The sequence below is a fragment of the Ceratotherium simum genome, chromosome 33, assembly GCF_057802395.1.
Source record: "Ceratotherium simum simum isolate JZ-2026a chromosome 33, ASM5780239v1, whole genome shotgun sequence".
NCBI lineage: Eukaryota > Metazoa > Chordata > Mammalia > Perissodactyla > Rhinocerotidae > Ceratotherium > Ceratotherium simum.
In genome coordinates, this window is record NC_141932.1 from 377,886 (window position 1) to 517,759 (window position 139,874).

The window sequence follows — 139,874 nt, forward strand, 5'->3', positions numbered from 1 at the left end:
ATAAGGTCCTCCCCATTTAATGGGAGATTTCGTCTGGGGAGAGACTCGTGGAGGGGAGGGTTCTGTATTATGTACAGAGACCTGTTTATGTAATAACGAAATTCCTTTAGGCCCAGGTTTTGCCCTATCTTGTATATACCATTTTCATTTTATGATATTGGCTTCCTGAGCATGGCCGATTTTATGGGTGATGGGGTTACTTTGTATCCATGACATAATCGGAATTTGGAGTCTTAGCAGTACTTCAAGATTCAAAGTTAGGCCTTCAGAATCTGTGAGGGCCCAATAGCATGCTAATAATTGCTTTTCAAGAGGGGTATAATGCTCACTAGCTTCTGGAAGTTTTGGGCTCCAAAATCCTAAAGGAAAACGTTTAGATCCTTGTTTTTGCCAAAGGCTCCAATTAGCATAAGAGTTGGTAACATCTACTTGTATTTCTATTGGCCCTTCTTGTATAGGCCATAAATCTAATGTTGTTTGTGTGGCCTGTTTGGCAGCTTCAAAGGCCTCTTGTTGCATTAAACCCCATATAAAATCATATTTTTTCCTGGTTATTTTATATAGGGGTGCCAGCAAATGGCCCAGATGGGGTATGTGTGCTCTCCAAAATCCAAACAATCTAATAAATTTTTGTGCCTCTTTTTTATTACAGGGGGCTGCCAAATCCAATATTTTTTGGCGGACTTGAGGTAAAATTTCCTGTCATCCTGCATTCTATAATATACCTAAAAACTTCACTGTAGTTGCTGGTCCTTGTATTTTAGAAGGGTTAGTTTCCCATCCATTAAGGTTTAATGTCTCTATTGCTTTGACTAATTGTTTCTGTATATTTTCCTCTGTTAATCCTTGTAATAAGATATCATCTATATAATGGGTCAATTGAACTCTGGACCTTATTTCTGTCCTCCATGGCCCACTGGTAGGCAGTCAACAGACATCATCTCCGTCGTGCCAGGAAAGAAACGTCATCTTTCCCTTTTCTTTCTACTGACTGTAGTGCCTTAGCCACATCCAAAGGTTGGTGCTAGCAAAGCCGGACGTCCCGAGACTCACATAGACCCGATCTATGAGCCCATTCAGCAGCCAAAACACAAAAAGTGGGCTCTTCCCATCCGGGTATCTCAACAGGTGTTGTGGTTACATTGGCACGTTTGAACAGGAAAGCCATTTCTTCACCGAATCCTGCTCACAGTGTCAATTATGTTTTAACCGGGGAATAGGAGTCCGATTCGTTGAAGAATAGCATCTTTCCTGCCCAAAGGACCACTCAGAGCAAATATCTAATAAGCAATGATTGTTTATTAATAGAGATATACAAAATTAGGCTGAAACACCTACAGCGAAAGAAAAGTAAAATGCAAGAATACAAGAATGGGAAAATGAAAGTGACATCAAACTGGGTACTCACAACATCCTCGCCTTTAGCCAGGGGAGTCCCAACAGCACGGCCAGGCAGGGAGTGCCGGTTGAGAGAAAGGATCCTGGGCAAGGCGTCCCCTCCACGGGTGAGACTCCCGCCCAGGCAATGCTAAGCAAGGGTTTTTATTTAGGATTTCATTGAGGGCCCACATGGGAACATCTGGTGTTTCTTTTCTTTAGACGTTAGGTGTTGTCTAGTGTGTCCGTGCACTTGACTCCCGGTATTCGTCTGGAGGACACAGATGGCCAGTGTGTGCCTGCTCCCGACGCTCCTAGAGTCTTGAGACATAAACAATTGCAGTTTGTATTGTGGGAGAAGGGCCAGTTCCCATCACAAGCAACTGCTTTGTATTTCTTCAGTGCAGATGGTTTCTGAGGGTCGTGGAGTGGCCATTGTGGCTTTACTTCTGTCAGTTTACCCTGAGGTACAGTTTGTTCAGGAAAGTCAAGATAAATGCTTTATTCTTTCGCTTTGCTTTGCGAAAACTAAGAGGTGCTAGCATCCTCCAGAGGTAGCCAGGGAGTGTGTTTTATGTATGGATTTTTAACTTATTCTGTGTTTTAATCTACTGCAGTGAATACTTGGATGCTCCAGTTGTCCAGATGTCGGCCAGGAGCAGCTCCTTCAGGCTGGCTCCTAAGTCCTTTTGACAGGCCCTCAGTAGCCTTCGATAGCTTCTTTGCTTTCCCGTCTGAGAAGATGTTGCAAGGCTCATCCTGTAAATTTCCTATCCTGGCTCTTGAATTGGCCATTTGTCTGAGGAGCCCTGGTTCTTTTTAGTGGGAAATGTGATTCAGAGACCACACTCTGGGCACTAGGAGTACTCATTACTACCAGGGTAGTTATTATTATAAACCTCTTCAGTGGACAAAGTTGGGATTTTTTTTTTTAAGAGAAAACACATTTTGGATTTGCCCTGATATTTCTTTTTTTTTTTTATTTCTTTTATTTTTTTTAAAGATTTTATTTATTTATTTTTTCCCCCCAAAGACCCAGTAGATAGTTGTGTGTCATAGCTGCATATCCTTCTAGTTGCTGTATGTGGGACGCGGCCTCAGCATGGCCAGAGAAGCAGCGCGTCGGTGTGAGCCCGGGATCCGAACCCGGGTCGCCAGCAGTGGAGCGCGCTCACTTAACCACTAAGCCACGGGGCCGGCCCTGCCCTGATATTTCTAATTCAAATTTAGGATGACAGGGCCTTAATTTTTTTTTTTTTTTTTTGGTGAAGAAGATTGGCCCTGAGCTAACATCCGTTGCCAATCTTCCTCTTTTTGCTGAGGAAGATTAGCCCTAAGCTAACGTCTGTGCCCATCTCCCTCTATTTTGTATGTGGGATGCTGCCACAGCATGGCTTGATAAGTGGTGTGTATGTCCACGCCTGGGATCCGAACCCAAGAACCCCAGGCCACTGAAGCGGAGCACACGAACTTAACCAGTACACCACCGGGCTGGCCTCTTTAATTTTTTATTTTATGCTTTGATTTTTTTTCTAATGCTGAAAATTTTAGTTCCCAATTATATCAGCGGAGTTACATAGTTGCTTTGTGTTTCAAATTCATCTCCAATATTATTACTGACAGAGTTCTTTGCAGTTCAAGATTTCTTTGCAGTTCTTTTTGTCTTTAGGATATATCTCCACAGTGAAATTACTGTGTTTTAAAGTTGCTGGAAATAATTATCTGTGTGGTAAGCTTTTCAGAGTACTTTCAATTTTTAGAGGTCACTAAAAAATAACCTAATTGGGGCCGGCCCAGTGGCGTAGTGGTTAAGTGCGCGTGCTCTGCTTTGGTGGCCCGGGGTTCGCAGGTTCAGATCCCGGGCACTCACGGATGCACTGCTTGTCAGGCCATGCTGTGCGTCCCATATAAAGTGGAGGAAGATGGGCACAGATGTTAGCTCAGGGCCAGTCTTCCTCAGCAAACAGAGAAGGATTGGGATCAGATGTTAGCTCAGGGCTAATCTTCCTCACACACAAAAAAAATAATAAAAATAACCTAATTTATAATTATGCAAAAACATTTTCATGGTTCCAAAGTGAAAACTACAAAAACAAACGTACATTCGGAGAAGCCTAGCCTCTATGCATGCTCCTCCCTCTATTGCTGCCCTCTCCCACTGGTAACCTTTATATAAATTTTGGATTATCCTTCCATTTGAAATATATAAGCAAATACCTTCTGCACATGTATCCCACCCTATTCCTTGGGTAAGAGATCCCATACCACACACAGTGCTGTGATGTACATTGCAGTTTCCACCTAACCGTTTGGCTGGAGATCACCCCCTGGCAGCTGCCTGGGGCACCATTATGTGGCAGGACCGCAGTTCCTTCCACTCGCCCCCTATTGATGACATGTAAGCTATGTCCAGCTTTTCGCTCCTACAAATAGTGCTGCAACGGATGTTCCTGTGCCTACGTCATTTTGTACTTTTGCCAGTGTGTATTTGGAATAGATCCCTAGAAGGTGGGTCAAAGGTAAACGTGTGCGTACTTTTGCCTGATTCCTCTCCTTTGGAGTTGTACCTTTTTGTATCTCAGCAACAATGTGTGGGAGGGCCTGTTCCCCACAGTCTCATCGGCTGGGTTGGCATCAAACTTTAGAATCTTTGCCAATCTGATAAGAAATGGTATTTCAATGTAGTTCTAATTTGCATTTCTCTAATTATGAGTGAGAATATCTCTAATTATGAGCATCTTTTAATATGTTTGAGAGCCATTTCATTTCTTGTTCTGTGAACTGATCATATTTTGCCCATTTTTCTATGGGGTTGTTAGTCTTCTACTCTGGCTTTAGAAGTTCTTTATTTATTTGCAATATTAACCTGTAATTTAAATTGCAAATTGCAAGTTTTCACAGTTTGTAGTCTTTTTATGTCGCGGATAGTGCTGTGGGGTTTTTTTCCATGCAAAAGTTTATTTTTACATCATGAAATTTATCAATGTTTTCCTTTATTGCTTCTGGATTTTGATTCATGTGTAGGAAATATTCTCAAGTTATGGGGGAATTCACCCATGTTTCTTCTAGTACTTGTACAGCTTCATATTTTACATTTAAATCTTTGATCCACTCAGAATGCATCCTAGTGTAGGGTGTGAGGAGCGACTTCCATTTTATCTTTTGCCATACGGCTCTGCAGTTACACTAGGTAGTCTAGGTAAATAGGCTACCTTTTCCTCACTGTTTTGAGGTGCCTCTGTTATCATACACTAAATTTCCTCATGCAGTTGAATCTATTTCTAGATTCTCTTTTCTGTTGAATTGGTCTGTCTATTCATGTGCCAATACTACTATTTTTCAGTGGTAGATGCTTTGTAATACGTTTTACTGTCTAGTAGAGCTAGCCCTCCCTCATTGCCCTTCTTTTAAAGGGTGTTTCTGGCTCTTCTTGCTTCTTTAATACTTAGCCCTTATAAATTGTGGAGGGTTGGAAGAAGAGCTAGTAATAATAATAATATCAATAGGAGTAGTTAAGGGCTGACTGACTGCCAGCCCAGTAAAGCATGAGTGTGTATTAAGTCAGCACTCCTCTCAGCAGCCCTATCAGATGGACACTATATTAATTTCCCCATGGAACAGATAGGAAAACTGAGGCACAGAGAGGTTAAGTAGCTAGCTCGAGTTGGCACCGCTGGTAAGTGGAGAAGCCCAGATTTGAACCAAGGCCCTCTTGCTCCAGAGCTTGGGTTTTTCCCACTACCTGCCAGTCTTAGACCAGACTGGCTTGGAAATCCCAGATTCCCTCAACTCCTGGTTTGGTCTCAGCCATGTCTCCTCTTCTCCTGGAACCTCAGTTTCCTCAGTGCTGCCAGGAGGAGCCCTCGCAGTCGGGGTGTACAGGCTGGGCATTGGTGCCACGGGCGGGAACCATTCGTCTCACACAGATGAGGGGAGACTGCAGGCAGAAGAAGCCCAGAGCACCCCCCACCCGGGACGGAATGCAACACTGCTGGCCGGCACTCCTCCGACCCAGCCGGGCCTCCCAGGTTTGGGTGCGTTTCCAGCTCCCGACACAAAACATCGCCCCGCCTGACATTCCCCCTCTGGACAGTCCCTCACGCAACTCCAGAGGGCGCCACTCCCAGGCAGGGTGCTGCTCACGCCTCCTTTTCCTTCCCATTTTGTGAGTTTTTAGCTTCTCAAATCTGCTTTTCTTTCTCTTGGTGTTACGAACGGGATTCCCGCCTTTGGCTCTTCCCGATACAGGCAGAAAAACCCCAGGGAGACAGGGCAGGAATATGCCCTCTGCCACTAGGACTGCAGAAAGACTCCGTGCTGCATCAGGGCGTCACCTTGCAGAGGGGAGGATTCTTGCCAGCCACCTGGACTTGAGACGTTGCCGTGCCCTGTGTGAGTAAGGTTACCCTCTGAGGACAGCCTCTAATTCTGATTGGTTGTCTCGTCACCAGCGTGGCCCTGATGATAGACTTCTGTTAACATCTTTGCTTCCTGTGAACTTTATCCCAGCCCTGTATTCCTGGAAAACAGCAGCAGTGGAAGAAATCTCTCCCCGCTTGTGTTCCTGGAAACGTCTTACTGCGAAGAACGACCACCGTTCCCGGCTTAGACTTAGATAAGACTCAGGACAACCCCCTCGTTCATCTAGAATCAGGCCAGGCACTTTCCCTTTCTTTGTCTCACACATGATGAGCTGAACTGTTTGTCCCCATTGATCAGTTGGAACAAAATGCTTGTTACCATGACGTGACCAAATGTAGTTAACCTTCCCTTCTCCCCACAGGACCCTGACTTTGACATACCATCAGGCTGGGCCAGCATCAGAATGCAGAACAGCCCCTCCTAAACACCCCTCCCGCGCAAATCAGCTAAAAAAAAAAAGAAAGACATTCCTTGAGCAACTGTCCAATGCCTGTTCTTTCCAGCATCTCAGGAAAAGCAAAACCTTTTTCTGCCCAACATTTGAGACCCAGATCTTGGGGTCAGAGCCTCCTCTCTATTACAGGACTCTTTCCCAATAAAGTCTCTTCTTCAGTCTGGATTTCTTTTCATTTGATGCCTGCAAGGTCCTGGGAGAGTTTCTTTGTTAAGCTCCAGAAAAGGGTTGTTGCCACATCTCGTCTCTCCCCCTGTGCCTGGGGTGGAATTACAGGCTTCTGCTAGATTTTACGTTTAAACAAAGAGTTTGAGAGTCGGTGTCTCATTTGAATTAACACCTAAGATGCACCTCGGAGTGTGCAGAGCGGACCTGGCTCTGAGGTTGATTATTTGTTGCTGAGGGTATGGTTTCAGCAAATAACAGGATCCTATCGGCTTAGTGTAGGGAAGGATCTTCTGGTCCTTTCTGGACCTACTAACTGAAGCCACGCAGGACAGTAAACGCCTCCTCACATCTTCTGAATGGGTCAACTTGGTCGTTCTTGGTAGCAAATGACAGAAAATGACAGTGGCCAATTTGAGCAGAACAGGGCCCTGCTGAAAGGGTTTCAGGCCAGGACGAGCTGGAGAAGTAGGCATGGAACAGGGCTGGAATCCAGGGAAGTGGCAGCAGAGAACTTCTAGCCAGATGCCCTCCTTGGCCCTGCTGCCCCAGACACACCTCCAGACTCCGGATCTGGTATTTCTGGAACTTTCTGTGGTAGACAGAATGATGCCCTCCTCAAAGATATCCATGTCCTAACCCCTGGAACTTGTGAATGTGTTACCTTATATGGCAGAAGGGACTTGGCAGATGTGATCAAACTGAGGATCTTGAGATGGGGACATTATCCTGGTGAGCCCAGTACAATCACAGGGGTCCCTATAAGTGAGAAAAGGTCCCTATAAGTGACTCTCAGGAGACTGATAGTCAGGGAGGCCGACACGACAATGTGACACCCCCTGGCCCTTTAGGGTAGAGGAAAGCTGATCAAGTCTTGAGGGGTTGCTGTACACCATCCCACAACAGACCACCTGCTATGGACTGAATACTTGTGTCCCCCTCACATTCATATGTGAAAACCATACCCCCGGTATGATGATGGTATTAGGAGGCAAGGGCTCTGGAAGGTAATTAGAATTAGATGAGGTCGTGAGGGTGGAGCCCTCATGAATGGGATTAGTTCCCTTATAAGAGTCACGAGAGAGCTTGCTTTTTCTCTCTTTCCACCAGGCGGGGAGACAATGAGAAATCTGCAACCTGGTCTCACCAGAACCTGACCACGCTGTCACTCTAATCTCAGACTTCCAGCTTCCAGAACTGTGAGAAATAAATTTCTGTTGTTTATAAGCCACTCAGTCTGTGGTACTTTGTTATAGGATCCCGAACAGACTAAGACGTCACCCATCCTTTTGCTCCAAGTGTTTCCTAGGATCTGAAGCCCTCTGATCCTTGCCTTGGGCTTAGATGCTCCTGTTTCATCAAATGCCTGCCCCCTGGAGAGAATCCTACACCGGTTCTCTCCCCAGCCTCACCTTCACGCAATCTCTGACAAGTCGCAGCCACTTGGTTAAGCAGAAGGTGTCACTTGGAGTTGAGTATGGAGAGAAAGGGAGCTGGGTCCCACAGGTGTTCATGGTGGCTGCAGAGCACCTGAAATGTGGCGATTCTTCCTTCCCAGCTGATGGTATATCATGACTGGGCTACGAATAGTCTCCATAGAAAACACAGCACCATATGTGGGAGGTGGGGTTAGATTTAATAAAGGCAGCAAAAGGGGAGAAACTTCTGGCCAGTTATGGAGAATATAGAGTCATTTGTTTTTGATAGAACATGGATCTGCACAACCCAAAACATCCAAAAAGTGCCTGACTCACACTCAGCCGCACTAAAGATTTTTCCATACAAATATTTATATGCCAAGATTAAAAAATAATTTATAAATATATGGTCTGTTTTGAGAAGTCTGTTAATCAGGCATTTGCTGATGCCATATACCCTAGAATTTCTAAGTGTGTAAAGAAAAACACCTGATGAACCAGCACCTCCAGGGAGGAGGCATTGACATACAACACCCAACATTCCACAGAAACCCTTGCCTGAAGCATGAGGGGTCAGTGAAACCCTGATTAAGATCTCCTGATTTAGGGAAAGTGGAAAGTACTGACCACCAGGAAAGCTACAGCCCAGCTCATGGAAGGGATCCCACTCTGGCTTCCTGTCAGACACTCTGGTGAGACAGACTCACCAGATAGGCAATGGCCTGAAGTGATTCCCTCCCACTTTGAGGCTCCCTGCCTCACTGGATAAATGGCACTATTGTGTACACTGTTTTGAGCATACATACCTCCTGCGCTGCCCAGACACTTTTACTCCTGTGATGGGATTCTCCAATGGATAGAAATGATAGAAAGTGTGGCTGTCTCACACTTTTCTAGAAATACTTCCCAGAAGCCAGGTTGTACTTAGCTTCTTAATTCCTTGTCCCTCATCTTCCTGAAATCCTCAGACAAGGGAGGTAGTCTACAGGCTTCTATTTTCCTTTTCAACTGTTTTTATTTGTTGTCAAGTAATTATCACAGGAACATTTAGTTAAATATTTTTATTTTTATTTATTTATTTATTTTACAATTTTATTTATTTATTTATTCCCCCAAAGCCCCAGTAGACAGTTGTATGTCATAGCTGCACATCCTTCTAGTTGCTGTATGTGGGACGTGGCCTCAGCATGGCCAGAGAAGCAGTGCGTTGGTGCGCACCCAGGATCCGAACCCGGGCCACCAGCAGCGGAGCGCACGTACTTAACCACTAAGCCACGGGGCCGGCCCTAGTTAAATATTTTTAAATGGGAAAATCAAATCAACTATTTATCTATTGCACTTTTATTCTTGTGCATGTGCAAGCATTTTAATATGACAGCACAATCATGTACATCATGCATTTATCACTTCACATCATAATTTTATCTTACAGAATCTGCCTAAAACAGGTTAGAAGCTACACGAATGGCCCCAAATGGGAAAATGTCTAAGTAAACAAGAACATTAATATTACATTTCCATCTATGGTTTCAATGTCTGTATGAATCATGCGGTCATCTGAAGAACAACTTTCCCCACATCAGTGTTTATATTATTCATTTTCTTGTCCTTGTAATGGCTCTTTCTCAGATTTAGGTCTCAGTGCTATTAAGAACACTGCCTAGTTGATCAACTTTTGTAGGACTGTTTCATAAGAGCAAAGGTTGACCACGTCATTACATTAAAAAATATTATTTAACAATTTTCTTCAAGAATGAGTTCTCTGATGGGTAAAGCACTGCCTGAAAGCCTTTCCACACTGATTATGTGCATAGGATTTCCCTCCACTATGAATTTTCTGGTGTTCCATAAAGTCTGAAGGCTTTTTCACATTCATTACATTTATGTGGTTTTTTGTCCATATGAATTTTTTGATTCACAATAAGATAAGAGCCCCATCTAAAAGATTTCCCACATTGTCTACATTTATAAGGATTCTCTCCAGTGTGAGTTCTCTGATGCCTAACAAGTAAAGGAGTCCAGCTGAAAGACTTTCCACATCCAGGATACTCATGCAGTTTCTTTGCAGTATGAATTCTCTGATGAGTAACAAAGTGAGAACTCCAGCTGAAGCATTTCCCACACTGATTACACTCTGAAAGCTTCTCTTCAGTGTGAGTTCTTTGGTGTGAAAAACAGTCAGAACTCAGAAAGATTTCCTACATTGACTAAATTCTTAAGACTTCCCTTCATTATGCTCTTTCATACACATTAAAATCAAGGATGTGGCTGAAAGATTTTCCACATTGATTACAACAGAATAGTTTTTCTTCAGTGTGAGTTTTCAGATGCCTAATTAGTTGAGACCTCCTGCTGAAAGCTCTCTCATATTCATGACATAGGTGGAGTCTCTCTCCAGTATGAGTTATATAATGTCTAACATGTTGGGTGTCCCAGCTAAAAGACTTCCCATGTTGATTACATGGAGTTTTTCTTGGGTATGAGTTCTTTAGACTGTTGATTAAATTTTTTTGATAAATTTTCTGAAACTGAAGCATTCTCGCATTCCTGAAATAAACTGTTTGGTCATAGTGTCATTCTCTTGATACGTTGCTGAATTTGATTAAATATTTTATTCTCAACTTATGTATTCATATTTGTAGATGAGGCTGGGTGAGAGATTTCTTTTTTATACCATTTTATCAGATGCGGGTATTATGTTATCTTCATTTAATAATTTGTGAAGCTGTCCATTTTCTTTTGATGTGGAATTGTTTAACAATTTGGCATCATTTATTCCTTAAAGGTCAGATTCAAAGTCAGCCATGAAGCCTCCTGGGATTTGTGCCCATGTCTCTTCCATGATAATTGTTCTATTTGAGTTTTCTGCTTCTTCTTGGGTCAATTTTGTTCATTTATATTAGGAAAATTTCCATAGAGTTTTGTGTAATAGTCTTATAATTCTTTTAATCTCTTCTGAACCTGTGGTTATCCTCTTTCTCATTCATATCGTAACACTTTTGTTCTCTCCTTAATCAGGCTTGTGAGGGGTTTATCTATTATCTTCACCTTTTCAAAGAACCAACTTTCAGACTCATTCTTTCCTTTCCGTTTCTTCTCCATTTCATTAACTTTGGCTTTAATCTTAATTAGCTTTAATAAATTTCTATTTTATTTTTGGTTTATTGTGCTGTTTTTCCAATTCCTTAAGACAAAAAACTAATTCCTTCGTTTTTGATCTTTTCACTTTAATAATACAATTCAGGCTATAATTTTTTACCCTGTTACACAGCTTAGCTGTGCCCCATTTATTTTGATGTGTTGTATTCTCTCTCTCTTTTTCAAAGGGAGTTAGTAATCTGATTTTTTTCTCTTCAGTTCAAGGATTAGTTTGGAGGTTATTTCTTAATGCCCAGGTAATTAAAATATTTTTGGTGATCTTTTTATTATTTATGTATACTCTTATTAATTTATCATCAGATAATGTTGCCTATAAAAATCTATACTTCAATATTTGTTAAAGTTTTTTTGTGTGGTTAAGCACACATATGTCCTTGAAACCATAGGGTACAAAATCCTATATACATCTATTAAATTGAATTTGTTAATTGTATTACTCAATTTTTTATTTTGTTTATTTCGTATATTAGATATATCAGATTCTGAAGGCAGTATATTAAATTTTTTCTCCTTAATTGTTTTTTATTTTCTTTGCTATAATCAAGTTCTCCTTGTATTTCAAAATTGATTTTTGTTTTAAGTGCCTATAGGTTTTGAATTGTCATATCTTCTTTTATAGCACCTTGATCACACCAACATGTGTTTCTCCCATTTAAGCCTCTAACCTTAAATTCCACTTTTGTTGGATTCCATGTTAGTATTGACACGTTTTGTTTTGTTTCTCTTGTCAGATGCCACTTTGTGTGGTGCTTAATTTCCAATTGTTCTTTAACATTTTGGTTTAGAGTATCACAAATTAGAAGGATGTGACTAGACTTTTTTTCACCTAATATAATGGACTCTGCTTTCTTTCTTTGTTTTTTTTTTTTTTTTTTTGGTGAGGAAGATTAGCCCTGAGCTAACATCTGTTGCCAATCCTCCTCTTTTTGCCGAGGAAGATTGGCCCTGGGCAGCACCCAGGCCCATCTTCCTCTACTTTATATGGGATGCCTGCCACAGCATGGCTTGATGAGCAGTGTGTAGGTCTGTGCCCAGGATCCGAACCTAACAACCCTGGGCCTCCAAAGCAGAGCACGTGATCTTAACCACTACCCCACTGGGTCAGCCCCTGGTCTCTGTTTTTTAATAAAGGAATTTGTCTTTTCAAATTTAGGGTCACCCTATATAATTGATATTATTCCTATAGCTCTATGCTTATTATTTACTTCACTTCTTCCTTTTTTACCCCTTATTTTTGCTCATACATTCCATTTTCTTTTCTCCTTTCGTTATTTTAAAAGTGTTATTTTGATTTTCCATTTCATCACTGATGACTTCCCACTCTGACACTTCTAACAAATATCATAACATGTTACCTCATGAATATTAGATATTAAGCAGGACAGCCATGACACCATCACTGCTTCTCCATGTCCATCTCCACCATGGGGAAATATAATATATTAGAATGTTTTCACCACCTCTTCTGTAGTTGGACATTTTGTTGTCTTGATGTGAGTACAGCCATGTTTGGCTGTTCCATGGACCTACAGCCACCAGCACACAAAGAAATATAAAGCTGCTTTCTATGTGGTGGGAACTGGCCATTCTCCCACAGAGATAGTTGCAAATTGTAACATTACAAGGCTCTTTGGGCATCGTAGCTCGGAACGGACTGGCCATCTGTGCTGGGCTAGGATGACAACCAGGGAGAACAAGGCACGTACACAACTGCCAGGCTGGGACGATAGCCAGGGGGCTTAGTGCACCTACACAACTGATAACCATTTGTGCATGGAAACACTAAATGCTTGCTCTGCAAACTCTGTAACTGCTTACTCTGAAGATTACTGATGCTATATAAACTACTGGAAACTGAGGCCTGGTGAGAGTCTTGCCTGTAGGGGGGACGCCTTGCCCAGGACCTCTGACAATTGGACTCCCACCTAGCCGTGTCAATTGAAGGGACTCTCCCCAGCACAGGGGCATGGATCAGATTGGTTGATCTGATGTGTTTTCTTTTCAGTCAACCCGGTGTTTCTCTTTCCGGTTGATTTGTGTCATTTCCTTTCAGTCAATCTGGTGTTTCCCTTTCTGATTGATCTAATGTTTTTCCCTCTTATTATATGACCTATTCGAATCTGCTTCTATCTCAGTCAATCTGGTGTTTCCCTTTCCGATCAATTTGTGTCATTTCCCTCTTGTTATTTGACCTATTCAGATCTGTTTGTGGACTGTTGCTTTTACTCTCCTCTATATAATAAAATATACATTCAGTCCATTTGTTTGGAGTGGAAAGTTTCTTTTACATCTCTGATCGAATCCACCAAACCTCTCAAAACATTTGGCTACATACAAATAACATGATGACCCAGCTAAAATGGCTTTAACAATAAGAGACTCATTTCATATAACAAGAAGCAAGATGGTAGCAGGGTTGGGTCAGTGGCAAGTGAAGACACTGTGGACCCAAACACTTGCCATTTTTCTATCACCTTCCACAGGTTCACAAGATGGCTGCAGCATTTGTCTTCACATGGAGAAGAACCATGGAAAAGAAGACTCTTGCCCAGCATTAGGTCGCATGCCCACACCTACACCATCTCTGGCAAAGAGGATGGAATTGCTGATTGGTTTACACGAATCCACATCCAGCCCCAGGGATTGAGATGCATGAGAGAATGAGCCCCTGAAAGAACTGGAACTCCAAGAACAAAGAAGCAGTGGGGGACTAGCAGTTGAGTACACAGTGTGCGTTGTAAACTGACTTTTAAAAGCAGAAAACATCAGCCCACATACCAACAAGTGCTGAGGCAGGGGGGCTCCGGGGCTTGGTGAGGCATCATGGACCCAGGGTCCTTTCCTCTTCTGCTGTTGTCCTTGGCTGCACCTCACATTTGGCCCCATTGTGTTTTCACGATGGCTGCTACAGATCCAGGGGTTACACCTAGACACAACAACTTACAGAGGAAGAAGAGACCATTGTGACTCTTCAATGGTGTGCAAACCTTTTGTGAAATCTCTGAGTGCAGCTCCTCTCATGCTTAATTGCCTGAACTTGACAATGGCCCACAACCATGCAGAAGTTGGAAAGGGAAGCGTCAGGGCCAGAGTCCTTTCTGCCATGTTCCTAGAATCTATTTTGATTTCTTGGTTCAGAAAATGTGGGCTTCCAAACACTGATGGAGCTAGAAGCCCCAGTATTCTGGTTAGGGGTCTGGGACAAAGTTTTCTCCTGGATTCTCCATAATCAGTTGTACACAATCATTTCTGTCTTGCTATCACATTTCCACTGGAACAAAATGTGTTCAGCTACTACATGTATGACTACAGTCGTGAACCTGTGAAATGAATGAGAAACCTCAACTAAATTGGAGCGGGAAAGGCCTGTAGGGGGAGTTCTCACGCCCTATCACACATTGTCAATTATTTCAAATAGGAAGAGAGGTATCCTTGCATCTCTGACAGGAAGTACAACCACTTTACAACTGAAGGAAGATTTCTCGCAGTGCCCAACAACAGCTCAGCCAATGAGAAATGCCACAGCTCAGCCAATGACAAGCAGTCACCACCCTAAACTGTTTCTTTACTCTAATGGACTGCCATTTATTTATTTATTTCGTGTGTCTGTGTGTGTGAGGAAGATTAGCCCTGAGCTAACATCAGATGCCAATCCTCCTCTTTTTTTTTTTTTTTTTTTTGCTGGGGAAGATTGGCCCTGGGCTAACATCCATGCCCATCTTCCTCTATTTTATACGGGACTCCACCACAGCATGGCTTGACAAGTGGTGTGTCGGTCTGCACCTGAGATCCGAACCTGCAAACCCCAGGCCGCTGAAGTGGACTGCGCACACTTAACCACTACACCACCAGACCAGCCCCTGAACTTTCATTTAGAACAGCCACTCCCTACTCCCTCTTTTTCTCTATAAAGGCCAGCTTCCTTCCTTTGTTCTCTGGATTTGCCTACGGTTCCCCATAGCATACACATCCCAAATCGCAATTCTTTTGGCTATTCCTGAATAAACTCATTTTGAGAGTAAAATAATAGGCAAATTTGCTTTTTAAGTTGTCACACTGCATAATGACATTTTGGTCAACAAAGGACCGCATATATGATGGAGGTCCCATAAGATTAGTACCATACAGCCTAGGTGTATAGTAGGTGATACCATCTAGGTTTGTGTAGGTACACTCTACGATGTTTGAACAACAAAATCCCCTGATGATGCATTTCTCTGAATGTATCCCCGTCATTAAGCGACACAATGTTTTTCCAACTATAATCCAAGCCCTTGGGGCTGGCGATGGTTCTCAATGTGGCCGTTGAGTTCTCTCCTGCAGGCCTTCAAGGACTGCTTGCTGAGCAAATGACTCAATGCACGTAGATCTCCTGGCTCTGTCACTCACCAGTTCTGTCCTTTTGGACAAGTTACTCTGAGTTTCCTCCTGCTCATCCACAAATCAGGAGGAATACTGCTGACCTGGGAAGGTTATTGTGAGCACCAAGAAGATACTGAAATCAAGTGGGGGATCTCATGGTTGTCCAGATGGTGGGCTTTCATTAAATTCCGGCTCCAAGAAGAAGAGGAATGGCGGTTGTTTCTGTGTTCTGTGATCTGGGGATCTGAGGTAGCCGAAAGCCAGATCTTAGTTCATGATCGGGACCCTTGTCCATTTTCCCCAGCCTTCAGCTGACTCAACATAATTCTAACCAGTTACTATCCTCGTCCATTTCTGCAAGTGCAGCTGCCTCTCCCCTAGACGTTACATTTACTACCAGACAAAAGTCCTTGTCCCAAGCTCACCAAAGAGTCCGAGCATCCTACTCAGCCAGACTGTTAGACTTTTCCTACTCAACCAATCCCCACATTTCTGTAAGAACTGAGAACCATTCCACAAAACACAAACCCCTAGTTCCCTTCGAGTTGCCAACCCTAGGCAGAATGCCTACACTTTCCCTTCCCTGGATCCAGTGCTTCCCAGGGGGATACACCATCCCTTCGGGCACAGTATCAGCATCCATTCGTGGAAACTTCCAAATCACATATAACCCCTACATTAGTTTGCTATTACTGCAGATACAAATGACCACAAACTTAGTGGCTTGAACAATACAAATTTATTATTTAATCATTCTGGAGGTCAGAAGTCTATCACAGGGCTACAATCAAGGTGTCAACAGGACTGCATTTCTTCTGAAGGCACTAGGGAATGAATCCGTTTCCTTGCCTTTTCTAGGGTTCCAGAGGGCACGCACATTCCTTGGCTTATGGCCCTGTGTCACTCCAGTCTCTGCTTTTGTCATCATATCTCCTTCTCTTACTTGGACCCTCCTGTCTCTCTCTTATAACGACCCTTGTGATAACACTGGATCCACCGGGGTAATCCAGGATAGTCTCGTTGTTTCAAAATCCTAATGTAATCACATCAAGTCCCTTTGGCCATGTGGGGCACCATATTCACAGGTTCTAGGGATCAGCAGTGGACATCTCTGCCTCTCACAATCCCCCAGAAGATTCAGAAACACTCTGAGCCCTGAGGACAAATTCATGGGTGTAACGGTGGGTGCTAGTGGTATGAATTATGTGGAGGTAGAAAAAGATTGGGAACCACTAGCTTTGTATGTTCAAGTCTTGCATCATCTCATCCAACTTTAAGGAAAGTGGAGGCTCTTGCATTCACTTCGGAGATGGGTTTCTCTGGTCTTCTGAAGCAGTCAACTGGATTTCATATTCTGATATTAAATTATCCATAGCCTTCAATCTTTCCTAGCTAAGCATTTATTAGCTTCACAGTTCCTTTAGTAAGAGTGGCAAGTGAGGAGAGGCTCAAGCCTTGAGACTGTGGCCCTGCTGGCCCCCCTGGTGGTGTTATCCATCATTCCCTTGACCATCCTCCACTCCATCATCCAGGCTCCTCCCATAATCCTGATAGATGTCTATTCACATGCAGAGGTTCATGCAACACCCCACCTCCCACCTGTGATCATGCTCCGAGCGCACTTCCTTCACCTGCCTCCACACCTGCACCCCTTAGCCCTGCAGGACTACTTCCCAGGTCCACCCAGTGCCCGTCCCACCACCTCCTTCCTGGTTCCCTTTCCCTGGGACCCTCACTCCAAACACTTGTCAACCCCACTAGCATCTCCAGGATGCTCATCCAGCTGCCTTTTCACGGTTGTCCCTCACCTTTTTAGATTCATGACCCATCACAATTTTCCCTTGCCCTTCTCTCCTTCCATCATAATTTTAGGGCAAAATCCCAACCCAAATATCCATCAACTGATGAATGGATAAACAAAATGTGCTCTAGCCATACAACGGACTATAAAAAAGAATGAAGTTCTGATGTGTACCACAAAATAGATGAATCTTGAAGACATTATGCTCAGTGAAAGCAGCAGACACAGAAGGCCATATGTTGTATGATTCCATTTATACGAAATGTCCAGAATAGGCAAATCCACAAAGACAGAAAGTAGATTAGTGGTTCCAGGGGCAGATGAAACAAATAGAGTAACTGTTCATGGGTATAGGGTTTTCTTTTGGGGGCGACAAAAATGTTCTGGAATTAGATAGTGGTGATGGTTGCACAACCTTCTCAATATACTAAAAACCACGGAATTACATTCTTTAAAATTAAGTTAACAGCAACTAGAAGGATGTGCAACTATGATATACAACTATCTACTGGGGCTTTGGGGGAAAAAAAAGAGGAGGATTGGCAATAGATGTTAGCTCAGAGCCGGTCTTCCTCAGCAAAAAAAAAAAAAAAAAAGAGGAGGATTAGCATGGACGTTAGCTCAGGGCTGATCTTCCTCACACATACACACAAAAATTAAGTGAATTAAGTTTAAAAGAAATCTCACTCCCAGTTAAGGCCAAATTTCCACTCATCTGCTCACGGACACCAGAACAAAGCTGGTAAGACACACAACCAGGCCAACAAGCTCGCCTTTCAGCAAGTGACCCTCAAACCTCAGGGGCCCTGGGGGAGCTGCTGGGCAAGACCATCCCCATCCATTCACCTCGCTCTGAGGGGACAACGTCACTCTTCTCTCCTTACTGCCAACATCCTGCAGCCCAGTCAGTTTCAGCTGACGATCCTGCTTCTCATATCACTGAGGAAACAAGCCCTCAGCATCCTTTATGACCTCATCTCATGGAAGTCACATGGTGTGACTTCTGCCAGCACTATTGGTGGAAGCAGTCACAAGCCTGGCCAGATTCCAGGAAGGAGGAATGGCTGGGCACGTGTAGCACTGTTTGAAACTGTCACAGATGGAAAAGCAGTCAGTTCACCTTCTCCAGGAACCGTCTTCTGGCAACAAGTCAGTGTGACTTTTCAGGAAGTGACCTCGCCTGAGGACATGGCTGTGGGCCTCCCCAGCAGGCACTGGGCACCATGATGAGGCCACTCCCCATGTGAATGGATATCTCTACATTGTCAGGCCTTGGAGAAAGAGCTGCTGTTCTCCATGGAAAACTGTTCCCTCCCCGGAAAGACCTCCACCTTATGCAGTGGGAAGGCAGGCAGACCCTGGGCAAGTTCAACCCCAGGTGTTCTCATCTTTCAAAGAAGTTAACGTGCCACCATTGGGCTGTGGAAAAGATGACTAAATGTGAGACAGCAGCCATGAGCCCTACGCCCAGTGCGTGAGGAGCAACAGGGCTGCGGGTGTTGTCTTCATCTTCCCCACGCACCTGGCCTCGGGCGTCTCTAGTCCTGCCTCCCAGGGCCGCTCACTCTGCAGGGAAAGGAGTGAGGCGCACTCACCGGAGGCAGGACTGCACCTCGCTCTCATCAGCACCACCCTGAAGGCGTGAAAGAGGCTGGAGTTTTAGAAAATGTTCTGAAATATTATGCAGAACTCAAGAGAGCAAACGTGGAGTCAAGGAGCAAGGGATGGAATGGGTTCCAGGCTATATAGACTGTGACCTGGAGAAAGAATTTTAATCTGTCATTTCATGTGTAACATGGGCATCAAATACACGGCCTAGTACTGCCAGTGTCTTGTTGCTTAACTTGGTGATGGGCACCTGGCGAGGGTAGCTCCCTCCCTTGAAGGAGCCCCTGAGGAAAAGTGGAAATGTGAAGCAAACGCACATCCCCAGGAAGGCCCCATGCCGGCCTAGGGTTTCCAGCCCTCTAGGCCTCCAACGGCTCCTCAAGGTTCCCATTCCCTGCTCCCAAACATATCTCATGACGCCCTACGGAACGGAATGATCTGCGCATCTGACTCACTTGGAATCTTGGGCTGGAGAAGCTGCAGTCTTGCATGAAATCTGCCAGAACTGGTCTGACCATCCCTTTCCTTTTGTTTTAACGTTGCTTATTTTAAATACCAAATTAATGAGAAGATATTTAATTAAACAGGTGGGAAAACACACACACAGATTCTACCACAGAAATATATAGTTTATTTATCCATGTTCTCTTTTAGTCCTTGCCCAAACACATAAATACTTTATCACAAATATAATATCAGTGCACAGATTTTTTGGTACCAGAATCTTTAAACTTACATTATAATAAGCATTTGCAGGTTTCATTAATATCACTTTTAATGACCAAATGAACAAATTATAACAAATCAACTGAGTGAAAAATTAATGTTTTTCCAACTGTTACATTCATCAGCAACAACTTCTCCTGAGTTTCTTACATACTCATGTGCAGGGCGGTCTCCCTGGCTGTCCTTTTGTCTTGAGAACATCACTCAATGCTTCTTTCCACATTCAGTTCCGACCCCAACCAGGCCCATTCATGTTACAATTGCAGGATCGGGTTGAAAAGGCAGCATACCTTCCGCCGGTGGCGGGCTATGAGGTCGGCCGTTTCTTTTTACATCTCACCCCGCTGTGCGTTTTCTGATGCCCAATGAGGTGTGAGCTCTGGGTGAAGGCCCTTCCGCACTTGCTACACGTGTAGGGGCGCTCCCCAGTGTGAGTCCTCTGATGCCTGATGAGGTGGGAGCTCTGGCGGAAGGCTTTTCCGCAGTCCTGACACTGGTAGGGCTTGGCTCCGGTGTGAGTCCGCAGGTGCTGGGAGATGGCCGAGCGGTCATTGAAGGTCCTCCCACACTCACGACACTCAAATGGTCTCTCTCCAGTGTGAACTCGCTGGTGCTGTGTGAGGGAGGAGCTCTGAACAAACGCTTTCCCACAGTCCTGACACACGTAGGGCTTCTCTCCCGTGTGGATTTTCTTATGCACAGAAAAGTATCTCGGGTTCCGGAACGTTTTGCCACATTCACTGCACCGGCACACCTGACTCCCCTTGTGGATCCTCGTGAACGTGATCTGCAGGGCGCTCCGGCCAATGGTCCTCCCACAGCCACTGCTCTCCCCAGCCTTTTCTCCTTTCTTCTTCTGACGAATTTTCACATGTGGATTAGGCATCATCTTTTTAACCCGCGAGCCACGCTTGCGCAAGCGTTTTCTAGGAAGAGTTTTCTGGGGTGAAACGTGGTTCGCGTCAAGACCCGTGGTTACCTGGGATCTGGGGCGTTCACAGTGCCGCCTCTGAGGAACGATTTTTTCCTGAGCAGACCCCACGTGTTTCAACGTTGCGTCTGAGACTTCTGGGACCCCACCCTGCAGGACGGCCCCTGAGGTAGAGGACCAGGCGTCAGCCTTTGAAAATTCTTCCACTTTCAGGTCATGGCCTGGTTCTTCCTCAGGAGTGTCTGAGTTTGGAGTTAACTGTTTGTTTTCCAGTGTAGTCTCCCACCCTGAAAGAAACCAAAAGGTGTGGATACTGTAGAGAGAAAGTGTTAAATTGGGTTGATAGTATGACATAACTAAGTATTCAAATTGGGGATTTTTTTTTCCCCAAGTACAGTCATGCAAGCTGGGGAGAGAGACCATGAAAATCAGTGAAGCAGCAAAGAGGAGAACATGAAGCTTGGTGATGGAGGGATGAGGTAAGAGGGAACACGGAGCTTGGTGATGGAGGGAGGGGCGAGGGGGAACATGGAGCTTGGTGATGGAGGGATGAGGTAAGAGGGAACACGGAGCTTGGTGATGGAGGGAGGGGTGAGGGGGAACATGGAGCTTGGTGATGGAGGGATGGGGTAAGGGGGAACACGGAGCTTGGTGATGGAGGGAGGGGCGAGGGGAACATGGAGCTTGGTGATGGAGGGAGGGGCAAGGGGGAACATGGAGCTTGGTGATGGAGGGATGGGGTAAGGGGGAACACAGAGCTTGGTGATGGAGGGAGGGGCGAGGGGGAACATGGAGCTTGGTGATCGAGGGATGGGCGAAGGGGTAACATGGAGCTGGGTGACAGAAGGATGGGGTGAGGGGGGAACATGGAGCTTGATGATGGAGAAATGGGCGAGGGCTGGGGAGCATTCTCCTGGCTCTCTGTGTTCCTGTTCTCTCATTTACCCTCAGAGTGGACAGCAAATAAGTCCTTCCCTAAACCTGAGGCTGCCTCCTCCCATACAACGCCCACCCCTCCAGGTCCACAGTGCCAGTTAAAGGCCCTGGATGGTGCAAGGACTCTTGAGGGCATGCTCAGTCCTTCCACTGGCCCAGAGAAGGGATAAGCCCTGACTCAGGGTCCCTGGGGCATCTCAGTTTGGGAAGGGTAGAGTGGCCAGCATGGGCGTAGCCTCACCCACGGAGACCAGGTGTCCGAAGGTCTCCAGCATCACGTCATGGTACTCGGTCCTCTGCGTCGGGTCCAGCAGCCCCCATTCTTCCCTGCTGAAGTCTACAGCCACGTCCAGGAAGGTCACTGGCTCCTGCAATGTCATACAATGTCACTTTCTGTCTGCTCAGCAGGAGGGCCAGGGAGTCTTCAATGGGGACGGAAGAAAGGCTGGCTGGGACATTCTGACAGAGCTTGCTGTGTTGAAGATGCCCCTGCTTTGGGGTATGCCTGGCTTTGGGGTTTCCCTGGAAACACTGACTTGGGGCCCCTAAGAGGTCGAATGGGTCCTTCCTTACAAACCCAGAGTCTGGGGCCCAGGCTAGAGGCAGAGCCCCTGCTTCCCTAGGATCTACAAGTGCCACAAGCAATCTGCCTCCACCCTCCCACCCTGTCTCCAGCCCACCTTTCTCCGCCACTTCCCACAGGAGACTGCCCCTCCCGGGGCACACTCACTTCTTCTGGTACAGGCCCTCCTCATGTGAGGGAACCAGCCTCTACCTTTGTGGGGCAGTCACCCAGGCTGCTCTGTGGTCAGTCCTTTCTGAGGAGGTGACCCGGACTCCGGGAGCAAGAGGCCTCCCCCAGCCCTCTGCCTGGATCTGGGAGGCATTTTGCCCATAAGGGGCAGCGCCTACTTGAAAAGGAATGGGAGAAAGCAGAGCCACAAGACTGGGGTTGGAGAGATCCCTCCATCATCCGGGAGCCCCTGAAGACAGCCTTGCCTGCAGGCGACCCCAGACCACTTGTTACGAGAGCCAATAAATTGAGCCAGCCGTCAGCCACTCACAGCAGAACCACCGCCTCCCTCCCTCCACCCCCCACGCCATCACTTGGTCACAGCTGAGCCTCAAGCGTCAGGACAGTCCAGTTTCACCCACACTCCAGCTCTGGGTTATTTTCAAGCAAATCCCAGACTTTGTGTTAGTCAAACACCTAAATCTGCATTTCTGAAGGACAAGGGCTCTCTTTTTCTAATTGGGATCCAGATGTGGTGGTCTGTGGCTGCCCTGCCTGAGGCTGCCCTGCCTCCCATGCGTCTGTAAACACTTGGCCCCTCCCTCCTGCCTCCAGATTTCTTGACTCCCGGTCACTATGCGCCCCCTTGGTCTCCAATGATGCCAGGGTGGCTGGAGTGCAGGCCTGCCCTTCACGCTCAGAAATTAAAAGGCCTGGCCTACAGGAGGCCTTGGGGAGGGGTGGGCCCACCTCACGGTGGATGTTGTGACCAGAGAAGAAGAGGGTGACCCTCCCCACTCACCTCAGGCAGTGCCTTCTCTGGCCAGGAGGCCACAGCCTCCTGCTCCTTCTCCTCCTGCTGAGCCGCGGTCTCTAGAGGGCAGGTGGGCTCCTGGCCAGGCAGCGCTGGGAGAAAACAGTAGCACAGGGGATCAGCCGGGTGTGGTGCCAGCTCCCCCTCAGGCAGGCAAGTTCCACCCATGTCTCTCTCTCTGGGATCACAGAGCCAATGCACCCCGTATCTCATCCTGTGGTTGCTCCTGTGAGGTGTCCTGCATGTCCTTTCTTCTCACCAGCTCAGCTCCCCACTCAGCTCCTCCGTACAGCCCGGGCCCTAATCCCCACACCTGAAGGCCCAGGATGTGTCACCCCACACAGCCACAGTGCACCGGTGTCCCCACTGCTGAGACCCTGGTCCCACTCCCCTCTCTCCAAGGACTGTTCTGGACCCAGTCCCTCCTCTGAGGAACCTGCCTCATCTCCACACTCGCCTCAGCAGCTGGCCTCACACCTTCTCCTCAGAAACCAAGACCCCATTTCTGGCCTCCGAGTGCTCCCCAGCTTTCCTGCCTCCCTCCTGCTACCCCACGGAGGGTGGGACTTCCCCTGACCCCCAGGACTAGATCCACTCTCCCAACACACACCCATCTTGATGCAAATTTACCAAGTTTCCTCCACCTTAGAAAATAGCTCCGTCTGGCCTTACAGCCCCTCTCAACCACGGCTCCTTCATGTCCAACTTTCCTGTGTCCCCACCTGGTCCATGGGCTTCCATAATGACGACTCCACCTCCACCATCAAGCAGGACACACCACTTGACCCACGCTGGCCCATCAGGCCATCGCTCCCTCCTTGCCACAATGATTGGATCAGGGTTGAACACGGGGCCCACAGCCAGCCAATCAGAGCCAAAGAGGCTTTTGCTGGAACATTTAGGAAAGAGAAATTCCACGTGGGGAGACCCCACATACAAACAGTCTACCTGTAAGTGAAGCCCAAAGAGACCAGCAGAAGTATGATATAGGAGAAAGGACGAGTCCTGTGGACACTATTGGAGCCCCTGGGTCCAGCCATGCCTGCAGCTAAATCACCCTGGGACTTTTTAAATAAATTCTCCTTCTCTGTTGGGCCATTCTGTGCAAGGCTGTGTGGCAGTCACATCCAAGAGTCCCAATTAACACGCTGACCACAAATGTAGGGTTCTCTAGAAGGCCTTTCCCCAGCGTGCTCTGTAATCCTAATTGATTTCATTCACTCCCAAGGCGTAAACATAAGACAGACTCACTGACTTTCATTTCATGAGCTCACAACTGTCTCCTTGGCACCTGTATTAGTTTCCTATCACTGCTTTAGCAAATTGCCACAAGAGGGGCTCAAATAACACAAATTTGCTATTTTATGATTATGGAGATGAGAAGTCTGACCCAAGCCTCACTGGGCTAAAATCAAGGTGTGGGCAGGGCTGCGTTCCTTTTGGAGGCTCCAGGGGAGAATACATTCCTTGCTTTTTCCAGTTTCTAGAGACTGCCTAAAATACTTGGTTCATAGCTCTTTCCTTGCGTCCCCCTGCTTCTGTCCTCACATCTCCTCTGACTCTGACCCTTCCGCCTGCCTCTTATAAGGACACCTGTAATGACATTGGGCCCTCCTGAATAATCCAGGATAATCTCCCCATCTCAAGATCCTTAACTCAAGCCCATCTGCAAAGTACCTTTTGCCACGTGAGGTAACATATTCACAGGTTCAAAGGATTAGGACACAGACACCTTTGGGGGCCATTATCCCGCTAACAACAGTGCCCCAGACTCAGCGCGCATGTGAGACAATCACACTGCTGCCTGCCCGCTCCCTCCCCACACCTGCTCCTCCAGGAAGTCCCCATCCACCCTCCATCACACAAGTCAATCAGTCAATCATCCGTTTGCTCAAGAAACATCTTCTGGGGACACACCAGATGCTGGATGCCGTCGCAAACATGGGAAGAGGAGAAAAGAAAAGCAATGTCGTGCTCTATGGAACTCAGCCCGACAGAAATCAGGTCTCATGGAGTCTCACTCCCAAATACGTCCCATACGTGCTCTCTCCGCAGTGCCCCGCCACTGCCACTGCTGCCCAAGCCACCACACCTCTCAGCGGGCATGGTAACAGCTCTGGCGGCCCATCTGCTTCCAGGCTTACCCCACTCTCCGTCCACCATCCACCGCGCTGCACTGGGGAATCTTTACAGCTCACTCAGATCGTGCCACCTGCCCTGAGAACTCAGGGATCAGTTCCCACTGCTTTCAGACAACATGAAAATCCCTCCCAGGGGCCTGCCAGCCCTGCCCCTGCTCCCTCCCACAAACCTAACCAATTTCTCTTGGTTTTTGAATATGCTGTGACTGCTCTCACCTTGGGCCTCCTAGGTGATGCTCCTCCTGCTGAGCACATCCTTCCCGCACCCCCCCCTTTTTTTTTAATTTTATTTATTTATTTATTTTTCCCCAAAGCCCCAGTAGATAGTTGTATGTCATACTTGCACATCCTTCTAGTTGCTGTATGTGGGACACGGCCTCAGCATGGCCAGAGAAGCGGTGTGTCGGTGCGCACCCGGGATCCGAACCCGGGCCGCCAGCAGCGGAGCACGCGCACCTAACCGCCAAGCCACGGGGCCAGCCCCTTCCCGCCCCCTTCTGACTTCTACTCCAAACCAGGACTCAGCTCCAGCACCTCAGCTGCACCCTGAGTGCCTCTTGACCCCACCACTGTCACATGCAAATTCACTTGTCAAATTCCGGCCTTTCCTGCTAGACTGGCGGCTGGCTGAGCTCGTGAGTCCTTCTGAGTCCTGTCTGTCTTGGTCACCACATTATCCTCAGCCCCCACTGAGCACATGACAATAGAAGACACTTTGGAAATATGCCTGTGTGACTGAAATGAGCTTTTCTATGGGCTCGTGGTGCAGCATCCCCCAAAGGGATAGGAATGTAGCACTTTATCCATCAGCTTCCATCAAAAGCCTGTGGAAGGCTCATTAAAGGATGCAGTGCCAGGTCCCACCGGAGGGTTTCAGTAGCTCTGCGGTGGGGCCTGAGACCTTCCATTTGCACAAACGGTCCCAGGCTGAGGCCATCCTCAGAGCCCTTGATCTAGGGGCAATAGCAGGTACATCAGCAAGGAAGCGCCTAAAGCTCTGATTTGGGAACACGTGGGCGAGGCAGATGCCCTCTGCCTAGATGGAATGGACACGACTCTTTCCCCACCGCCCCAAGAAGCCTGGAGTTCTTCCTCCCCCATCCTCCAAGATGTCCCCACAGGAGTGACCCTCTCCCCACCTTTCCACTGCACTCACCTTCCTCCCCGGACATCCAGGTGACATCCTCCACCAGAGCCACGGCCTCCTGGCAGTTCTCTGGGTGCTGTGACTCCACCCACATCTGGAGCTTCCCGGGCAGGGCACCCAGGAACTGCTCCAGCACCAGCAGCTCCAGCATCTGCTCCTTGGAGCGCACCTCGGGCCGCAGCCACTGGTGGCACAGCTCACGCAGCTGAGCCAGGGCCTCTCGGGGCCCTGGGACCTCCTCAAAGCGGAATGCCCGGAACCTCTGGCGAGCGGCCTCGGGGTCAGCTGGATGCTCGCCCAGCTGTGGAGTGGGCTCCCAGAGAACGTCTGGGCTCAGGCCCTCATCTTCAGCATAGAGAGCTTGGATCTGGGCATTCCGGGGACAAGCTACCTCCCGGTTCAGTGTGAGGACTTCAACAACCTCGATCTTCATCAGGGGATTCCCAGCAGGAAGAGGATCCAACTGGGGGTCCAGCTGAGCCTCAGGGCACTCTGGAGGTCAAAAGCAGAGCAAGACGAATGGCCAACAAGCACATGAAAACACGCTCAACATCATTAGCCACCAACGAAATGCAAATCCAAGCCACTGCAAGGTACCACTTCATACTCACTAGGATGGCTATTACCAAAGACAGCCCGTAACCATTGTTGGTAAGGATGTGCAAAAGCTGGAATACTCGTACACTGCTGGTGGGAATAGAGAATGCTGCACCACTTTGCAAAACAGTCTGGCAGCCCCCCAAATAGCTAAACATAGAGTTATACTATGACCTAGGAGTTGTACTCCCAGGTATATATCTAAGAGAACTGAAAACATATGTTAATACAAAAACTTGTACCAGAATGTTCATAGCAGCATTATTCATCATAACCAATAAGGGAAAACGACTAAAATATCCATCAAATGATGAATGGATAAACAAAATGTGGTCTATCTATACAGTGGAATATTATTTGGCAATAAAAAGAAATGAAATACCAACACATGCTACAGCATGGATGAACCTTGACAACATTATGCTAAGTGAAAGAAGCTAGACACAAAAGGCCACATATTGTATGATTCCATTTATATGAAATGTCCAAAACAGACAAATATATAGAGGTAGAAAGTAGATTAGTAGTTCTCAGGAAATGGGGGACTTGAAGGGATCGGGGCGGGGGGTGATGGCTAACGGATACAGGGTTTCTCTTTTGTGGTGATGAAAATGTTCTGAAATTAGGTTGTAGTGATGGTTGCACAACCTTGTGAATATAGTAAGAACCACTGAACTGTACGCTTTCAAAGGGTAAAGTTTATGGTATGTAAATTATATCACAATACAGCAAAAAAAAAAAAAAAAAAAAAAATTCGAGCAAGAGGCAAAAAGGGATGAGAAGAGACCTGTGACGCTGTAGATGCCTGCAGCCGTGAGGGGAACAGAACCCGAGAAAGAAGACGTCTGGGAAAGGCAGGGGCTCTGGGTCCTGGCATCGAGTCCACAAGAGCATCTGCTGAACAGAACTCCAGGATGGCCCTGAAATGCTACAGAGAGCACACAAAGCAACAGGAAACAAGAAAGCTCTCTACAACTCTAAAAAGAAACACGAGTTCTAAATGACTTAGAGGCTTTAAAATATAAATAGAAAAAGCATGAATAACCATGGATTATGATTTACTTCCAATTAGATTTATGACGTTTTATAAGAACAGAAATGGCACAGCTGACATCAAGAGTACACCTGCACTTTCACCCTTGCTGTTGTGGTATGAGGGGTCAGCACAACTCTACCAGAGAAGGAACTTACAGCATGAACGCAAAGCCTTGGCAAAGATTGCCCAGGGACTTTCACCAGGTTAACCTACTATGGTCAGGGAGCTATCTGGAGATGAAGACAGACCTAGAGCTATGGAGAGAGCGAATACTCAGAGACAAAGGCCAGACCACACACGTCAACAGAACTCTGACCCACAACCTCTGTGGCAACACGCCCAGACAGTAAGGACTTGGTTAACGACTGCCAGTTTCTCTTTTTTGCCCCCAAGCCAATAACTTCCAACCTTGTTTTTTCGCTATAAATCTTCCCGTTCCCTGCCTGCCTTACAGCTTCTACCAGACACAAGCGATGGGGGCTGACCCCCTTGCTAAGCGGACGCTGAGTAAACAGCCTCTGCGTGTCCTCGACACACGTTTCCTGAGCAATGTGGCATATGACGGAGCAAAACTGGAAAACACAGGAAGTGTTAGGACATGGCTCAAGAAAATTGTGCAGAATTCCCACGTAAGCATTAAAAATTACATTGGTTTTAGTGTGACTATGACAACACGGGAAAGTTCCTGTCACGTTAAGTAAAAAGCAGCAGCGCAGGAAATTACTAGTGCGGAGCAACTGCAGCAGCGTCTTAAAGAAAGGAAAAAATAAAAGGAAAAAACTCGAGCAGCCCTGAAGAGCAGAGACTGCCTGCACGCGCCGCGTGTTTCTCTCGCTGCTCGCATCTTCAGCAAGTAAATCACGCTGAACCTGCCATCACGCAGTTCATTAAACCGCGCTCGGAGGTTGCGCTTTTGGCACTGCGCCGTTCCCGGACCCGCCCTTGGCCGAGGCCGCAGCCTTGACCGCATGCTCCGTCCGGGCCTCAGCCCCTCCTCCCGCGGTGAGACCCGGCAACGCCTCCAATCTCCCCACAGCCACGCCCTGTCCCCTCCGGGCTCGGAAGGGCGCACGGTCGCGACTTCCGGCCGCGCCCAGAAGTTCGTCAGGCGCCCCGCGCCAGCGCACTACAACTCCCAGGAGCCTCCACGGCGCGGACTTCCGGCGCCACCATGTTAAGACCTTGGCTCCCGCCCAGGCCCTAGCCTGACGGCGGCCGCTCGGCTGTGGAGTCCTTGGCTCTCATCTCCTCCCCGACCCCCCGCGACGGCGGACGCATGGCGGGGCGGCGCAGTGGAGCTTCCACACACGCCTGCCGGAGCCGCAAGTCTTCCCCTTTGGGCACCGCGGTGTTGGGAAGAGCGCGGCCACTTCCCCGGAAACCTCAGCATCCGGTTCCTAACCCACTTTCGTCTCCCGCCTCTCAATTCTCGCCTGGTCCCCTCAGGGCTTTCTCTTTTCCTGGTCACAAACCTTGCCGCGTCTGTGGTTTCCCGTCTCACCCGTTTCTCAGACCTAACGGGTGCTGCAGGTCGCTGGCGCGCCGCCCGCGTGAGTCAGCCCGGGGTCAGGAGCCCCTGCGGGGAGGCCGCGCTCACCCCACGCTGGCCTTGGGGCACCGTGGTTGCAAAAGAGGTCCTGGGCCGCACTTTCAGTTCTCGGCGCTCGCCAGTCACTCCCTTCCTACGTTTAAAGTGTTGTGGGCTTTGATAAGAATAATCAGAGGCATCTAGTTGGCAACCTCTCCCCCAAATGAGCTTTTGGATTAGGATTTTTTGTGTGTGTGAGGAAGATCAGCCCTGAGCTAACATCCATGCTAATCCTCTTTTTTGCTGAGGAAGACGGGCTCTGAACTAACATCTATTGCCAGTCCTCCTCTTTTTTTCCCCCCAAAGCCCCACTAGCTAGTTGTATGTCATAGTTGCACATCCTTCTAGTTGCTGTATGTGGGGACACGGTCTCAGCATGGCCAGAGAAGCGATGCGTGGGTGCGCGCGCGGGATCAGAACCCTGGCCGCCAGTAGCCCAGCGTAAGCACTTAACCGCTAAGCCACACACTGGCCCTGAATTAGTTTCATTTGGGGGCTTGCTCGTCCAGTGCCTCACCTGCAACTCCCTCTAGATCAAGTGAGTTTACCTTTAGTATTTCATTTCCTTCCTGTTGCTCAGGACTTGGTGGGGGGGTTATTTCCCCCTCTCCAAACTCTTGATTTGAAAGCACAGGTCATTTATTTTTCTTTCAATTAAAGCTCTTAAGTCTTGAAATTTCCCTCTGAGGACAACCTGAGAAGCCAGGGACAGGAATTCACCAGAGTCCCAGCAGCACTGGCCTGCGGAATGCCCCAATGCGGGAGATGTGGGGGGACTCCCTCGCGGCCGGGTGCTAGGCCACAGGCACCATGCTGAGCAATAATTATGCCTGACACTTAAAAGCAATTTTAATTCTCCATATTGCTTCATACCTTTCTCATTTCTAAAATCTTCATTCTGTACTCAGTGGTTCAGAGGGATTTTTATTTAGTGCTTTCTCCCTTAAAATAACTGTTGGGTTCTTTTTATTCTACTCCACCCCCTCTATCACCACTCCATTTCCAATGTATTTATTTCCCCTTTAATCTTGATCATGTATTTAGTTCCTCCTCTTATCCTTGTGGCATCAGGATGCTTTCTCAAAATCTTGCATTGAATGCTCACTCAAAAATGTTAACTCTTACTGTTTTAAGCTGTAGAGCCTGTCTAGGTTTGGATGTCAGGAACTCGGCCAGTTCTGACGGTGCTGAGAGCCCAGTGGATCCGCAGCACAGCTCTCCCTGCTGTAGCAGCCCTTCAGGCCGACACAGGTTCTGCAGTTACCACAAAGCACCTACTGGGTGCTATGCAGTGAATGCGATGGGCCACAAGCCTGGAAGCCAGTGGTAAGTCATTCTAAGCATCTCAGTCCTCAATCTCTCCTCCCTTGGACCATTCCCCAAGCCCTCTAAGGTAATCCTTACCGCTGTCTGTTTCAGGAAATTTATTTGCCCCACTTCATAGAGAAAATGAAAGTTCTTAAATTTACTAGCTGGCAGGGGTGGAACTGGCTCCTCACCTCACTGGGGCACGGCTGTAACTGACTGACCCACCCATCTATGTGGGGCTGCATAAAATAATCCTTATCAGTTGCAGCTCCAAGTACTGGCTTTCAACCCACCAGCTAAATGAACCCTGGGGGAAATTTGGACAATTTGGTTCCCTCAATCTGCAACCCCCTATCTAGCTAGTTATACAAATTCACTGAGCCTGTGGCCAAAGGGCTTAATCCTTCTGGGCCTCAGTTTCCTCACCCTGAGTGGTCAGGTACCCAGTGCCAGGTATGGCATGTAGTAAAGGCTGATGGGAGCTGCTGTTTTCTTCCTCTTGTTACTGTTTTCTTTTCTTATGTTCTTTGTGTTTCTCTGCTGCTTCCCTTCCAGGGTAAGCTGTCTCCCTCACGGTGCTCAGAGTTTCCTAGTGAACCCTGACTGACTGACCAGGTATATACTAGGGCTACCAGTCCACAAGTATAATAGTAACTAATAACAATGACCAGGGTCAGGAGGAGTGCTTACCTCAGCTCCCCTCACCCCTGTCCCTTTTCCTCCTTGTCCAGAATACCCCTAGCTCTCCAGCCTTTGTCCTCTCCCCATCATTCACTCCTCAGCTCTGCTAGGCATCCTGTTGCATCGCCTTCTAAGTATGCCTCCCCCACTGGACTGCTGAGGCTGCCAACTGGGTCTTGTGCATTGGAAACCCCAAAGCCAGGTCCAGAGGAGGATCTGCCAAAGGCACTGATGATCATCTTTACATTAGTCAAAGTCTTCGAATCAGTAACAGTAACTGCGGTTTCATGAAGGCCCCCTAGGACCTGGGCTTTACACCACAGTCCAGTAAGCGACAGCATCCAACCTTTACACAAAGGAAATCACTGGGAGAGGCTAGGAGCCCGGCCCAAGGCCACACACTGTGAAACACAGCAGCTGGGATCCAAACCCTGTTCTTTTATGCCCTTTACACCAAAGGGGGCTTCTCACAGCCACCATTGTACTTTTCCTCAAATGTGCCCAAAGATGTCTTGTCCAAAAGTCTTCACACACTTGCCACAGCCCTGCCTGGTAGTCTTTCTTTCCCAGCATCTTCACCTGGTTCCCCTGCCCCATCCAGCTCTTAGCTCAGATGTCTCCTCCTCAGAGCTGTCTTCCCGTTCTAAACTAGTATTGCCCACTGACGCCTCTCCACTCCACCTTAGCATATCCCTTTGTTTCGTTTTTATTCATAGCACTGATTGCCACCTCAAAGTATCTGGTTAATTTACTAATTATCACCTCTCCACCTTCTCTAGAGCAGCACTGCCCAGTGGAACTTTCTCTGTCGGAGGAAATGTTCTAGATCTGCACTGTCCAACATAGTAGCCATTAGCTGCAGGTGACCAGTGAACATTTGAAAGATGGCCAGTGTGACTGGGGAGTTGAACTGGTAAGTACACTTTAGTCGGTTTAAATTTACTCAGCCACACGAGGTAGTGGCTGCTCTGGAATGAATGTAGGCCTAGAGATGGGCCTTACCACCCTGTTCCTTGCTGGGACCCGGCCCTATAACATACCTGGCGTTTTGGCAGATGCAGTATTTGTTGACTCAACACAGCTTCTAAGTGACTTGGTGAAGGAATTTCCTTCACCAAGACTTTTGGGCCTTCTGTTTGGATTTTATCATATTTCTGTCAAATCACAGGAAATCTCACTGGGCTTATAATTGTGTCCCATCTGTAAATTATCATGGGAGGACTGCTGTGCTACAGAGTTCCCATCTTCTCCTTGGGAGCCTGAGCAGTGGCTGGGGTAAGCAGCCATGGGGTAAGAGGACCCCTGGTTTACAGCCCACCTGCTTCTTCCCAGACCAGCCAGGTCAGGGTCTTGCACTCCTGCTCCCGCAGGTAAAATGGCTCCAGCAGCTCTTCTCTAGAGGCTGCTGGCTGGGTCGACTGTAGCACTGAGTCAAGAAAGGGACCTCATACACTTCTAGCCTTCGTAAGCCCTCAAAAGAAGTTAAGGCTTCTACTATTCAAGTCTTACACGTCCCACTAACTTATAACTTTCTTCAGATAGAGCCTGCTCATTCCTTAATTTATTCTTAGGTACTATTTTAAAAAAAAAGTATTATTAACAAAATCTTTCCTTCATCTGGTGTTTAATTGCTTATTCTGGGTATAAGCTATCAGTTTCTATTAGTAGAAAGCTATTTGTTTCTGTATTATTTTGTAACTTGTTACACTGCTAAACTCATAACTATTTCAGAGGATTAGCTTTTTTTTTTAAAGGTGGTTAATTGTTATGGGCTACAAATATTTCCTCCTCCTCAGTAATTTTCTCATTTTGTGCTTTGGTGAGAACAATGCTATGTATACTTTGCAGAAAGAATCTGTTAACATGCCAGCCTGTGTTCTGTCAGTGAACTGCTCATGTTCCACGGAAACTATCTTTTAACAGGAAGTTGGAAAATATTCACTGCCTAGGTCAGTACTGAAGTGCAACTGGCCACTAAAAAAGTTAATTTTAACATTTCTCCTGGGACCAATTTTGAGAATTTTACACTTTTCCAGAAATCTTTCCATCTTGTTTGCTCATTCATTCCTACACTCAGCAAATAATTACTGAGCACTTGTGCTGTGTCAGGAACTGGTGACACAGCAGGAAGATGATAGCTGTTTCCATTTTTTGAGCGTAGTTGTGGGCAGCACCTTTAAAAATGGAAACTCACCCTCCCACCCAGTTTCCTTCTTGGGAGACAGTCACAGGCTGTCAGTGTCTACGTTCTCCCAGTGATAACCACTCAACACACACTCATATTTGTGTGTATATTTTTAAGGAAAAAAAGACATCAATATTATGTGCAGCTATATATATGTCTTTATGTATGCTGAGATACTTATGTTAAAAGATAATAGGGGTCAGCCCCGTGGCTTAGTGGTTAAGTGCGCGTGCTCCGCTGCTGGCGGCCCGGGTTCGGATCCCGGCGCGCACTGACGCACCGCTTCTCCGGCCATGCTGAGGCCGCGTCCCACATGCAGCAACTAGAAGGATGGGCAGCTATGACATACGGCTATCTACTGGGGCTATGGGGGAAAAAAATAAATAAAATTAAAAAAAAAAAAGAATTTCATCTTTAAAAAAAAAAAAGATAATGTATTTTAAGAAACCCACACATATGTATCCTGGAGATTGTTTCATATCAGTATGTAGAGCTGGCTCATCCTTTGTAAGTTATGCAGAGTACTATAATGAAAACAACTACATGTGTTGGTGAGTATCTGTATAGAGTTTTTTTTCCCTGTATAGGTTTTTAGCTTGCCTTTTATTTATTCCTATTTAATCAAAGTTGGTTTTGCATTTTGTCTATCCAGAAACGAGCTCTTGGATTCTTTTTTCCTCCTACATTTCTGATTCATTTATTCCTGATTTTATCTTATTTCTTCTCTTTCCTTAGAACTTTTGGAGGTGTTTTTTTCCCCCCAAAATGTTTGAGTCAAATGCTTAGTTCATTTGTTTTCCTTCTTATTCAATTAATAGTTAAGGCATTTCAGGCCTTGAAATTATGCTGGGTACTACATCTGGTCACCAGAGCGCGGTCCCCAGATAAGAGGATCAAGATTACATGAGTCCTAGAGAGCATATGTATGGAAGGTGACAGAGAATGTAAAGTATCCTTGAATAAAAGTTGCAGAGTATGTGACCACACTCTGCTAGGTTGGATTCCTGCCAAAACATGTTTGATAGTCACTCAAGATTCTAGACTCTTGACCTAGGCCTCAAGGATGTGAGCCTCTCACAGTTCTTCGTAGCACTATCTATCTCATCTCAAGAGTTCTCTTTATTATCCCTTACCCACCCTCTTGTCTCAAAGCCTGGCCAAAGTCTCCTCTTTGAAGATGCCCTCTTGTCTCTTGCAATTTCTTCAACCATTTATTCACTCAACAGTTTCCTGAGCTAGACAGAGATTTAGTCACTGTCTTAGCAGCTGGGGATATATATGGGAAACTGAAATAAGGATGCCTGCTCTCACCCATGTTATTTAATATTTGTTCTAGATGTTCAGGTCAGATAACAGAACAAGTTAGTAAAACTGGTTCTGTCTTTACTATATTTGTATACTTATGTGATCCAAGTTTTATGTAGAGTTTGCCTTCTGTATGACTTATCTGGTGTAAAAATAGGGTGAGACATTTGATTTTTGTTATTCAGTGTGGTTCTCTCCAGTGTAATTTTTTTTGTTGTTGTTCTGTCAAATAAGGTGAGAGCTAAGGCTAATGATTTGCCTGCACAGATTACATGGAGGGTCTGCTCTCATATGAGTCCTCTGATGCTGAAAACAATGAGGACTCCTACTGAAGGGCTTCTTGTTAGTGGGTTCTGTGACTCCTAAAGCCTTCCTAACACTGATTACATTCTTGGGCGCTCTCCAGTATGACTTCTATGATGCTGAATAAGAGGGCTATGCATGAAACCTTTACCACAACAATCACGTTCCTATGGTTTTGGAGTTCACAGATGTAATTACTGGGTGTAAGAACTTTTCCAAATTCAGTCAGACTGGAATTTTTTTTTGTCCAGTATGAATTCTCTCAAGTGAAACTGAATCAGGCCAGAAGCCTTTCCTGCTATGATCATATTCCTGGGATTTCTTCCCTATTTGAGTTCTCATGTCAAAAAACTCATAGAAAGGACTTGCTCCATTCAGGGTCTCTGCACATTAGTCTCCCATGTGCAACTTCTTTTAGTTAAAGAAGGCCGAGGTGAGCTGAAAACGGGCTTTCTCACACTAAACACATTTATTCAGTCTTGTTCTTGAAGGAATTATCCTTCGTATAAAACAACTGATTTCCTGTGTGATTCCCCCATGTTTGCTTTAATGCCCATGTAAATCCTCTCAGGCTACACAAAGGATGAAATCCAGAGGACTGCCTTCTCTTCTCCCCAACAAAACGATCTCCTTCTTGTATAAGTTATTTTTTCTACTAATGTTGGTACTAATTTGAGAGTTGCACTTCTTATTTGTAGGGCTCATCTCCTGCTTAATTTCTTGACAAGCTGAAAAAGTTAAATGTCCTGCAGGTTTTCCTACAATCATGACCTTCAAAACAGTGTGCACTCCGTTGTTTTCCTAATGATTAAATCTAGATTATGTCTCAAGTTTTCCACCCAAACCACACATGTGGCAAAACTTTCTTGAAAGAACACTGAGTGATGGCTGAGTGCCATCAAATATTTCTCCACATTCCTTATCCTCACAGCATCTTTCCAAATCAGTGCCTTTTTGAAGATGAATGCCATCTGTCTTAAGTGTTTACCCAGTTTCCCTTCTACTTCAACCAATGCCTATGCTGCCATTTTTGCTATATGGAAAGCTGGAGAGACATGCAAACTGAGTTGCATTAGAAGGGCGTAGCCAGGGGCCAGGCCCTAGGCCTAGTGGTTCAGTTTGGCACGCTCTGCTTCAGTGGCCTGGGTTCGGTTCCCAGGTGTGGGCCTACACAACTCATCAGTGGCCATATTGTGGCAGTGACCCACATATAAAATAGAGGAAGACTGGCACAGATGTTAGCTCAGGGCAAATCTTTCTCAAGCAAAAAGAGGAAGATGGGCAACAGATGTTAGCTCAGGGCAAATCTTCCTCAGCAAAAAAAAAGAGAAAAAATAATAATAATAATAAAAGATAGATAAGATAGATAGAGGCCTAGCTTTCCATTCGATCTTAGTTCTCTGCATTAAGGAGAGGCACAGCTACACCAGTTTGGGAGAAAGAGACCACTGCAGATGGCTCATCTGACAGTAAAGCATGCCATTCCAAACATCTATGAGTCCCATATTTTTATGCACTGCCCGGACCTCCTGCTGAGCTCCTGACAAGTGCATTCAACTGGCTTCACAAATCTCTACTTGGGTGTCTCTAAGTCCCCTCTCATTCATAGGTCATTGACAGAACCAGTCAAGACACAAGACAGTTCCAAACACTCCTGAATCTACATGAAAGCTATCTATTAGGGAGTTCTTCGTGCTATTCATGTAACTCTTTGTTTAAATTATTTCTACATAAAAGTAAACACAAAACTTCTATTTCCACCCTTCAAAAATCTATGCCTTTTCCAGGTTTCCCCATGTCGTTGACTAATGCCAGAAATTCAGGAGTAACAGTTTTTCTCCTTTATTGTATTTTTAAAAGGAGATATTGACACACACATTACAAAGAATAGTTGCAGGAAATCCCCTGCAGCTTTCACCTAAGAGGGATTCTGGGCAGCTTGCTCTCTTTCACCCCCTTAGTCAGGTACTCACCCAGCCTCAGTGAATCCACCTATGAATGGGGAGAAGCCCATGCCAGCTACTCCCTCAGGCCAGGTATCACCACCTCTTCCTTAGATGCTACCACAGCCCCCACCTGCTTCCATCTGCCCTACCATAGCTTTCTTCACAAGCACCCAGAGTGAGCTGTGAAAAGCCACACTACACATCTGCTCAATGAAAATCAAACTCCCCTCACAGTTAGAGGCCCTGTGTGCTCTCTCTGCCAAACTTAACTTGCATGTCAGTACACCTCTGTTTCCTCCTCCCAGCCCACTGGGCAACTTTCCCTGAATATGCCAAGCTTGTTCCATTCTCACCGTCACCCCAAACAGTGTCTCTGTCCATGCCTGGAAGCTTTCTTCACCACCACTCTTACCTGGCTGCAAACTTATTTTTCTTCAGAGATCAGCTTAACTCTCACCCTGCAGTGTCCCCTGACCACCTCCTCTAGAGTAATTCCCCACTGCTCCCTGCTTTACACCATGCTCCTTTTCTTTTCAGTGCTCACCACTATTTATCTGTGCTTACACAAGTACACCTGTGTAACTTGTTTGCAGAAGGCTGTCATCTATTAGACTACGATGTCTACAATGGCAGGGATTATGTTAGGTCTTTGGTTTACTACCAAAGTATTTAGTATACTGCATGGGACACAGGAGGGCTTCCGCAAGTATTTGTGAGGTGAAACAAGGGAGGCAGTGGAGGGAAGACATCACATAAAGGACTCTTTGTGACAGAGCACAGATGAGTTAGGCACTTACCACCTCAGGCCTAGCCTGCAAGAGTGTGCTGATAAGCCTCCCTGCACATGGTCTCTTGCTCTGGGGCAACCCCCCGCCCCCGAATCTCCTGTCACCTGTCAAGCCAGCTCTCTTGAGATGTGCAGAACCACAGGTGCCCAATGCCTCCCATGGCAGCTAGATTTGGGGAACTACTAGATCATCCAGGAGTGCATGGCTAGGTTTGCCCACACAAGACGTAGGACTTAAACTCCAGGGAGGATGAGACACAGACCTACCACAGCCAGAGCCACAGAGATGGGAAGGGACGTTAAGAGGCTGGATCAAGGGAGCAACCAGACGGAACAGAAACCATGGTGGATGGATACAAAGTGCTTGTGTTGCTGGGGACCTTCCAGGGGAGGTATAGTTTAGTGACCTGTGCTAATGGTCAGAAGGGAGTTTTCAATGTAGGAAGTGAAAGGAATGACTGAATATGGAAAGAAAAACAGAAAACATTAGTGCTGAGCCATGAGGCTGAAACATAGAGTTCAGAAAAAGGGGGCGAAGAATCACAGAGACTCCAGTCTTTGTTGTGGCAAACAGGTCATCACCAAAGATGGGGCCAGGCCCAGATTTCACAGCTGAATACTGCCAGGAGCAGGGAGCGCCAGCGTCACTTACACTGGAGCACAGAGAATAAAGGGAAGAGAGAGCATCCACAGTTTTCTTTACCAAGCCAGCACACTCTGATACAAAAGTTGACAAAGAAGAAAATCACCTCCCCAACCTAATTTATGAACATTGACACAAAAGTCCTAAAAAGTAAGTCAACAGGTACCAGGAGCACATTACAACCAGGGCAAGTCTATGTTTGTTATGTCACTGTGTTAACTGTTCAAAGGAGAAAATCTCTATGGTCACCTTGGAAGGCTTTGGAGGGAAATTGGGGCTCTTACTTATTTTCATTTATTAGGAAGAGCTAGATGACTATTTCTTTATCTAGGTAAAAACTGTTTCGAATGAAAGCAGAATCCAGTGTCGTGCTTGTCAAAACCTAGAAACTCCCATTCAGAGACCAGACACTCACTTTTCACACTTAGCTTCACAGTATTTCAGAAGTACCAGCTGTGATGAATGTAATTACATGATTGTGCAAAAGAAGTATTAACACAAACGCCTCCTCCTTTATACTGAGAAAATTAATGAGAATCTAACAAAAATGTTACAAATAATAAGGAAATCAACAGCATGACAGGTCATCTGGAACAACAACGCAAGAATCCAAGGGAAGATTAACCTGAGCAGATTACGGCAACATAAAGCCTGACAGTACTCAGACGGCCTGACATAGCACAGTGAGGTGAGCAGATCCCTCTTTGTACACTCGTGCTAAAACTCGACTAGACAGACCAATTCTGCATCAAAGAACTTCTAATTCCAATTAAATGTAATACACATTCTAACAGGATTTTCTCAATGAACCCTAACAAGCTGATGGTAAGTGTTCATCGGGCAAACCAGGTGGTTGAGAACAGCTAAGAATTTTTTTTTAGTGAGAGGAACTACCACTTATCCAAGTTTGTTATAAAACTATAATAAGTACAGCAATATGGTGTTTACTCAGAGACAGAGATCAAGGGAGCAGAAGGGGCAAAGAAAAATGCCTGCACACGACGACAGCTATGGGAATTTAGTCCATAGTAAAGATGGTGTTTCCAATAAGCAGAAGAACCTAGTCAGAAATGGTGTTGAAAGAACTTGTGCCCCACACCATATACACAAGAAAACTCCAGATAAATGCAACAGCTAAACAAAAAGAAAAATACTAGAATACAAGAAAGTATTTGTACAATCTGCCTACGTATGATATGAAACCTAGAACAGGAATAAAGACAGATTTGAAAGGAAAAATACCTGCAATCATAAAACTTTATGGAGACTAAAAGTAGAAAAGAAATGTTGGTCTGGCATATTTGCAATATTAGCATCCATAATACAGAGTTCCCCCACACACACACACAAAAGACCAACAGGAAAAAAATGGGAAAGTATATGAACTCACAAAAAAAAAAAAAAAAGGTCCACAAACTTATGAAAATATGTGTAACTTCATGAGGGAAATGTGAACTAAACTGAACACATTATCGTTTCCCATCAGATCTGCAAACCTTAAAAACACCATTATAAATCGCTGGCGATGAAGGGGAAAGGGAGCTCTCATGTACTTGAGCAGCTACATGTATTTTAAAGGATTTTAGACATTAATTTGTTGCTACCACACTTTCCAGCTTACACGTTGGTTGATTCTGAAGTTCCATTTCCAGAAATCCTACTTACCAAAAAACCAATTTGAATGTGCAAAAAAAGGTATGCAAGGAAGTTTTTTGCAACAACTTGAATGTCTATCAAGAGGGAAAAATCAGATGTGGATTACACTGCATCTGGTAAAATGAATGAAGCAGACCTGTCTGTACTATAAGCCCCCAAAAACATAAACACGTATTCATATACATACATGTAAACATATATAAAAAACGTCTGCCCAGAGACTCCAGTTACTGGTGATTACATGATGAGGGGCAGGAGACAGTGAGCGGAGCAGGGTGAGGGAGCCCCTCTTGCCAACCCGTCACTGGCAACAGGTTTGCGTTCAACCAAGCAGGATACCCCTGACTCAGGCCAGAGGAAACGCAGAGCTTGATTCCACATGTCTATGGCTACTCATCACAGCACCCCACCTAGGGTTTCTCCCCGTGCACCTTTTCTAAGACACCAGTCCCTGACTAACCAGTTGGCCCATTCCCTGCCAGGACTCCCGTGTGCCTCGTTCTCACCTGAAAAGGTGTCTTGAGGAATTCCTCTCTCCACCGACCAGAGCTCTTCCTCCTCCTCTAACTGAGATACCACATCTGGCTTGGAAAGCTGATGTTCTGCCCAAGGGAAAAGAGACAGGGCTTGGGGGTCTGTGTTCAGGAGAAAATGCTTTCCTGCTGTGGCACATGCTGTCCCCACATTCTCCCCTGCTAGGGTGTGACTTCTGGTCTAGGGCAGTGATGATAACCCCATCTATCTCCTTTGCCAGCTGCTTGCTTTCCTGGACTCCCTTGCCAGTAAAGGTGCCAGTGGGACCCAGTTCTGGCCAGCAAGACACAAAGGGAAGCCTGTCAGCTGCGGCTATCTTGCTACACGTGACAGCTGTGAAAAGAGAAGTAGCCAGGGCTGCCCCCTCCCCTTCCTTCTTTCTGCCTTGAACAGGGACATGATGCTTGGTGCCACAGCCACGCAGCAACTAACCAGAGAATGGAAAAGTTCACACTGACCACAGGGAAATGAAAGGGATCAGGGTCTTTGGTGATACTCCTGAGCTGCTGGACACTCACACCACGTCCTCTGGAATTCTTGTTACAAAAACAAGCATCCACTACTGCAGCTGAAAAGATCCCCGATAGACCCACCTCCCTGGTATTCAAGGCCTCTGAGGGATGGACTGGGTGAAGCTTCAAAAGCCATATGTGAAGTTGCCTTTTTCCTCTGGTACAAAGTAAAGCCCTCTCCCTCAGTCTCCAGGGCCTTGACACTTGCACTCTGATCCCTGCAGCCTGAGCCCAAGCAGACACACACTTCAGAGGCACCACATTGGTGCTGCAAAGCACAGATCTTTATTGACATGGAGGCCAGCCTTACCCACTGAGACCAGATTCCTGTAGTTCTCCAGCATCACCTCCCTGTACAAGGACTTCTTTTCGAGGTCCAGCAGTCCCCACTCCTCTGGAGTAAAACCCACGGTTACATCTTCAAAAGTCACTGGTTCCTGAAACCCACAAGTTCCTGTTAAGCCAGGGCCTGTCGTCAACCACGCTGACAGGAGGGGAGAGGCTGATGGAGCATGTGAAGGCACAGTCTACAAGATGACCTGAGAGCATTCCAGGTGTCTCATCATGTGTTCCTGCGTTTGTCTGAAACTGAGCAAACCCAAGCTAGACCCTATTCAGGCCACAGTAAGGACAATACGTGACAACAGAAAGGGTTCTTCGTTCTCTGAAAACCTCTCCATTTCTTATTAACTTGGGGATTCCCACACCCCTATCAATGTGTACTCCTCTTACTAGGGAATTCCGTGAGCTGAATCATCACACCCAAGCCTTCAGCCCCCACCCACTGCCCGTGCTGCTGCTGCTTTCACCTGTCAAGGATCCATCCTCATCTCTCTTTTCTCCTAGCGACTGAACTCATGTCACCCCTAGCTTTGATGCCAAAATAGCTGCTGAAATCTAAATGTGAGCCTGATCCCTGCTTAGACCCGTCACTGCCTCCTCCCAGTTTAAAGGATAAATGAGAATTCTCCGTAATCTGATCTCTAACTACTTCCTTGCAAAGCTAAGCAACCTGCGGTTCCTCCATCCAGCACGGTCTCTCAGGCCCACCCAGTTCCTCTCCCCTCCCCGAGACCGACCTGACGCATCTCAGGGAAGGTGGTGTCCCACAACCATCCGGCCACCCCCACCCCCGGAACCAGGGGTAGACTCAGAAACTCAAAGAAGCGTCTACTCACACAGAACCAGGCCGTTGGAAGCCCAGAAGCCATACCTTCCTTCTCCTCGACGTGTCTCGTATGAGTGGACAATCCTGAGAATGTCGAATTAGGGAGGTGGGAGGGGCCTGAGGGCTACGTCGAGGGGCCCCCTTCTGCCCACAAGCGACCCCACTGACGGGAAATGACAAGTCCTCCCCCACCTCGGAAAACGCCCTGAAGGGATCGACTCCACCTGCGGACCGGTTTCCCCACGCCGAGCGGAGTCCGCCCTCCCGCCTTCCCCAGCCAGAGGGAGTGGACCCCCGCCCCAGTCCGCAGGCCCGGAGGGCTCGGCCTGCCACGCCCGCAGGGAGTAGTCTTTCTTTGACCCTGAAGCCCCGACCACACCGCCCCTTCCGGCTCTGCGGCAGGAGGACGGCTGGCGAGGCCAGCTCCGGATCCTGAGCTTAGCGGGGAAGGGACTGAGGCTGGGCGCACCCCGCGCAGCGTCTCCAGCCCAGCCCCGCACAGCCCCCGACGGGCGGGAGTTTCGCGCCGCACTCACCCCGCGCGCGCGGCGCACAATGGCGCCCGTGGGCCCGCGGCGAAGTGCGTCAGCGCGCCGGCCCGGACTACAACTCCCAGACACCCCTGCGCCGCGCCGCGCCCGACCGCTCCAGGCGGCGGCCATGTTGGCCGTCCAGTTCGGGGTGCCAGGCGAAGCCAGGGAGGGCAGGAGAGAGTGCTCGTGCGTCCCTCAGCGGTCCAGCCGGGCAAGGGGAGCCCTCGGGTTGGGGCACGCCAGGTCTCGGGGGCTGCAGCACTGCGTGGGCGGCGACCCACGCCGGGAGGAGTCTCGTCCCGCCACGAGGGTGACCACGCGTGGGGCGGACCGGAAGTTGCAGAAAGGAAAGGCGTGGGAGGGGAGGCGGGCCGGAAGTGGTGGAGTGGATTGAAGTCTGTTGGTAGGGGTGGTGGGACTGATTATTACATCCTTGGGCGGAAGGGAGGGCAGGGCCGGAAGTGCAGGGGCGGGGCTAACTGCTCCTCATGCCCACTGTAGAGGAAGCGGGGCGGGAAGCGTGTAGGAGGCGGAGCTAACGTACCCCCGAGTTTCTGGGAGAGGAGGAGGGGCGGGCAGGAAGTGCAGAGGGGGCGGAGCCGAAGTTCCCGCAGGTTCCGGGGAGAGGGAGAGACGGGAAACACGGAAGTGTGTGTGTGTGTGTGGCGGTGCTAAATGTGCATGCATGTCTAATGGAGAGGAAGGAGGGGCCGGACTGGGAGGGCAGGGAGTGGGCTGGAGGCGGGGCTAAAGTCCGCCCGGGGTCCTGGGAGGAAAAGAGGGTCATGTCTGCCCGGAAGTGTGTGGAGGGGCCAGGCCTAAAAGTCCACTCGAGTTATGGGAGAAGGGCAGGGTTAATTGTATCCTAGGCACAGTGGTGGGGGAGGTTTGTGAAAGACAAATCAGAGCTGGACAGGAGTTAAAGCAGTGAAAATAGATTTTATTCAATAAAGCTATTACAACAAGGAAAGAGAGATTCCAGTGTAGAACTGTGCTCATTCTGAATACAGCTGGAACAACTGGGGATTTAAAGCCAAGGAGCAAGTTGGGTTGCGGGGGTGGGTGTTAGTGCAGAGAAAATTAGGAAGAGGAGACATCAAGTCTGGGGGCATTCTGGCTGAACCAACCTAACAGGATTCTTGATAAAGGCAGGCCGAGGTGTTTGGATATCACCTGGGGGAGATAGTGAGTGGGATGAGAAGTTCCATCAGATATCAGGGTAGGGAATTCTTGATAAACTGACTTAGCATGATTCTTGCTAAAACTGAATTCTCCAAGGAAGTACATGGATAGGCCTTGTTGGGGAGACGGTTTGGGAGACCCTGACTAAAGTTTGGTTAAGCAAAGGGTCTTTGTCAGGGAGGAGAGTGGTCTGGGCAGGATCCTCTGCCCAGTGTCGTCTTCTGTGAGCCGAGGTGCCTATGTCTAGGAAATGGAAACAGTCTGTCACTGCCCAGGACCTGGTATGTTCTGGTTTTCCTTGGGCCCAGTGCACCCTCATCTTCCTTGGGATCCCAGTTCTCTTGTTTTCCTCAGAGTCCAGTGTCTAGTGTTCTCTCGTCTTCCTCAAGTCCCCAGGCCCGGTATGGTCTTGTCTTCCTCAGGGCCCAGGCTCTGATATTCTCTCTCCTCCTTGGTGCTTGGGGCTCTCCTGTCCCCTTCGGGCCCAGGACCTTGTACTCGCCTTTTTCTTGGGGTTTCCTAGCAGGTCTCAGCAACCCTATGCCTCCCTTTGGGTCATCCTGTCCACTGCCTGTTAAACTTAGTCCAGGAGTTGTTATTTTTTACGGCCACTGTGGAGAGCATCCACCCGCAGGCTGCACAGTTCATCTTAATTGCTGCAAATAGTAAGTCTGTTGATTTTTGCACATTGGTATTTACTCAGAGACCATGCACATGTCTTTTATTCTAACAGTATTTCCTTGGATTTTTCTTGGCTATTGTAGATAAGACGCCATCCTCATTCCATAAGTAATTTGGCATCTTCCTTTTGCATATTTTGACTTAAAAAAAATGTTATATAGCAAGACACCATCCTCATTCCATAAGTAATTTGGCATCTTCCTTTTGCATATTTTGACTGAAAAAAAAATGTTATATAGCTCTAGGTAGTGTAACAGAACCATGTTAATTAGTCATATTATTATTGTTGTTTTGTTTTGGCTGTGGCTGGGGATGCTTCTAGTGGTTCACTATCAAGTTTGATCGAGGCCTTTAACATCTTAAGGAAACAAGCCCCCTTGGAAGTTTTTTCAATTATTTCTGTTTAATGGTATTGGATGAAAACATGACTTTAGTTTAAAAGGTGATTTTAAATAAGTATATCGTTGAAGATTGATTCACAAAAGCCACTTTAAGATAACTTTTAACCAATTGCATGTTTTTTTCCTGTTTAGCAAATTAAGCATGCTATTTAATTTACTGTAATTTGATTATGAAAAAAAAGCATTTCTGAACAGATGTTAACTATTATGCATGAAAATATGAAAAATGTTATGCATCCTGTTTGCATACAGGGCCCCAATCCCTTATTTAAAACCTTCAGGGCCAGAAGTATTTTGGAATTGACAAGCGTTTGGATTTTACCAGGAGTGTAAGGTGCACGCACCACGCAGTACTTAACATCCCCAGCAGGTCTAGGGCAGCATCTGCCATCAAACACTTGAGTGTATCTGTAGCAAAATATATGAAGAGTCACACTAGGGCCGGCTCCGTGGCTTAGCGGTTAAGTGTGCGCGCTCTGATGCTGGCGGCCCGGGGTTCGGATCCCGGGAGCGCCCCGAGGCACCGCTTCTCCGTCCAACGTGAGGCCGAGTCCCACGTACAGCAACTAGAGGGATGTGAACCTATGACATACAACTATCTACTGGGGCTTTGGGGGGAAAAAACTGAATAAATAAAATCTTTAAAAAAAAAAAAAAAAAAAAAAAAGAGTCACACTAGGTTGGAGAAAGACAAAGTGTAAATAGCCTTGTTAGTTCAGGTGAGTTTTGCAGATACATAATACAGAAAGAAGCTTTTCACTAGAAAAGGTTTTGGGGGGCCAGCCCTGGTGGCCTAGTGGTTAAGTTCAGCACGCTTCACTTTGGCAGCCTGTGTTTGGTTCCCAGGCACAGACCTACACTGCTCTGTTAGGGGCCAGGCTGTGCTGGAGGCCCACATACTAAAAAATAGAGGAAGATTGGCACGGATATTAGCTCAGGGCGAATCTTGCTCAACAACAAAAGAAGAAGAAGTGGAAAATGTTTTGAAATTTAGAGTTGCAGAAAAGGCATTGTGGACCTTATATGAAAATGGCTGGATTAGCAATAATAGTTGTTTCATTCAATTGCAAAGTTTAATTTGTACTTTTCCTCTCAATGTACTCCCCATAGTCAGACACATATGTTTACTGAGATACTGAATTGTTGAAATACATTAACAGTCTTTTTTTTTTTTTTATGAGGAAGATTGGCCCTGAGCTAACATCTGCTGCCAATCTTCGTCTTTTTGCTTGAGGAGGACTGTCGCTGAGCTAACATCTGTGCCAGTCTTCTTCCATTTTTTTTGTATGTGGGATGCCACCACAGCATGGGTTGATGAGTGGTGTGTAGGTCCGCGCCCGGGATGCGAACCTGTGAACCCCAGGCCACCAAAGTGGAGCGTGCGAACTTAACCACTACACCACCGGGCCGGCCCCAAATTTATTAACATTCTTCTATATGCTTTCTTTCATCAGTAGTCCACTATTGGTTTAATTTAAACAACATATGACTAAGAATAAGAGATATAAAACTATATATTGGCCACATCACTCTGGTACGTGGCATTCAATTGAGTCATAAACCACCCATGCAACTGAATCGTGGACCTGCGATTTGATCTCCACTCATCATTCACTATTGTTGTTTCATGATACAGAGCATCTCAAATTGTTCCATATGAAGGGGAAAACATGTTTAAAAGTCATTTAAAAAAAGAAGAAAGATTTATCTCTTTGTCTTTAAAACATGAGCCTATAGGACATTTCTCAGAACTCCTCAGAGCTTCAGAACTTTGGGTTGGATAGCAGGAATAAATTAATCAGAATTTTACCTGTAAATTATTAGTATCATAACTACTTCCCATAAAATAGGCTTTTGGGTCTATTTATTACTGCTACAAATTTATTCTTTGCCTGTTCTCCCCAACATCAAAGATAAGGTGATCATCAGGATAATCCAGACTCTTGTAGCACATGGGGAAGGGAGAAGAGTCTGAGCTCTGAGCGAGGGTGGATCACAGACAGCCTCCAGATGATTGTCTCCAAGAGGAATGCAGGAAGTCCACAAAAGGCTGGAGAAACCATTAAGGCAGGTTTGGAATAATCTAGTTCATATGTTTGCATCCTGTATTCTATAGGGTATGTTTGGTTGTAAATACCTGAAAATCCAACTAATGTAAATAACAAGCACTGTTTCCTCACAGAACTGAAGGTCTGTAAGTATGTGGTTCCTGGTACTGGTTTAAGCTGCCCACCAGTGTCACCCTCGGTGTGGGAATGTCTCACCCTTCGGCCACCAGGATGTAGACAAGGGACAAGCCAGCCCCACACTTACTGCTGGCTCAAATACAACCCATTTCAACGCTTCTCTCTGCCTTAGGAAGTCGACCTTTTCCTCTCTGATGAAAATCGTCACCCAGGGGCCGGCCCTGTGGCTTAGCAGTTAAGTGTGCGCACTCTGCTGCTGGCGGCCCGGGTTTGGATCCCGGGCGCGCACCGACGCACCGCTTCTCCAGCCATGCTGAGGCCGCGTCCCACATACAGCAACTAGAAGGATGTGCAACTATGACATACAACTATCTACTGGGGCTTTAGGGGAAAAAACAGAGGAGGATTGGCAATAGATGTTAGCTCAGAGCCGGTCTTCCTGAGCAAAAAAAGGAGGATTAGCATGGATGTTAGCTCAGGGCTGATCTTCCTCACCAAAAAAAAAAAAAGAAAAACTCGTCACTCATCTTTCTTCTTGAGTCCTTCTCTTGTTTATTCACTCCTCTGGTCAATAGCCGTGGATGGATAGACACATCCAAAACGAAAGAAGGATATCTGCTCTCAGCAGTCTTAATTTTAAAATTTCTGGATGTTCTTGTTATCACAAATAAGTTATGAAACAGACCTAAGTGCTGTAACTATTGGGAAAAAATACATAAAGATGCATTTATTAACAGATAACAGTAGCACACTGAAAAAACCCAACTGGAAAATTTTAAAAACCAATGAGATTGCAATAAACCAGACAGAATAAGAAATAAAGATACATAAATCAACACACACACATACACACAAAATCTCTATAAGCTTAACAGGTATACTGAAAAGGAGATTCTTCTCACAGTAGAATCATAAAAACATAGAATGTCTGGGATTAAGTTCGGAAATGCAAGGGATCTACATGAAGATAGTTTCTGGAAAGAATTACAAGTAAGCTTGCATAAATGAAAATGCTCATCATGTTGCAGGACGGGGAGGCCAATTGTAAATCCCAGATCATCACAAGGCTCAGTCCATGAGCAAACAGGATTACGACTGGGCCCTGTGGGCACCTGGCCCTTGGACTTTGCTCTGTGCTTTCTACCTCCTCAAAATGTGAGGGAACCAACTGACTGCTGTGCTTCACAAGAAAAATCAAGTCACATTCAAACTCATGGAGAAATGCTCCCAGAAACTGCTAGTTAAAAAATGTTCTTTGCTTTCTTTGCCAATAAATTTAGACCTCAAAGCCATCAAAAGCGTAGAGTTATAATCACAGGACTTTTTATATGTTTATATGTGGTGTGGGGGACTCATCTTATTGTTCAGCAAGTTGATTGAGGTGTGTGGTTTGTTTCAAGCACTTTTTTTCACCCAGAGAGGACTCTTATGTCACCCAGGATGAAGAAGAAAGGAAGGGGGACTGAGTGGGAGACTCTACCCCTGTCTGCATGTGTAATTTGATGAATCTACCACGTCCCCTTGGTCCCACTGTGTGTTTTCATATCATACCCTGGACCTCTGGATGTCTCTCTCCCTTCTCTGCATCCCCTTGGCTGTGCCTCTGAGACTGCCGCTGAGGTGACCTGTGACCTGGCCTTTCCTGCTGAGGGCAGTGGGTCTCTGCTCTTTGTGAGGTGTCTGCCTTCCAAGGAGTGACTCTGCGTCAGGTGAGCAAAGGTCAGCCTGAGCCTGTGGAACCTTGTGACCTGTGATGGCTGCTTCTAGTAGTCCCTAAATCGTGGCTTAGCGTGACTAAGCAAGAGACTCGAGAGCAGAAGCTGGTTGTGAGCAAGAAAGGGTTATCTCGTGTAAGGTGCTTTTTTGGCCACAGGTAACAGAATGTGCCACCATTCACTATCTTACATTGCCTGAAGTCCAGAGGCAAGGGCTTCTGGGGATGGTTCCTGGGCTCGACTGTCACCCTTGGCCAGCCAGTGCCCATCTCTTGGCTCAGTCCTCCTCAGCATATTGTCCTGGTTATTCCTAAGGCTTGTGTCCTCCTGATGTCAAGGTGGTTGTCCCAGTTCCAAGCATTGCATGTAGCCATGCAACATTTTGCTAAAGATGTTGGCATCGGGGGTATATTTTATTTGTTTCCTTTGTCACTGTAACACATTACCGCAACACAAATTTATCATCTCACAACTCTGGAGGTCAGAAGTCCAAAATGGGTCTCACTGGGCTAAAATCAAGGTGTTGGCAGGGCTGCATTCCTTCTAGAAACTCTAGGGGAGAACACATTGCCTTGCCTTTTCTGGCTTCTAGAGACCGCCTGCATTCCTTGGCTCATGGCCTGTTCCTCCGTCATCAAAGCCAGTAGTGTACCATCTTCAAGTCTCTCTCTGATTCTGACCTCTGCTTCCATTATCTCATTGCCTTCTCTGACTCTGACTCTCCTGTCCCTTCTTAAATGAGGACGATTGTGATGACATTGGGCCCACCACAAGTAATCCGGGATACTCTCCCATCTCAAGATCCTTAATTACACCTATAAAGTCCCTTTTGCCCTGTAAGATAACGTACTCACGTGTTCCAGGCGTTAGGGTGTGGGCATCTTTGGGGAGCCATTACACTACCCACCATGGGGAAGGAATAAAATCTCTTCGGAAGCCCACTTGTAGACTTTCTCAGATCCCGTTGGCCAGGACTGACGTGTGTCCATGTCCTGGCGGTGAGAAAAGCTGGAAAAGAGTGGCTGGCATTTTAGGATCTGTAGAGGAAGCTGGACTCTCTACAGTGAAGGAGGGTGGCACAGCCACAGTGGCTGGCACAGAAGTGTGTGTGGGTGAAGCTCATCTGCCCCAGAGGCCTCTCAAGTTGATTTGTGAGGCCACACGCCCAATCTGAGAGCAGCTGGTGCTGGAAGTTTCTGGACTTGCTGCCAGCAGAGATCCAGAACTGAATGAAGTCTCAACATATAGGGAGCAGCAAGGAGATGGGGGTCCCGGTAGAGGGTTTGATGGTAGTGCTGGAAAGGAAAAGCAGGCACTCTCCCTTGGGTCCAGGAGGAAAGCTAGCATTTCAGAGGATTCTCATAAAGGCAGAGGGAGAGGAAGGTCTTCAGGATTCACATGTGGGATCTTACTGCTCATCTCTTCCCCAGAACACTCCAGATGCTCTTCTGCATCTACGGGTGAGGTTGCCTCCCAACCCCAGCTTTGCAAAGGATTCTAGTTGAAGCTTCTGAGGTTTGCATCATCCTTGGAGTATGGATGCTTCGCAGGCTTTTTAATCCTGTGTGGACCCCGGCTGTGCCCCTAGAGTGTGAAGATGCACACAAGTCTTCACGCTACCTCTCAAAGGTGATGGTAGAATGCCATTTGTGAAACATTGGTGAGTTAGTATCAGGCTCTCTGATTTGTTTGAAGTGACAGCATTTGAATCATGCAGGAAAAAAATGGTGGCATGTTCTTCAGCCCTCTTCTGTGAATGCTATAAAATTACACATATATCGACCCCCATGATTCTAAAAGATGAATGATCTCTGCATGACCCTTCAAATTTGGTGTTCTCTGATTCATATATGGTGTAAAAAGATAGATATGCTGTTGTCATTAACATTTACATTTTATTATCTATGGCAATCATTTCTATGAGACATTGTTCATCAGGCCTAGACCTGAGTCCCAGTAAGTGGTGTTTCTGTGGCAAATCAAGGGCGTACGTGAAACATACCTGCTCCCACCTGCTCCTCCGTGACTGCAGGGACCCACAATGCAAAGTCTGATTACATCCAGATACCTGTTTATGGGTCAAAAATAACTTGTGGATCCTGCCTCCTTTGCAGTTTTTTTTTTTCTTTTGTGAGGAAGATCAGCCCTGAGCTAACATCCGTGCTAATCCTCCTCTTTTTGCTGAGGAAGACTGGCTCTGAGCTAACATCTATTGCCAATCCTCCTCCTTTTTTTCCCCCAAAGCCCCAGTAGATAGTTGTATGTCATAGCTGCACATCCTTCTAGTTGCTGTATGTGGGGATGCCACCTCAGCACGGCCGGGGAAGCGGTGCGTTGGTGCGTGCCCGGGATCTGAACCTGGGCTACCAGTAGTGGAGCGCATGCACCCAACCGCTAAGCCATGGGGCTGGCCCCTGCAGTTTATTTCTGATGTCAAATAAAATGGAATTCCAACCAACAGCTTTCCCATATTATGTTCAATGAGTTTTTCTAATCTATTTGAATTTCCTGGTGTCAAATAAGGTGAAAGTCATAATTGGAAGCCTGCCAACATTGACCCTCTTTGTCGTGTTCTCTAGTGTGAGTCCTCTTGCGTTGACTGGTGAGAGCGCCTCCTGAAGGCTCGTCCCGCTGCTGCATGTACTGGGTTCTTCCCAGTATGAGTTCTCTGACGGAGCCTCACAAGTGCTGAGCTGTGGTTAAAGCCTTTCCCACAATGACTGTATCCATAGGTTTCTCTCCGTTGTGCATTCTGTGATGTCAAGTAAGGAAGGAGAAAAGCGTGAAAACTTTCCCTGAATGATTACATTATAGGGTTTCTCTCCTTTATAGACTCTTAGGTGTAGAGTAAAGCCATCACTCCTTAAAAATAATTTCCTGAATTTACCGCAAATATAAAGTTTCTCCTAAGTCGAAATTCTCTCGTACTGAGTATGGGAAAATTTGTGCCTCTGCATTTATAGGGTTTTTCTCCTGTGTGAGTTCTGAAACTTACTGAGAGGCTGTCTTTCTCAGTAAATACTCTCCCACACTAACACATTGGTAAGGTTTGTCTCCTGGGTGAATTTGCTCATAGTTAAAAGAATTGAGCTCTGTTCAGACTTCTCTACACTCATTGCATTTACATAATCTCTCTCGACTATGAGTTCTCTGATGTCATTGTACATCAGAGACGGAAGGATTGAGTGGAGGAAGGATTGAGTTCTAATTAACCTCCCGCAAATTCATTATTCTTGCAGTCTCTGTCCTGGATCAGCGTTTCCTGCAGGGCCGGATCTTCCGCTTGTCTCGCCTGGTTCTCCTGCTGCTGCTTCAAGTGGGCTTCACATTCCTGGTGCCTGCCAAATGTGGAGAGATATAGTCCCTCCCTTGTGAATCTTTCTATTTTCAGGGTCACATATGGCTCTAAGAGAAATGCCTTGCTTTCTGGTTAACTCCTTGCTTTTGATTCTAGTTGCTCAACCTGGGGGAAAAAAAAACAAATAATTTTAAGTGTTTAGAGAAAAACTCCTGGAGAGAATATAGTGAGATCAAGTGAAGAAGCACATCTGAAACATGTGGATTTGTTTTCAAATCTGCCTTGCGAGGAGTGAATGAGCTGTGAGCGGAGATGAGCCCAGCCCCTTGAGGTGTGAGGGGTTGATAGGTCGTCTCTGCTCTGGATCACCCCTCACTCTCTTTTTCCAGATGCTCTTCTAGACTCCAGTTCTTTGGGGACTGGTCCTGAGCCCTCTTCTGTCTCCTGCCAGTGCAATTTCTTTCATTCCCCTGGATTCAAATGCCATCTGAACGTTGATGAATCATAGTTCTGTAACTTCATCCCAGATTCTTTTCTGAGCATTGGACACATTCATTTGCCTACTGGGCATCTCTACTTATTCTGCAACCATAACCTGTCAAAACTGAACACGATCCCACATCCGCACCAGCTCTTACCGCAGCTGCTCCCTGTCAGTGGACAGCATCACCACCAACCCACTTCCTTGTGCCAGGAGCCAAGGACCCCTCCACCTCCTTGAGTCGATCACCAGATTTTGAGTCCACTGTAAATACATTGAATTGGTCCCCTTTCTGTTTCCATCGACCCATCCTAGGCTGAGTCACTGCACTTCTCAGTGGAACTACTGCAGTAGTGGCATCACTGTCATCCCTTCTTCTGTCCAGACCCCTGTCCCAACACATCCAGAGTGATCTTACAAAAATGTAAACCAGGTCACGCCATTTTCCTGCTTAAACTCAACCAATGGTTTCCCACTGTCTTTGTAATTTTTCGTGGAATATCCCCCTCCACTCTGCTGATGACTCCATCCTGGCAAGTTTCCTGTCTGTCTGTCTATCCCTTTAGCCTTGGCACCTGGCCAGGAGAGCCATGACTATCTGTCGCCTGACTGTCTGAGGTCACCTTCACTCCTCACCACTTCACACGTAGTTGACTTCCAAGTCGAGATCATGAACCTCCAGCTTCTAAATTTCCAAGCTTGTGATGAAACGTCTGCGGGAGATCTTTCCCACACAGCAGGTGGTGACCATGTAATGATGTAAATCAGACCGCGTCACTCTCCTGGGTAACCCCTCCTCCGGGGGCTTCCCATTGCATTCAGAACGAAGCCTAAACCCCCAAGGAAAGCCCACAAGGCCTGGTGCATCTGAGCCTCATTGCACCTGCCCCTCACCCTTCTGTTCCCTCCTCTCACCCATCCGTTCTGGCCTCACCGCCTGCCATCAGTTTCTTGATTGCACCAAATTCTTTCCACCTCAGAGCCTTTGTTAGAGCTTCCTTCTGCCAAAATGCTCTTCCCCAGCTCATCATATGCTGGCACCTTCTCATGCTTGAGAGGTCAGATTCAAGTTGACCTCCTCAGAGAGGCCTTCTTGGACTGTGTAGTGGGCTTAGTAATAGTCCCCAAAGATGTCCACATACTAATCCACAGAACCTAAGATTATATTACCTAACGTGGCAAAAGGGACTTTGCAGATGTAATTAAATTAAGGAGCTTGCGATGGAGAGATTATCCTGGATTATCTGGGTGGGCCCAATGTAATCACAAGTGTCCTTAAAAGTGGAAGAGAGTGGCTGGCCTGGTGGCGGAGTGGTTAAGTTCATGTGCTCTGCTTCAGTGGCCTGGGGTTCAAATCCCAGGTGCAGACCTATGCACTGCTCATCAAACCATGCTGTGGTGGTGTCCCACATACAAAAATAGAGGAAGATGGACACAGATGTTAGCTCAGGGCCAATCTTCCTCACCAAAAACAAAACAAAACAAAAAACTAGAAGAGGAATGCAGAAGAGTCAGAATCAGAGAAGGAGTTTTGATGATGGAGTCAGAGGTTGGAGTGATTTAGGGTCACGAACAAAGCAATGCAAGTGGCCTCTAGAAGGTGGAAAAAGCAAGGAAATGGATTCTCCCGGAGAGCCTCGAGGAGGAACACTAACCCATTTTAGACTTATGACCTCCGGAATTGTAAGATAATAAATGTGTGTTGCTTTAAGCCCCTAAATTTGTGGTAATTGGTTACAGCAGCCACAGAAAACTCATGCAAACCATATGATCTCAAGTTCCTTACCCTTTGCTCCCTCATAGTTCCGTGTTCTTTTCACTTGCCATGTTTATCAGGAAATGTGACAATGACTTGTACCTGTGAAGATTTTCCAGGGAAGATGTAGCCCCTGGCACAACAGCTGCCTGCCACAGAGAGGAGCTGAGTGGTGCTGGTAAGTGAACAGAGGGGATGGCCTTAAAAGGAACTGTGAGGGACGAGTCTGGACCCTGTTACCTCATACTTGGATTATTGAAGCAGAGTCTTAATCTGCTCTCTTTAGTGTTTTGTCTGTGACTCACACTGATGCCGAAGTAATCTTCCTACACCCCAGGAACATCGTATCTTCAGGACACTCTAACCCAGTGATCTTGAACTCTAATCCCTCCAGCACGGTGACTGAAGCTCATTGGCAGCCATGGGGCTTCCACTTTTCTCCTTACTGAATTACTTGAGTGTTCAAGTGAGAGACATAAGAGATGCATGTAGCCTATAGTCCTCAAGGAAGATTCAACCAAGGGACATGCAGCCGCAGCCCTCAAGGAATCTTTCGTGGAGGAGGGACAGAGTGGAGATACCAGGGCAGGAATGACTCTGGGCAAGGAAGAAGGCTGGCCTGCAAACTTCAGGGAGCACAGATGACAGAAAAGCATCCTGAATTGCACCATGAGGGTGTGATCAGCAGAATCCAGACCCTGGGAAACTTTACAGTCCCACAGCCCAGGTTTCACAACAGCTCAAGTAAAAGGAAAGGAAACGGATGGTGGTGTGGTTGGCAGCCTCCAAGATGGCCTCTAGTGATCCCCACCAGAGTTCACACTTTCCCATGGTTCCTTCCTCCCATGCTGTTTCCTCCTCCCAACAGACCATGGGTTGGTCTGTGTGACTCACAGGATGTGGCAGAAGTGATGGTACATCACTTCCAGGAGTAGATTATAAAAGACATGGTGGCTTTAGTCTTTTTTTTTTAATGGCTCCACTATAGTCAGTTTTTTTTTTGAGGAAGGTTGGCCCTGAGCTAACATCTGTTGTCAATCTTCCTCTTTTTTTTTTCTTTTTTCTCCCCAAAGCCCCAATACATAGTTGTGTATCATAGGTGTAGGGTTTTAGCTCTTCTGTGTGGGACGCTGCCTCAGCATGACTTAGATGAGCAGTGCATAGGTCCGCCCCTAGGATCCAAACCGGCGAACCCCAGGCCACCAAAACAGAATGTTCGAACTTAACTGCTATGCCACTGGGCCGGCCCCATGGCTTTAGTCTTTTTTTTTCTTTCTTTCTTTCTTTTTTTTTTTTTTGTGAGGAAGATAGGCCCTGAGCTAACATCCATGCCAATCCTCCTCTTTTTGCTGGGGAATACTGGCCCTGAGCTAATATCTGTGCCAATCTTCCTCCACTTGACGTGGGATGCTGCCACAGCACAGGCTGATAAGTGTGCTCTCCAGATCTGAACCCTGGCCGCCAGCAGTGGAGCACACACACTTAACCGCTACGCCACGGTGCTGGCCCCCCATGGCTTTAGTCTTGATTGTTTCTCTCTCTCTTCTTGCTCTGGAGGAAGCCAGCTGCCATGCTATGAGGACACCCAAGTAGCCATGTGGAGAGGCTCAAGTAATGAGGAACTGAGGCTTCTTGCCAACAACCACATAAATAAACTTGTAGGTGTGTCCTCTATCACAGTTAGGGCTTCATATGACCGCAGCCCTGGCTAATATCTTGATTACAACCTTGTGAAAGACTCTGAGGTAGATCCATCCGGTTAAGCTGCTCCCAAGTTCTTGACCTGCAGAAACTGTGAGGATATCAAATGTTTGTTGTTTTAAACTAGGAGTCAGAAAACTGCAGCCTCCAGGCCTAATCCAGTCTGCTGCCTTTTTTTGGGTGGCCCACAAACAATAATTTTACATTTCTAAAAAAATCAAATCAAAAGAATTGTACTTTATGTTGTGTGAAAATTATATGAGATTCAAATTTCAGTGTCCATAGAGTTTTATGGGAACACAGCCATGCCCATTCCCTACTTATTGTCTGTGGCTGTTTCTGTGTTACAAAAGCAGGGTTGGTAGTTGCCACAGAGGCTTTGTGGCCCACCAAAGCTAAAATATTTACTATTTGGCCCTTTGTAGAAAAAGTTTGCTAGCATTATTTTCAGCCACTATGTTTTGGGGTACTTGCTTACACAGCAGTGGATGACTAATACACCATATCTCCCTGCCCCTCAGTTTTGGACCAAGACATGAGACTTGCTTTGGCAAACAAGATGTTAGCAGTTGTGATGTGAGGAGAGGCTGGGAATGTGCTGACATTGCCAGACTTACCCTTTCATGCTTCTGCCATTGCCGTGACAAGAACGTGACCTAGCTAACCTGCTAGTCTAAGGGGATGGAGGCAAGGGGCGCAGATCTGCTCCTCACCTGAGCCTGAAGGCCAGCTCAGCTGAGCCCAGCCTAGATCAGCAGATGCCCCGGTGACCTGCGGACATATGAGCCAGAATAAATGACTATTGTCTTAAGCAACTGAATTTTGGGGGCAGTTTGTTGCACAATCTCATTGTGGTAACAACGGACCAATATGTATTCCCAGCAGCAATATAAACAAGAGCTTTTCCCCTTGGCTTATGGCCAACAAAGGAATGGTCATTGTTTTTTTTGTTGTTGTTTATTGTGAAATTTCTGTTGTACATTATTGTTTATCAGTCACCATATAAATGTGCCTCTTCACCCCTTGTGCCCACCCACCACCCCCTTGCCCCTGGTAACCACCAAACAGTTCTCTCTGTCCATGTGTTAGTTTATCTTCCACTTATGAGTGAAATCAAGCAGTGTTTGTCTTTCTTTTTCTGGCTTATTTCACTTAACATAATACCCTCCAGGTCTATCCATGTTGTTGCAAATGGGATGATTTTGTCTTTTTTTATGGCCGAGTAGTATTCCATTGTATATATATATATACCACATCTTCTTTATCCAATCATCAGTTGAGGGACGCTTGGGTTGCTTCCATGTCTTAGCTCTAGTGAATAATGCTGCAATGAACATAGGGATGCACAAGCCTCTTTGGATTGTTGATTTCGGGTTCATTGGGTAGATACCCAGTAGTGGGATAGCTGGGTCATAAGGTATTTCTATTTTTAATTTCTTGAGGAATCTCCATACTGTTTCCCATAGAGGCTGCACCAGTTTGCATTCCCACCAGCAGTGGATTTAGGGTTCCCATTTCTCCACAGCCTCTCCAGCATTTGTTGTTTTTTGTCTTGGTGATTAAAGCCATTCTAACGGGTGTAAGATGATATCTTAGTGCAGTTTTGATTTGCATTTCCCTGATGATTAGTGATATTGAGCATCTTTTCATGTGCCTGTGGGCCAGCTGTATATCTTCTTTGGAGAAGTGTGTGTTCATTTCCTCTGCCCATTTTTTGCTCGGGTTGTTTGTTTTTTTGTTGTTCAGTTGTGTGATTTCTTTATATATTATGGAGATTAATCCTGTGTCGGATATATGGTTTGCAAATATTTCTTCCCAGCTGGTGGGTTGCTTATTCATTTTGATACTGGTTTCATTTGCCTTGTAGAAGCTCTTTAATCTGATGAAGTCCCACTTGTTTATTTTTTCTTTTATTTCCCTTGTCCGAGTAGACATGGAATTCGAAAAGATCCCTTTATGAATTGGTCTTTATTGTTAATCTTGATATAATGTTACATGATAACAAGAAAAATTCTACATGGTATGATCTTAACTAGGGCAAAAAAAAAAAAAAAAAAAGCACAAGGAGAAGAAAACGAGCGAAAGAAAATACGCTACAATGTTCACAGAGATCATGTTCCAAATAGGACTCGTGCAGTTGTCACCAGTAGTAACTCACTGTATGTCGTTGAGGAAAGAAAGGGAATTTGTTCTGGAGTCCAAGAAAGCACTGAAGAGCTTTGCGACTACAAAGCCAGCTCCTGGCCTGCAGCTGCCAGCACTTCCGCTCCCTGCGAGGAGAGCTTCTCATTAATGGGCCCAGCTTGTCTCTTTGCTGGATCCCAGGCTCCCAACTATAGCAGTGGGGTGAGGGAGGGCGGGCTGTGAATGGCCCAACTGAGGTCGGGCGCCCACATCTGCACCCACGAGCCAGAGCAGGACGTGGGTCCTGCTGCACTGACCTGGCCGCGTGCCCGACCCCTCGGGGACGTGCTGGGTGGGGGTGCTGCAGGAGAGGCAGATGCTGAGGAGGAAAATGGGAGTCCCCACAGGCTGTCCTCAGGGAGGCCCTGGGGTAATTTCCTTCCACTTTTCTCTTTTTACCAAACATTTCAAAATGAATTTTAATGAAGAATATTAATTTAAGAAGATTAAACTGTATTTCTCATTGATAAGGTCTTTTAAAAATTTAAATTCTGTAAGCCAATTATATGGTGCGAAAGTCAAAATTAGGGAACAATATATGCTCAGAGGAGTCCCCCTCCCACCCTTGTCCTTTCTACCCTGCTTCCTGTACCACCTGAGGATAAGTCATTTTGCATTCATTTTTGGTATATTCTTCCATTGTTCTTTAAATATATATTTATGAATAAATATATAAACAAATGTGGACATATATGTATATCACATGAATAGATAGATATACATACATTTCACATAAATATACCTCCTCCCCACCCCCACAGGGAGGCCTTGCAAGTCACTAGCAACATGCAGGGACATGTAATCCTCCTTCAGGGAGAGCAGTGAAAAGTTGGGACCAACAATTCATTTGATTTATTTTCAGTCAATGAATATGCATTAAGCACCTAGTATGTGCCAGGTATGAGGGTGAAGGAAAGAGCTGGGCAGATATCTGGGGGAAGAGTGTTCCAGGCAAGGGGGAACATCACGTGCAAAGGCCCTGAGGTGGGAGCATACTGTGCATATTTGAGCACCAGGGAGAGGACCAGTGTGGCTGGAGCTGAGTGAGGCAGAGGGAAGGGAGTGGACAGTGGGCTCAGAAAGGCCAGAGGGGCTGACCTGGCCAGGCCTTGCATGCTGTGGTGTAGACTTTGGCACCACTTAGGCTGTAGTGTGGACTTTTACCCTTAGGGAGCTGAGAGCCCTTGAATACTCTGAGCAGAGGAGGGAGGTGCCATAGGAACTCTCTGGCTGCTGTGGGGAAATAGACGTGGGGACAAGGATAGAAGCAGGGAGGTTGGTGACACGATCACTGTAGGAGATGCTGGCAGCCAGGCAGACAGTAGGAGTGCCTGCCTTCTGGGTAGGTAGGAGCACGACGCCGGCAGACCTGCTGCCCAGTCCGGTGTAGGATGTGAATTCGGGGAGTCCAGATACCGGTGAGGTGTCGGCCTGCACCAGGGAAGAACAGAAACGCTGGTGACGGAGACACGCACGGCTGGGAGAGGAGCAGGATCGAGGGCAGTAAGATGCTCATTAGACCTTCAGGTGGAGTGTCAAGGAGGCAGTGACTGTTTTAGGCTGGAGGTCAGGGAAGAGCCTGGGCTGGTATTATACACTGGGGGTCATCAGCAATAGAGAATCTGAAAAAAATGAGGCGCAGACCAGAGGAAGGGGTAGGAGGAGAGTGCCATGGGCTGAGGAGTCCGATTCTGGGAGGAGCTGGTGTGAGGAGGGGCCGGCGGGCAGCAGCTGACTTCCTTTCCAACCCTGAGGCACTTTGGCCTTTGTGGGCTCTTTCCACCATCAAAAAATATAAAAAATTATATTTTATAACTACATTGCTATAAAGAGGAATATAATCCAGATTGAATTATATTCATTTTTTTCTTCTAATTTTAAAAGAAAAGATACATTTTTGTGGACCCTTAAAAGTATCGTGAGACCTGGGCACTGTGCCTGCTGTTCCTGATGGAGAAGTCTAGGCACTGACTGAAGATCAGAGGCCGCACACCAAGTGGCTAGAACCTGACGGAGCTGGGGGCAGGGCTCTGAGCAGCCGTGGCTTTGTATATTGAGTGAAGAATCTTATTCTTTAAGAGCAATACATGAAATGACAGAGGAGAAGGCACCAAATAAACTGAGTGAGGGACCTTATTATTTCAGAGCAGTACGTGTACTGACGGAGAAGGAGGCGCCAAGGAGAGACATGGTCTGGTTGCTGCCGGGGTTCCCCTTCAAGGAGGGACTGCTGTTAGCTGCCGACTCCTTCGAGAGCCATAGTCACGCTCCTTTCCCAGCAGCCTCTGGCCACTAAGCAAGCAAGGCTAGGGTCCAAGGGCCTGGGTGTTTGCCCCAAACACGACAATCCTCTACGGGCGGTCTTTGCTCTGGAGCTTATCGCTGGGCAGCAGTGTGGTCTGACAGCACCTCCTGCCCAATCCTGCTTTCTCCCTTTTTTTCTTCTTTTTCTTTCTTTTACCAGTGTTATTCCCCAATAAACCTTTTTGCACTTCTAACTCCATCTCAGTGTATGCTGACCTCAAACTGCCACACACTTGAAGCCAGGCAGTTAGGAAAATCAGAGGAAAAGGAGGCAGGGGTGCTGGTACGTAAAAGTTCATACACATTTATGGGATAAACAGACTCCAGCATAGAAAGAGATAAACAATATGAAGTGACCAGTTCCAAAAGAGATGTGGTAGCTGATGAAAAGACATACAGGAAATGTGCGAACTTGCTGGTTATTAAGGACATGCAAGGTAAATCGATGATGCATTTCAGTGTCTGGATTGGATATTGTGGTAGGCAGAATTCTAAGATGGCACTCATGATTTCCACCTCCTGGTGTCACATGATGATTAGTTTATGTTGTATGGCAAAGATGACGGGATTTTGAAGATGTAATTAAGGTCCCAAATCAGTTGACTTGAAGCTAATTGAAAGGGAGATTATTCTGGGTAGGCCTTAGTCAGAAGCCTTTAAAAGAGTGCTCAGTTCGAGACTGTCCTGCTGGCCTGGAAGAATCAAGCTGCTGTGAGCTCTGCGGCTGCAAGGAAATGTGTTCAGTCACACCCTGAGTGAGCTTGGACGCAGATTCTTCCCCAGTCAAGTTTATGGATGAGAATGTGGCCCACTGACACCTTGGTTGCAGCCTTTGGAGACCCTAAGACAGAGGACCCAGTGAAGCTATGCCAGACTCCTGACTCATAGGAACTGAGGTAATAACCACACATTGTTTTAAGCTGCTAAGTTCATGGTAGCTTGTCACCCTGCAACAGAAAACAATAGAGACATGAAAGGCTGCAAGAAAGTGAGTCCCTGCTGGTGAGTGTGGGTGGCAGTGACCTTCTCCACACTGTAGGTGGCAGATGTATGAAGGGAAATTTCATAATATGCAACTAAAACTGTTTAGAATGTTCATACTACTCTCCTAGCATTTAGGAATTCCACTTGTAGCAGTTCCTCCTAAAAGAGCCTTGGTAGGTAGTAACGAGAGTGAATGTGCACAGAGGGTTTACTGTGTGCAGAGGGCAAGGGTATTAGCAAATACAGACCTCACACAGCCTCTAATTACTCCTATTTTCAAATGATAAAGGTGAGTTTTAGGAAGTTGAAGTCTTTTGACTTGAGTTATGGAGCTAGAAATCATCTATGCTAATCTGAGGAGAAGCTGTGTCTGAAACCATAGTCCCTCTTAATCCTATTTGTCATAAAAATAAACCCAGTAATGGATAGTGATAAAGCACATATTATCAAATGTTAATTGTCTAATCTAGGGGCTGGGTACATGGATGTTCACACAATTCTGTTAGGTTTTTTGAACATTTGAAAGTGTTCTTAATAGAATGTCGAGGAAAGGTAAATCCAATAAATGCAATGATTTTAAGGTTCATATATCTTTGGCTGTGGGAATTACCCCTCAGTTTCTAGACAACTATCTCTAAGCCATTGATATTTATTGTATTAAAAGAATACTCTGGCAGGAATACCTAGGGCGGCCCAAAGTAAATTTCAGTCCCAGGATAAGTACAGTAGTTATCTACCGCCCCCTACAGGCCAGCGTCGGTGCTCTGCATGAAGGCGTGAACCGCAGCGAGCACTGCGAGGGGTTTCAGGCTCTTGTCGGCCCGTTGCTCGAGCGTGAACACCGCGGGTGATTTTTCCTTTCATCTGTGGGGTCACTGTAAAGCCCGGCGACGCCGAAATCCTCCCTGAGCGCCGTGAAAACCCTGACATCCGAGATCCGCTGTCATTCCCCTTGTTGTCGATAGAGGGCGCCGCCGCCGCCGCGGCTACCGCGACCTGCCGGAGGAGGTGGTGCACCGCGCCGCGAGGCCGCCTGGGAGATGTAGGCGGCGGGGGGATACGCACGCGCAGGACAGCCCGGAGCGGGTGCGCATGCGCAGTGCCGGGGCGGGCGCCTGCTATTGCGGGAGGGAGCTGGGGTGAGCGTGGCGCTGGCCTGGCGGCTGCTGGGTGAAGCTGCGCAGGGAGCGCTCCGGCAAGGTGGCGGCGGTGCAGCCGGAAGAGCCCGGGGCGGGGCGCGGGCGGCTCGAGTGGGGCCCGGGGCCGGCAGCTGGCAGTGAGTGGAGGGCGTCCCCCAGATCCCGCCGTCTGGGTGGGGGCCTCCCTTGCTCCCGGTGCGACCCCACCTCCCCGCAAGACCTCCACCCGCCGGGTCCGAGCATCGCTGGTGGCGGACACCCTCTGGCGCCTGGATATCCGTGCAGGTCTTTCTTCCCCCACACACACAGCGCTCCCCTCCTCGAGGAAAACCCCAACTCCTGTCCAGTCACAGGAGCCTGCTCAGTTCCAGGACCCCTCTGGATCCAAGCTAAGGCACAGGTTCTGAGCCCTCCCCCACTCCCAATGTCAGTGGTGAGCAGGGACAGGAGTCTCACAAGACAAGGCAGCCTCAGTGACAGCACTCACGAAACCCTGCCCTGACCGTAGAGGAGGCTCCTTCAGATCCTTAGTCTTCCCTCTGGGAGTAGCCCCCATTCTGTCTTCTGGGGTCCCTGGCCTGGCCTCTGGGAGGCCCTTTCTCTAGTCTCCTGCAAGTGGGCATCGCAAATACACAAATCAAGAAATAAAATATTAACACCAGACACCCTAGATGCCTCCTTTGTGTTCCATTCCGGTCAATTATCACCTCTGCTCCAAAGGTTTACAAACACTGTCCTGACTTCTATTGCCATGGATTCCTTTTGCCAGTTTTTGAACTTTATATGAATGGAGTCCTGAAATATGTATTCTTTTGTCTGTCTTCTTTTGCTTAACACTGTGTTTGTGAGATTCATCCATTTTATTGTATGTGGCACTTTGTTTGGTCCAGTATTTCATTACATGAAGATGCCAAACTCAGTTCATTTTGCTGCTAGACATTTGGCTGGATACTGCTTTGGGACTTTTATGAGTAATACTATTATGAACATTCCTGAACACAGCTTTGGGTGCATCTTAGTTTGCATTTCTGGTTGGGAATATGCCTAGGAGTGGAATTGCTGGGTTAACAACAGGTTATCCTGTTGTTGAGCTTTACTAGATGCTGCCAAACAGTTTTCCAAAGTGCTTACACTACTTTGTCCTCCTACAAGTAGTCTGTGAGGGTTCCACTTGCTCTACGTTCTTGACAACACAAAGGTGCTGTGAGTCCTTTTAATTTTAGCCATTCTGGTAGGTGTGAAGTGGTATGTCATGGGTTTTAAAAAAATTAGCGTTATTGAAGTATAATTTATGAATAATAAAATGCATCCATTTTAAGCAAACAGTTCAATGTGTTTTGACAAATGTACACAATTCTATAACCTGCAACACATCCAAGATAGAGAACATTTCCATCACCCTAAAAGTTACCGGTGTCCCTTTGTAGTTGATTCCCTCCCCCCACTCAAGACCCTTGCAGTTCTGATCTGCTTTCTGTCACTATAGTTTTGTCCGTTCTAAAGTTTCATCATTTCTGGTGCTGGTCAAGCTGGTGTAAGCTAATTACAGCCTGTCTCTCCCACTGACTACAACTGAAATCTCCGGATAGAATACAAAAACAACTACTTACGGACTCTGAAAAGTAAACAATAGCAGGCAGACTGGGAACTGAAACCAAAACTTGAATAATGATCTGTATGTAACAGAGATGTCCTTTGTGTTTTTTTTCTCCGAGTTTTGACATAAGAGCAGGCCAAATCCTGGAACTGTACGCAGACAGCAAAATCCAGGAAAACCCCCCCTTTCTAGCCAAAGGACCAGAAAAAGAAGCCTTAGTTGAACAAAGAGTTTCAGGGAATCCTATTTTCTTGCTCTTTTCACCCACCACATTGCCTGGAAGGCATACCCCATTGCATGGAACAGCACAATACCACAAGGGGCTAAAACTTTGAAAGAAACCTGTCTCTCTGGCTAGAGAAAGCAGGAAAATCGGCTGCTGTTGTCCAAAGACTGGGGAAAATCTCAATTATTTTTTTCTCTCACTGCTACACCCCAAAGGTGGCTCCAGTGGCACAGAACTGAATTCTGAAAGAAACTCATTTTTTCTGGCCAGAGAAACTAGGAACAAAAGCTGCTGGGTGCCAAAAAATGTGGAGGGAAATCCTGGTGAGGAGAGGAGCTGAAGAAGAGGATCCACAAATTCCGTGTATGAACTGATGAAGTCCTATGGGACAATATCAAAAGGTCTAAAGTTGTGCCACTAAAGCATCAGGAGAGGAGAAAGAGATTGGTGCAGAAAAAAAATGCTTGAAGAACTAATGGCTACAAACTCCTCCAATTTGGTAAAAGACATTAATTTACAAAATCAGGAAGCTCAGTCATCCTCAACAGAAAACCATGCCCAGACACATCATAATCAAACTGCTAGGAACCACCGCTGTCCCCTTGGCCAGAAAAAAAAAATTATTGAAAGCAACCAGCAAAAAAACAAAAAAACAAAGAACATTTCATATAAGGGAACAATGATTCAAGTGATGGTGGATTTCACGGTAGAAACCGTGAAATGGTAGACAGAAGCTTCAGGAGAGTGGGAAAACATCTTTAAAGTGCTGAAAGAAAAAAAAACTGTCAAATGAAAGTTCCATATCTAGCAAAAATATCCTTCAGGAATGAAGCAAAAGAAAGGCATTCGCAGACAAAGAAAAAGTAAGAGAATTCATCACCAGCAGAACCTGCTCTATAAAGATGCTAGAGGAAATTCTTCAGGCTGAAGGGAAATGATAGCAGAGGGATAACTGGAATTTCAGGAATGAAGGAAGAGCAACAGAAATGGTAACTGTGGGTAAATATAATAACTCTCCTCTTAAATTCATTAAAATATACACAAATGTTGAAAGCAAAAATTATAACATTGCCTGAGGGTTTTTCAATGTGCATAGATACAATACATATGGGTAAAGGAATCTATGTGGCTGTAAGGCATCTATATTTTACTTGAAGTATAAAATATTAACTCTTAGTAGACTACGAGAAGTTAGATATGTATATCGTAATCACTAGAGAAACCATTAAAAAATAAATACAAAGATATACAGCTAAAATGCCAGTAGATAAACTAAGATGAAATGCTATGAAATATTCAAATAATTCAGAGAAGGCAGGAAGGGGGAAAGAGGAACAAAAAACAAAAGCGACAGACAGAAAACAATAAAATGGTAGGCCTAAATTCAACTTCATCAATAATTACATTAGAAGTGAATGATCTAAACACACCAATTAAAAAACAGAAATTGTCAGACTGGATTAAAAAACAAACAAAAATAAACCCAAATGTATGGTATCTACAAGAATCTCAGCTTAAATACAATGATATAGGTAGTTTAAATGTAAAAGTATGGAAAAATATACATGGCAAACACTGATCAAAAGAAAGCTGGAGTGGCTATGTTGTTATCAGACATAGCAGACTTCTGAGCAAAGAAAGTTACCAGGGATAAGGAAGGATACCACATAATGATAAAAGGTCTAATTCATCAAGAAGACATAACAATCCTAAATATTTAAGTGCCTAACAACAGAGCTCCAAAATAAATGAAGCAAAAACTGGTAGAATTAAAAGAGAACTAGACCCGTAATTATAGTTGGAGACGTTAACATTCCTCTCTCTATAATTAATAGAACAAGTTGACAGATGATCAGTAAGGATATGGAAGATTTGAACACCACTAATAACCAACTTCACTAATTTGTGATTTGCCCCATCATAAACCACATTTCTGGTCCCCAGTTCTTTTCCTATACTCTTTTTACAACAACTGAATCACAATACTGTTTAATATAATTTTTGCTTACTATATGGTGAACTTATTTTCATATGAATAAATACAGGACTAAAGTTTTCTTCCTGAATTTTTATTTTAGAAATAATTCAGTCTTACAGAAAAGTTGCATAAATAGTAGAATTCTGTATACCTTTCACCAGCTTTCCCTAATCTTAACATTTTATGTAACAATATCTTTATCAAAACCAGGAAATTACCACTGGTTCAATATTAATGACTAAACTACAGACTTTATTTCAATTTTATATTTCTCCCCTAATGTCTGTTTTTGTTCCAGGATCCCACATTGCATCTATTTGTCATGTCTCCTCAGTCTCCTCCAATCTGTGACAGTTCCTCAGTCTTTCCCTGTCTTTCATGACCTTGACTGTTGTGCAGAATACTGCTTAGTTATTTTGTAGAACGTCTCTGTTTGGGTTTGTCTCGTGTTTTTCATGATTAGATTGAGTGGTGCATTTTTGTCTAGAATTCCAGAAAAGTGATGGTTAAGGTCGTGCCTGCCAGGTTTCTCCACTGTCAAGTTACTGGTTTTCCCTTTATAATTAAAAAATATATTAAGGGAGAATCATCTCCTCACCCATGACTCAGCCTGTGCTGGGGGATCCCGGCCTAGTACCCTGGACCTCATGTCCTGCCTGGGCTACTCTGGGGGTCCCACTATCCAACCCCGACGTTAATGCTGGATGGGGGGAGTATGGGTATTTATTATTTTTGTATGTATCCAAATTATTTATTATTGGAATTATTTTATTTTATACCCACACATACATAAAATTGAGAGCATTTATTTCTTTTCAAAGCACATTTTCTAACTGCTTATTACTGATTTTTATATATTGATTTTCCCATAACACATACATTGATTTGTATTATTAATCGTCTCAAATCCTTAACTATCGTATTAATTACGAAAATGCATAGCTTGTTTTATTTCTCAGTAATTATACTCTCAATGAATAATGAGGTGCACTTATCTGAATTTTAACATATTTTTTCCCAAAATTAAAAAAATTATGAATTATGATTTAGAATTATTTTGGCACACTATGCAGTACACAAAGATAAGGCTCTACAGTAATGATGGCATCGAATTAAAACCACAGGAGAAAATAAATACCCGTCAGTCCGTAGTGATACCAATAAGTAACTGAATAAGTGAATAAATAAACGGGGGGGGGGGGGGGAAGCGGCGCTCTTCCTGACAGCACTCTCGGTAGACCAGCGCGCCGAGCGGCGGAGGCGGGAGGGTCGGGTCACAGCCGCCTGGGCTGGAGCTGAAGGGTCGGGCGGAAGTGAGTCGAGAACCCCCGGACCGACCTGGGCCCTGGATGAGGGAACTAGACTCCCGGGGCGACTCGGAGCAGAGGTGAAAGGTCGGGAACGCCCCCCTCCACGCCGTGCGCTGGGTGAGGCCGCGGGGCCTCCGGGAACGCGCGCATCCGGGTCCCGGCGCGCGCATGCGCACCCGCTCCAAACATGGCTACTGCCGCTTCTCGCCTGCCTGAGGTGAGTCCAGCCGCGCCCGTCGGCCCTTCGGTGCCTCGGTTTCCCCCAGAGGGCGATGTGTTGGGGGGTCAGTCGGGTCCTGGTGGGGCATGAGCAGCGCGTCTGCCGGCGCGTTTCGCGCGGGCAGTGGTCGCGTCCGGCTCGTAGGAGCCTTCGCGAGTGAGGACGTCCCCTGGCGTGTGTGGACGCCCCCCCCGGCGGGTGTGGACGCCTCCTCCGGCTGGTGACGATGCCCTCCCTGCCGGAGTGGACGCTCCGGGCAGGTGAGGACGCCGCAGCTCCTTCCTTCGCGTCGCTCGTGGGTTCTGCGCTCGTATCCGGCCAGTCGTTCCAGAGGGACCGTTTTGCGCGGCCTGCTAGCTGTCCCGTCCTGGCCGCTGGGGCGGCCCCTGGGTCTGCAGCCGGGTGTGGGAGGGCCGGTGTCGGCATCGGTGGGTCTCGGGCCAAGTGGCCCCGTTGCGCCCGTGGCCTGTGCCGTTTCCACTGAGTCCCGCAGGTGTCAGATCGCTTGTTTTTTTCTCGCCTAACATCTGCAAAATCGCTGCAGTTCCCAGTGAGGGCCGCGGTTTTCCTCCTACTTAGTGGCCGTTTCGCTTTCCTCTTCTTTGCTTTAGTGATTCGTTGCCTTAGCGCCTCTTCCGCCGATAGTTTATGATAAACGTTTTCATGCAGAAAAGTTGTGCGACCTTATACCGAGCCGTTAACATCTGCCGTCCTTGCTGTATCCCGTATATTTTCCTCTGTCCGTCCTTTTAGCCACCTATTAATCTCTTCTGAGATACATTCAAAGTAAGTTGCAGATATCACAGCGCTTCCCCCTCAAACACCTCACTGTGCTTAACATCAGAGTTCAGTATTGCTTTTTAAAATTTTTGAGGCAAAATTGACTTAAAGTGAAATGCGCAGAACTTCATTGCACCACTGGGTGAGTTTTGACAAATGCAACCCAAACCTTTATCAAAATTACCGTCACCTCAGAAAGATCCCTTATCCATGCCAATTTAAAAAATTTGGTTGTTAGAGACTTGGGCTTGTAGAAATGTTTTTGAGTGCCAAGCCTTTGTCTATTTTTCCCCCCACAGCGAGTAACTTTTCCTCCATTCTATTGCTCATTTCTCTCCTTTCCTCCCCCGACTTTTTATTTTGAAATGTTTCACATCTATGGAAAAGTTGCAGGAATAGTTCAACGAACACTTGTAAAACCATCCAGATTCTCAAGTTATTAACACTTTGCCACATTAGCTATACTTTTCTTTTCTCCCTGCCACACACACACACAGACACACACACTCACTCGCTCTCTCTCTCTCTCTCTATTTTTTATACACATACACCAAGAGGTTAAAAGGTTTATTACTTACATAATGAGACTGTCTTGAGAGACCAGGGCAGGCTTCCCAAGGTGATCCAAAAATAGCCTGAGAGCAGGAAAAGGAAACTGACTGGGCTTTTATTGTGGTTAGAGAGTGGAGCTGGAAGGAGGGTAGCCTTGCATTTTTGGGGGCTGCATGATTTGAATTTCCCACCAACACCAAGGAGAAAGCACTCAGGCTTCTTGTTAGCTTGTCAAGATGTGGGGCGGAAGGAGAAGGGGCACTAGGTGGTAGTGGGGGGGCTTGAAAGCTGTCAGCAGTCAATCATCAAAAATGGAGTCAGACTCTGTATCACAATTGGTAGTCAGGTGGGTGACTTTCTTGGGACAGGGCTAATGTTGGTGGCAAACAATTTATTTTTGTTAAAGAATGCATCATTTGAACAAATAAAATAAACATTACCATTTGTGGTCCACAGAGATGGCGGGAACCATGGGGATGGAGTTGAACAGGTAAGGTCTGGCAACCACTGATGTCAACATCCAGGCATCGGGGCCTAAGTAGATCCCTCAGCAAGGTCATAGAGACTGGAGATAAAGCCACTCAGAGATGAGTGCCTGTGAATAGAATTCTACACAAGCTTGGCACATCCCCATAAAACTGTTACTTCTTTCATGAAGTCTTAAGGTACCAGAAATGTGTCAGGTGGGGTCTAGACCAGTGGTTCTGATGCTCACAAACTCAAGAGCTGCTTATTTTTTTTAAAACAGCTTTATTGAGATATAATTCACATATCATACAGTTCACCCACTTAAGGTATACAATTCAGTCGTTTTTAGTATATTCACTATGTTGTGCATCAATCACCAATATCAATTTTAGAATATTTTCATCATCTCAAGAAAGAAAACCCATGACCATTAGCAGTCACTTCTCATCGTCTCCATTCCTCCCAGCCCTAGGCAATCGCTAATCTACTTTCTGTGTGTATGCATTTCTTTATTCTAGAAATGTCGTATAAATGGCCATATGGCATGAAGTCCTTTGTTTTGGCTTCTTTCACTCAGCATGATGTTTTCAAGGTTCATCCACGTTGTAGTATATAACAGTACTTAGTTCACTTTTATGGGTGATATTCCATAAATTCCATTATATGGAATATTATATGGTAATATTCCATTGTATGGATATACCATATTTTGTTTATCCATTCATCACTTGATGGACATTTGAGTTGCTTCCACTTTTTGGATCTTAAGAATAATGCTTCTGGGCCGGCCCTGTGGCTTGGTGGTTAAGTGCGCGCGCTGCGATGCTGGTGGCCCGGGTTCGGATCCCGGGTGCGCATCGAGGCACCACTTCTCCGTTCATCCTGAGGCCGAGTCCCACATACAGCAACTAGAAGGATGTGCAGCTACGACACACAACTATCCACTGGGGCTTTGGGGGGAAAAATAAAATAAATAAAATCTTAAAAAAAAAAAAAAAAAAGAATAATGCTTCTATAAACATTCACATACAAGTTTTTTGTGTGTGTGTGGACATATGTTTTCATTTCTCTTGGATAACTACCTTGAAGTGGAACTGATTGTGGCCATCCTAGGGAGTGTAATGTGGTGTCTCACTGTGGTTTTGATTTGTTTTTCCCTGATGGTTAATGATGTTGAGCAGAGCATCTTTTTGTTGTGCTTATTGGCTGTTTGTATATCTTCTTTGGAGAACTGTCTGTTTGGATCCTTTGCCCATTTTTTAAATGGGTTATTGATCTTTTTGTTATTGAGTTATAAGAGTTATTTATTTATTCTGGATACCACTTCCTTATCAGATATGTGATTTGCAAATATTTTATCCTATTCTTTGGGTTGTCTTTTCACTTTCTTAGTGATGTTCTTTGAAGCACAAAACGTTTTAATTTTGATTGGTCCAATTTATCTCCTTTTTTAATCACTTGTGTATACATTTTGATATTGTATCCAAATTTCTGAAGATTTATGCCTGTGTTTTTCTTTTAAGATTTTTGTAGTTTTAGTGCTTATGTTTAGGCTTGTGATCCATTTTGAGTTAATTTTTGTGTAATGCTCACTCCTTATGATCAGTATTTTGCAATGTGCCTTTTACCATCCTGAAAAGAATTGTCTAGATAATATTAAATATCCATATAGTTAAAAAAATTCTAAAGTCCTACGTGTATGTAAAGAATCAATATGAGGCAAGGCGTTTGTATTAAAAATATGTTTATATTTCCATATTTAAATGCTTGAGCACAGCTACCCTAGAAGACATAGGAAGCAGTCTGGTGCTGGAGACTGCAGGTTTGGATTAACAGAAATAGGACAGTCAATTCATTGTCTTCAGTGAAATTGAATGAGACGAGGTATGGATGGATGTTGCTCAACAGTGAGTGTTGGGGAAGTGGACCCAGACCAGATGTATTAAATAGGAAAGGAAGAAAGACAGTACCTTGGTGGAACCAGGTTCTAAGCGCTTACACAGTTAGGCAACCCGGGCTGTCAGATGAGCTGGGTCTTATCCACACGCTAAGGGTCATTCATCCCCTGTGTTATGACCTGAACAGCATCAGGACACAGAAAATAGTTCTCCAGACCTGAAGTCCAAGCATGTGCTGGGGCAACATTCAGTGTGTAGAAAGCCTTGGAGACCACCTTCTTTGATGACCATGGAGAAAGAAGGACAGGCTGGGAAAAATTAGTAAATCTGGGTCTTCAGAGAAGTAGAGTGAGTGGTGGACATTTGAGGACAGGGTCAGAGGAAGAGTAGGGGAAAAACAGGGAACCCTCAAAATATATGAGCAGCATCAAGATCAATTTTTTACAACATAATTTTTGTATCATTGTACTGCTAGAAATAGTAATACACAAATATGTATGAGGGCAATAATATGAGAAAGTTTTAGAACAACTGTAATTAATGAAATGCAGTGCAATTACCGCATTAAATGCCCTGATTTATTGCTGTTTCCCCAAAGCCTGTCCTAATGCCCCCCGTATCCTGGTGGTCATTCGTTCTTCTTGCAATAACCTCCCTATGGCACTCCGTCCTCATTGACTGAGGGTTTGGTTGGAATAGCCAGTTTTCGTCAAGGAGAGAGATGCAGAATAGGGAATGAGTTCCTGAATTCAGAGCAGTACCTGGATTTCCTTTCAGCCTCCTTCTCCTAAGTGAAGGCACCTTTTTTCTAATGTCCTGTAACACGTTCTTGTTCTGTTCTCAAGTTCCCTGGGTGGATACCTGCAGGACTTTGGTCCACAGGCTGGTCAGGCATCGTATGGGGCAATCCCAGGCATGGTAGCAAATCTGCATCCGCAGCCCAGGCCCTTCAGATGCTAGCGGCTCCCCTGCCTCCATCTCGGTGACGACCTAACACCCACAGATGTCCAAATGCCCCCAGGGGAAGTACTGCCAAGGTCGAGAGCTGCAGGTCAGGCTGGGGGAGACGTGTCCCGTTATAGGGGACACGTCAGTGCTTAGCTCTGCTGGCATTGTTCTTGAAGGTGTAAATTTACTTATAGCTTTATTGAGATATGTCATAGACCATATGATTCATCCATTCAAAGTGCACAATCATTGGCTTTTAGTGTATTCACAGAGTTGTGCAACCATCACTACTAGGCAATTCCAAAACGTTTTTATTCGCCCAAGAAGAAACCTGTACCCATTAGCAGTCACTCCCCATTCCCCCTCCTCCGAGCCCCTGGCAACCATGAATCGACTTTTAGTCTGTATGGAATTGCTGTTCTGGACATTTCATATAAGTGAGATCATACAATATGTAGTCTTTTGTGTCTTGAGTTCTTTCACTGAGCATGTTTTTAAGGTTCATCTATGTTGTTGAAGCATGTATCAGTTCTTCATTCCTTCTGGCTGAAGAGTATTCCGTTCTGTGGATTTCCACATTTTGTTTATGCATTCATCAGTTGATGCACATTTATTTGGGTTGTTTTTTTTTTTTTTTTTTTTTAAAGATTTTATTTATTTATTTTTTCCCCCCAAAGCCCCAGTAGATAGTTGCATGTCATAGCTGCACATCCTTCTAGTTGCTGTATGTGGGACGCGGCCTCAGCATGGCCGGAGAAGTGGTGCGTCAGTGCGCGCCCGGGATCCGAACCCCGGCCGCCAGCAGCGGAGCGCACGCACTTAACCGCTAAGCCACGGGGCCGGCCCTATTTGGGTTGTTTTTGCTTTTTGTTTATCATGAGTAGTGCTTCTGTGAACTCATAATTCATGTATCAGTTTATGTGTAGACATATGTTTGCATTTTTCTTGAGTAGATACCTAGGAGTGGAATTGCTGGGTCATATGATAACTCTATGTTTAACTTTTCGAGAAACTGTTAGACTGTTTTCCAAAGCAGCTGCACCGTTTTACATTCCCACCAACAGTATGTGAGGGTTCCAGTTTCTCCACATCCTCACACTTGTTATTGTCTTTATTTTGATATTGGCCACACTTTTGGGTGTGAATGGTATCTCATGTAGTTTTTGGCATTTCTCTAATGACTGATGATGTTGATCATCTTTTCATGTGCTTGTTGGCCATCTGTATGTCTTCTCGGGAGAAATGTCTATTCATATCCTTTGCCTATTTTTAGAATTTGGATTGTCTTGTTATTATTGAGTTGTAAGAGTTTTTTATATCTTCTGTATACAAGTCCTTTATCAGATGTATGTTTGTAAGTATTTTATCCCACTTGGTGGGTTGTCTTTTCACTTTCTTGGTGGTGTCTAAGTCTTATTTTAATAAAGGAAGTATCTGTTATTGATAAAATGGACATTCCTTTTGTTCCTCAAGGTCCGTTCCTCTCCACACCCCCAAGATAGTCATGATCACAGCTTTGGTAGGTGTCTTGCCAGGCCATTTTAATATTTTTACTTCCAGAATATTTTGTGTCTAAGAAATTTCCCTAAGTGGTATCATCCTATACATGTCTGACTTATCTCATTTCTCTTAAGTGCACACATGCACCCTCCTCCTACAGACCTCTAGGGATATGCTCTCCATCTTTTGTTTTCACAGGACAGCCACAGGCCACCCAGGCCCCAGTGTCCTCAGAAGGCCCAGTATAGGAAACATGTGGCATGGTGACAGGGCAGCCTCAGGAGGCCTGTTCAGTAGGAGCATCCAGGAGTGACAGCTGAGGGCATGGTCCTTCTGACCAGCCGGCCACTCCACATCACTGTTGAAGGCTGTGGACTTAGCAGGTGTCTGTGGTCTTGGTCTTGGCTCCAAAGTGAACAATTCTCATGTTTCCTCATTAGGTGTGATGTTTACCTTAATTCCCTGTGTTCTTAGTTGTTAAGAATTTTCATCATGAGTTGGAGCTTTCCTTAAAGTGCTTTCTGAATTTATTGACATAGAGTAAAAGGGTCTACTATTTTAATCTGAGAGCATTTTGATCATGAGTCTGGGTGAGATTTCAGATTGCTTTCTGAATTTATTCAGATAGAGTGTCGGGGGATATCTTCTACTTTTATGTGAAAATATGGGGAATTGTATCAATAGATGTTCTAATGTTTCACAGTCCTTGCATTCCTAGGATAAATCCAACAGTTCCATTTTGGTAACTTTCTGTTTCTTAGTTAAATCCTCTTTTCATGACTAATATCACTTATGTGCGCCTTCCTGCTCTTTTTTTATGATCACTCTTGCCAAAAGCATGTCTATATCTTTAGTCTTTTAAAAAACAGACTTTTGGTGTTTTTCATCTTCTTGGCTGTTTCTTTGTTTTCAGTTTCTGTAACTTCTGCTCTTACCTTTATTACCACCTTCCTTCTACCTCCTGTTGGCTTACTCCATGGTTCTTTCCCTTAACTCTTTTTTTTTTTTTTTTTTTTTTTTTTTAAAGATTTTTTTATTTATTCAGTTTTTTTCCCCCCAAAGCTCCAGTAGATAGTTGTATGTCATAGGTTCACATCCTTCTAGTTGCTGTACGTGGGACTCGGCCTCACGTTGGACGGAGAAGTGGTGCCTCGGGGCGCTCCCGGGATCCGAACCCGGGCCGCCAGCATCAGAGCGCGCGCACTTAACCGCTAAGCCACGGAGCCGGCCCTTTCCCTTAACTCTTAAGTTGAAGAGTGAGCTCACTAACCTTCACTCTTCTTTTTTTAATATAAGCATTAAAGACCAACATCTTTCGCCAGGAGCTACGTTAGCTGCATCCTCATTTGTCATGTTTTCGGATGTACCATTTCCATAGCTGTTCAGTTCTAGGTGTTTTCTAATTTCTGTCACGATTTCTGTTTGATCTGTGAATTATTGAGAAATAGGCTTTGTTTTTCCAAATAAATAGGGCTTTGTTTTACTTACAGTTTTTCTTGTATTTGGTTTTCTTTCTGTTTCTGGTTTTTAACTTGATCATATTTGTGGTCCAGAGGCTGTGGTCTGTGTTGTGCTGTGGTCTGGCCTTTGCTGAACTTGTTCTTTGGCCTGGTTTATGGCCAGTGTTAGCAAATGTTCTACTTGTGCTTGGAAAGTGTTTGGCTCTAACTGTTGGTATGTGGCTCTTCATCCAGCTGTGTGATCAGGCTGGCTAATTACATTCTCTCCTGCTGCTTATCTCTATTCAGTTTTTCTGAATTTCCGTTTCTGAAAGAGATTCATTAAAACCTCCCGGGATGGTTGGATTTGCCGATTTCGACTTGCAGTCCTGGCTGACTTTGCTCTGTGTTTTGAGGTATGCTGTTACTGTGGGCATCTTTGCCATTGTTACATTGACCTGTTATCATACTTGAAGTTTATTGTTGGTTAGCAAAGAGCCATAAAATCTTTGGTTAGCGTTTGTCTGTTCCAAACTTTTGATTTTGTCTTCTGTGTCCTTTTGCTTTAGGTGTGTCTGTCACAAACACATTTTTAATGTCATTTAATACAGTGTCTTTATCTGCCCATCAAGGCCATTTACATTTATTGTTATTGGTGATATCCTATTTCATATTTTGTATTAAGCTGTCCATTCTCTGCTTTCTCCCCTTACCACCCTCTTCTGGATTGATTTGGTTTTCTTTTCTTTATTATTCTTCCCTCCTACAACAAAGTTTTTCCACCTCAGCACTATTGACGTTTGGGGCTGGATTATTCTGTGTTGTGAGGGGCTGTCCTGTGGATTAAAGGGTGTTTAGCAGCATCCCTGGCCTCTACCCCTAGATGCCAGTAGCATCTGCCTCCCAGTCATGACAACCAAAAACGTCTCCAGACATTGTCCAGTGTCCTTTGGGGTAAAACTGTCCCTAGTTGAAAACCACTGCTCTGCAGGTTTGGAAGTTGTACACAACATTTATGCTTTGATTCCTGACTTGACCCGGTCTGACGTGAATCATGAACAATATAAGGACGTCAGGATACTGAATTTTGTTAACCCCTTCCCCACTCACAGGCCACTGCCTTCCAGTTTTTAGTCCATCCTGTTGTTAACCCCTGAGTCATTTTAGTCCATCCTGTTGTTAACCCCTGAGTCATTGTTATTGTTGTGTTTTATATGGTCATCGCTGGATTTGATTTAAATACACATTCATCATTTCTGGGTTTTGCCCTGAAGAACAGCTTTTTCTGATTCTTTTAGCTAGTGTCCTTGGAGATAAACTCTGCTTTTGCTTTTTTGAAGCTGTCTTTATCTTACTGTCACTCTTGAGCAATAGTGTATCTGACAGTTTTTTCCCTCAGCACTCTGAAAGTAACCTTCAGGTTCCTATTTTTACTATCAAGTGGCTGTCATGATACTTTTCATTCCTTCACCAGTGGTCTGTCTGCTCCCTGCTAGCCTTTAACACTGTCTCCTTAGGTATAGATTGAAGTCTGTTTGTGCTTGTGACTCATGCTTTATGCTCATCTCAGTCTGAGATGCCTACAAGTGGAATTGCTGGGTGGTGGAATGTGCCTATTTTATATTTCGATGGCTGCTGCCGAGTGGATTGACTACTTTACGTGCCCACCAACTCTTTTCCTGCATGACCTGCCCAATTTTTATATTATGACACCTCATTTTATTTTTACTCATGTGAAATGTGTATATTTTTTGTTCTTAAACTTGCAGTTTGTAATTGCCTGAACGATAGTGAGAATGAGCAGATATTCATGTTTTCAGGACATTTCTATTTTCTCTCTGTGAAGTGCCTCTTTGTATCCTTTACCCATTTTTTCTATTTTTTTCCTCCCCAAAGCCCCAGTACATGGTTGTATATCCTAGTTGTAAATCATTCTAGTTCTTCTATGTGAGCCGCCACCACAGCATGGTAACTGACAGACAGGTGGTGTGGTTCCACAACGGGAAAGTGAACCTGGGCTGCCAAAGCCGTGAGTGCCAAAGTTTAGCCCATCAGGGCTGGCTCCCCGTTTTTTTCTTTTTTGTGCCGTTCTGCAAGAATTCTTTATAGATCTTGGGAACTGTTCCTTTGTCTCTTTTATATTTTATAATATTGTCTCTCCAGTTGCCACTTGTGTTTTGACTCTTATTGTTTCTTTTGTTGTATAGAAGTTTCCTTTGTTTTGTTACTGTTTTTGTTTTTTTGCTGAGGAAGATTCACCCAGAGCTAACATCTGTTGTCAGTCTTCCTCTTTTTTTGCTTGAGGAAGATTAGCCCTGAGCTAAGATCTGTGCCAGTCTTCCTCTGTTTTGTATATGGGTTGCTGCCACAGCATGGCTGATGAATGGTGTAGGTCCGTGCCTGGGATCTGAACCCGCGAACCTGGGCTGGTGAAGCCACGTGTGCTGAACTTAACCACTACACCATGGGGTCGGCCCCTGTTGTATGGAAGTTTTTAATGTTGATATCAAAGTTGTTAGTCTTTGTCTGTATGGTTTTTGCTTGTTAAGCCTTGTTGAACAAGGACTGCCTCATTCATGGAGGTATCCTACATAATTTAAACTTTAATTTATGTTGAAGTCTTTATCCATCTGGAATTTTTTAAAAATATTTTTTCTGAGCTAAGGGTCTAATTTCATTTTACCTAAAAATAATATGGAGAGCCAGTTGTCTTGCTATCATGAAGTCAAAGGGGTGGGAGGGTGGTTAGAGGAAGACTGATAATGGTGAAGACACCGGCAGCCACTTACAGAGCGCTGTCCATTCTCCAGCTCAGAGCCAGCCTCAGACGTGATATAATTCTCATAATAACCCCATGGGGTGGTCATTGACAGATCTAGAACTTGCAAGTCACTGAGCCTGCGCTGCGTCCCATCTGTGAAGGCAGAACTCTGACACAAAGCTGGGGTGAGAACTGCTCATTCAGTGCTGTCGTAAGCACATTGTGACATCGAGGCTTTGAAAATGTGTACCAACTGTCGATACGAGCAATGGGTGAAGGGGCCAAGCACACAGTGGCTGAGATGGTGTTCCAGTATGAGCAGTGATGCCTGGCCTCTGGTCTCCCACGTCTCAGGCTAACCCCATTGGTGATGTTTACCCCCAGTACCGTTCCTCTGGCCTGTTTTCTGGGGGATGAAAATGCCATGTGGCTCTCCTTTCTTTTCTCTCTTCTCTTTTCTTTTCTGTTCTTGGCTCCACTCTTGACTCTCACTTTATCTCCCCCTTGGATAGATGTGAATTTGAAAAAGAAAACAAGTAAAAATGACACCCACACACCTGGCCTGTCATCCTTTTTCATTCCTCTTCCAGATGTAGCTTCATGTACTTAAGTCTGTCTTTTTTCATTCTTTACTTTTCAGCCTGGAACACAAGATTGAAAATGACAGCTCAGAAAATGCCTGAGGAAGAACTGTCCTGTGATGTGGAAATGGAAGGATTTATGAGAGAGGGTCCCTATTTCTCCATTCTAGGTGACCATTGGGACTGCAAAAACCAGGAGGGACATTTGAGTCAATCAGCTTTAACTCGGGAGAAACCAGGGGCTAAGGAAGCAGTTTGTGAATATCCTGGATTTGGGGAGCATTTGAATGCAAGCTCAGACCTTCCACCCTCTCAGAGAGTTCCTACAACAAATGGTTTCCATATATCTGACTCAGATGTTAAGAGTTTTGATTGTGACCCAGCTTTAAATAGTTGTCAGAAAAGTTATATAGCTAAGAGAACTGGTGACAGTGATGCCTGTGGAAAAGCCTTCAACCATTCCATGGAAGTTATTCAACTTGTAAGAAATCAAATGAGAGAGAAACCCTATAAATACCCTGAAAGTGTTAAATCTTTCAACCATTTTACCCCTCTTGGTGAACAAAAAATAATGAAAAGAGGGAAGAAACTATATGAAGGTAAGGCCTTTGGGGACATCTTTACCCTGAGTTCATCTCTGAATGAAAACAGGAGGAGTCACCCTGGAGAGAAGCTGTATAAGTGTACTGAATGTGGCAAATGCTTCAAACGGAACTCTTCTCTCGTCTTACATCACCGAACTCACACTGGAGAGAGACCTTATACCTGCAACGAGTGTGGGAAATCCTTCTCCAAGAACTACAACCTGATTGTGCATCAGAGAATCCACACAGGGGAGAAGCCCTATAAGTGCAGTAAATGTGGGAAAGCCTTCAGTGATGGGTCCGCTCTGACACAACACCAGAGAATTCACACTGGGGAGAAACCTTATGAATGTCTAGAATGTGGAAAAACCTTCAACCGAAATTCATCCCTGATTCTGCATCAAAGGACTCATACAGGGGAAAAGCCGTATAGATGTAATGAGTGTGGGAAACCTTTCACTGACATCTCCCACCTCACCGTGCATCTCAGAATCCATACCGGGGAGAAGCCCTACGAATGTAGCAAATGCGGAAAGGCTTTTCGGGATGGCTCTTACCTCACCCAGCATGAGAGGACTCACACTGGAGAGAAGCCCTTTGAATGTGTGGAGTGCGGGAAATCCTTCAACCGTAACTCTCACCTCATCGTGCATCAAAAAATCCATTCTGGGGAGAAACCCTACGAATGTAAAGAGTGTGGTAAAACTTTCATTGAGAGTGCTTACCTCATCAGGCACCAGAGAATTCACACTGGCGAGAAGCCCTATGGCTGTGACCAGTGTCAGAAACTTTTCAGGAATATCGCTGGTCTCATCCGGCACCAGAGGACTCATACTGGCGAGAAGCCCTATGAGTGTAATCAGTGTGGCAAAGCTTTCAGGGACAGCTCCTGTCTGACCAAGCACCAGAGAATCCACACTAAGGAAACCCCATACCAGTGTCCAGAATGTGGAAAGTCCTTCAAGCAGAACTCTCACCTGGTGGTACATCAGAGACTCCATAGCAGGGAGGGTCCCAGCCAGTGTCCTCAGTGTGGGAAAAGGTTCAGAAGGAGCTCGTCCCTCATCCGACATCAAAGAGCACACCCTGGAGAGCAACCCGTGGAAACATAATGAATGCGGGCCACACTCGTCTCCCAACTAGCTCTCAAAAACTATGTGAAGGAGGAATGTCTTCAGGGGAGACTCCTTCCTGTCAGTAGAAAAGAATTCTTTAAGCTCTCCAGTAAACTGATGAACATGAGACATTCCTTAGTCGAACTATTAAGTCTATACATTAGGGAACTCCTGGAGAGAATATAGGGTGGTGATAAATGTGGAAAAGGCTTCAGGGATGATTCAGCCGGTCCCAAACATGATAGTGTGTACACTGGAATAAAGCCTGTGAATGTCAGGAAAATACTTCCCTGGGGATACCCGCCCACTCCTGCGTCAGAGTGCTTCAACTGGACAGAACCTGTGAGTAATCGATATGAGGAATCCTTTAATAGCGAATGTCTGCCTTATTGTGCAGAAGCAGACTCTTAGTGGACTCAGGTGTAATCAGTGAGAGAAGCTTCCGCAGGAGCTCTTACTGTCTTTTCTGTATCAGCAAAGACATCCTGGTGGGAGACCCCACACAATGCTCCACCCCACTGCAACTGCAGAATGATAGTTAGATTTTGCTGTTTGAGTGTATTTCCGTGTTACAGTCCTGCCAGATGCTGAGGACTCGTTTCAGGAGGGGCAACTGCAAGGGGAAGTTGCTTGTGAATGAAGAGTGATGTCATCTCTCTGAAGAAAAGACTGAAGCAGGTTTGTACTAAGATGGAGAGGGCTGCTGCTGAGAAATGTGATGCGTTGCTTTAGTTGTTGAAACAAAAACATACTGAATAGTTAACGTTTATGTTATCACCCCCATTGTTGTTCATTTAGGACTCTTCTGATTTGTTCCATGTAGTCATCCTGAACCGTAATTATAAAGGTTTTGTTGCCATATTGAAAATGCTGATAATATGGCAGGCAACAAAAAAAAGGCATACAGTAGAATATTTGCTGTTATTACAGCCATGTAAAGATATGTGCACATATGGAAGTAGACTGGAAGTTGATCTTGGAGAAATAAACTTGTGCTTTTCTTAGGGGACTGCAGTTGTGTATGATTTTTTCTCCATTACAAATCATACATTGTTGCTATAGTGATTTGATAAGGAATAAAAAGGTGAGGCCAAAAGGAGGTGAATTTTGGGTTTCTTTGGACCTTTTTTACCAGAAGGGGCTAGATCAGGGTCACGGGGCAGCTGTAAGCATGGATGGGGGCATCCAGCAGGAGCTTCTCTGGAATCAGAGCATCCCACAGCCCAGGGCATAAGAAGAATTTCCTTCTTTGGGACTTGGGTTATAAGTGGGTGTCATCGTGGAGGAGAGAGTGGGTCTCAGGGAAGGGGGAGTAGGAGGCTGCAGAGAGGTCCTGGATGACCTGGGGACGTCCCTTCTGAGGCAGCGTGTTGCTGGCCGAGTGAGAGCCGAGTAAGCTAGTTGGCACAGCCTCAGAGCCCTGGGTGGCTCCCCTGGAATGTTGACTTGCTCCTGTGGAGGGAGAGTCTGATTAAGGCGACTGAGCCGTGAGATAATACATTTGTGTTGTGTTAAGCTGCTAGTTCGTGGTAATTTGTTACGGCAACAATAGAAGACTAATGCAAACATTAAAGAAGATTCTCGCCTGCCCTTTCCCTCTCTCTTCTGGTCCACCTTGTGCTCTCTTGGCCTGCTCCTGGCTGAGACTCCAGCAGGGCCACTGCTCGTCCCCACCTCGCTTTCTTACAAAGGAGCAAGAGGATCCCTTTGGGGCAGTGCAGAAGGAAGCCTCTCCACTTGCAGCAGCCCTTGCTAAAACTGGATGCTGGGCTTCATCTACACCAGGGCCGACAGCTGAAGCTGGGAGAGGCCCGTGGCCTGTGAGAGACCCCATGCATCGCCCCTTACAAGCCCTGCCTGACTCACGGCCGGCAGGGCTAGTTTTAACCATTCTTGTCCAGACCCAGGCCCTTCTCTGTCCTCCCATTTGCTGGGTTGCAGTACTTCATTAACACAACAATCAGGAACTCCCTTGATAGACGGAATGATGGCCTCCCAAATATGTCTACATCCTAATCCCTGGAACCTTCGATTGTTACTTTATATGGCAAAAGGACTTTGAAGGAGTGATTAAGTTAAAGATGAGGAGCTTATCCTGGGTTATCTGGTGGGCTCAGTGTCATCACAGGGGTCCTTATAAGGGGAGGGTCAGAGTCAGAGAAGGAGATGTGACAGTGGAACCAGAAGTTAGAGTAATGTGTTTTGAAGGTCGAGAGAGGTGCCACAAGCCAAGAAATACAGGCAGCTTCTAGAAGCTGGAAAAGGCAAGGAGACATTCTCCCCTAGAGCCTCTGGAAGGAACCAGCCCTGCCGACACCGTGGTTGTTAGCCCAGTGAAAGTGATTCTGGACTAAAGGCCTCCAGAACTGTAAGAGAATAAATGTGTGCAGTTTTAAGCCGCACAGTTTGTGGTAAGTTGTTATAGCAGCCATAGGAAACTAATACCCTCCTGTTTCTACTTCTGTTGGACCTTTAATCACCCCTGCTCCTGCTCAGTGAAGTATTTGGTGTATGTTCCCTTGCCCAGCAAGTTGTTAAACCCAGCTTGAAAAAACGAAAAACCGGGCCTACTTGGTGGCGCAAGCAGTTAGGTGTTCGTGCTCCGCTTCGGTGGGCCAGGGTTCATGGGTTCGGGTCCCAGGTGCGCACCAACACGCTGTGTGTCATGCCATGCTGTGGCGGCGTCCTGTATAAAGTAGAGGAAGATGGGCACGAATGTTAGCTCAGGGCTGATCTTCCTCACCAAAAAAAAAAAAAAAAAAAAAAAATCGAAAAACCTCTGGTGGTCTCTGTCTACTTCTTTGAGAGTAGGCACGGCCTGCTCAGCCGGGTGCCCTTTGGGCATCCACACAGCCCTGAATTCCAGAACTAGTCTAGAGAGTTAAGTCCTATTAATGAACAGCCATCAGTGAAAAGAAATCACAGAAAAGTTAAGGAAGAGATGCCCCTTACCTCTCCGTCTACCTCCCACCCCCTTGGTTAGCTGAGGGGAAGGCAGCTCTCAGCATCCTAAAAGAAGTCCAGAGCCTAAGAATGTGTTTGGAAGTTCCAGATGTGCTCTCTCATCCAATATGGAGACTTGGGATATTCATAACTGTTGCCACCACGTTCCTAGTTCCTCTTAATCCACATCCATCTTTGCAGTCTTTTTCTTTTTTTTTTGTTTTGTGAGGAAGATTAGCCCTGAGCTAACATCTGTTGCCAATCCTCCTCTTTTTGCTGAGGAAGATTGGCCCCGGGCTAACATCTGTGTCCTTCTTCCTCTACTTTGTATGGGATGCCGCCACAGAATGGCTTGACAAGCGGTACATTGGTCCGTGACCAGGATCTGCACCTGCGAACCCTGGGCCACTGAAGCAGAGCACGCAAAGTTAACTGCTATGCCACTGGACTGGCCCCAGGTTTTTTTTGCTGAGGAAGATTGGCCCTGAGCTAACATCTATGCCCATCTCTCTCTGTTTTGTATGTGGGATGCCGCCACAGCATGGCTTGATGAGCAGTGCATTGGTCTGCACCTGGGATTCGAACCTGCGAGCCCTGGGCTGCCAAAGCAGAGCACACCAACTTTACCACTATGCCACTGGGCCGGCCCCAGTCTTTATATTCATTAATGCATAACATCTCAGAAAAGAAAGTGGGCCTGGAGTGCCATAGAGGCAGGAAAAGGAGGGAGTTGTCCGCGAATCTTAGGGGAAACATGAGGAAGGATGGAGTAATTGAGGAAGGGTGGAGCCCCTCTCTACCTGGGTCTGATCACGGAATATGTGAGAGTGGGGTGGTCTTTTGCGTGGTTGGCTGTTCTGGGAACATGGAAGGGTGAGGGAATTTCTCCAGGAGCACAGATCTCAGATAAAGTTCAGTATTGTCCATTGTGTCTCAGTTCAGGGTACTGTGACAAGATACACAAGGGGGGAGCTTAAACAACAGACATTGGTATCTCAGTTCTGGAGGCTGAAAGTGCAAGATCAAGGTGCTGGCAGATTTGTATCTGGCAAGAGCCGCCTCCTGGCACGTAGATGGCTGTTCTCTTGCTGTGTCCTCACGTGGTGGATGGGCGAGAGAGCTCTCTGGGGTCTCTTATAAAAGGGCGCCAGTTGCATTCACGAGGGCTCCACCTTTAGATCTAGTCGCCTCCCAGAGGTCCCACCTGGGAGGTTAGGAGTTCAACGTGAATTTGAGGGGGGCCACAAACGGTACCTAGGTTTTCATTTCTCTTGGGTAAACACCTAGGAGTGTCGTTTCTGGGTCATACGGTAAGTCTACGTTGAACTTTGTAAGAAACGGCAAAGCTCCTTTCCAAAGTGGTTGTACCATTTTGCTTTCCCACCAGCAACAAAGGAGACTTCCTGTTGCTCTGCATCCTTGCCAGCACTTGAAATGTCATTTTTATGTTTGTCATTCTGATATGTGGATAGAGGCTATGAAAGTAGTTTTAACCTCTAAAAAGGCAGTAATTCTGGTGGTTGGTTTTATCTGTCACCTTCAGGTAAGTTACGATGCAGTAACAAATGACAGCAAGAGCCTAGGGACTCACGACACCAAAGTCGCATGTCTCTTGCACCTTGGCTGCCACCTACTCCGTGTTGCCGTCACCCCAGGCAGGGCTGTTGGAGCAGCCTCTCCGCCTAGGGCATTGCTGGCCTCGGCAGAGGGGAAGGAGAACAGGTGGATTCACGTCGAGGCTCTGAATGCTTCTCAGAAGTAGCACCCTGCACTTCCACTCACCTGTCACTGCCAGGGCCAGCCCCCCACCAAGCCTGAAGTCACAGGCAGGGATGTGTAAGCCTCCCTGGGGGGAGGCAGCAGATATTTTCAGCCATAATACAGGTTACCTCAGTTGTCTGTCTGTATAATTTTTTTGGCCTGGCAATAATGTTTTACTCAATAGCCCCTATCAGCTCCCTGGCCTCACGTTCTCCCTTCTAGCCATCTGTCACTCTCTTCCAGGCTCAGTGGCCTTCCTGCTCTTCCTCAGACATGCCAGGCGTGTTCTCATCTCAGAGCCTCTGCAGTCACTGTTCCCTCTGTGGGCATCCTCTTCCCTCAGTGCCTTCGGGCTCACTTCCTCACCTCCTGCAGTTCATGACACGTCACCCTCTCAGTGAGGCCCTCCCTGACTTCTCTTATTTAGAATTGCAACCATCCCTGCCCAGCACACGTGCTCCCCATACTCTTTCCCTGCTTTTTGTCTCCCCAAGGCATCAACCGCTGTCTGATTGACACACGATGCATTGTACTTGTTAATCTCCCCTCTGGACTGTAAACACCTTGTGTTTTCTGCTGTATCCCTGGCCCTTAGATATTGCAGCAGGTACTCAGTAAATGTTTGTTGAACTAAGAGTTACATGGAGGTGAACCAGCACGAGTGAACAGTGGGCAGCCACACCTTGGGTGCATATCTTTGTTTTTTGATTCTAAAGTATTCCCTGCTCACTGAAAGAAAAGACTTGAAACGTACAGAAAAATAGGAAATTAAGAAATCGCACCCAGCATCTCACCTGTCACCAGCAATCGTTAATGCCTTGGAAAACATCTTCCAGTTCATCCATTCAATCAACAAACATTTGATGAGCATCTCAGGTGTCTGCATATGTTATGAGAGGTTCGGGGATTCGATCGGAGATGTAAAAGACACTTTTCATTCCAAACAAATGGACTGAAGGTATATTTTATTATATAGAGGATAGTAAAGGCGATAGTCTGCAAATAGATCCGAATAGGTCAAATATTATGAGGGAAAAAATATCAGCGAGGGCAGTAGGACCGGAGGTGGAATCCCTTTGTGGGCCACAGTGGGAGAAGAGGCTTCCCTGGAGAAGAGGTGGGAGTGGGGTGCAAGGCAGCCTCTGCCGAATAAAAAAATCCACGTTTACAAGGGCAACACTTAAGACCCCAAGAGATAATCGGGTTGAGGGTATGTGTAACCAAGTCCCAGGAGAAGAAAATAGCAAATACATCAGTATATGGACGTCTAGGCTGAGACTGCCTAAAGGAATTAAACTCAATCAGTGGTTATTTCCGGTAAAATAGATTAAACAATTTTTAAGTTAAAAGATTTTTTAAGTGTATGTCCAATTCAGTTTTTAGTATTTTCACGAGGTTGTGCAGTCATCACCATTCTTTAATTCCAGTACATTTCATTACCCCCCAAAAGAAACCAAATACCAATTAGCAGTCACCCCTCATTTCCTCCTTCCCCCAGTGCCTGCCAACTGCTAACCTACTTTCTTTCTCTATGGATTTGACTACCCTGGACATTTCATATGAATGGAATCATACCATATGTGGTCCTTTGTGTCTGGCTTATTTCGCTTAGCATAATGTTGTCAAGGTTCATCCATGTTGTAGCATGTGTCAGGACTTCATTCCTTTCTATTTCATCATATGGCTGTACCATATTTTGTTTATCCATTCATCAGTTGATGGACATCTGGGTTGTTTCCACTTTTTGACTATTATAAATAATGCTGCTATGATGATTCATATACAAGGTTTTGTGTGGATATATGCTTTAAATACTTGAGTAGATACCTTGGAGTGGAATTGCTGGGTTTAACCTTTTCAGGGACTGCCAAACTTGTCCACAACAGCTGTACCGTTTTATCTTCCCACCAACAATGTACAAATATTCTGATTTCTCCACATTCTTACTAACACTTGTTATTGTCTTTTTGATTATAGCCATCCTAGTGGGTATGAAGTAATATCTCATGGTTTTGTAAACATTTTTAAATAGTTAAAATCCAGGTCACACTATACATCAGGGAGCAAAAAACTTTTCTGTAAAGTGCAAGATAATAAACATTTTAGGCCTTGCAAACCATGTAGTCTCTGCCACAACTGCTCAACTCCACTGTTGTAGTGTGACAGCGCCCGTAGACAATTTGTAAGCAAATGGGCATGGTTGTATTCCAATAAAATTTTATTTATGGACTCTGAAATTTGAATTTCATATAATTTTCACACGTCATGAAATACTATTCTTTTGATTTTTTTCCAACCATTCAAAAGTGTAAAATCCATCCTTAGCTCTCGGACCGTACAAAAAGCAAGTGCTGGATTTGACCTGGGGGCCGTAGTGTGATGACCCCTGCTGTACAAAACATCAGTTCCTGAGGATTGCAGCTCTGATGTGAAAGGCAAAAGAGTTCAGAGGGAAATACAGAACATCTTTGAGATCTTGGTATAGGCAAACAATTCTTAACCAAAGCAAGTAAGATTAATAAACCTGGCTATATTAAGAATTTGTGTTCCTTAGAAAGCAGTATTATGTAAGTGAAAAGGCAAGCGACAGAGTGCGAGAAGGTAATTGTTGCTCATACACCCAACAAAGGACTGGTATGCAGAATACATAAAGAACTCAGCATTTCAATAAAAAAGCGCAGTAGAAAAATTGGCAAATCACTTGAACAGGTCCCCTCACGAACGCCCCGCCCCCAGCGCCCGGCGTCTCAGGAGAAGCCTCAGCCAGGAATCCAGCGCGCGCATGCGCAGAGTAGGGCGGCGCGCCGACGTGGACGCTCTGGTGTGAGTTGCGCCCGCGCGGTTTCCGGGGCTTCGGTTTCGCCCCAGGTCGCGGAGCCGAGTCCTAGGCCTGGCTGTGGGAGCGTTGAGGCGGGTGCACGGCGGCTGGGACTGCGCGGCGGCCCAGCTCCGGGCGGGGCGGGGCGGGCGAGGGCGCGGCTGGGGTCCCGGGAGGCTGGGCAGAGGACACCTGTCTGCGGGGCGCCGACCCCTCCCGGCTCCGTCCCGGTGGGATGCCGACCCCTCAGCCCTCCCTGCGGGGCGCCGACCCTTCTCTTCCTCTCCTCGCGTGGGCGACCCCCTCGTCCCCTCCCCGCGTGAGGACGCTCAGAGGGCACACCCCTTCTCTCTCCCTGCCCTGGTGCGGACGCCCCTCCCTCTGCTCTTCCTCCTCACAGGATCCGGGCTTGAACACCCTATTCTGTTCTCTGTGTCGTCTCCGTGCCCCCGCCGAGGATGCTTTCCCCTCTTTTCGTCTTCTTCCCCACCCCCACCCGTTCCCCTTCTGAAGACAGATCCCCTCCCTGCGCCTTTGGGGTATCTGTGAATGTTTCTTTCTTCTCCTTACCCTCTGTGAACTCTCCCTTCCAGGCTTCCCCCACCCTCCAACCCCTGGTCACGGACTGGGCTGCCCCTCCCCACAGGCCCCTGATGCCCTGAAGCTGCCTACCGGGGACGACACCTCAGACTTTGGGGTCCTCAGCTGAGCCTCTGGTCTCCCGCAAACCCAGTCCTTCCGGTGTCTGTAAATGGCAGCTGCTGCTTCTGCCCACAGTCCTCAACGTCCACCTTGATGCTTCTTTTTCTCTAACCCCCATATCATCTCTGCCTGAAAATCCCATGCCTGTACCTCTAGATATTTCCAGAATTCAACCACTTCACCACCCCCTTCTCCCTGTAACAGACATCTCCTCCCTGCTCCCCTGCCTCTGCCCTCCGCACCATCTGTTCCCTGTTGGTAGCCAGTGGGAGCCTGACAGGACCTGTGTTAGATCCTGTCCCCTCTGCTCTGAGTCCTCCATGGCTCCCACTCAGTAACAGCCAGAATCTTCACGAGCCCTAGAACTGGGGCTGCTGGGTTGGGGTGAAGAGGAGCTTGCATCAGAGTGAAATCTGAGCCCTGCCCCTTCCTTGGGCAATGTCTTCCCTGAATCTGCTTGGTTTCTGACTTGTAGACGGTGGGTAGAGATTGGGACAGTCAGGGACCCCAGCACTAACTTGGAAAACTGGCCCAGGTCTGTGTGCTTCCTGAGTTTGCAGACTGTTTGATAGCGACAGATTTTGCATTTTGTCCTTTTTCTGTGTCTTCCCCGCTAGAGTGCCCGCTCCACCAGGCGGGGATCTTGAGCTGTCTCATCCATTGCTGAATCGTCCCTGCCTAGAACAGGGCCTGGCACACAGTAGGTGTGCCAGCAACTAAGCAGTTGCTGAGTGAATGAAAAGGGCCATCCCCTTGTGACCACAAGAGGGAGCTGGCCCTTGTCCAAGAGACTTGAGATCACAGAGGGGATATGTGATGCATCCAGCAAACACTTCTCCGTTGTCCCCATAGCCTCCTGCAATGTGAGGGGTGGTTTGTGTGTTTTTGGAATTGACATGCTTGATGTGTGAACCTCTGCAACCTGCTTCTCTCACCAACCTTTCAGTACCAGATGGAGCTTTCTGCACATACTTTTTCAGTGCTGTGTAGTATTCCACCTTGTGAATATGCCACAGTTTATTTGTCCCCCCTACCCCACCCCCTTTGATGGATATCTTGGAAGCTTGCAGTTTTTCAACATTCCCAGCAGTGCTTTAGGGGGCATCTTGAGTGTGTGTCCTTGTAGAACCGGTAAGGGTTTCTCCAGCCTCGTGGTTTTCAAACTTTTTTGACCCAGGCATTGGAAGAAACGCATTTACATCACTACTCACATACATATGTAACAAGCAAAAGTTTGATGAAACAACACTTATTAAGTTTGAGGTCTTGTTTTGTTAGTTTTGAATTTTAATTTACATCATTGTAAAAAGAATGCCAGTATTGACCCATCACATTGCTTTGCATTTTAAATTTTTATTTCAACCCAAAATTGTTCTCCAAAGAGGTGTGCCGTGTTTTAACAGGTCTAATAGAGACCTGTTAATGATGTGGAAACTACCCATAATATAATGTTAACTGGGAAAAATGAAAAGAGGACCCAAAATTGTATTTACAGTTTGACTACAACTATGTCAAAATGATTCTCTGGGAAGAAAACTGGAAGTAAATGCACCCAAGACTTAATTTTCTTTGTACTTTATGTTTTCCAAGTTTTCTCTGTGTGTATTATATTCATTTTATAGAGTCTTTTTTTTTACGAGGAGGACTAGGCGTGAGCTAACATCCGAAGCCAATCCTCCCCCCTTTTTTTTTTTTGTGGGGAAGATCAGCCCTGAGCTAACATCCATGCTAATCCTCTTTTTGCTGAGGAAGACCGGCTCTGAGCTAACATCTATTGCCAGTCCTCCTCCTTTTTTTTCCCCAAAACCCCAGTGGATAGTTGTATGTCATAGTTGCACATCCTTCTAGTTGCTGTAGCAACTAGTAGCGGAGTGCACACACTTTACCGCTAAGCCACGGGGCCGGCCCTCCCCTTTTTTCTTGGGGAAGATTGTCCCTGGGCTAGCATCCGTGCCAGTCTTCCCGTACTGTATATGGGATGCCGCCACAGCATGGCTTAACAAGCGGTGCGATGGTGCGCGCCTAGGATCCGAACCTGTGAGCTCTGGGCTGCTGCAGCGGAGCGTGCGCACTTAACCGCTGCGCCACCGGGCTGGCCCTATAGAGATTTTTTTTTTTTTTTTTTTTCTCAAAGCCCCAGTAGATAGTTGTATGTCATAGCTGCACATCCTTCTAGTTGCTGTATGTGGGACGCTGCCTCAGCATGGCTGGAGAAGCGGTGTGTCGGTGCATGCCCGGGATCCGAACCCGGGCCGCCAGCAGCAGAGCGCTCGCACTTAGCCGCTAAGCCACAGGGCCGGCCCTATAGAGATATTTTTAATAGTAAAATATTTGAATGGAATTTGACGCAAATTTTATTTAAATAGGATCCTTCCCTGTTGAATCTAAAATAGAATTCTGTTTGCCTTACTTCCATTTACTTGCAGCTTTTCAGAAGCATATTTAGCTCATAGAGCAAAGAGATTAAATAAATAGCTTTCAACTTGAATCACTTGCCAGCTGTTGGGAGCAGCTGGAGAGCTAGGTAATTCTGGAGCTGGCTTCAGGAAACTGAGTGGTTTGGACGGCTCTGCCCCAGCTTGACCCTAGTTCATCAAGTTGTTTTTTTCTGCATCAAAACCTACTGTGCAGAAGGGATTTTACAAGTCAGCATTTTCCCAGGGTGGGAATTCCTTGGTTTCCTTACAACTCTTAGCTAGGTTCATGTTTTTTCCCCCTTCTAATACCTATAACCATCTCTTGAACACCTTTTGAGGAAGTTGTTGTAAATTCATTCTTACCTAGCTGTTAATGAGTGCTGATGCTTGAAGTAGTATCTCTGCCTGGAAGCATTGATGTTTCTCCTGTCTACTTTCTATTTTGACAAGTTTCTAAAATACTAACAGAGAAGTTGAAAAAAGAATATGATGAACACCCATCACCCATCACCTAGCTTTATATGCATGCAGTATATGACAGGTATTATGTGTTTATGACATATGTGTGTATATGTGTATACATATTTGTGTATATATGTTTTTGTCTGTGGGGGTGTGTATGTATGTATATGTATTTGTGTGTACATCTGTGTGTATATAGGTGTGCATACAGCTTCATATGTGCATATATGTGTATATTTCTGTGTATGTGTGTATATGTATGTTTATGAGTATATTTATGTGTGTATGCATGTATATTTACTCGTGTGTATATATGTATATTTCTTTACGTGTGTGTAACCATTTGAAAATAAGTACAGTTGTGACACTTCACCCCTAAATATTTCAGGAGATTTATTCTAAGAGTAAAGATATTCTTCCATACAACCATAATGCTATCATCACACCTAGAAAACTAGCAATAATTTGCTGTTACCATCTGATAACCCATCTCTATTCAAATTTCCCCAGTTGTCCCTCATGCCTTTTATTGCTGTTATTTTTGAGCTAGGTCCCATGTTTTTGTTTTGTTTTCTTTACACTATTTTTATTTTGAAATAATTATAGATTCACAGGGAGTTGTGAAGAAATGGACAGAGAGGTCCCTGTGCACCTCTCACTAGCCTCTCCCCTATTAACATCTCGCACAACTGTAGGACAGTGTCAAGACCAGGGCATTGACATTGGTACTATCCACCGAGTTTATTCAAATTTCACTCGTACGTACACGTACTCATTAGTGGACGTTGTAGCTCTGTGCCATTTTAGGCTGTGTAGCCTGGTGGAACCACCACAATCAAGATACTTGACTCTACCCCACTGCAAGACTCCCTCATGCTCCCCCTTTATAGCCTCTCCTACTCCCAACTCTCGATCCCTAACCCCTGGCAACCACTGATCTAGTCTCCTCTATGATTGTTCTTTGACAGGTGTTGTTTATATAGATGGAGTCATGAAGTATGTATCCTTTTGAGATTGGCTTTTTTCGCTCAGCATTATTTCCTTGAGGTCCATCCAAGTTGTTGCGTGTATCAGTAGTTTCTTCCTTTTTAATGCTGAGTAGTATTTTACGGTATGGGTGTATCACAGTTTGTTTAATCATTTACCCTTGAAGGACATTAGGGTAGTTTCCAGTTTTTGGTTATTATTCATGTGCTGGTTTTTGTGTGAACCTTCATAAATCTTCATTTCTCTGGGATATATGCCCAAGAGTGCAATTGCTGCATTATATGGTAGGTTCATTTTTAGTTTTATAAGAAACTGCCAAACTATTTTCCAGAGTGTCTGTCCCATTTTACATTCCTACCACCAATGTATGAGGGATCAAGTTTCTGTAAGTTCTCACTAGCATTTGGTGTTCTTAGTATATTTTTAAGCCATTCTGATAGGTATGTGGTGATATTGTGGTTTTAATTTGCATTTCTATAATAGCTGATGATGTTGAACATGTTTTCTTGTGCTCATTTGCCATCTGTATGTCTTCTTCTGTGAAATGGCTGTGCATGTCTTTTGCCCGTTTTCTAATTGCATTTTTTGTTTTTAAATATTGAGTTTTGAGAGTTCTTTATATATTCTAGGTAACAAGTCCTTTGTCAGGTACGTGATTTGCAGATATCTTCTACCAGTCTGTGATTTGTTTTTCATTTTCTGAACAGGATCTTTTTCAGAGCAAATGTTTTAATTTTGATGAGGTCCAAATTATTAATTTTTCCTTTTATGGATCATGCTTTTGGTGTCAAGTCTAAGAAGAACTCTTTGCCTAGTCTTGGGTACCAAAGATTTTCTCCAGTGTTTTTTTTTTTTTTTTTTTTTTTTTTTCAGATTTGCCCTGAGCTGGTATCTGTTGCCAGTCTCCCTCTATTTTGTATGTGAGCCGCCGCCACAGCATGGCCACTGACAGATGAGTGGTGTAGGTGCATGCCTGGGAACCAAACCTGGGCCACGGAAGCGGAATGCGCTGAACTTAACTGCAGGGCCATCAGGCCTGGCCCTGGTGTTTTTTTTTTTTTTCCCTTAGAAGTTTTATAGTTTTAGGTTTAACATTTAAGTACGTGATCCATTTTGAGTTAATTTTTATATCTAGTGTAAGGTAAGGGTCCCCTTTATTCTTTGGTTTGTGTATATCCAGTTTCCCCAGCACTATTTGTTGAAAAGACTGTCCTTTCCCATTAAGTGGTCTTGGCATCCTTGTTGAAATTCATCATTTAACCATATATGGGAGGGTTTATTTCTGGGCTCTCTGTTCTATTCTCTTGGTCTGTATGCCTGTCTTTATACCAGTTCCACACTATTTTGATTACTGTAGCTTTGTAATAAAAATCCCTGATTTTGAAATCAGGAAGTGAGAAACCTCCAACTTTGTTCTTCTGTTTCAGCATTGTTTTGGCTGTTCCTTTGGTTTTGGGGTTTCTTGAGGTTCCATATGAATTTTAAGATGGATTTTTTTTATTTCTATATAAAACATCATTGTTTTTTGTGGGTGTGTATGAGGAAGATTAGCCCTGAGCTAACATCTGTTGCCAATCCTCCTCTTTTTGCTGAGGAAGATTGGCTCTGGGCTAACGTCTGGGCCCATCTTCCTCTACTTTACATGTGGGACGCCTGCCACAGCATGGCTTGATGAGTGGTGTGTAGGTCTGTGCCTGGGACCCGAACCTGTGAACCCCGAGCCCCCGAAGTGGGGTACGTGGACTTAACTACTACGCCACGGTGCCGGTCCCCACTGGGTTTCTTTTATAGGGATTACATTGACTGTAGATAGCTTTGGGTAGTGTTGACATCTTAACAATGTTAAGTCTTCCAATCCATGAAAACAGGATGTCTTTCCACTTACTTGTGTTGTCTTTAATTTCTTTCAGCAGTGTTTTGTAGTTTTGAGTGTATAAGTCTTTTGCCTTCTTGGTTAAATCCTAAGTTCCTAAATATTTTATTATTTCTGATGCTATTGTAAATGCAATTGTTTTCTTTTTTTTTTTTTTTTTAATTTTTTGTTTATTGCAGTAACATTGGTTTATAACATTGTAAAAATTTCAGGTGTACATCATTGTACTTCTATTTCTGCATAGATTACATCATGTTCACCACCCAAATACTAATTACAACCCATCACCACACACATGTACCAAATTATCCCTTTCACCCTCCTCCCTCCTCCCTTCCCCTCTGGTAACCACCAATCCAATCTCTGTCCCTATGTGTTTGTTTATTGTTGTTATTATCTACTACTTAATGAAGGAAATCATACGGTATTGGACCTTCTCCCTCTGACTTATTTCACTTTGCATTATACCCTCAATGTCCATCCACGATGTCACAAATGGCTGGATTTCATCATTTCTTATGGCTGAGTAGTATTCCATTGTGTACATATACCACAGCTTCTTTATCCATTCGTCCCTTGATGGGCACTTAGGTTGCTTCCAAGTCTTGGCTATTGTGAATAACGCTGCAATGAACACAGGGGTGCATGTACCTGTACAAATTGGTGTTTTCAAGTTCTTTGGGTAAATACCCAGCAGTGGGATGGCTGGATCATATGGTAGTTCTATCCTTGATTTTTGAGGAATCTCCATACTGTTTTCCATAGTGGCTGTACCAGTTTGCACTCCCACCAGCAGTGTATGAGAGTTCCCTTCTCTCCACATCCTCTCCAACACATGTTGTTTCCTGTCTTGTTAATTATAGCCATTCTGACGGGCGTCAGGTGATATCTCATTGTAGTTTTGATTTGCATTTCCCTGATAGTTAATGATTTTGAACATCTTTTCATGTGTCTGTTGGCCATCTGTATATCTTCTTTGGAGAAATGTCTGTTCAGGTCTTTTGCCCATTTTTAATTGGGTTGGTAGTTTTTTGTTGGTAAGATGCATGAGTTCTTTATATATTTTGGAGATTAAGCCCTTATCAGAAGTATGGTTTGCAAATATCTTCTCCCAATTGTTAGGTTGTCTTTTCGTTTTGTTGATGGTTTCCTTTGCTGTGCAGAAGACTTTTAGTTTGATGTAGTCCCATTTGTTTATTTTTTCTATTGTTTCTCTTGCCCGGTCAGACGTGGTGTTTGAGAAGATGTTGCTAAGACTGATGTCGAAGAGCGTACTGCCTATGTTTTCTTCTAGAAGTTTCACAGTTTCAGGTCTTACATTCAAGTCTTTAATCCATTTGGAGTTAATTTTTGTATATGGTGTAAGGTAAGGGTCTACTTTCATTTTTTTGCATATGGCTATCCAGTTTTCCCAACACCATTTGTTGAAAAGACTTTCTTTTCCCCATTGTATGTGCTTGGCTCCTTTGTCAAAGATTAGCTGTCCATAGATGTGTGGGTTTATTTCTGGGCTTTCGATTCTATTCCATTGATCTGTGTGTCTGTTTTTGTGCCAGTACCATGCTGTTTTGGTTACTACAGCTTTGTAGTATATTTTGAAATCAGGGAGTGTGATACCTCCAGCTTTGTTCTTTTTTCTTAGGATTCCTTTAGCTATTCGAGGTCTTTTGTTGTTCCATATAAATTTTAGGATTCTTTGTTCTATTTCTGTGAAAAATGTTGTTGGAACTTTGATAGGGATTGCATTGAATCTATAGATGGCTTTAGGAAGTATGGACATCTTAACTATGTTAATTCTTCCAGTCCAAGAGCACGGAATATCTTTCCATTTCTTTGTGTCTTCTTCAATTTCTTTTAGAAATGTTTTATAGTTTTCTGTGTACAGATCTTTCACCTCTTTGGTTAAGTTTATTCCTAGGTATTTTATTCTTTTGTTGCAATTGTAAATGGGATGGTATTCTTAATTTCTCTTTCTGCTACTTCGTTGTTAGTGTACAGAAATGCAACTGATTTTTGTATGTTGATTTTGTATCCTGCAACTTTACCATACTCGTTTATTACTTCTAAAAGTTTTCTGGTGGATTCTTTGGGGTTTTCTATATATAAAATCATGTCATCTGCAAATAGTGACAGTTTCACTTCTTCCTTTCCAATTTGGATCCCTTTTATTTCTTTCTCTTGCCTGATTGCTCTGGCTAGGACTTCCAGTACTATGTTAAATAGGAGTGGTGACAGTGGGCATCCTTGTCTGGTTCCTGTTCTTAGAGGGATGGCTTTCAGTTTTTCACCATTGAGGATGATATTAGCTGTGGGTTTCTCATATATGGTCTTTATTATGTTGAGGTACTTTCCTTCTATACCCATTTTATTCAGCATTTTTATCATAAATGGATGCTGTATCTTGTCAAATGCTTTCTCTGCATCTATTGAGATGATCATGTGATTTTTATTCTTCATTTTATTAATGTGGTGTATTACGTTGATTGATTTGCGAATGTTAAACCATCCCTGCATCCCTGGAATAAATCCCACTTGATCATGGTGTATAATCTTTTTAACGTATTGTTGTATGCGATTTGCTAGTATTTTATTGAGGATTTTTGCATCGATGTTCATCAGTGATATTGGCCTGTAATTTTCTTTTTTGTGTTGTCCTTGTCTGGTTTTGGTATCAGGGTAATGTCAGCTTCGTAGAATGAGTTAGGAGCTTCCCCTCCTCAATTTTTGGAAGAGTTTGAGAAGGATGGGTATTAAGTCTTCTTTGAATGTTTGGTAGAATTCACCAGGAAGCCGTCTGGTCCTGGACTTTTATTTTTGGGGAGGTTTGTGATTACTGTTTCGATCTCCTTACTGGTGATTGGTCTATTCAAATTCTCTACTTCTTCTTGATCTAGTTTTGGAAGGTTGTATGATTCTAAGAATTTATCCATTTCTTCCAGATTGTCGAATTGGTTGGCATATAGCTTTTCATAGTATTCTCTTATAATCTTTTGTATTTCTGAGGTGTCTGTTGTAACCTCTCCTCTTTCATTTCTGATTTTACTTATTTGTGCCTTCTCTCTTTTTTTCTTGGTGAGTCTAGCTAAAGGTTTGTCAATTTTGTTGATCTTTTCAAAGAACCAGCTCTTGGTTTTATTAATTTTTCTATTTTTTTGGTCTCTATTTCATTTATTTCTGCTCTGATTTTTATGATTTCCCTTCTTCTACTGATTTTGGGCTTTGTTTGTTCTTCTTTTTCCAGTTCCTTCAGGTGCATTGTTAGATTGTTTATTTGAGATTTTTCTTGTTTGTTGAGATAGGCCTGTATCGCTATAAACTTCCCTCTTAGAACTGCTTTTGCTGTATCCCATAAATTCTGGCATGTCGTATTTTCATTTTCATTTGTCTCCAGGTATTTTTTGATTTCTTCTTTGATTTCTTCGTTAACCAGTCGTTGTTCAGTAGCATTTTGTTTAATCTCCACATATTTGTGGCTTTTCTGATTTTCTTCCTATAGTTGATTTCTAGTTTCATACCGTTGTGGTCAGAAAAGATGCTTGGTATTATTTCAATCTTCTTAAATTTATGGAGACTTGTTTTGTGGCCTAATATGTGATCAATCCTGGAGAATGTTCCATGTGCCTTTGAAAAGAACGTGTATTCTTCGGTTTTTGGATGGAATGCTCTGTATATATCTACTAGGTCCATCTGTTGTAGTGTGTCGTTTAAGGCCAATGTTTCCTTATTGATCTTCTGTTTGGATGATCTATCCGTTGGTGTAAGTGGAGTGTTAAAGTCCCCTACTATTATTGTGTTACTGTCTATTTCTGTTTTTATGTCTGTTAATAATTGCTTTATATATTTAGGTGCACCTACATTGGGTGCGTAGATATTTACAAGTGTTATATCCTCTTGTTGGATTGTTCCCTTGATCATTATGTAATGCCCTTCTTTGTCTCTTTTTACAGTTTTTGTTTTAAAGTCTATTTTGTCTGATATGAGTACTGCTACCCCAGCTTTCTTTTCATTGCCATTTGCGTGGAGTATCTTTTTCCATCCCTTCACTTTCAGTTTGTGAGTGTCTTTAGGTCTGAAGTGTGTCTCTTGTATGCAGCATATATATGGGTCTTGTTTTTTTATCCAGTCAGCCACCCTATGCCTTTTAATTGGAGCATTTAGTCCATTGACGTTTAAAGTAGCTATTGATAAGTATGTTCTTACTTCCTTTTTTTACTTTTTTTTTTTTTCTCAGTGTTTTAGTAGTCCTTCTCTGTTCCTTTCTTCTTCTATACAGAATTGATGGTCACTTTAGTTTGACCTCTGTCTGAAAGCTGTACTCTTTAACTCCCTCCTCCCTCATGTTTTTGATATCATATCTAACCTCTTTGTTGTGCATTTGTATCCATTACGTTCTAATCATGGAAATAGATAATTTTTCCTATTTGTGGTCTTTTCTTTTCTTTTCCCCTTAAATCAGTCCCTTTAACATTTCTTGTAGCACTGGTTTCTTGGTGACAAACTCCTTTAATTTTTGCTTATCTGGGAAAATTTTGATCTCTCCTTCCATTTTGAATGATAACCTTGCTGGGTAGAGTATTCTTGGCTGTAAGTTTTTTCCTTTTAGCACTTTAAATATATCGTGCCATTCTCTTCTAGCCTGTAAGGTTTCTGCAGAGAAGTCAGCTGATAGCCTTATGGGGTTTCCTTTGTAAGTAACTTGACATTCTCTTGTGGCTTTTAGGATTCTCTCTTTATCTTTAATTCTGGACATTTTGATTATGATGTGTCTTGGTGTGGGCCTCTTTGGGTTTATCTTGTTTGGGGCTCTCTGTGCTTCCTGTACCTGGATGTCTGTTTCCTTCCTTAGGTTAGGGAGTTTTCATCTATTATTTCTTGAAATAGATTCTCTGCCCCCTTGTCTCGCTCTTCTCCTTCCGGGACACCTATAACACGGATGTTAGTGCGCTTGATGTTGTCCCAGAGGTCCCTTAGACTGTCCTCAGTCTTTTTAATTCTTTTCTCTTTTACCTGTTCACCTCGGGTAATTTCTTCTAGTCTTTCGTGCAGCTCACAGATCCGTTCTTCTGTATCCTCTACTCTGCTTTTGAGTCCCTCTAATGAATTTTTCATTTCCAGTATTGTATTCTTCATTTCTGATTGGTTCTTTTTTATATCTTCCATTTCTTTGTTGACATTCTCACTGAGTTCATCTATTCTTCTCCCCAGATCAGTGAGCATCCTTAACACTCTTAGTTTGAACTCTCTGTCGGGTAGGTTGCTCATTTCTGTTTCACTTAGTTCCTTTTCTGGGGTTTTGTCCTGTTCCCTTACTTGGAATGTATTCTTTTGCCTCTTCATTTTGCCTCTTTCCCTGTGCTTGTGTCTCACGTATTAGGTAGGTCAGCTACGCCTCCTGCTCTTGGATAGGTGACTTTATGTAACTGATGGCTTAGGAGGCTTCCAGTGTGCTTCCCTCAGTTCTCAAAGTTCCAGGGTGACCCCTATGTGGGCTACGTGTATCCTTCTGTTGTGGCCTGTTTGCTCTCCCTGTAGGCGCCCAGGAGGCTGAGTTATGCTCCTGGCCAGCTGTTGTAATGCTCAGCTGCTTGTAGTTGTTGTGGGCCCTTCAGTCTCTTTATCAGGTGTGGGGATCCCCAGCACAGTTGGCTGCAAGTTCTAATACCACATTTGTGTTGCAGTATTTCTTTTAAGTGAGTAGGCCCCCACTGTGGCAGGTTGTTAGGCTCAGGGCCTTACAATTGCTGTAAGCCTCTAGCCTATTAGGTCTCTTGTCAGCTCTCTGAGGATTGCAGCTGGGTGGGGCTGGCCTCAGGCACAGGAGCACCCAATTGTATCAGGTTTTGGAAGGTGGAGCAAACCTCCTATGTGGGTCTTTGAGAAGTACAAGTCTTCTGCGGCTGAGAAGCCCTGCCGCCCACAGGTCCACACACACAGTCAACACAGTCCTGCCCCGTGTGAGTGCCCCGACCTCCCCAAGCGGACCCAGTCTCTCCACGGCGGGAGCCCCACACACTCTGCCACCACCCCACACTCTCCACCCGCTCCTTGTGCCCACCCTGCCCTGCTCAAGTCGGCTCAGTTGCTAGGCTGCAGAGAATCCAGTCACCAATCTATGCAGGCCCACAAGTTGCCTGAGGGCTTGTTGTTGGGTGGGGCCAGTCTCTAGGGTGGGCTGCCTGCCCTGGCTGAACTGGATTAAATCGGTGCTCTAGCGGGTGGGGCAGACCCTGGGCTAGCAGGCCTCAGGGAGAACTCCAATGGTGTCTGTGTCAGCACGCCCACACCAGGCCACAACAATGGCCGCTGCCAATGTCCCAGTCCCTGGAGAGGTCTCACCGAGATGCACTCAGGGCCTATTAGGTGAGTCTCTTGTCACCAAAGCACTGTACACCTTTCTTTCTGGTGATTTTAGGGTGCTTCCTGAAACGGGTGAGTTTGCGCGCGGGCCCTTTAAGAGCCAGTTTTAGTTTCTTTGTGAACCGGGTTTTCTGGGGGTGCTCCCCAGTGTTTTAGTAGCAGGCACAGTCAGATATTATGCCGCTGGTGTCGATTGTGCTGGGTCCACAAAATGCCCACAGTGGGGGCGCTCCCCGGCTCAGGACCCCGCGCCTCCAGGGAGGGCTGCGTACCTGTGAGCTGCTCCCAGCGGCCGTGAAGCTGGCGGCTTGTGAAGGCGGCGTTTTTCCTCTCCAGAAGGGAGTCTCTGCCTCTTCCACCTCAGTTAGGATTGTCCGTTGTTGCAGGAGTTCCTCTCATCCAGTTTTCAGTTCTGTCTCAGGGGTAATTTTTCCACGAGTAGTTGTAAATTGGCTGTGTCCACGGGAGGAGGTGAGTTCCGAGTCTGCTTACGCCGCCATCTTGATTCCTCTCGTCTGCAATTGTTTTCTTAATTTATTTTTCAGATTGTTCATTGTTAGTGTATAGAAGTGCTACTGATTTTTGTGTGTTGTTTTGTATTTTGCAACTTGGCTGAATTTTTTTTATTCTGACAGGTTTGTGTGTGTGTGTGTGTAAGTAATCTTTAGTGTAGATCATGTCGTCTACAAATAGAGATAATTTTACCTCTTCCTTTCAGATTTTGATGCCTTTTATTTCTTTTTCTTGCCTAATACCTCTGGCTAGAACTTCCAACACTGTGTTTAATAGAAGTGGTGAAAGTGGACATCTTTGTGATCTTAGGGGAAAAGCTTTCAATCTTTCACCATTGAGTATGATGTTAGCTGTGAGTTTTTCATATATAGGCTTTATTATGTTGAAGTAGTTTCCTTCTGTTCCTAATTCGTTGGGTGTTTTTATCCTGAAAAAGTGTTAAATTTTGTCCAGTGCTTTTCCTGCATCAGTTGAGATGATCATGTGGTTTTTTCCTTTATTCTGTTAATGTGGTGTGTTACATTGATTGATTTTCATAGGTTGAACCATCTTTGCATTCCAGGAATAAATCCCACTTGGTCATGGTGTATAATCCTTTAAATATGCTGTTGAATTTGGTTTGTTAGTGTTTTGTTGAGGATTTTGGCATCAGTATTCATGAGGAATATTGGTTTGTCGTTTTCTTGTAGTGTGCTTGACTGGCTTTAGTATCAGTAATGCTGGCCTCATAGAATGAAGTAGGAACTGTTCTCTCCTCAGTTTTTTAGGGGAATTAGAGAAGGATTGGTGTTAATTGTTCCTTAAATGTTTGGTCCAGTTCGCTTGCCGTATGAATGACTCTGAGAGCTTTTGTTGAACAACACAAGCTCAACACCAGAACGTGCAGATGGTGTGATCCTGCCCACGTGCAGTTCAGGGCTAAACAGAGTAGTCTGTGGCAGTGAGGCTACAGTAGTGGTTACCTGCCAGGAGGTGGGGATGCTTTATGTCATGATCTCTGGTTGTGCGGCTGTCTACACATAGGAAAACTCATAGAGACACATCTAAAGACTCAGTGAATGGCTCACTTTGGATTTATTGTATCTAAGTTATACCTCAACTTAAAATAAAAAATGAATGACTGTAGCTTGGACCACAGTAGCAGTGGTGGAGGAGATGTGAAGTGGTGGGAACTGGATGTATTTGAAGGTCAGAGCTGACACAGTAGATGTGACTTTTGAGAAAAGGAGCAAAGTGGAAGATATCACCCAGGTTTCTGGCCTGCTCCCCTGGGAAAATGGAGTAGCCATTTACTGGGAGGGGTAAGACTGAGGGAAGAGCAGCACGGGTAGGTGGGAATTGCAGGAGTAGGAGTCAGGCATGCAGCTTTTGGTCTCTGTAGTCTGCAGTGCCTGGCAGAGCTGAGAGTTAGTGAGGGGTGGGCAGTCCAGTATGCAAATCTGGATTCAGAGGAGCCACGTGGTGGGAGAGGTGAGGTCAGCACGATAGCGCGAGCCTAGTGTACTGTGCTGATTTGGGAGAGCAAGGCAGAGAGGCAGGAGAGAGGAGGAGAAAACTCTTGTTTGGACAGATGGAGAACAAGGCATCACCAGACATCGGAGAAGCGTCTCGGAGACCGTTGGAGATCAAGCGTCTCCTTGATGAGGGGATGTCAGAAATATGGCTAGATTCTTTATCTTTTCTTTTCTTTTTTTTTTTTGTGAGGAAGATCAGCCCTGAGCTAACATCCATGCCAGTCCTCCACTTTTTGCTGAGGAACACTGGCCCTGAGCTAACATCTGTGCCAATCTTCCTCCACTTTATGTAGGATGCTGCCATGGCATGGCCTGACAAGCGGTGCGTCGGTGTGTGCCCAGGATCTGAACCTGGGCCACCAGCAGCGGAGTGCGCGCACTTAACCACCACGCCACGGGGCCGGCCCAGATAGATTCTTTCTGAAGCCCCTGAAAACACAGTTGCAGATGATGCGCGATTATGTATAGAAACCAACAGCTTTGCTGTTTGCACAGTTGCTGGTTCTCCTTGATCATCTTGTTTCTTAGCAGCGTGAACCAGCATTTCTCAATGGGAGTTAGTACCCAGAGTAAACCCCACCTTGGCTGTGGTGCCGCTGGCTCTTCAGTGACTCTGAACTGCCTGGGGGGTTAGCAAGGATCTAGACCATGCTTTCACTCGCCTCCGTCACTGCAAAGGTTTCTGTTATTATTTCTCTGGTTTGCTTTTTTATACTGAGTATGGGAAGCCAAACCCAAGAAGTGCATCTCCTGGAGTGCGTCTGCACTACCTGGACATTCGGCTCAATTCCTCCTTCCTCGAACTCCCCAAATCTGGTCATTTTCCTAGCTTGCCAGGAGGACCTTCCTCTCTTTCTACAAAGCTGTAAGACACGGAACAGGTTCCAGGCTGTTCCCTATGAGCTTCGTGTAGCTGCTGCCACAGAGGAAGGCTAACCCTTGTTCTTTCATGGTGGGCGTGCCACGTAGTGGCCTTGTCACATGGTAGGATTTATTCTCAAAAGTGGCACTTCAGACATGCTTGATTGCACAATTGATTTGTCAAGCTATATCCTGTTAAAAATGAGGGCCAATTCTTTTAGAACTTCTGCAAATAACCACATTGCTGTTACAAGTAAAGAAGCTCAGGGGAACTGGTTACTCTTGAATTCTGAGGAGTCAATGAGAATGAGAAACCATTTAAACAATATTTTACTACACTAAGGGTTGGAAGTAGATCATATAACCATCAGAAGATGAAATAGTAAAAATAATACCAAATATTCCAAAGAAATAACCACCGTGAGAATTCCTCCACCAATTTGTTCAATCTTAATTAATTCTTATTTCACTGGCTATTGGTGCAGCAGTCCACTTTTATAGAGTCATCGCTTGCTTTGGCACTAAAAGTCATACTGGAGATCCTGACTCTGCCCCTCAGTTCAGTCTGACAGTTGTCTAGGGGATAGCAACTCACAATCTCATACCCATGAGGTACTGTAATTAGAAGTACCTGGTTTGCTCGTTTCCGTGGAGGCTCTGAGACTGCCCTTGTAGAAGACCTAGTTTCTATTCTGTGGCTTTTAGCAGAGTCTCTAGGCAGGAAAGCTGAAAGCACTGGTGGTGATGAGAAAATGGAAGGGTTGCGGTTTATTCCTGGAACCAGCAATGTCAGCACAGAGTGGAAGACATACTCTGTTGGGGTGCAGTGCAGGGTTTTTGGGGCGGTGGGAGCCAGATTTCCCCTGAGGGGATGGACATTTCTGCACAGTGAGGCCCTTGGCAAATCTCCACAATCTTCCCACCTTTCCTGTGAACACTCTCTGAAACATGTTTATATTGTTGACATTTCACCAAGATAGAATTAGGTAGATTAGGAGTCAAGACATCTTGAAATTTTTGTTTCTCTTAATATGGTGTCTGATTTTGGAAATGCAAACCCAGAGACTTATCAGAGGTGATTGGCCTCTTGAGAGGAGCGTGGCTGCCCAAGGCCAGTTACTGTCGTAGCTGGGCTGCCTCTTCATTAAAGTCATGATCCAGGATTTAAGAATCAACGTGGCAACAAAATAACATGGCAGAAAGCAGCACAGTTGTTGGGAACCCTGGTTCTTTCAGAAAAGGGGACCTTTGTTTTTCATTAATGAGAGAATAACAAAGTCACCCTGAAGCATAGAAAGGTATTTGGTGAGGTGCAGAGCCTCTGCTGTCTGGGCCAATGACACAGAAAGGAAAAAGAAACGTGGAAGATGGATGAGAGATGAAAGCATTGAGAGGAGCCCTGGGTGGAACATGAGTAGTCATCAGAGAGGCAAGATTTCAGTTTCCACGAGTATGACATCTGTCCTCCTGTAATACCTTTTATTAAAGTCATTTTCACTTGGGAGGAATCAGGATCCTCAGGAGACAAAGAAGGCATTAAAATCATTACCCTGGGCAGGGGCGGGAGGTGGGTGTGGTTATAAAAGGGAACGCATGGTAGAGATGCTCTTGGTGTTGACTGGTGTGTACATGAGAACCTCCATAGGTGATAAAACTTAGTGTATATCTAGGCTTGTAGAACGTAATGCACACACAGACAAATGAGGACAACCACAGTTGGGGCAGTGTGATAGGATTGGTGTGTCATATGGAAGTCAGAATCCTGGTTGTGATATTTTACTGTAGTTTTGCAAAATGTCACCATTGGGGGGAAGTAAACAAAGTGTACAAAGCATCGTTCTGTATTCTTTCTTACAAGTGCATGAGAATCTACAATTATTTCAATAAAAATTTCAATAAAAATAAACTAATCAGTACTCCATCTGGAGTTCAGTCTCCACAGCCTGAGACACATTGTACTCGACTGTTGGCATCCCTGGCCTAAGGGGAGGACTGGGCCTTGAGGAAGAAGCCCAGAGGTCAGAGTGAGCTTGGGTTCATGTACGCGAGACCCTGGTGTGATACGAGAAGAGGACACGGATTTATGGGCAGACCTGGAGAGATTGTGATTCCTGACAAGGGCCATGCGTGTGAGGAGTCCAGAGGGTCTGCAGTAGAGGCAGCTCTCTGTTGTGCTGTGCCTAGATCTGGTCCAGCCAGGAGTCCAGAGAGAGAACAAAGATGGGGTATCTGGAGTGAGACATTCTCCAGGAGCTGTGAATCCGTTCACCTGTTTGAGAGTGTGGTAACAGCCGTGGTCATGGAGAACCTATGGGTGCATCACGGAGCTCTCTCCAGTACTTTATTATTTTTTTTTTTAAAGATTTTATTTATTTATTTTTTTCCCCCCAAAGCCCCAGTAGATAGTTGTATGTCATAGCTGCACATCTTTCTAGTTGCTGTATATGGGATGCGGCCTCAGCATGGCCGGAGAAGCGGTGCGTGCCCGGGATCCGAACCCGGGCCGCTAGCAGCGAAGCGCATGCACTTAACCACTAAGCCACAGGGCCGGCCCATCTCCAGTACTTTATAAGGCAGTTGAGCCAGAGTTCAGCTAGGATCGCGAGGCCACCAAACTGCACTCTGTCTCGTGCCTTACATGCTCTCTCAGTGAAGCCTGTAGTGGCTGAGGTCTGTGCATGGATCTGAGGTTGGGGAGCTGTATGTTCACTCACCCCATTAAGAATTGAGCTGCAGATGGGGTCATTGGATGGTGAGACAGATGGGAAGGTGAGCAGCTTGTGGCAGCAGGTGGGATCATAATAAATGGTCTTGGTGTTCCTGACGTACGGTGGGGGGGGGGGTGTCAGCATACTGCTCACTTAGTGCTTCAGGGAGGGAGGAGGGGAGGTTTCTCCTTAAAAGTCCCCCCCCCTTCTGGTGGGCCAGCCCTCTTTAGTAGATATTCTTCACCCTCTGTTAAGATTAAAAATCTCTAAATCTATTTTTATCCTCTATAAATGGCTCCGTCCTTCATCATCTTCATATTCTGTTTCCACCCTTCAGGTCCATATCTGAACAAATCCACATATGCCTGACTGATTTCTTATTTTGGGGTATGTGTGTAGTTTTTTAAAACTTTCCACGGAAATGTAATATACATGCTGAAAAATATACATAAGTGTACAGCTCAGAATTTTCACAAAGTAAAGGCACTGTGCACTTTGGGTCTGACTTCTTTCATTCAACATTATGCTTGAGGGATTAACCCATATTGTTTTGTGTACTTGTAGTTTGTTCACTTCTATTGATGCGTAGTATTCCATCATGTGACTAAACCACAATTTATTCATCCAGTCCCCAGTTCTTGGACTTTTGGGTTGTGTCCAGTTTCAGGTTGTTATGAACCATGTTGCTGTGAATGTGTGAACACATTTCTCTTGGCTGTACACCTATGAATGGAATTGCTGTAGTAGGGTGGGTATAGGATCTGTTTTAGTAGACATGCGCCTGGCCAATTTTAACGTTTGTGTGCCACTGTTTTAACTCTTTTTTTCTCTAAGAATTCAAATATTTTCTCCCTCCCCCCACCCCCAGCCTGGGAAACAAGTCAAAATGGAAGCATCAAGTCAGGATGTTGTTGGGGAAGAACCAACCAATTTCATGAAAATGGAAAGATTCAGGATGGATGATTCCTGTTTGTATACTTTAGGAGAAATCTGGGAATGTGAGGACCAGGTGCAAATGCTCCATAACCCAGAGAACCATTTGAGGCACGCAGCATCCACCCAGAAGAACACAGAGGGTCTAGAGAGAGGTTCTGGTCATCCTGAATGTGGAGAAAGCATGAGTCTCTGCTCAGTCCTCGCTCCATCTCAGAAAGGTCCCACAACAAAAGCTTTCTGTGAATACAACTCAGATGTTAAGCATTCCAGTTATATATGTAATTGTTGGAAAAGCTGTGAAGGTCACATGCTTGATGAAAATGGTGACTGTAGAGCAGCCGTCAGCCAGGCGGCTCAGCTGGGCCACCTTGGTGGAGATCTAGGAGGAGATGAGCCCTCCAGATGTACTGAAAGTGGTGATTCCTACAGCTGTTGTGCACCACTTTGTGAACAGGGTGGAATCATCAGAGAAAGGCAGCCACACAGAGGGGAGGGCTGTGACGAGGTGTCTGATCAGGGCACATGCCCTGATTAGCAGAATCGAAGTAACTCTGGAGACAAATGCTATGACTGCAGGGACTGTGGACGGTCCTTCAGACAGAAATCTCACTTCCTTGGACACCAGAGGACTCACACTGGAGAGAGACCTTATACCTGTAATGAGCGTGGGAAATCCTTCTCCAAGAACTACAACCTGATTGTGCATCAGAGAATCCACACAGGAGAGAAGCCCTATAAATGCAGTAAATGTGGGAAAGCCTTCAGTGCTGGCTCTGCCTTTATCAAGCATGAGAGGAGCCACACAGGAGAGAAGCCCTATGAATGTGACTGGTGTGGGAAGTCCTTCAGCTGCCACTCTTCCCTTGTTTTGCATCACAGAACTCATATTGGAGAAAAGCCGTTCAAATGTAATGAGTGTGAAAAATCCTTCCCTGATGTCTCCCACGTTATTTTCCATCTCAGAATTCACACTGGAGCGAAGCCCTATGTATGTACTGAATGTGGAAAGGCATTCGTCGATGGCTCATACCTAGTTAAACATGGGAGAATTCACACTGGAGAAAAACCCTATAAGTGTGTGGATTGTGGAAAATCATTCAATCACAATGGTCACCTCATCATGCATCAAAAAATCCATTCTGGAAAGAAACCCTACCAGTGTGAAGAATGTGGGAAAACTTTCATCGAGAGCGCTTACCTCATCAGGCCCCAGAGAATTCACACTGGCGAGAAGCCCTATGGCTGTGGCCAGTGTCAGAAACTTTTCAGGAACATCACTGGTCTCATCCGGCATCAGAGGACTCATACTGGCGAGAAGCCCTATGAGTGTAATCAGTGTGGCAAAGCTTTCAGGGACAGCTCCTGTCTGACCAAGCACCAGAGAATCCATGCTCGAGAGGCCCTGCAACAGTGTGTCCCATGTGGGCAAGGTTTCCAGAGCAGCCGTGCTCTTATCAGACACCAACGTTGGCACACTAGAGAGAGACTTCTGGGGACTCAGTGAATGTGATGATGGCTCTGTCTGATTCTCTTTACTTGCCCACTGTCAGAGACTTTATATTGAAGAGCAGCTCTTTGAAAATAATACAATTCATCCTTTGCTCCTTGGAACAGAAACCCTTGACGTTGTGTCCATATTAGCACTTGGGAGAATTCTTCTGCCATGCTGCTGGACTTACTGGAAAGAAACTCTAGAAACAGAACAAATGTGTTAAGACCTTCAGGGATTGTTGAACCTTTGCTAAACATGAGACTGTGACACATCTCTGTTTTGTGTGGAACCTTTTTTTTTTTTTTGTGAGAAAGATTAGCCCTGAGCTAACATCCGTGCTAATCCTCCTCTTTTCGCTGAGGAAGACCGGCTCTGAGCTAACATCTATTGCCAATCCTCCTCCTTTTTTTTCCCCCAAAGCCCTAGCAGGTAGTTGTACGTCATAGTTGCAGATCCTTCTAGTTGCTGTATGTGGGACGCGGCCTCAGCATGGCCGGAGAAGCGGTGCGTCGGTGCACGCCCGGGATTCGAACCTGGGCCGCCAGTAGCAGAGCGCACGCACTTAACCGCTAAGCCACGGGGCCGGCCCGGAACCTTTTGAATGATGGTGACAGGGTTGAGAGAGGGGTCCAGGGTGGCAGGGGGAGACTGCTCATGGCTTTTCTTTCTGATGTTACATGACGTGCATGTGATGTGTAAATCAAAACCGAGGAATGGCATGAATGTGGAAAGCATTTAAACTGGAACTCTTGCCTTTCTTTGCATCAGAAGATTTGGTTAATGTGATGAGTTTGAGGTTTCAGTAAGAACTCCTGCTGAAACTCTTGGGGAGAAAGAGTGAATTTTTGAATTGGCCAATATAGAATGATAATTTGGAAAAATCTCCTAAGTTGACGCTAACCTTAGTGTGATAAGAAAACTCATACTAGAGACATAGCAAACATACTCCATGTGGGAAAGCTTCCAGTTGGAGATCTGATCTTCCAGAGTAGTGCTATCTGATAGAATAATCTGAGCCACATATATAATTTCAAATTCTTTAGTGGCCACATTAAAAAAAGTGAAAAGGGGCTGGCCTGGTGGTGTAGCAGTTAAGTTAACGCGCTCCGCTTCAGCAGCCCAGGGTTTGCTGGTTCAGATCCTAGGTGTGGACCTATTCACCACTCATCAAGCCATGCTGAGGTGGTGTCCCACATAGAGCAACTAGAAGGACAACTATGACATACAACTATGTACTGGAGCTTTCGGGAGAAAAAAGGAAAACAAAAAACAAAAGAAAAAGAGGAAGATTGGCAACAGATGTTAGCTCAGGGCCAATCTTCCTCAAAACAAAAGAAAACAAAAAGTAAAAAGAAACAGGTGAAATTAATGTCAATAACATTTTATTTTAGCACCTATATCCCAAGTACTGTCATTTAAGCATATGGCATTCGCTACATGTCAGATTCTTTGTAACAGCACATCCAGTGGCTACTTCATTGGGCAGCACAACTTGAGTGCATCAGAGAAAAAGTTCTGGAGAGAACCCTCTTATAGGATATTTGTCCCATTAAAATCCATGGTCAGGTTTTTAACACATTTCTAGAAGAAATGTGTGCCTGGAAGTTAGTCCTGACACAGAACCCCAAGGACTCACTGTATTTAATTTATCCTGATACACGTTCTTTTCAGGTTTTAACATCTCAGAAATCAGGTTAATCAATGGCATGCCATAGTTTAATTGGCAGTCTTTTCTCCTCTTAGTAGCACATAAAATGTGCATCTTACCATCAATTGTGTCTTAGATTTGATAAAATAACAGTAATATCAGGAGGAGGAATTGAATGACTAGTGAGATTCATGCATTTGAGGAGAGACTAGGACTTTCAAGGAGAAGCCTGTTGCTGAGATAACTGATGTATCTGTGGGAGCTAAAGATGGTGACATAGTTCCTCCAACATTGCTGGATATTGAGTGTTGTTCAATTTCTTTCTTGTGGCCTGTATCAGCTGCAATTGTTATATTTTATTGCAAGATTGGAAATTCTCATTTGGAGAGAAGCAAAACACAGAAGTGTATGTAGGCTCTTAACAAGCTGGTTAAACAGGGAAAACATTCTGCTCTCATGGTGCTTCTATTCTAGCTTAAATCTTTACATTCAATATTGTATGTGTGTATATGCATGGGTGCACTTTGGGCCTTTTATTTATAAAGGAAAACACTGTGCCTGACAGTCAATAGATGCTAATTTAAGTGGTAAATCCTTGGCTGCACAGAGGCCTATGCAGGAAACTCAATCCCGGTTAAAGAAAATTGTATGAAATTGCATGACAACGTTGGACCAGGGCCATGTGAGTGTTAGTGTCTGTGGTTAGGAGTACATCTTTAGTCACACACGAGTGTCTTAAGGGTTTACCTCTCAATAGCTGTAAGGTCTTAAGTGTATTATTGAGCCTCCTCTGCCTTAGTTCCTCACTTATAAAATGTGGATAAGCCCTACCTCATTAGGATTAAGTGAAGTGAGATGTGTAGAGTGCCGGGGACGTAACAGGCTTCCGTGTGTATTAGCTGCTGCTACTCCCACCCCTGTTGTTGCTATTATTGCTCCTATTATTACTGCTGCTCTTGTTATCAATGATGTTTTTGTTATTGTTGATGATTTTGTTGTAGTTACCATTGATTATGATGATATTGATGTTCCCTCTGACTCAGGAGGCTGGAAGAGAAGGGACACCAGCGGCCTCCCCAAGCCTCTGTAGACTCTCAGAACCTATCACCACCCGTTCATAGATGACATTGCTTCCCAAACTAGTGTACGTGATTGGCTGGAGGCGTCCTGCGGGGAGCAGAGTTGAAGGAGCTAGCCGGGAGAAGACTAGAGGGCAAGGGGGCTGGAATCTCCAGGGTGTGGGTGATGGCAGCTGGGTTGTGTGGATACCTCACCCACATGGGGGGGGGCACCAGGCACTGAAAAGATGAGGTGTCGGTGGGTTGGCCGTTGGGTGTGTGTTTCCCAGAGTAATGGCATATATTGGGGTGAGAAGGAAGATGTTGCCCTGTGCCCTGGACTCAGGACCACAAGGACTTCTGCTCATGCCACAGTTTATCCCATGCACCCAAGACTCCCCAAAGGCCCTGCCCCAGCAGCTGAACCAAAGTCACATGATAACTGCTGCTCCAAGGGAAACTGAGCCACACATGTCCAGTCCAGTCTAGAGCTAGACTTCTCATGAGATGTTGCCTCTGTGGGCTCACATGAAGAGTGAGACACATTCCACTTGAACAGGGTTGGCCTTGTGGGCCATGTGGCCCCTGTGGCCGGGAACCAGCTCTATAGCATGTCAGACAGCCCAACCTCTAGGAGACTTACAGGCCCTTCTGTTCCCACAGGCCATCCCCAATCTCGCTTTGCCCTGCTCCATCAGCATTTGCAGCATTTCCCTCTTCCCTCCACCAAATACTAGTGGGAGCTGCCGTGTTCATTTTGATGATGGAAGAGTCATGACCAGGGCCTCAGTTGGAGTCTTGTGCTGAAGGAGCAGCAGGATTTGTGTTCTTACTTTCTTGGCCCCCAGTAGTGGAGCTGGGGTCCCTGACATGGGCACCTCCCTTAGGGAGACGTAATTGGACTCAAGGACTCTGGGCAGTCAGCGGTGGCTGCTGGACTGGTGAGAACAGGTCGTCTTGGGGGCTGAGGCAGCTACTTTCTACCATGGGCAGGGATGAGAATGAAGGGTAGAGAGAAGGGCAGAGACAGGGTCATGTGGCCTTATAGAGACAGTAACGTGGGGCTGAGACAGAAACAGGGTGGAGCGTTGGCATTTCCCAGCCCCCCAGAGGCCAGGCTGCACTTACACTGCGAGGTTCCCTGATAGACAGCCAGTGGATTCTCCTGTGTCACTAAGGCTCATTCAGGTGTGTTCTTGCCACTTGTCATCTGAGATAGCCTTAACACTCCCTATGTGTGGTTTTTGTAGTTATTTTTTTGGAACTGAATGCTTTTAGTTGAAAAAGCAATCCATGCATGTGGTAAAGAATTGAAAAGTAGGTAAGGAAATGAATGAAAAATGATCCTCTTTCTCACTGGAGGCCCCTCCTTGGAGACCACAATTGTTGATGCTTTCTTTTGTATCCTTCTAGAGACATTTAATGGGGGGGAGGGGCTATTTCTGGACACATAGGGTATAATGTTTTGTGTTCTACGTTGATTGATCTCTTCACCGTGTGTTCTGGAGACCATTCGGTGTGTGCATAGGTGTCTGCCTCAGTCTTTTTAATGGTCTCATAATCAGGTCTACAGATGTATCAGTGAAGATTGATTATTATAAACAAGTATTTGATGCTATGAATGCTGCACTATAACATCCTTCTGTCATTTTGCACATATGTGCAGCTATACCTGGATATACTTGGATAAATTTGTGGGAGTGCAATTGCTGGGCCAAAGGTATATGCACTGAAACTTTTGAGAGACATTGCTTTTGAGAAACTTTTGAAAGAAATTGTCATCCAAAGAAGGTGAACAGTGTATATTCTCAGCAGCAGTACCTGTTTTCCCATACCTTTACCAATGTTCAGAGCTGTTAAACTTTCCCAATCTGATTATGAAATGTGGCATCTTGCCTTAATTTCTGTTCCATTTATTATGAAGGAAGTTAAGCATCTTTTGATAGGGTTATAAGTTACTTTTATTGCTGTTTCTGGATTTTAATTGCCTATTCCTGTACTTAGTCCATTATTCTCTCTTGAATTGTTTTTCCTTGTTGATTTGTAAGAGCTCTTTGTATATTGAGGACATTTAGCCATTGCCAGTCTTATGTCTGCGAATATTTTACCAACAATTTGTTTTTTGACTTCAGTTATGGTAATTGTTTTCCCATGAAAAAAGTTTATTTTTTTATTTTTGGTGAGGAAGATTGGCCCTGAGCTAACATCTGTGCCAATTTTCCTCTGTTTTGTATGTGGGACGCTGCCACAGCATGGCTTGATGAGTGGTGTCTGTCTGCACCCGGGATCTGAACCAGGGAACCCTGGGCCGCCAAAGTGGAGCATGTGAACTTAACCACTATGCCACCGGGCCAGCCCCCCAAAAGTTTATTTTTAATGTAGTTAAGTTTATCATTTTTTTCCATATGGTTTCTGTGTTTCTTTTTTGGGTCTGTACAAGACCTATACAAGACAGCAGCCATTCTCTCAGCAGGAAGTATCATTTATAGTGTTCTGATGGGTACTGCCAACATGGAACTGGGGATTAATTTACTTACACAGACTGGAGCTGGGATCATCAGAACTCCCTCTCTCTTTGGTCTTTATAACTTCACTTTGCTCACTGGACAAAAGGTGAGATCCACAGACCAGATTCTCAACCAATTAGGCTTAGCCGACTCCTTGATACCTTTGTATAAATGGATCCCTCAAAAATGGCAGATGGCAGTGTTTGGATTAAAATATCTCCCGAGTGAAAGCAAAAACAAAAACCTATACAAAGACTTTCAAAGTCTTCCTGTTTTCTTTAAGTCTTTATTGTGGCTTCATTCTTTACATTTAAATCTTAAGTCCACCTGGAATTAATTTTGATATAAGTAGTGAAGCATTGGGGTCCAACTTTTTTTATTCCCATTTGGATAGTCATGTGTCCCAACACTATTTATTTATTTATTTATTTATTTTTAAATTCATTTTTCCCCCCAAAGCCCCAGTAGACAGTTGTAGGTCGTAGGTTCACATCCTTCTAGTTGCTGTACGCGGGACTCGGCCTTGGGTTGGACGGAGATGTGGTGCCTCGGGGCGCGCCCGGGATCCGAACCCGGGCTGCCAGCATCAGAGTGCGCGCACTCAACCGCCAAGCCACGGAGCCGGCCCCCAACACTATTTATTGAAAAATTGTTTTCCTAATGGAGTGAAATTCCATCTTTATCAGAATCCCACATTCTAATGTGTATTTTAATATGTGTCTGGACTCTGTTCCATTGATATGTTTTTCTATGTCAGGTACACTTACTTATTTTTTTATTTTTTTATAATTTTATTTATTTATTTTTCCCCCCAAAGCTCCGGTAGATAGTTGTATGTCACAGCTGCACATCCTTCTAGCTGCCGTATGTGGGACGCGGCCTCAGCATGGCCGGAGAAGCGGTGTGTCGGTGCGCACCCGGGATCCGAAGCTGGACCACCAGCAGCGGAGGGCGCGCACTTAACCGCTAAGCCACGGGCCAGCCACAGATACACTTACTTATAATAGTGGCTTTATGGTATATACAAAGTCTCCTCATAACACAAGTCACATATGACTTAGATTATCTATACAGAAGTATATAGAGTAAAAGAATTATATTCTGCCTTTACCCTTATGCCCTTGCCATAGTTAAACTGTGCTAGTAGCTCCTATGGACTTTTTCATACTCTTCTCTATGTAGTTACATACATATATACCTTCATACAGAGGCAGTGCAGTGCAGATGTCAGGAGCAGGACTTGGGGGCCAGACAGCTGAGCTCGTATCCTTTCTCTGCCACTTCATAGTTGTAGGGACTTGGGCAGGTTACGGAACCTCCCTGCCTCAGTTTTCTTATCTGATAAATGAGGATGGTAATATTACCTCATAAGGTTGCTGTGAGAATTAAATGAGTTAATATATGTAAAGTCCTTAAAACAGTGCTTAGCACTGCTATATAAGTGCTGTATAAATGTTATAGAATTGCTGTTGTTAACATTTTTATACAAGTGTATACATATATATGAGGTTTGGGGGGTTTGTATTAATTTTTAAATAAAATAACTTTTGCACTCTGCCTTTCAGTGTGTGTGTGTGTGTGTGTGTGTGTGTTTAATTTTTGTCAAATTGTAGCTAACATGTATCTGGTAGAAAAAGTCAAATGATGCCAAAAGTTCATAAGGAAAAATGGCAGCTCCCCTTCTTTCTCCTGCCCTCTCCCTACCACTACTCCTCACCAGAGATAATCACATTCTACTCTTTCAATTGGTTTTCCTGGCATTTACTTCCAGTTACTTCTAAATACTTGTACATACTTTTCATTTCATACAATGAAAAAACAGAATAAAAGAAAAAAAATCAGTGAAACCTAAGGCTGTTTCTTTGAAAAGATCTATAAAATGGATAAACCTCTAGCCGGTGGGACCAAGAAAAGAGAAAAGATACAAATTACTGATATCAGGAATGAAAAAGAAGATATCACTACAGATCCCACAGACATTAGAAGGATAACTAGGGTATACAATAAACAACTCTATGCACATAAATTCAATAACTTAGGTAAAATGACCCAATTCCTTGAAAGACAAACTATCAAAACTCACTCTCCAAGAAATAAACTGAATAGGCCTAATATCTATTGAAGAAGTTGATTCTTTTCAAAACAAACTCCAGGCCCAGATAGTTTCATTGGTGAATTCTACCCAACATTTAAGGAAGAAATGATGCCAGTTCCACACTTCTGGAAAATAGAAGAGGAGGGAACACATCCCAACTCATAAGGCCAATATTACCTGCATACTAAAACCAGACAATGACAAGAAAACTACAAATTGCTATCCCTCATGAACACAGACACAGATATTCTCAATAAGATATCAGCAAATAGAATCCTGCACTATGTAAAACAATAATGTAACATGACCAAGGGGTTTATCCTGGAAATGTAGGCTAGTTTAGTATTTGAAAACTAGTCAATGTAATCCATCATATTAACAGACTAAAGAACAGAAACTGCATGATCTTATTAATAGATGCACTTGACAGAACATTAACAGAGCACTTGACAAACTTCATTATCCTTTCATAATAATAACAGCAAACTAGGAATAAAAAACTTCCTTAATCTGAAAAGGGCATATACAAATAACCTTTAGCCAACTTTAGCACTGGTTTAAGGACTTTACATAATTAATGGTGAAAGACTGATTTCCCCCCAGTGATTAGGAAACAGATAAAAAGGATGCTTTCCCCACTGCGATTGAAATCACATTTGAAGTCCTAGCCAATTCAATAAGATAAGAAAAAATATAAAAAGTGTACATAATACAGTTCTCATCAAACTCCCAGCAGGATCTTTTGTAGACATAGACAAGCTTATTCTAGAATTTATATGGGAAAGCACTAGACTTAGAATAGAAAAAATTGTTCAACAATTTTTGAAAAAGCAGGAAAAATGGGAGGAATAACTGATGATAAGGTTACTATTTAGCTACAGTAATCAAGAGTGTGTGGTTCTGACAAACTGAAAGCTGTTCTTGGAGGAAGGATAGGCTTTTCAACAAATGGTGTTGGAGCAGTTGGACATCTGTGGTATAATAAAACATATTTGGTCTTTGTTCCTTACTTCTGGCACAAAGCTCTTAAAACCTTTGGAATTTTCTGAGTGATAGAAGTGTCTTGTTATTCATAAGGAGCCCCTTTTGACCACACCTGAGTTTATACTAATACGGTGATGTTGGATGGGGCCCCTAGATAGCTTCAGGGTGGTGAGTGGTCACCAAAAGGAAGGGAGGAACTTTCAGTCCCACACCCTAACCTCCTGGGAGAGAAGGGGGCCTGGAGATTGGGTTATAAAAACTCTTGGACAAGGGGATACAGAGAATTCTGGGTTGGTGAACACACCATGTGCTGAAAGGTGGCATGCCTTGAGGTGGCCTGGGAGTTCTGTCACACTGCCCACCTCCCAAACCCTGCCCTATGTGTCCTTCTGTTTGGCTGTTCCTGAGTTATATCCTTTATACTAAATGGGCAAGCACAAGTAGTTTTCCTGAGGTCTGAGTCATTAGTTCTCTAACCTGAAGGGAGGGTGTTTTGTGGAAACCACCAAATTTGTAGTCAGCCAAGCAGAAGTGTGAGTAGCCTATGGCTGGCATCTGAAGTGGAGAAAGTCTTGTGGCACTGAGCCCTTGACCTTTGGAGTCTGCACTAATTCTCGTGGTCTTAGAATTGAATTGAATTGTTGGATACCCAGTTGGGTTGCAGAATTGGTTGGTGTTGGAAAAAACTACACATTTAGTGTCAGAAAAAAGACACCCAACATCCATAGGGAAAAAAATTAACCTCAACATAAACCTCACATCTTATACAAAAATTAACTCAAAATTGATGATTGACTTAAATGTAAAAAAGTAAAACTATAAAACTTTTAGAAAAAATATAGGAGGAAATCCTCAGGGCTAAGCAAAGAGTTCTTAAACTTGACACACAAAACATGATTCTTAAAAGGAAAACTGATAAACTAGACATCATCTAAATTAAAATTCTTTGCTCTGCTAAAGGCCCTATTAAGGGAATAAAAAGACAAGCTACAGACTGGGAGGAAACATTTGCAAACCATATATTTGACAAAGGACTTATATCTAGAATATATAAAGATCTCTCAAAACGCAAGCATATGGGCAAAACACTAGAATATGGGCAAAAGACATGAACAGACATTTCACTGAAAAGGGTATACAGATGGCAAACATGAAAATATACTCAACATTATTAACCATTAGGGAAATGCAAATTAAAAGCACAGTGAGATACCACTACACATCCATCAGAATGGCTAAAATAAAAAACAGTAACACCAAATGCTGGTAAGGATGTGGAGAAACTGGTTCACACATACATTGCTGGTGGAAATGTAAAATGGTACAACTACTCTGGAAAAGAGTATGGCAGTTTCTTACAACACCAAACGTGTGCTTACCATATAACCCCGCAACTGCACTCTTGGGCATTTACCCCAGAGAAATGAAGACTTATGAAGGTTCCCACAAAACCTGTACACAAATGTTCATAGGGGCTTTATTTGTAATAGGCAAATACTGAAACAGCCCAAATGTCTTCAGTGGGTGAAGGTTAAACATATTGTGGTACATCCATACCGTCGAATACGACTTAACAATAAAAAGGAATGAGTTATTGATACACACAGGTTGAATGGATCTCAAAGGAATTATGTTCAGTGAAAAAAGCCAATCTCAAAAGGTGACGTTCTCTATAATTCTATTTATATGACATTCTGGAAAATGCAAAAACTACAGCCTCGGGACACAGATCAGTGGTTGCCAGGCTTATGGGTGGGGAGAGGGGCAGCAGGAGGGAGTTTTTTTGTGTGGTGGATCTATTCTTTGTTCTGATTGCGTTGGTGCTTATTTAAGTTAAAATTCATAGAACCAAATACCCCAAAATGTGAGTGGTGGTGTATGTAAAAATAAAATAAAATATATAAAATAAACTGTTCCGATAAACATTTTAAAAAATCAGTTCACACAAAATGACAGCCTCATAAACTCTGCTATCTAGAAAATTCTGGAATGGGAAGCTGTGTCCCAGCCCTTGTCCTGTTTGTCCTGTCTGCTGGAGCAGCGACATCTGTTTTGGGCTTCTGAGCACATCACTCGCCCAGTTGCCTCCTTGTCCTGTTTGTCCTGTCTGTTGGAGCAGTGACATCTGTTTTGGGCTTCTGAGCACATCACTCGCCCAGTTACCTCCCGAAGCCCCCAGCGTGGCCAGCCTGCGCACGCTGTCAGTTCCCTGGGTACACAGAACCAGTCTTTTGTAGCAATCGGTGTCTCTGGGTGTCCCCACCTCTGTTTCTCAGGCTCGGGTCTCCATCTGGGTAGTCTCCCTGCTTCTCTCCGTCTCTGTCTACATCTCAGGGTCTTCTCATCTCAGGTCTCTCTCCGTCTTTCCAGTTCTGGGTTACTCTTTTCTGTCTCTGTCTTTTTTTTTTTTTTTTTTTTCGGTGAGAAGATCAGCCCTGTGCTAACATCTGCCAATCCTCCTCTTTTTTTGCTGAGGGAGACCTGCCCTGAGCTAACCTCCGTGCCCATCTTCCTCCACTTTATATGGGACACTGCTACAGCATGGCTTGACAAGCAGTGCGTAGGTGCGTGCTGGGGATCGAAACCAGCGAACTCCTGGCCCGAGGCAGCGGGAGCAGAGCGCACGCACTTAACCGCTTGCGCCAGCGGCCGGCCCCCTTCTGTCTCTGTCTTTGTCCCTATCTCTGGGTTTCCGGCCATCTCTGCGTCTCTCCATCTCTGGATCCCCCTTCTCTGAGCCTTTCTTTCTCCTGGTCACCGTCTCTGTCTCTCGGTCTCCTTCTCTGGTATCTCGCCACCTCTGAGACTCTGGGACTCTTGGTCTCCCGTCCCTCTCTCTCCCTCTCTCTCCCTCTCTGGGTGCGCGCGTCCTGGGTCCTCACGTTTCTGTCACTCCTGTCTCTGCGTCTCCCCGTCTCTATCTCTCTGTCTCTCTTCTCCGCCTCTCCCGGTCTCTGGTCTCGCGGATTGTCAGGGCAGTGTTTTTTTTTTTCTGCGCATGTTTACCCCGTTGCCACGACATCGAAAGTGACGCAGGCGCAAGGGCTGGTGAGACGCCGACCGAGGACAGCTCTGCCTCTGATTGGCTGTCCACGCTGCCATTGCGGCGTCACCCGCCCCCGTCCGCGGGGATGGCCCGCTGCATTCCGGGAGTCGTAGTCCGCGGCGCGGGCCCAGCGGGCCCGCGCAGTCTGGCCGGCCGCTGTCGAGCCGAGCTCCAGGCGCCTGGAACCAGCCTGAGGCTGCTGAGTCGGTGAGGGGGGCCCGGCCGGTGGCCGTGGGCGCCGCGACGTGCCCTTCCTCAGTGGGTCGTAGCGGTCTGGCCCGTGTGCGCCCCGCAGCCGCGTTCTGGGGTGACCTGGGGGCAGGGAGGAGGGGGCGGGGCTGAGCGACCCTGGGTGGGGGAGGGAGGAGGGCGTCCCTGGGGGAGGGGTAGAGGGAGGGACTGGGAGCCCCCGGAGTGGGGCTGTGCTGGGGGACGAGTCGGGAGGGGGCGGGGCTGAGCGACCCCGGGCGGGGGAGGGCCTGGGAGCCCCTTCCTGGGACTCCGGACGGGGAAGGGTTGCGGGCACCGTGCTACAGACTGAGAGGGGAGGGCATTAGGAGAGGGTCTGTGGGGGCCCCTGGTTGTGGGTCCCGGGAGGGGGCCTAAGGCCGAGGGTGCCCCCCATGGCGGAAGAGGTGCGGGCTGCGGCGCCCCGGGAGGGAGCGGGGGAGGCGGGGCCCTGAGTGTGGGTTCAGGGGGGCAGGGGCGGTGCCATGCCGCCTCGGGTGGCGCCCTCGGGACGCCCTGCCTCTCCGGTACCCCGGGGGTGGGTTCGGTTTCAGGTAGTGTCTGCCCCTGCTCTGCGACTCCTTTGGTGGGCGAGGGAACCCCACGGGAGAAGGGCAAGAATGGGTCTCCCTGTTGCTGCCGGCGGAGGAGCTGGCAAGGAGAATGGGGACCACTGAGGATTTTTTTAGACCCTTAAAAAAAGTTTCAGGGCCGGCCCTGTGGCTTAGCGGTTGAGTGCGTGCGCTCTGATGCTGGCTGCCCGGGTTGGGATCCCGGGCGCGCACAGACCCAGTGCTTCTCCCGCCATGCTGAGGCCAAGTCCCACATACAGCAACTAGAAGGATGTGCAACTATGACATACAACTATCTACTGGGGCTTTGGGGGAAAAAAAAAAAAAATTAAAAAAAAAGTTTCAAATGTATGGAAGAGTTGTAAGGAAAGGCTGTAGAACTTCGCATACCCTTGCTTAGGTTCACCTGTTGGTATTCGGTCTGTTTTGCGTCACCTTTTTCCTCTCTCTCTCTTCTCTCCTCTCTCCCGTTTCTCTCCTCACTCCCTTTTCTCTCCTCACTCCCCGCTTCCTCCCCTTCTCCACCCTCCCCCTGCCTTCTCTCTCCTCTCTCCCCACCCCACTCCCGTGTCTCATACACTTGCCTGTATCTTAGCTGACTCCTCGGAGGCCAGGCTGGACAGGCCCCCCCCCATCCTCACCTCCATACCAGAGTTTAGTCCCTCGTTCCCCCAGTCACCCCAGCAATGTCTTGTAGAAGTTTCTTTTCCAGCAGAAGTTTCCTTTCCTGCTGCGGGCCTCATGTTGCTATTGTCGCTGTTTCTCTGCATGCTCTTTGGGTCTGTGACTTCCTTTGAGTTTCTGACCTTGAGGCTTTTGGGGCCCTGGCCGGTCGTGCATACATCTCTTGGTTGGGGTCTGTCTGTCCTCGTGTGTGGATCCAGAGTTTACTTTCTTGGCAGGGACCAGAGAAAGCAGCTGAAATGTTAAAGATGATCCTTTGCTCCAAGCTTTTGCATTGTAAGGGCACCTTTCCCCGTTTATAATGAGTAGGTGATCCCTGGGTGAGGCCACGCCGCCTATGAATATCCTGAGTCCTTGAGGTGGGAATGTGGGGGGAGGGGGAGGGGGATTGGCAGGGCCTGGAGTTAGAGCTGAGGAGTTGGGAGCCAAGCTTGATCTCTGCTCAGCCCACTGTGAAGGGGATTTGCCTGCAGGAGGTCCACCAGGCTTGGGGTTATCTCAGCTCAACCGCCCACCCATGCACCCTGACTTCCTCTGCACCTTGGGACTAGGCAGGTGAGGCCCACGGGATCAGCTCTAGCCATGTCCATGGTTGGGGGAGGGAGCCTGGGCTCCAGGAAAATCCTGTCCCCATCTAAGGCAAATCATGGGGGTCCCCAAGCTGTGTGTGTGGGACGGGATCTGCCTGGTGACTGAGCCCGGAGGAACTTGGGCAGCGCTGCATGGCCTCAAGTAAGCTGGGGTCAGGAAAGGATCCTGGTGGTCCCTCTGCCTAACCAGAAAATCCTTGCAGCAAGTGACTGGGCTGGGACCAGGGTTGTGAGGCTCTGGTGAAGATGAGCCCGGTGCACACACACATTAGCAAGTTCAGTTACTTTTGTGGCCGGGTTCCGTGCAGGATGAGCATGCCCATGGTATCCTAAGAAAACCAAAATGACATGCTCGTGTGACCACAGATCTGCCCGTATGCTGCGTAGAGCTCCGTGTATCCCGTGCCTGTCAGGATAAATTCGGCTGTGCCAGCCTGCTGGAGCTGGCGGTAGTCCTCCCGCCACGGGCGGCTCTAGATGAGTCAGAGTCAGAGACAGAGACGTGGTTAAAAAATTAAAGTCTGGGGCTGGCCCGGTGGCCTAGTGGTTAAGTTCGAGCACTCTGCTTCGGTGGCCCCTGGTTCGCGGGTTCGGTTGCTCGCACAGACCTACACACCACTCATCAAGCCAGGCTATGGAGACGACCCACATACAAAATAGAGGATGATTGGCACAGATGGTAGCTCAGGGACCATTTTCCTCACACACATACACAAAAATCTGGAACAGGGGTCAGCAAACTGTGACCTGCAGGCCAGCTAGCCGCTTGTTTTGTAGTGAAGCTGTTTGGGGACACAGCCAGGCCCATGGTGTACAGGTGGCCCCAGCTGCTTTCCCACCACGAGGAGGAGCTGAGTAGTCACAACTGAGACTGACTGGCCTTAATAGCCTAGAATATTTTCTGTCTGTCCCTTTGCATTTCCACCCCTGCCCTAGCAGAATGAATGCGAGAATGCGTTTCTAATCCTGAGGTCAGGAAGGAAGCCCTTTCTAATCAAGTTTCTGAACTCAGAAATCTATTTTAAAAATCTAGTGACTTTGACAATTAGAAACATTAGAACCTCATGTGTGGCCGAAAGAGCATGAAGTAAAAAGACAAGCCATAGACGGGGACACCTGCACGTTGGAGCCAGAGAGCGCTTTAACTACTTGACAGAAAGGGAGCTATAAGAAAAATGCCACGGAAAAGCGGGCGGTTGACACACAGACATAAAGAAATCCTGAGAAAATGCTGGCAGTGCAATGAGGAGATTCTGTGGTCTGAGGGTCCGGTCCCCAGTGCGGGGCGTGAGGAAGGGGAATCTTGTGGGTGCTGCCATAGTGGGTGGCAGGCTGAGGGTGCCTCCTGTGGGCTGCTGGGTCGCTGCACATGTCCAGTGGCCCAGGTGTCTGACCTCTCCATTATCTTCCAAATATATCACCCGCCTGACCCCATGTACACGGATGTGAGGGTCTGTAATGGCCAAAGAAACTAGGCACAGCCAGCATGCCTCTCAACAGAGAACTAGCACCATTAAAAATCAGTTATGTGGTAAATAGATGCTACCCAGGGGCCCCCCTGTGAGTAACCCCTGCTCCCCTGGGGTTCCCATTCTGGTGGGGCAGCAAGCAGTAGGCAGGTGGAAGGCGTGGGGGTGAGGAGGGCTGGGAGCTTGCAGGCAGTGGAGGGAAGGTCTCCCTGTGGGAGGTAAGATGAGAGGGACCCTGAGGAGGGGGTGAGGGGAGAGGAGGCAGGAGTGGGGAGATGGTGGTGATAATGGTGGTGTGGCAGGGCTCTTTCTTCCTGGAGGGAAAAGGAACCCGGAACCCCAAGTAGAGTGTCTTCTGAGGCGCTCAGAGTTCTAGCCTCAGAGGGAGAGGGGAGCTGTCGACTGTGGAGCCTCTGTCGTTTTTTTTTCTTTTTTTTAACAGCTTTATTGAGATGTCATTTGCATACCATAAAGTTCACCTGTTTAAAGTATACAACTCAGTGATTTTTCGTATATTCACAGAGTTGTACACCCATCACCACAATTAATTTTACAACGTTTTTGTCACTCCAAAGAGAAACCCTGGGCCCCTTAGCAGTGGTTCTCCTCGATCTCTCCTCTGCCCCTCTGGCAGCCACTGATCGGCTTCCTGTCTCTGTGGGTTTGCCTGTTCTGGACATTTCGTAGAAATAGAGATGGAATCAAACACCCCCAGGGCTGCAAGGTCCTGGCACCCTGTGCCAGGTGGAGACAGAGCTCACCAGCGCTTCCTGGGAGGCAGTAGGGGACGCCTGGCCCCATGTCAGCTCACTTGCAGAGTTTTCTCTGTGAAAGTGGGATTGCCGAGGAAGCATTCTCACCGCAGCAGTGGTCACGCACAGATTTTCCTGAATTCCTCAGCCGTGTGTTTGGAAGAAAACTTGGTTCGTTTCTGTGGCTCAGCCAAGGGGAGCATTCCCACTGGATTTTTGGTGGCTTTTGTCTGGGCCGGCTCCCTCCCAGCAGGGTCTGTAGATCTTCTGGTTTTTTCCGGGAGAGTTGCAGACCCGGCAGGTTCTGGGAGGAGTCGGAGTTCATGTCCCTGTATGTTCACAGCCACTGAGAACATTGTGGGCCCAAGGCCGGCGGCTGGAGGCTGGAGGCCTGGCCAGCTGCGGCCTGCTGGGTTCTGTCGTTTAGTTTAGTTGGTGTTTCCAACAGTTACAATCAAGACCTTTCACCTAAACTTCCTGAACCTGGCTTCTCTTGAATGATGTGGCTGCCTGTCAGGATCAGCTGGGGGTGGGGAGAGGGCTGGTCAGGACCTGAAACCCACTCACCGCAGTCTTCTCTCCCCATTGTACCCCACTTCTGGCCCACTTATTACACCTCCTGCCTGGCTCTGTGGGTGCGTCAGTCCAGGTCTGCAGGCCTGTGCCATTTCCAGAAATGGGTGCAGGCTGTCCACTGATGTGTTTCAGATCTTTAGTTGTTTTTAATAGGAGGAGAAATCCTGACACCTAGCCCTGCCACGTTATTGGAAAGTGAAGTCCCCATAATATATTTATATGTATATAACTTTTTTTTTTTTTGGTGAGGAATATAGGCCCTGAGCTAACATCTGTTAGCCAGTCCTCCTCTTTTTGCTTGAGGAGATTTTTCCCTGAGCTAACATCTGTGTCAGTCTTCCTCTATTTTGTACGTGGGACACTGCCACAGCATGGTTTGATGAGTGGTGCATAGGTCCATGCCGGGGATCTGAACTTGTGAACCCTGGACTGCCAAAGCGGAGTGGGCAGACTTAACCACTATGCCACCGGGCCAGCCCCATAATATATTTTTTAGTGTTAAACAAACGTCACGTTTCTGGGATGAACCCAAATCTGGTGTGATGTTACATGCATCATGTATGTAAAATACATTGTTGGAATGAGTTTACCAATGTTTTAAGATTTTTACATCTTTGTAAGTGAGACTGTCCTGTATTTTTCTTTCTCCTATCCGTGACTGATTTTATTTGTTAATCTTGGTAATAGCAGTCTTACAAAATGAGTTGCCATTTCCCACTTTTTATGTTAATTTTTATCTACACAAGTACAAAACTCTACTGATATTTAACAACCGGATTGCTTGGAAATAGTTCTGCGTGGACTCTGGGTGTGGTGGGTGCGGGGCTGATGAGTGAGGAGGCCCCTGTTTGCTCTCCTTTGGTGTGGTTCTTCTCACCTCATGGGCATCTCTTTGTCTGTCCTCCGCAGGTCTGGACTCTGGCTGAGATCCCAGAGGACCCTGTCGTCCCTGCTGTCTCTCTGTTAGAGCTGCAGTTGTATGGACTCGCCCTCCATGACAGGCGCCCTGTCGCTGTTGAGGCACAGTCACATTTCCCAGTGCAGGTTTGGAGAGATGCTGCCTTTGGAGAAGGCGTTTGCCGCCCCCAGGAACTCCGCAGCTCCCCCAGCACCGCCCACGCCACGGTCGGCGGCCGGGGACCAGCAGGAGGAGACCATCTCCAGGAGGGGCCCTGCTGACCTCGAGTTTTCCCGCCTGCACTTCCGGAGCTTTGTCTACCAGGAGGCAGCTGGGTCCCACCAGGCCCTGGCTTAGCTCTATGAGCTGTGCTGCCAGTGGCTGCGGCCCAAGGTGCGCTCCAACGAGCAGATGCTGGAGCTGCTGGTGCTGGAGCAGTTCCTGGGTGCCCTGCCCAACCAAGTCCAGCCCTGGGTGGTGGCGCAGCATCCCGAGAGCTGCAACAAGGTGGCATCCCTGGTGGAGGACCTCACCAAGGCCCTAGAGGAGCCAGGTGAGGCCACCACCCCAAAGGAGAACGTGCCTTAGAGGAAATGGGGAGGGGGCTGGCCCTGGAAGGATTGAGATAGACAGCATAGCACCCAAAGCCCAGCTGGTGGCTTACCTGAAAGAGTTTAGTTCCTCTACATGTAAGAGTCACAGAGGATAGCAGCCCTGAGCTGGTGGGGCAGCTTCTCAGTCAGCGGGGATTTGACCCCCACCCTACCTGGTGGCATCACCCACAGGGTTGCCTCATGGGCCAGGAAGGCTGCTTGGGCTCCTGCGCTTGCATCTACCTTCCACATATAAGGAAGCAGGAGGAACCAGCCCCTTAAATACTGAGTAGATGTTCTGGGCACATTTTGGCCCCTCCCCTCAGTATGGGAAGAAGGGGCGCTCTGGGGCTGGGTGGACAGAGTCTCCATCATATTTGAGGGTAGGGGCTGTGGGGCTTGTGGTGATGAGGCCATGGTGATGTGGCCATGTCCACACCCGGTCCCCGTGGGTTTACTGTGATTGTTAGCAGTGTCTCAGCCTTTTCGGCTCACTCTCTGCTCTGGTGGGGCCGGGGATGCTGTCCAGTCCTCCCGAGGGGGTCCCCCAGGGGCCGTCCACAGCTTTGAGCAGGTGAGTGTGGGAAGCACACTGAGCTTTTGTCATCTGCCATTACCAGGTGGGCCGGCAAGGGCCGCGAGAGCCAGTGAAGACCCGGAACCCAGCGAGACACAAGTGTCCCCCGAGACCCATGAGTGACTAGCCAGCCCTTGGGTGGGTGTGGTGGGCCGGGCTCTGATTGGGAGAGGGTGGAAGGGAGACGCGTGCATGTCATGGGAGCCAGAGGGAGGCTGGGTAGCCTGGAAGTCCGTGCTGTAAATCTGACGTTTTACTTAGGCTCTGGTGAATGTGAAAAGTATTATTTTTAATTAATTTTCAAAGTTGTGCAGATCATGCACGCTTATCTCAGACAGTGAAAAGCATTGAGGTATGAAGAAGAAAGTAATAATCTCCCCACTCCCTTGTACCCTCTGAAATAAAACCAAGGGGCATGCCCTGGCCCCTGTCCCTTCGTGTCTTTCTGTGCCTCTCACACGCACACATCTCACACATGTGCACATGCCTCTCACATGCATCTCACACGTGTGCACACGCCTCACATCTCACGTGTGCACAGGCGTCTCATGCATCTCACACGTGTGCACACGCCTCACATCTCACGTGTGCACACGTGTCTCATGCATCTCACACGTGTGCACACGCCTCTCACACGCGTGCACACGCCTCTCACATGGCCTGTGCGGAGGGTTTGGGGCCGGTTTCCCTGGAGGTGGTGTCCTTGTGCCTGAGCATGTGCTGTTCCCACGGAGCGGCCCCTCGCCCCCCGGGCCCCTCTGGTGGTGGCCCATACCCAGGGCCATCTCACCTTCGTGGCCGTTGGTTCGCAGGGTCCGCCCTTCCTCGTCCAGGGTTGGCGTTTACTGCCATTGCGGCTTCCGCCCCTTCCTGCAGAGCTGCAGGGAGGCGTGCTCAGATGTGCCTGGGTGTGGGAGCTCTGTTGGTGTGTCTGGGCTTCCTCAGGGTCGGTGGACAAAGGGCATGTTCGCACGGTTTTCCAGAAGTTTTGTAGTGTACGCGGTGCCAGTGTACGAGGGCGCCTGTTTCCCCACGTCCCACCAGCACTGCCATCATTGCTTTTTCAGGTTTCCACCAGTGTAGTGGGTAGAAAAGTGTCACCTTCTTTGTGGCTTTAGTTTGAGTTTTGGGGCCACTGCTGAGCTTGAGGTTCGTTTTTCTTTCTTCTTAGCCATCTTGCTCTGTCAGTTCAGGACAGATGAGCCGTGGGACCTGCTGTGCCATGAGCACGCTGGGCCTCCCTGCCTCTGTCTGAGAACTCTTCGCTCTCTTCCTGGGACCTGTGCGGGGAGGCAGTGGGGTCTCCCTGACTGGTTTCGGGGTGCCCTGCCGTGGAGAACTAGTCTCCTCAGCTTTGCCTTCCCCTCTCTCTAGCCTGTCCGGCTCCAGACCCTGTGCTTCGGGAACAGGGTAGCATTGGGGAGGAGAAGACCGAAGAAGCCAAGCCCACAAGGGCAGAGCCGAAGGTGGGTGGGTGCTGCCTTGTTCAGGGCCCACTGGGCTTGTCCCCCGCTCCCCAGCGTATCAGCCTCTCTCGCTCCCCCCATCGTCAATATGCCGCCAGCTGCCAGGGAGGCTGGAAGGGGTGGGAGCCCGGCCAGGGGACAGGAGTGGGAGTGGACCGAGGTTCCAGGGCTGGGCACCCAAGGCTGCCGCCTCCTTGGGAAGCCCAGTGATGAGCCTGGCCCGGGGTAGGGGTGGGTGTGGGGCAAGCGGAGGTCTCTGTGATCAGAGGGAGGGACCCGAGCCCTCCACCGCCACCTCACAGTGGAGGCCAGGTGGCTCCTTACTGCGTGCTCTCCCCCAACCCAGTTTGTGGTGACTCCCGGCCTGGCCCTCTGCCTCACCCTTCCTGCTGGTCCCCTGCCCTCAAGTCCCACCTCCCACAAAGGGGACTCCTTGCTTCGCCCGCCCCATATGTGGCAGCCCCTCCCCACTCCCACGCTCCTTGTGCCTCTGCACTGAGGCTGTGCTGCCCTCCGGGCCTCTCAGGCCGTCTTCCCTCTTCCCCAGAGACACGTCCCCCAGACCTAGGCCTCATGGCAGTGTCACCACAGGGCCACCCACTTTATCTCCTTCATGGCCTCTGTCAGGGGTCTCTGTCTGTCTGTCTCCCCTGAGGGCAGTGAGCATGGCTTTCGGGTCCCGCTGCCCTCTGGGTGCCAGCCGGAGCCCTGTGTGGTGTGGAGGGATGGAGACTTTGGGGTCCTCTACAGCAGTTGTTCTCAACCAGGGGTTCATCTGTCCCCCTTCTCTTGTCAGTACTTGGGGGTGGGGGTGCTCCTGGCATCCAGAGGGAAGAGGCCCGGGACGCTGGGAATGATCCTGCAGTGCCCAGGACAGGCCCCACCACAAAGAATGTCCGGAGTGCCGAGGCCGAGAAACCCTGCTCTCCTGTTACCCAGGAGCTGGGTCTGGGGAAACCTGGGGTCCCTGCGCAGAACCTGCAGGGTGGTGGGTAGGAGCCCCCAGGACGGTGCTGCCCCCAGCATGTCGCTGTGGTTGTGGGACCGAGGGTCTCCCCTCTCTCTTGGTGGGAGGCCTCAACTGGGGCTGTGCCCCGGTTTCAGAAGTTGAAGTTTCCGGAGGTGCCTCTGTACCTGGGGGACTGGGGCCACCTGGACCCTGCAGAGGAGAACCTGAAGACCTTCTGGAAACTGCTCCTGTGGGGTGAGGCCTGCCTCCCACAGCCTCCCGCTCTATCCTCCATCTTCTTCCAGAACTGTTGGCCTGGGGGATTCGGACTCCCATGTGGGGCTTTGGTTAGGACACCACAGTGTTTTTTTTTGTTTGTTTTTTTGTGAGGAAGATCAGCCCTGAGCTAACATCCATGCTAATCCTCCTCTTTTTGCTGAGGAAGACCGGCTCTGAGCTAACATCTATTGCCAATCCTCCTCCCTTTTTTTTTTTTCTCCCCAAAGCCCCAGCAGGTAGTTGTATGTCATAGTTGCACATCCTTCTAGTTGCTGTATGTGGGACGCTGCCTCAACGTGGCTGGAGAAGCGATGTGTCGGTGCATCGGTGCGCGCCCGGGATCCGAACCTGGGCCGCCAGTAGCAGAGTGCGCGCGCACTTAACCGCTAAGCCACGGGGCCGGCCCCGAGGACACCACAGTGTTTTAAATGTATTTGACCTTGAATGTATTTTAAACGTATTTGACCTTGAACACGTTTGCCGAGGTCCCCACCCTGGTCCTCACACTTCCTGATCTACACGTTTGAGTCCTGCGAGGGCCCTGGGCCTTTGAGCTTGCAGCTCCTGCCTGTAGGACCTGAAGCTTCTGAATCTGGAAAGAAATCCTGGCCCCAAGGTATTGACTTCCCATCCTTGTTGGCGCAGAGATGGGGCCTCTCGGCCTTCTTGGGTCTTCCCTGTCATTTTTTTTTTTTAAAGATTTTATTTATGTATTTATTTTCCCCCCAAAGCCCCAGTAGATAGTTGTATGTCACAGCTGCACATCCTTCTAGTTGCTGTATGTGGGACGCGGCCTCAGCATGGCTGGAGAAGCGGTGCGCGCCCAGGATCCGAACCCGAGCCGCCAGCAGTGGAGCGTGCATGCTTAACCGCTAAGCCACGGGGCCGGCCCGGGTCTTCCCTGTCTTGTGTGGACGTCTTTGCCCCAGAAACCATCCTTTGTAGGGAGGCCCCAACACGACTCCTGAGCTCTTTATGGCTTTAATTTTATGTTCTTTTGTAACTTTGCTTTCCGTTGAATTCCCCCCACTCCCCACGTGCCGTAGGCCCTTCCAGTCTTGCCCCACAGATCCTCTTCTTCATCCCTTTGCCCTTTTCTCAGAACTCCCAGCCCTCCAGGGCTCTGACGGGGAGTAGCTTTGGCGGGTGTCCCAGTGCAGAGAAAAGGACCGAGGCTGCAGTCCTGGCCCTGGCCAGCCCGTGGGCTTGAGGCCCGTCATTGGCTGCTTTCTGTTCTGGCTTCAATGTCTCTTTTATTTTTTCTGTTTTTTTGACCCCCTCAGGGTATCAGCTTGCCCAGGCTGATGCTGCCTGCAGGCTGGAGACAGGAACTTCGGTTGGTTGCCAGAGAACTGCCAGAAGGCAGCTTCTCAGGTGAGCTTGGGTCCGAGAGTGATGGTTGGGGGCCGGGGTGGCAGGGGTGCCTTTCTTTCAGAGGTAGATGGGTGCTCCTCAGCTCCACTGGCCTCAGCCAAGACCTCAACTTTGACCTCACTCATCGTTCTCCCACCACCTGTCCCATGCTCTTGCCACACCCACTCCCCAAAGGTCAGAGCAGGAGGCAGGAATCCAGCTGTTTTAATGATCTCTTGCTGCATAACAAACCACCCCAAAACTTAGTCACGTAAACAATGGCAATATTAGTTATTGTGATTCTGTGAATTGACTGGGGTCAGCTGGGCGGCTGTTCTGCTCCATTTGGTGGCTGCTCGGCCATGCACACAGTCATGGTCATCTGGAGGCTTGACTAGGGCTGGAATGTCCTGGGCGGCCTCACAGACTGGCAGTTGGTGCTGGCTCTTGACTGGGAGCTCAGGTGAGGCCATCCACCTGGGTCCTCCTTCATATTGCCTCTCCAAGTTGCTGTCTTCGGCTTCCTCACAGTATGGCAGCTGGGTGCTAAGAGGAGCATTCTGGGAGGGTAGGCACCATCGGGCAGGTGCTTATCAAGCCTTTGCATGCTAATGTCCCATAGGCCATGGTAGGTCATGGGGCCAAGCCAGTGCGTGTGTTTGTACATGTGCGTGTGTGTACACGTGTGTGTGGTGGGGGGACTACCAAAAAGCATAAATCCCAGGAGATGTGCTTCATTGGGGGCCACCAGTGTGACACATTTGTTTACCAGACAATGGTCATGGTCATTTGGCCCTTCCTGGTGACGGGCCCAGGCTCCCCCCATCGCGTGGCTCCATTGCCAGTGTCACCTCAAGGTCCAAGATGGCTGCTCCAGCTCTCACATCCACAGCAGCAGGAAGGAGGCCCCTTCCCACTTCTTACGTTTGTGCTTATATCCCATTGGCCAGAACTTAGTCACATGGCCACTTTAACTGCAAGGCAGGCTGGGAGTGATGGTCTTTCTTCCAGGCAGCTGTGAGCTCAGGGACTGTTGAGAAAGGGAGAGCAGATTGGAGACAGGTGGTAGTCTTCTGAGACCAGCGTGGCCCATGTCACTGCACTTAGCAGCTGTTTGGTCTCACTTGAGTTCATTGCCCCAGGTTTGCCGAGAGGATTGACTTGTGACGTGCATGTAAAGTGCTTTTCGTCTCCTTACCCACTTCTCCTCGCTCGGGCTTGCCATCCTCGCCCATTCTCACGGTCCATCTTGGGCCTGTGCCTTTTGTCGGTTCTGCTCACATGGTGGTTTCCTTCTCTGAGCCCTAGACTCAGAGTTGGAACTGCTCACGTTCTGACCTTGTTTTAGGTGGCGGGAGGTGGCAGGAAAGCAGAGAGAGCCTGTGTGAGGAAGGCTCCGTGTGCGAGATGCTGATGGAGAGGCTCACGAGGGAAGTTTTCATTTGCCCCTTGACGGGCACTGCCTGGGCGGAGGAAGAGCAGCTGCAGAAGGCTCTGGATCCTCAGGAGGGGGAACCAGGCCCTGTCACCATCGCCCAAGGGCAGTCAGTCATCCGGGAGCCAGCCCAGGACAGGGGCACAGCTGGGGAGAGCCTTACTGTGCCCATAACGCCGGCCACCCCACACCAAGGCCTCGGAAGAAAGAGGCCCGACCCAGAGGATGTGGGTGGCCAGGGCTGTGAGTGTGTCTCCAGCATGAGCCACCACCAGCAGTGCGACGTGAAGAAAGAGCCTGCTGCAGCTGGCCGAGGCACAGGGTCCCTGGCCAGGCAGGCCTGAGTTACCTCTGCTGCGAGCTGCCCTGCAGCCTTCCCTGGGATGGCCTGAGGGAAGCCCTACGCATGCAGTGAGTGCGGGGAGACCTTTGCATGGATCTCACATTTCATCGATCATCTCGGGAGCCACAGTGGCAGGAAGCTCTATGTGTGCCAGGACTGCTGGAAAACCTTCCACTTCAGCCTGGCCCTGGACAAGCACCAGAAGACCCACGAGAAGGAGAAAGTCTATGTGTGGGGAAGGGCCCTGGGCCCCCACCCTGCCGCCTGTGGAGCCCATGCCTGTGGGAGGATTGGCAGGCTCCCGGAGTGTGTGGAAGGTGATGTTTTCCCTATGCAGTCTGAGGCGCAGAGATGAGCCACTTTGCTGTGAGTGTCCCTAGAGAAGGACACCTTTGCCTGCCTGGGAGTCCTGAATAACGTACTGGGCTCCTTTGAGAACCTTGTGTGGCTTCCTATGGTGTCTGTGTGGATGTACGTTTCTAGATGAGCTAATGCGGCTAAAGCACTTAGAACCCAGGAAGGGCCCATGGGAAGCCCTCATCTCCTTGAAAACACAACCATGCAGACGCCGTCAGATGTGAAAGAAGGCTCCGCTTTCTTCTGGAGCCATTTTAGCACCACCCACACGTTGGAACATTTCTCAGTGTGCAAAGTGTAGAGTTGCCTTAAGGAGCATGATCTGCCAACTCTTCCTTGAAGTCAGCCTTGTCTCTATTCCTCCTGTTTGAGCTCCCCAGGGCTGTTGTTCAAGAAGAAATCTTGCCAGGTGTTTTGGCCTTTTCATAAATACGTGATGTGAGGTTCACTTCTGAATCCTCAATAGCAAACTGTGTCCTAGTTGAACTCACATGTTTTTTGGCAAGGAAGATTGACCCTGAGCTAACATCCATTGCCAATCTTCCTCTTTTTGCTGAGGAAGATTAGCCCTGAGCTAACATCTGTGCCCATCTTCCTCTATTTTGTATGTGGGTCACTGCCACAGCATGGCTTGATGAGCGGTGCATAGGTCCCTGCCTGGTATTGGAACCAGTGAACCCTCGGCCACTGAAGCAGAGCGTGCGAACTTAACCACTAAGCCACAGGCTGGCCCTTGAACTCACGTGTTTTTATGTGTATGGAGTGGCTTACCAAGATCACAAAAATGCTTGGAGCCTAGTAATGCAGTGTTTTCAAACCATGTATCTCAGCCCATTAGTGAATTGTGAAATCAAATTAGTGGGTGGCCACCGGCATTACAAAGCAATGAAGTAGAATAAAACAGGTCAAAATTCATCATGTAGTAAAGGCAAATACTGTTTTGTGAAATTTTTCAGCCATGTATCCAAATATAAGAACTGGTTGCAATGTAAAATCTATTTCTTACTGAGTATGGGGGGTTGTGATCAAAACAGGTTGAAAACCCTAATAAAGGTTGATGAGTTCTGTCTGTCTAGGCAAGGGGAACTTAACTCCTTGGGCTACATCAGGTGACCTTTTGATTTTTACATTTATTCTCTGATGACAGCATTGTTTCTGTTGCCTGAGTGTAAACATAACTGCTTCCTGTAGACACAGAAATTGGTGCCTCTTTCTGTCACTGGTTTGAGCAGGCAGTCTGTTGTGATGACACCCAAGTCACAGGGCCTTAACATAATAAAGAATTATTTCTTCACTCACATTAGTCTTGTGGTTCTTGCTGCTGCTCATGTGTTCGTGGGAGGGGAGCTCTGCTCCACATAGTGATGCAGGGATCCAGGCTCCATCCCTGCGGTAGCTCCACTTTCCACTGGACCCTTGGATCACATGGGGAAGGCCATACTCGCTCAGCTGGGAGACGACACACATCAATTCCACGCATGTATCCTTGGAGAGAAATGATCTCATGGCCCTATCACTTGCAGGGTGCTAGAACTGTCTACCTGGGTACCTGTCTCTGCCACAGTCACTGAGCTCAGTTCCCCTCTTAGCCTGTCCTTCCCCCAACCCTAAGTTGGCTGTGGCGCTGATAATAAAAGGAAAAAAACTATATTTGCTCTCTCAACTCTTGTTCCTAGCCTGTGGTACGAGTTCATCTCTCCTGCTGCCACAGGAGGTTACCCCTGGGATGCATCCCACTCTCAGATTTCAGGCCACTGATCATAAAGCCCAGCGCTTCGTCTCTTCAGTTTCCCATCTGATGTCTCAGTGTACAGCTAGATGTGCCTCTTTTGTTTATATTTTTAAATATTTTATTTGGAAATAAATTCGAACATAGAAAAGGCACAAAAATAATAATAATAGTACACAGGTCACCCACACACCCCTCGTCCAGACCCCCCGTTAACGTTTCACCCCACTTGTGGTTTGTGTGCATCCCCCACACACACATCTGGGGAAGCAGCAAGTCCACGTTCCTACTGCTAGTGACGATTCCTTTGCTCACCCAAAGTGTTGCCCAATTTCTCCGTTCTAACTAATAGGTATAATTTCCTCCTTTTAACTAATAAGCAGTCTATGGGGAGACACTTTAAATATCCTGCTCCTCACCAAAATGCCCCCCTAGCTTTAGCCTCCATTGATGATGCCTGAATCAGTCTTTACCTGATGGTTGCGAAGTGCTGGTTAGCCAACACCAGCCCACCCTCCATGTTTACCAGCCAGCCCTGGGCATTCTGCTGCCAGCAAGCACCCTCCCTTCTCTCCACTTACTTGTCTTTATTACCAGAATGGACTCAGGGATTCCTGTTTTCTCAATGGTTTATAACTTATTGTGTCCTTGGTTATTTTGCTGGTACAATTTTGCTCAAGTTGTACCAGATGTGGCCAATGAGAGCCTTCAGGAAGGCTCCTGCATAACTGACATGCCTTCATCTTTTTTTGTGTGTGTGAGGAAGATCAGCCCTGAGTTAACATCCATGCCAATCCTCCTCTTTTTGCTGAGGAAGAGCAGCCGTGAGCTAACATCTATTGCCAATCCTCCTCCTTTTTTCCCCCTTTTTCTCCCCAAAGCCCCAGTAGATAGTTGTATGTCATAGTTGCACATCCTTCTAGTTGTTGTATGTGGGATGCTGCCTCAGCATGGCCGGACAAGCAGTGCATCAGTGCGTGCCCTGGATCTGAACCCTGGCTGCCAGTAGCGGAGCATGTGCACTTAACCGCTAAGCCATGGGGCTGGCCCGCCTTCATCATTTTTTGAAAACTTCCTTTCTTTTAAGTATAGTTAGATGTTCCAAGCTGATCTTCTTTCACCCTGAAATCAGCCATTTTTCCAGTTCCAAAGAACTGGTTCCTTTTAGTGGCGGATGGTATTAGAGACCAATTCTGAGTGCCAGGTGTGTTCATTGCTACTAGGGTGTCTTCTGCTGAGCTGGGAAGTATAGGCACAAATATAAACACATATTGATACACACAAAAAGGTATATGTTTGCATATACACGTACATGTACAAGGACACCTCCAATTCTAATCTGTGACTCCCCATATTTATTATGTCCTTTCTTCAATAGTGATAATCCTGGTACCCCAAATCAACATATTTACTAATTCGCTGATTCCCCAAAATACCTCTAGAATAGTTTCAGAGTTGCTTTCTTCAAACCACTACAAGAAACAAATCTACTGAAAAGATTTCAGGATTTGTTTGCTGTTCCCCTACCACCACCAAAACATGATAAAGTACACAAATGGATGATTTATTTTACTGAGAGACAAAAATATAGCCAGATATTCCCACTTGTTAATCTCAGGGGAAGCTGGGTTGGCTCAGGCATTAGGGGCAGTGGATCTGTGCTGAGGGTCTCAACTCCCACCCAAAGGTGCAGGGACACGGACCATTGAGAAAGATGCAGCAAATGAGAAGCACAAAAATGTGGCCCAGTTCTCTCCAATGGACTTGGGAGGCCTGGAAAGTGTACAGACCATGGGGTGCTGAGCCAGGACTCAAAAGGACAGAAGATATCTGGAGGGAAGGAGAGCCCCAGGTGAGCTGGCACTAAGAATGGAAGTTTATGGCTGGTTCATGCAGGGTGTCAGAGGGTGGCTGTGTTCAAAAGGGTAGGGAAAGGTAAATCACGCAGATGGAAACCTGGAAAGATGGGGATAAACTTCAATAGGAAGAAGATGCTTAAATACCCTCCGTGGACTGAGTTACGTTGTCCCCCTCCCCGATTCATACATTAAAGCCCTAACCCCCAGTGTGACTGTATTTGGAGATAGGGCCTTTAGGGAGGTAATTAAGGTTAGATGAGGTTATAAGGGTGGACTTTAATTCCTTATAATGTCCTTATAAGAAAAGGAAGAGACAGCAGAGATTGCTCTCTCTCAATGCATGTGCACAAAGGAAAGGCCATGCAAGGACACAGTGAGAAGGTGGCTATCTACAAGCCAGGAAGAGAGGTCTCACCAGAAACCAACCCTGTCAGCACCATGATCTTGGACTTCCAGCCTCCAGAACTGTGTTTAAGCCACTCAGCCTGTGGTATTTTGTTATGGTAGACCGAGCAGACTAATAAATACCCACCATCATTCTCTGGGTTGAGGAGAGTTTTGTAAATCAGGGTCAACCAGTGCAACTATTTTGGAAGGCAAACAGCCCACTTGCATTATGAACCATTCACATTTATGGTCCTTTAGCCTTCAATTTCAGGCATGGTGATTTTTCTTAAAGAATTAATGAAAACAAAGCAGAAAGCTACATATATTGAGAGGCTGAAATCCTTTCTGGACCTAGGTGGGATATTAAAAGTAAAATATAACAAGTGACTATATTCTATTCTATAACAAGAATGCCCATTTGCAAAGAGTTAAATACTCAATTACAGAAGAACGATGACTTAAATCTTGATAGAGCCATTCAAAGGAAAAATAAGAAGGCATTAATGATAATTAAGACTATGTAGCAACATGGAAGAATAATTTTTAAGTGTAGCTCAAGAAGTAGAATACAAAGATTTATTCTATCGTAACTGTAAAACATGGTGGACATGGTAAATCAGAGAAAGTGTAAAGGTGAAAATAGTAGTTGCATTAGGGTCATGGAATTACGGCTACATTTATTTTTGCTTTTTGAATTCCCTTGAAAATTCTTTATTTACAGGATTTTATACTAAAATTCATTTTTCACCATTTTGCAAAGAATTCTTCCAATTATGGAAAACTTAAGAAACACAGACATGGAGGGGAAAAAATTTCCTAGGCTCCCAACTCATAAGAACTATTACTTTTGACATCTCAGTATATGTATATATATCCTTCCAGTCATTTTTCTGTATATAAGATTTTGGTATGTATATGTTTGGTGCATAACAATTTGTGAGCATTCTCATCATAAGTGTGTGTGTCTCGAGTATCCTGAATAAGTGAATGAATATTTGAATGAGTGAGTGAGTTGTGGGAAGACATTGTGGACTTTCTTCATTCAGGCAGCTGGTATAACAAGATGGACTGGTGTGTTTCTGATGTGGAGAAAGGTCCTCCTTTCTGCCTTCTGAGTCCAAGGAAAAGTCAAGGCTCAAGCTGTTCCCTCACCCCTGTGAGACTCCTGGGACAGGTCCACACTTGAGAACATTGGGATTCTGCAGTGGAACCACTTGGGGAAGCTTGAGCAGAATTCGTACTTGATGCATCCTGTCCCTGTTCCTCAAGGTGAGGCCTTCAGATCACCTGTTCCACAATCACCTGATGCCTTGGTGTATAGATTTTGGAACCCACCTCAGACCGACCAAAGGAGAATCTCAGGTTTAACAACTTCCACCTTCAGATGGTTTTCATTCCAGCAGAGATGGAGATCCACTGCCCTTGGAAGTGCTGGGCTCTGTCTTTCCCATATCTGTGCAGAAGTCCCAGGAATGGGGTTAGTGGATCCAGGGCTCAATCCAGATTAATTGCGGCTGAAGCTCACACGACTGAGGAATCCCTCTTCAGGAAGAAGAATTGAAAAGAATTCTAAGATAAAATTAGGTGTTTGGCCTTGGAAGGGGTGCAAGAGAGTGAAAGACAGTGGAGTTTCAGCTTCTTCAACTTCATGGCAAATCCATAAAACCCGAGCCTCAAATCATAACATAGCCCAGGACTCAACCCGCGAGAACCCGAGGTGACAGAAAGGACAGTTCCCAGAAGTCTCAGTGAAACAACCAGCTCTCTAGCTCCAGCCTCTAGCTGACAAAACAGTCTCTCCTGAGAGTTGGGCTCCTGAGACACGGGCCACTCACGACGGGGCAGCTGTCTGGGAAACTCTCCCAGCCAGAAGATGGCATCCCGGAAGTGTGGGGAAGGGGGCGGGGCTTCTGCAGCAGAAGGTTCCGGGTTGCAGTTTCCGGGAGTGGCTACTCTGCCCTCAGAGTGACACTGTTGGACGGGTAGGTCTGGTTTTCCCCAGCTTGTCACCAAGGCCCTTGGGACTGGAGAGATCTCTCCAGCTGTTCCTGCTTAAGGGCCTCTGCACTTGCGGTTTGTACACCTTTTCAGAGAGGCTTGCCCCGGAGCCCTGGTTTTATTATTTATTTGCATTCAATGAGAATTTTATTT

The 139,874-nt window shown here is 46.3% G+C and overlaps 4 protein-coding genes across 20 annotated transcripts; 3 read left to right on the top strand and 1 right to left on the bottom strand.

Annotated features, from left to right (window-relative positions):
• Positions 1–19,374: 19,374 nt before the first annotated feature.
• On the bottom strand, positions 19,375–43,124 carry ZNF274 (zinc finger protein 274). Of its 2 annotated transcripts, XM_087421982.1 has the most exons (8): positions 42,980–43,124; positions 42,489–42,527; positions 41,586–41,712; positions 40,736–40,831; positions 26,204–26,686; positions 22,895–22,998; positions 21,601–21,727; positions 19,375–20,710 (listed from the first exon to the last, which is right to left on the bottom strand). In XM_087421982.1, the coding sequence occupies exons 1-8, from the start codon at positions 43,103–43,105 to the stop codon at positions 19,800–19,802; spliced, it is 2,013 nt and encodes a 670-aa protein (XP_087278108.1). In that variant the 5' UTR covers positions 43,106–43,124; the 3' UTR covers positions 19,375–19,799. The 2 variants fall into 2 exon arrangements, with proteins under 2 accessions (XP_087278108.1, XP_014649902.1); XM_014794416.2 differs by lacking the exon at positions 42,980–43,124 and having other exon boundaries at positions 42,454–42,521.
• Positions 29,006–81,954, top strand: ZNF329 (zinc finger protein 329). Of its 16 annotated transcripts, XR_015549555.1 has the most exons (7): positions 29,006–30,741; positions 31,279–31,338; positions 32,184–32,317; positions 47,154–47,311; positions 47,603–49,135; positions 54,757–54,854; positions 54,963–58,418. XR_015549555.1 is itself a non-coding variant. In XM_087422007.1 (5 exons), exon 5 carries the CDS (start codon positions 79,326–79,328, stop codon positions 80,940–80,942), a length of 1,617 nt encoding a protein of 538 aa, XP_087278133.1. In that variant the 5' UTR covers positions 29,006–29,953; positions 30,550–30,741; positions 31,279–31,338; positions 32,184–32,317; positions 79,306–79,325; the 3' UTR covers positions 80,943–81,954. The 16 variants fall into 16 exon arrangements, 9 of the variants coding, with proteins under 9 accessions (XP_087278133.1, XP_087278134.1, XP_087278135.1 ...); XR_015549554.1 differs by having other exon boundaries at positions 47,154–49,135; XR_015549556.1 differs by lacking the exons at positions 47,154–47,311; positions 47,603–49,135.
• A 24,935-nt stretch (positions 81,955–106,889) lies between these two features.
• On the top strand, positions 106,890–116,061 carry LOC147912676 (uncharacterized). Its single transcript, XM_087422308.1, has 2 exons — positions 106,890–106,922; positions 108,336–116,061. Exons 1-2 carry the CDS (start codon positions 106,890–106,892, stop codon positions 109,299–109,301), a joined length of 999 nt encoding a protein of 332 aa, XP_087278434.1. The 3' UTR covers positions 109,302–116,061.
• A 4,668-nt stretch (positions 116,062–120,729) lies between these two features.
• Positions 120,730–135,040, top strand: ZSCAN18 (zinc finger and SCAN domain containing 18). The gene is given in 8 exon segments (XM_087422309.1): positions 120,730–120,834; positions 126,408–126,949; positions 127,463–127,563; positions 128,910–129,032; positions 130,137–130,236; positions 131,544–131,586; positions 131,588–131,634; positions 132,962–135,040. Coding segments are annotated over 7 exon segments (1,671 nt in total). The 5' UTR covers positions 120,730–120,834; positions 126,408–126,477; the 3' UTR covers positions 133,747–135,040.
• Positions 135,041–139,874: the final 4,834 nt, after the last annotated feature.

What these genes read in the sequence shown, in the direction of transcription:
- ZNF274 (XM_087421982.1), bottom strand. Translation starts at nt 43,105, where the DNA reads ATGGCCGCCGCCTGGAGCGGTCGGGCGCGGCGCGGCGCAGGGGTGTCT. An exon ending in CAGGAATCTGGTCTCAGTGG is followed by an intron (nt 40,832 to 41,585) that starts GTAAGGCTGGCC and finishes TCCCTTGGGCAG; the next exon opens with AACATCAGCTTTCCAAGCCA. An exon ending in CTGGATGTCCGGGGAGGAAG is followed by an intron (nt 22,999 to 26,203) that starts GTGAGTGCAGTG and finishes GTTTTCTCCCAG; the next exon opens with CGCTGCCTGGCCAGGAGCCC.
- ZNF329 (XM_087422015.1), top strand. Translation starts at nt 68,406, where the DNA reads ATGAGCAGCGCGTCTGCCGGCGCGTTTCGCGCGGGCAGTGGTCGCGTC. An exon ending in GTGGACGCCCCCCCCGGCGG is followed by an intron (nt 68,518 to 79,305) that starts GTGTGGACGCCT and finishes TTTACTTTTCAG; the next exon opens with CCTGGAACACAAGATTGAAA.
- LOC147912676 (XM_087422308.1), top strand. Translation starts at nt 106,890, where the DNA reads ATGGGGTCATTGGATGGTGAGACAGATGGGAAG. An exon ending in ATGGTGAGACAGATGGGAAG is followed by an intron (nt 106,923 to 108,335) that starts GTGAGCAGCTTG and finishes CCTGATTAGCAG; the next exon opens with AATCGAAGTAACTCTGGAGA.